Source organism: Aethalodelphis obliquidens, unplaced genomic scaffold (genome assembly GCF_003676395.1).
Source record: "Aethalodelphis obliquidens isolate GAN/ISIS:26980383/991018 unplaced genomic scaffold, ASM367639v1 scaffold10, whole genome shotgun sequence".
Taxonomy (NCBI): Eukaryota; Metazoa; Chordata; class Mammalia; order Artiodactyla; family Delphinidae; genus Aethalodelphis; species Aethalodelphis obliquidens.
The window spans coordinates 27,473,029-27,617,207 of NW_020837954.1; the positions used below are offsets into that span (position 1 = coordinate 27,473,029).

At 38.3% G+C, this 144,179-nt stretch overlaps 1 protein-coding gene and 2 pseudogenes across 9 annotated transcripts; all 3 read right to left on the reverse strand.

Annotated features, from left to right (window-relative positions):
* Window positions 1-719: 719 nt before the first annotated feature.
* DDHD1 (DDHD domain containing 1) lies at window positions 720-91,814 on the reverse strand. Of its 9 annotated transcripts, XM_027111261.1 has the most exons (15): window positions 90,781-91,809; window positions 52,649-52,822; window positions 51,990-52,010; window positions 44,995-45,096; window positions 43,000-43,128; window positions 41,799-41,946; window positions 33,291-33,397; window positions 27,451-27,557; window positions 20,258-20,520; window positions 18,351-18,426; window positions 14,998-15,147; window positions 12,364-12,616; window positions 11,158-11,349; window positions 8,463-8,546; window positions 720-3,561 (listed from the first exon to the last, which is right to left on the reverse strand). In XM_027111261.1, exons 1-15 carry the CDS (start codon window positions 91,631-91,633, stop codon window positions 3,380-3,382), a joined length of 2,841 nt encoding a protein of 946 aa, XP_026967062.1. In that variant the 5' UTR covers window positions 91,634-91,809; the 3' UTR covers window positions 720-3,379. The 9 variants fall into 9 exon arrangements, with proteins under 9 accessions (XP_026967062.1, XP_026967065.1, XP_026967063.1 ...); XM_027111264.1 differs by lacking the exon at window positions 8,463-8,546 and having other exon boundaries at window positions 90,781-91,810; XM_027111262.1 differs by lacking the exon at window positions 51,990-52,010 and having other exon boundaries at window positions 90,781-91,808.
* A 37,185-nt stretch (window positions 91,815-128,999) lies between these two features.
* LOC113622984 (nuclear cap-binding protein subunit 2 pseudogene) lies at window positions 129,000-130,683 on the reverse strand (annotated as a pseudogene).
* Window positions 130,684-131,542: 859 nt separating this feature from the next.
* LOC113623029 (60S ribosomal protein L15 pseudogene) lies at window positions 131,543-132,153 on the reverse strand (annotated as a pseudogene).
* Between the last annotated feature and the right edge of the window lie 12,026 nt (window positions 132,154-144,179).

A 144,179-nucleotide genomic window follows, 5' to 3' on the forward strand; every position in this document is an offset into this window, starting at 1 on the left:
TAGCTCTGCCTTGACTCTTTAATATCGCGTATCTTTTTTAGCCCCATTTCCATGCTAACAAAAGATTATTCAAACAACTGTTAAGACATAACACTCAAATTAGTTTTCTCAATTGTCCAAATGCCTTACTCACTACAGCTGAGAAGACAGAAATATTAACTAACCTAACCAGAAAGCAATTCAGTTTTTTTCCCTCTACTGTAGGCCTTACAGTGAACTTTCTAGGTTTGGTCCGATTCCACCTTAAAGGGCTCAAGTGTCATCACTGGAAGGAGTTGTGTAGTTGGCCATGACACTCCACTGATGGTTTCCTTTCCTCTGTTTACTCTTTGGGGGAAGGATATGACCCGAATGCTTCAGCCCCCAACGAGGATACAACAGAGAGAAAATGAGAATGAGATGAATGTTTACATGTCACTGTCTGAGGGCTTCTACAGAACGTTCAATGTGAGAATTTCCAAAGGCTGACAGATGCTATTTAATAGCAGTCAAACATAAGATTCCTGAGGCTTGCTATGAGAAACTGAGTACATTTTATAATATGTTCTAATATACTGTAACACTGGATTATAACACAAGCATAATTACTGTTGAAAATAAAGTTATGAACTAACAAAACATTCTCCTTATTCTAAGTTTAAATAATTCTTGGGGACCTAACTGGACTAAAATTGTTTGAACAATCTGACCAGTACTCAGAAGAATCATCATAGCAGGTACACAAAATAGAGAATAAAATTTTAATGGTATCAAAAATTTAGTACTTGTTGGAATGAAGTTGCAAAATATTACTCAGTTTCTAAGTCAAGCTAGAATTACACATACTCTGTATATTACTTGAGTACATACAAGTACATTCCATGATAACATGCAGAGACATGGAAACAAGAGTACTGTGAAATCAAAATCACCATCTCTATTGATGAAATAATGAATTGAAAACAAAACCCTATCCAATAATCCAGAATATCTCATTTTGAAAAGGGGGTTTTGAATGTTGTTTTCAAGAACTCAAGTAACTTCCATGTGGTTAAATTGGATTTTTTTCCTCAATATGAAAAAAGGAAAGCAGATATATTCCTATAGCTATGGGAATATACTTTTCTTTTTACTCTATATCAAATGAAAAGGTTTGCTAGGTTTTCACTCCTCAGGTAAAAGGGGCTCTTCACATTCTAATGGTTAAGAATGAATCCCTTGGGACTTCCCTAGTGGTCCAGTGGTTGAGACTCCACGCTTCCAATGCAGGGTGTCCAGGTCCAATCCATGGTTGGGGAACTAAAATCCCACATACCGCAACTAAGCCTGCAACTAGAGAAGCTGCAAGCCGCACGAAGACCCAGAGCAGCCAAAAAAAAAAAAAAAGAGAATGAATCCCTTAAAGCTCTTAGGCATTTGAGTGTCATACCACCCAAATGCTCACATACCTTTAATGATAAAGTCATATGGGATATGAGTTTAATTCTCCTGAGAACTAAATAGACCTACGAAATAAACAGGGTATGAGAATGACCTGAGTTCACAGGAATCTCTCAATTCGAAAGACATTGCTTCAGCTTTGCTAAGATTGCATCAAAAGCCTTTTATAGCAAGAGTTTCTTAGTGAGTCACGTATCTGGGCATGGAGCCTTGGGATCTTTTTAAGCACTAAAAAGAAGTGCTTTATGTTGTGCAAATTCAATGAAAGGCCAAAACAGATAGAGGACTGACAGTGCTGAGTAAAACCTACAAGTAATCCAAAGATTCTATCATCTTAAAAAGAAAGGAGAAGGTGAGATGTACGACCGACCAACTTTGCTCCCAGTTTGACGATTCCTGGGGAGCTTAAGATAAGCAAAGACAGCACCTTAAGTGGAACCCAGTGGAAGCCTCTCACAAGTATGGGTTGGTTGTGGCAGAGATGGCTACTGATCCCCTCTAAGTAACTCCTCCTTTGAGTGTGAGAACCCAAGAATGTATATGACGAGTAGGGTAAAGTACTGGCTTCACAGTCATTTCTCCAAATTATGAATTGCAACTTCTGTTATTATTACTGTTTGCAAAACAAGAGGTCACATGTGAATTATCAATGAACAGCACATAAAAGAATATGGTCTGTCTTCAGTCTGAGCTCTGACTTGCTCTGTAATCAAGGCACTTTAAATGTTTTGGTGCCTTAGTGTACTAACATGTAACATGAGAATAACGCTCATTTACTTACCTCAAGAAGCTACTACATAGGTTATTAAATCGCAAAGCACTTTGAGCTCCTCAGATGAAAAGCACTGTGGAAAAAATTACAGCTGAGGAAACTCTTTCAATGCCTCAGAATCCTGAACTATTGTGTCTATGTCTCAATTACGATTCCTTAAACACTTTAAAAATAAAATTTGTTAGTGGCACTCCATCCCCTTTTTATATGTTAATTGTTTGGCACACAGACGTTTATATACTTAAAATTTAGTTGTCATACTCCCTACTCCAAAGAAGTTTACTAATTTTCCAGTAAAGTTTATTAAATGTACCCATTATGGAGTATTCCATGTCAAGTTTAGAAAACTTTAGCTTCCTCTGAGGTACACGGGACATAATAAAAAGTTCATTTTTTTTTCAAAATAATTGAACTAGTGTTATTTGTGTAAAACTACAACTTTTTAATGAAAAAAATGCTGAAAGTATGCCACAGTGTCTATATATTCATCTGAAGAGTAAAAAGATGGAGTTCGGAGAAAAAAGGGTCTTAACACTATAGAAAATAATTGTGGTTCTTAAATTGTTCAAAGGAAACATTTAAAAAAATGTAATGTTTCATACATTGACATAAAACAATTAGTCAGAGGTAATACACTATAAATAGTTAAAATGTTGTTTCTATTTTAGCATTAGTTTTTCTAAACAAGTTAAATTCAAAACATTTAAAATCTGTTACACTCATGTTTCAAAGAAATTGTGGAAATGGAAGCTTTCATGGAAATCGAAAACAATGATACCACCTTGTGATCTTTACGTAGAATACCCTGGACCTTGATCATTTTAGATTTATAACATATTTTGGTTAATACATTAGATTCAACCCATTAATATGCCTTTATATTTGGGAGAAATTAGATTGTGATCTATAACCTTGCAGTCCACCCAAGTCCTCCTTACTTCCAGGTCTTGCTTGATTCTCTGCAGGGGGTTCTGTCAGACTCATACTTAAAATGATGAAAACTATAAATCACTTCTTTCAGACGGAACATTTGCTTTGTTTTTTAAAGTAAAATAAAGTGCTTCTAAATTCAAATATTTCTTACCCTAAACAAAAGTGAAACATACTTAAACCTGAAACTTCCGTATGTTGACACATATATTTTAACAGAAAAAAATCAGTTTGGGGCCATTAATGTCCTTCAACAGTTCAGACTGGATCAAAGTTGGGTTTTGCACTATTATCGTGCTCATGTTTGTACATGAAGGTTAAAAGAAAGAGGGCAACATCCAAGGACGACCAATAGGCAGTGTGCGATGTGACAGCTGACCAATAGCGGCTCTCCACAAGGCCTTCTCTGAGTTCAAAATCAATTCTGTGATCCAATTCCACTAAAAAGAAAAGAAGTCAAACAAATGAATAAGTATTACAAGATTGGTTCTATACAGACTTACCAGAGTTGAGAATAAAAATTTACCAAATAGAAGTGACTCTCCTAATTATTATTACTATTTTTTAAAAAGTGACTTTCCACTCTAATCTTACAGGAAAAAATACTCAAGAGCCTCAGCAGCTCAGGATTCTATTTGGTGAACCCTTTCCTTTGTGTGCTCAGGTCAATATGGAATAATAAAGCAAGAAAACAAAAATCTCGCTTGGTATCACATAGTATATTTGGAATAAAGAAACTGGGCTCAAATGCTGGCTTTCCCATTTAATCTTTGTGCCTCATCTGTAAAATAAGGCAAACAGCCTTCTTGCAGAATGATGGGCCAGGCTTACACATAACAATGCCTACAGGAGTGCAACAGGGCACTCAAAGGGTCCTTCATTGGGGAGGCCCTCTACATCAACTGGCTCAGGGAGACGTGTTGGAAGATAACATCTATTACAGTCCTACCACGTTTTCCTCTCCACTTGGCTGAATTCCCCAAAGGCAGCCACGACACACCCTAGTCTCTATCCTGTCAGCAGGGCCTAACATGCACCTGGGACATACACGCTCATTAAATGTTTGTTCAATAAAAGAATCCACTAGGTGGCCAGGAAAGTTAAACTGGAAGGAACAATGGTAATTCTTGAGAGGCAGGATTTCATTTTATAACAGTGCTGTCTTCAAACAATTCAGTGAATTCACTCAAGTCTTTTCTAAACACACAGAAAGTCCCTGCAATACGTGTTAGAGAAAAACCACCTTACCAAATCAAGGTGCTAAGATTGTGATCGGTTCATCTAACAAATCCTTAGAGATAAAACACTTAGAAAACGATAATTTGATCTTCAGGAACTCCTTTAAAACTGTCAATGAGACATACAATATTTTGAAGGGTCTGTCTTAAAAATAAAAAGCACCGAAATCACTACTATTCAGACACTCAAAGTATGCTCTTTGTTCAGAGTACCAGCAGATGTGAAAAGTAAAAACTGGCAAAAACTAAGGGGGTGGGAGAAAAAGTTGGGTTTTGCTTTACCCTGGAAATTTGGTAATTGCATATAGGAAATCACATCATTTTAGAGAATGATTTCACATAAATGTTTAGATAATGCTTATTTTAAACAGGTATTTTGTGACAATACCATTTGGTGATTTAAAAATGCATTTACAGTTGTTATTTTCTATTCAATTGTGCTTTTCTGACAAAGAATGTCAGAAAATATCTACCCAGTTAGGTTATAAAACCCCATGAAATATATCAACATAGGCTTTTTACAAAGTTTTTTTAAAAACAAAATACAAAGTATTTTTTTCATTTAAATTATGATAAGCTAATCCATAATAAGAAATAGTTGAAATCCACATGTGGAACCGTGGGATAGTAATGTCTTAATTTTTTACCTTTTGTATTCCACGGGACATTTGTGTTAAATTGGTAGGTACATTCTGGCACAACAGACAGGAAGATGAAAAGAGGAAATGAATTCTCGAGCACCATGAAGAGGAGTCAAGGTGAAGGAAAAAAAGGAGAAATAAGAGGAAAAACAGAAGAGATGGGAAACATACACAGTAAAATTGGTGAAGCCCACACCAAGTTATTTCTAAGAATTCACTTTTAAATGCCACTGTAGAATGTCTTCCTAGTCCAAGTCTTAGGTTGAACTGTTGTTTTAAAGTCAAAGAAAGGGAGATTTTCAACTAGTGTTATTTGGCTCCACTTTGATTTTATGTCCCTGAAATTTATTCTTAATATGCTATTACTGTGCAACACTGCCTTTCATATACTATAAACTCAAATGATAAATTTATTGTTCCATTATATTATATGCCCTTGTACTTCTCATCACCCAGAGGATCTTCAATAAGTGTCACTAACTAGATTGCCCCTCCCTATCCCTTTCTATTTATCTGTAGGTTGTCCCCATCAAAATGGGAATTAGGTAGCCAGCTTGTACCTGATGAACCTATTTTAGTCTCTCATCTTCCTTAAAAGGTTTACCCCAGGCAGTCTGGCTGCCATTGCAGCTGACCTCACGTTTGTGTTGGTTTTACAGGTGGATGTATGTATGTAAGAGGGCCTATGTCTCATCTTCCCCCTTTCTGTAGATCACAGAATTCCCAAGGGAGTGGGGTTACTACATGGCAGCACTATTCCATCAATATATGTACTATGAGATGTGCTCTTGGCCAAAGTTGGCCCAAATCTACATGGAGTTGCCTTGGACCCACTTTCTCATTGTTACCGTATCAAGAAGGGGTGGCAGCATACAGGTTAGTAGTTTTTTCCGAGTTTCTCTCACTGAGTTAGGTCAAAAAGAAAGGAGAACATAAAATCATCACTTTGTCCTTCTTTCTCTCTCTTGAGTGCCTAAGTGCTAAAATTCCTCTATCTGAAAAAAAAAAAAAAAAAAAAAAGAAAAAAGAAAAAGATAAAAGAATGAGATTCCTGAACAATTGAAGAGAGGTAAAAATGAAAAAAAGGTTGTTGGCTTTTAACAATCATCAACAATTAGCACTGTGCTTTCAGCAGAGAATTCTTTTGTGCACAAGGCCTGTCAACATGGATATGGTGTTGAAAAGTAAAATATATGAATAGAAAGTCACCGTCTTAGTATTATAATGTGTACTAACTAGACAGCCTTCTTCTATTTAATGGGAGTGTCTTAACTTCCCTGGAGAGAAATTTTCAAAAACGTAATGAATCTTAAAAGTTATCTTATTTGTAAATAACAATTATGGTCATAATTGCATGATTTTTTGCTTTAGGTAGATACCAAGAAAACCACTTAAAGTACTAGGTAAAGGAAACTGGGTTTCCAAATGACTGGTGAAAGATTCATTTGCAATAAGAAAGATTGTGCTCAGAGTTCTTGATAAATGATGTCTGCTTATTTTTGTGCTGCCTCAGAGCGACTATATATTTCATGTGGTTAGGTGTTTGACATCCAAGGAATATTTAAATTTTGTGACTTATCATAGCTTCAAATATATTTAAGAATATTCTCTAACCATCCTTTATTTGAAAAAAATAACAAAAACTCCATAATGAGTTTTATAATCAGTTGTCATTTCTAACCCCCAAATTTCCCGACACTAATATACCCTGAAAGACATTCATATACCTAACATTTGACAACAGATGGGCTATTTGGGTAAATACAGGCTCATGGGTTGAATATAAAGAAACTCCTGGAGATGCCCAGATTTATTGGATCCTCTACCATCTGGTTGGAGAAATGTTCCTGATCATATTCAGAACTACTCCCTTCCACTCATCCTTAGTTCTCCTCAAAACTAACTTCTGGTTCTCTACATACTCTGTGCTTCCCACTTCTGTGTTTCTGCTTATGCTGTTTATTCTCTCTGCACTGTCTCTTCATCTCTGCTTGTCCAAATCCTACTTCCACGAAGCTTTTTTTGATTTCTCCAGGTTAAATCATTTTCTCTTTCCTTAGAACTGTCAGAGGCCTTTACCTGTTTCTCTGTTATGTGGCTCATCACGTTCTATCATATATTATAATTATTCCTGTAGTTATCTACCTTCCCTACTAGAATATATGCCCTCTAAAAAATACTTAACTTCCCCACCAGCATTTAAAATCTTTATGGGCAGCACTGAAATCTGTTTCATCTTGGTATCTTTTCTAGTGACTACCTACTTGGCTCATGGTAAAATTGTTGAATGAATAAAAACAGGAAAAGAGAAAACAGAAGCCATATACATAATACCATCTGAATCAGATCAGGGTGGTGCAATTATGATTAGTGGTCTAATTGCTTGGGTAGCTGGGATGGTTTTAAGGTAGTGAATAAAAAGGACTACTTGAATGTAGGACAAATGTGTAAGTGGATTAATTTTCCTTTCTCCAACTAAATATGCAAAAAGCACACATCAATTATTTCTCTATGGAAGTGACCATTACATGAACAGGGACCAGAGGGAGCACTTATATAAGATCATTTCTTGAGGGGATTTCACTGAGTTAGATCAACACAAACTGCTATTATAGAGCCCAAAACCCAAATCAGCTTGTTATGCTGAAACACTGTTTTGGAATCTATATCAAGTAAGATTTTTTTTTTTTAAATAGAAAAAATGCATGAAAATTAGCAATTATAAATACAGAAATTATAAAATTAGATATGGTTAAAAAATCCAAGGAAACACCTGTAACTTATTTTTTTGTTAAAGGTAAAATTCGATATTTAAAAAAAAGGAAAGAGAAAGAAGCTATAAAAAAAGGAATGAGAAGTTAATGATGAAAATAATTTTAAACTGCTAAGATTAATCTTTACTGATACATTTTGAATCTGCTGAAAATTAAGAGACTAAAAATATCTCTTACATCCAATAATTTTTTCAAAGCAAACCTACACCTCTAAAGAACATTAAATATTTGTGTTGAAATCAGTATCAGTTATGGCATACCAACAGCCCTAGGGGAAGTGTTATTAATATCTGAAATAATTAGAAATGATAAAATCCTTTATACTATGAAATCCTTTTAAGTATATTATATGAAAAGAATACTGAATCTCTTTGAAGGCTGTAGGGCAATAGAGGAGAAAGAGAATGGCCTCATGCTTTTCTCCCCTCTCTAAAAGGTTCCTTCTTTGTAGAAGCATATAGGAGTATCATATATTTTAGCACATTAAGGGTCTAATCTATACTCGGGGGTTTCTGGACCACTATATTTAAGATTAGAAAATACAGGAAGAGAATACATATAAAATAGTCTATTAATGGTAACATTCAAGCTGATCTCATAGAACTGATCCAATTTTTCAGTGAGCAGGAGAAATCTAAGTAGATCATTTTCATAGTGCTCTGAATGCTATTCCTGACATATACCATACCGAGGGTATTATCTTTATTCTGCATTACATTTTCCGGAAAAAGAAGTTGTGGGAGATTAAAGAACGATTCTTGAAGTCTGAAATCTGTGAAAAAAAAACACAAGATGCTGTAAAGTGTTGGTTGATGGTTACAAATGGCCTTCACTGATGCAGTGGCCAAAAGTTAGAACAATACTCCCAAATAAGCTGATTAAACCTAGCATACATAAAGAAGTACACACGTTGGTTTTTGTGAAGAGCTCTTTCATGGAAAATGTAAGCATAATTAACTCTGAAATATAATGTCATAATCTGTTAACACCCAAATATCTCCCAAATGTATAGTTCATTTAAGTTCTAACCTAGAGGCAAAACAATGCTAAAAGAAACAGATTCTTTTCATAATATGTTACAAACACAGGGGAGTACAAGAAATGAAACAGTAAAACCACTGGAAATAAGCCTATACTTTTCAAAAGAAATGAAGAGTAGCTATATAAGATGCTTCAAATTGATGTCAATAAGATGGTTTCAACTGACAACACTAAATCTTCAAAGAGAGAAACCTGATTGATCATGAATTCACAGTCTGTGTCCATCTTACCCTCAAAAAGCAAGAGAATCAAAGCCGGTAGCTTCAGAATGAAGGTTATCGAGAAGAACTGAGTCAATCAAATGTGAGCAGAAAGGAAGGAAGGAAGGAAGAAAGGAAGCCAGAATCACCTAATCACAGTGACCAAATTCCAGAAAGAAGATTTAAGGAAGAAAGGTTTTATGATTTGCAACATATAGCCAAAAGAGCAATTATGACTTAAGAAATTTGTCTAAATCAGGATTACATAGAAGAGTGTATTACTGAAGCAAGTCCAAGAATTAGTAAGGTGAATCTTGGGGATTTGATTTAAAAGGCATAAATTCTCCTGTAGTAGTGGTCCAATTTTAAAAGTTGGGCTTTTTAAATCTGTATCTAAAGATGAATACATGAAACTAAGAAATCATGATTAGCTCACAGTTAGTTGAGTCTATAGTTGGCAAGTAATTTACCGTTAGGACCAACAAAGAATTTATATGCTATAATGACAGAAAACATATTCTGTTAAGATATTAATATATAATAATGCAATACATCTAAGCATCTCTACTCACTTGTACTGGAAGAAAAAATAGGTTTCTTCTTTATTATCACTTTGAAATTTCTACATTAAATAGTAGAAAAACTAAAAGATAGGTTTCTTCTCTCAGACCCTATAGACTTCTCTCTGTATGTCTTCATTACCCCGTCTCTTGGGCTCAAAATACCCTGCTCTTCTTGTTCCCTCCTCGTTCACCCTAATGGTTACTAGCATCATTGCTGTGCATTAACTTTACAAGGAATTGTGACTTTTTACCTGCCATTTTACAAAATTCTTTGAAGTTATGTTTCCTCAGAAGTTTAGTTTGCTTTTGACATCTGCATGTTATAACAGAATTTTGTATTTTCACAATCTCATTTCTGATAGTAAGCAGAAGTGAGAGTTTAAGTCAGCAATAGTACAGGAACTCTTATAAGAAAACTATGAATTTTGTACAAATATCAAAATCTGAAATGAATTTTCTAGGCAGTGTTCAAAAGGCTTGCAACTATAAAATTTTTAGTACTCAGAGTCTGACATAGATAGGATTAAGTTAAAAAAATGGAATTGGCCCAAATAGGAATGTCCAACTCAGAAATGGCTAGGATAATTCACCATGGAGTGGAGGTGGCTCTGGAGAAAGATCCAGTCCCTAGGACTGTCGCACGGCAATGAATGCTGGTTGTTTTAAAATTCAGAGTAGCAGACACAGTAAGAAAACAAGGCTCTAAGTATCTGAAATGAAATGTTTAAAGATTTTTAGAGGAAGAAAATAAAATTTTCTTGCTATAGTTACAGAAAGGAAGTAGCTAGTTTCAGAGTCAACATTTCCTTATGTAAGTCAATGGAAAACTAGGACTTGACTTATTAGTCTTATTTTACTGGACATTTAAAAATAAGGTTCAAGTTTACATCCTTGGAAGTAAATATATACTAAGTGTATTAGTGTTTCACAACTATTCAAGAGTTTAGACCTTATAAATCCACTGGAAAAAATTAAATAAAGCTCCATTCTAATATAAGTCCAGTATAATTATCCTTTCATTCACTCATTTCTTGAGTATCTATTTTACACAAGGTAGCTGGGATAGGATTGGAAGCGATACAGTGGTTCCAATACAATTAAAGCTCTGAAGGTTTTATAATTCGGTTGGATGAAGGGAACTGAGGGATTAGCACCAGGACAGCTTTGGCATAGCAGTTTTAAAAAGTATCAAGAGAAAATACAGCATAGGTTTGAAGCAATTACATGAATTTTTAAGGCTGAGAAGACCATATTAAAAACAAAAAACCACTTTAGAAAAATCAGGGAGTGCTTACCACAAAGAGATTTGTTTTATGCTTGATGTGTAACACCTCTGTGCCACAAGGCCCTGATTATTAATGCTCTTTACTTAATTCTCCAACGCAGAGAGTAAAAATGCATTTACCTAGGGATTATTCCTAAAAATGTAAGTAGAAGAAAAAGCATTGCTTCTTTAAAAGCTAAGGCAGGCGTTAGATTAGATTAAGAGTTGACTGCTAGTGTTAATATCTTAACCCTCTGTGCTCCGCACGTTTTAAAAAGGAACGGTGTAAACCTGTAAAGAACAGTATGAACTAACATGCAGAGTCAAGAAAGCCAGAACTGCTATGTGCAAGGGTCTGCGTTGCCACAGTGGACGTGGGAGGTGAGGCAACCGGCTTCTTCTCGTCTTCCACAGAGTCCCTTGATGCCTCAGATGGCTGTGATGCAGATGAACGTCCGAACCTTGAGAACAACATTCCTCCAAGTCCCTTTCCAATGCTCGCAGCCCCTACATTTCACAAAACAGGGCAGTCATTCTGCTGAATTACACCACACACCAGGCTAAAGAGCACCACCCATATTTACAGCCAGTTGGCAGAGGGACTAAGCCCTAGTCACGTTTTTCCAGGGTGGGTACATAAGAAAATTACAATTTATATTGTAGGTTTCTAAATAAAAATGGTGTTGAATAGAATAAGAGTTGTACAAACTCCAGGAATATAGCTTACAAAGGAGTAAAGATTCTATTTTATTCGTGATCGTTGTTTTTTAAAGTATTTCGTAAGATTACAAATGTTAATAAAAAGAACCATGCCATTCACATGGGCATATATTCACTATTGATATGCTTACTCCTGAGGTTAAGTGGATATGTTATAAAAAGCTATGAATAAACAATCTTTATGACGAAGTCAAATATCAATGAGTCCAGCAGATAAAGCCTTTTTATAGTGCCATCTTGTGGCATTTTATACTAAGGCAACTTGTAACCAAAAGCAATGGACAAACTAAAGTGGCACAGAATTGAACTCTGGCGCTACACCATTGTGGCTGGTACTGGAGATCATTCAAAGAGAAATTAAATACCCTTGTTGCCCTCAGGAAGGACACATATTTCGAGAGACTTTTAGGACAGGGATCAGAGAACTGGTCGGCAGGGGCACCCTTAGTACTCAAGCACTCCCTCATTTCATGGATGAGGAAGCAGAGCATTAAAAACTACGTGACTTCCCAAGATCTCACAGTAAGTGATGGGGCCAAGATTAAAATGAGGGACTTGATTCCCCGATCTTCTTTTGTGCATCCAGCTATCTCATATTCTTTAACTACAGGATCTGATCTAATTAAGAGAACTCTAGGGCTTTTGCCCTCAAATATGAACAGTGAGAAGGTGGTTAACACTAACCATAAGGATTAACTGTTGGATGTTTTGTAATACATAGGGTATTTCCAAGTACTTAAAATTTAATGTCTATATAAAAGTGCTTAAATTCATTGATAAGGAATACTGAAAAGAAATTACCTAATATGCTTGCTTTGCCTATATTTGTTATAGATTCCCCATAGTGTCGGCGCGACAAGACTGGTGAAGTCACAGGGCTTGGTATTGTTGAAATGCCTTCACTGTCTGAAATTGAGGTAGGTTCTTTTGCTGGGTGAAGAAAGCTTGGCTTCATATACTCATAAGGTAGAGGATTGGAAGTATTATACCAGTGGATCTGGACTGGTGAAATGTTGCTGTAGTGTTTCAGTATTAACGGTTCTAATCTATAAGCCTTGATTTAAAAAAAAAATTCAAAGAAACAAAACATTAAGGTACAATGCTTGGATTTTAGTAAACTGTTCATTCTCATTTTATTGCATGCTCAGTAGACCTTAGCAAATGTTTAAAAATCTGATATTCTTAACATGTGTTCTTATTTCTTCACTGTTAATAATATGTAGTTTGTCTAATTATAGATCCTTGATGAGATTATAAAAAAACAATTAGTCTAGGCTAATAGTGCCCACTCATTTGTTTTTCAGAGAAATATTCATTTTTATTGTGTTCTGATATCATCTAGCAATTAAGGTTTATATTAGTCTCACAAACAAAACTGAAGCAGTAAGCAGTAACCTGGAACACAGCAAATAAGGTCAATGTTTAATATCTAAGCTCCCAGTAAGCCCTACTTTCAAGTAGATTCATATAGTAACAAACACGAGATGATGGTATAAGACCATTTGTCTAATGTGAAGTAGGAATGATACAGCAGAAACGCCAATGGACTTGGCATCAGAACTCCCTGAGTTCATATTCTGGCCTCTGTCACTAATTAACTATATGACACTCACCAAGTCACAAGGTCTCAGAGCCTCAGTTTCCTGAGCTATAGAAAGGAGATAACACTTCCTACTACCTCACAAGGATGTTGGGAAGAATAGATAACTTTGGAAAAACTGCCTAGCACAATTCTGACATAAGCTATTTAAAATAAATTTTCACAGAAGAACTATAAAATGAATAATAAAAATAATTTGTAATAATAAGTTTGGAACCCTCCTTTATAATACAGCTGACCCTTGAACAACACAGGTTTGAACTGCGTGGGCCCACTTATTCGTGGACTTTTTTCCCCCATAATTACATGTTACAGCACTACATGATCTGCAGTTGGTTGAATCTGTGGATGCGGAACCGTGGATACAGAGGGCTTCCTGTAAAATTACACCCCAATTCTTGACTGAGCACAGGGTGTACCCCAACCCCTGAGTTGTTCAAGGGCCAACTGAATAACAAAGTTTAAGACTGTACAAAGTATAGGGTATATACTGAAAGTTTAGAGTTCACCTATGATCTCAAGTTCACCTTCAAGTGATAGAAGAGTGAGTTAAATGAATGCATATTAACAAAATACTCAAGGTCTAACTGGGTGTTTTGCACACATTTTACTTAATCCTAATAACCCTATGAGGTAAAATATTATCATCTGCATCATATAGATAAGAAATAGTCTCAGAAGTGAGTTGGCCAAGATCGTGCAGTCAGTATTTGAATCTAATACTAGATTCCATTTCCGTGAAATTTCTTAGATATAACCGTTTGATTCTTTAACATATGAGAAATTTTCTAAAATTCTGGTGTTTAGTCAATGTTATATTTATTTGGTACTAGCTAAAGATCTTTTAAAAGACTTTATAGAATTATATAAAGCTATTTTTCAGAGAATAAATGCTATTTAAAATAGTTTGTCTTAAATCTAGTTATATCTAGCCTTGTCCCCAAGAGGATTTAAGGAAGAATTTTTCTCATCCAAAAATCATACTTGGTGTTAAACTGGTTACCTGGATGCAGACAGATCCTAGGAGTATTTACATTAAAAAATTTATTTACAGTACAAACATACAGAGAATGTAAAAATCCAAAATGTCATAATTCCACCAAGCTAAAATAAATTCTTCCACTTTTCTATGTTTAATACATAATATTTAAATATTTTCATTTCTAAGAGGATCTACCAATCACATTTCAATGTTGCAGCATACTTTAGAGAAAAAAGTATTTAAAGTGAGATTTTTAAAATTTATGGTTGCTACATTATTGGTATTACAACTGGTTAAGGTTTGAAAGTCCAGATGACTCCTGTCTTTTGGATTGTCTAAAGATAATATTTTTACATTATGCTTTCATCCTATATATACAACATAAACAGAACATCTTTAAGGTATTTTATTTCCTGATCCCTAAACTAATCAAAGAACAAATATTTTAAAAATATGAACTCATGCAAATGTAATAGATAAAGGCATATCTTGGAGATACCGCAGGTTTGGTTCCAGATCACTGCAATAAAGTAAATCACACAAAGTTTTTAGTTTCCCAGTACATATGAAAGTTAAGTTTACACTATATCTGTTAAATGTGCCACAGCATTACGTCTAAAATAACAACATACATACCTTAATTAAAAACTAATGCTGTTGGAAAAATGGCACCAATAGACTTACTCAACGCAGGGTAGCCACAAACCTTGTTTGTAAAAAAACGCAGTATCTACAGGAGATGTCTGTAAATGAACGCTTTCTCATAAATTCAGCAGTACCTTGAAAGATTTCTTACAGAGTCTCTTAGGAAAAATTTAATACTGAGAGATAAATGTCCATATTTGCAACTCACCACTGGATCTGTTGGATGAAAAATGTTTAGTAATCGGTTACAAATCTCTCTGGGCAAAATATGGTCTTGACATCCAGTGTTTCCTGGGCGGATGCCACGCAATGCCAAAAAAACTGCCAGCGGGGATCCCATACAGAAGAAATTTTCAACCTACAATGATAAAGTCATCCTAAATTTTAAAAGTAGTGAAGTGTTTTTCAAAGAATTTGGGTACAACATAATATATGGTAAAACACAGATAATAAATTTATCTCCAAATATATATCTTTTTAAATGAGTTTTGTCTAGATGGTATCTGCATTACTTATTAACTATATAACAACCATTAATTATTCTAAACAGTCTATCCAGGAGCAACTTCCTTATCTTTAAATCTAATAGAAAATGAAGAATGAGAATAAGGAGAAGGAAGATTTATTAAGCTACTATTTTGTGTAAAGTAATAGTATATTAGGTATTCTAAAACATATAAAGACCAATAAGGCAGAGCTTCTGCACTCAGAGTTTACAATCCTGCGGGAGAGGCGGAATAAAATAGTGCATAATAGAGGGAAAGCGTGCTACAGGAGAGTAGACAAAGGAATAATTAATCCCAACTTTGAGGGCTTTACAAAGGAGGAAGCATTTGCACTGGCCATAAAAGATGAAAAGGATTTCCAAAGGTCCAAAGTTGGGGTTGGGATATACTGGGGCTGGAAGGATATTCCATACTGATAGAACCACATGAACTAAAGCAGAGGGAGGAAAGAAACTGGCTTAATTTAGAGCATAAAAGTAACCTGATATGGTTGAAAATTGAGTGTGGGGAAAACGTAGCTTGGAATGAGAATGTACAGAACATTGACTGTTTGACTAAAAGAGTTGGGCTTAATTTATTTTACAGGCAGTGAAAGACAATAGGATTTGACCCATGTTTTAGTAGGTTAGTAAATCTGGTAGCAGCTTGTGAATGAACTGGAAAATTAAGAGGCTAGTGACTTGGAGACAAGTTAGAAAACTATTGAAAGAGTTTAGGCAAAATAATCTGCACCCAAGAGGACAAGCTGTTCCATTCAGAAATGGAAATTTGAGAGATTAGGATGGAATGGAATCAACATGAATGAATGGAGATGGGGATAAGGAAGGTGCCAGAGGCAATTCACAAGATTTGGGTCTGGCTGACTGGGAAGATATTAATTAATCCATTAATTGTAACAGATACTCTAAGTAAATCATGTTTTTGTTCATAATTAGTTTAAGGTATCTGTAACACACCTAACAGGTAATTGAGAATTTAAGACAAGAAATAAAGAATTGGATACGCCAACTTTTCTTTCTTTGTTTATGATTGGTTTGCAGTTTGGTAGACAAACACACAAAGGAATTATTCTCTCTCAGATAAGAGTAACGATTGATTTAGTGTTATCTATATCCATCAAATAATTTTAAAGGTGAAGAAGAGCTTTAGACATTTAGTCTAACCGCCTCATCTAGAGATGAATAAACAGATGAATTCAGAGACGTTAACTGATTTTGATTTGGCTAATGTTACACAACTAGTTAGTGGCAAAGCCTCATGATCACAACCAAAGCTTCCCACTCTCTAGACCAATGTTTGTTGACATTTTTTTCCTCTTTTGAAAGTTCAATGGTAATGTGTGACAAATCTAACACTTTTATTTATGAAAGTAAATCCCTCTGCCAGTTAACAGGCATAGAAAGACCTCTGTTTCTTTTAGAACTCAGGAGTACTAAATATTAATTTGCTAATTCATCATATATTCCTTTTTAAATTTCAGATTTCTATATTTTTTTCTCTGTAAGTAATTAAATTAAAAATTCATATTATTAGACTACATGACTATGTGTTAGAAGGATACACAATTATAGGGCATCAATTCTCGTAATGTGATAACTGAATTTTGAGATAATAATATACTTAGTGGATTGTACTCAACTCTCTAGTACAAAACCCAGGACATGAAATAGAAGAGTTTACTTTTACTATCAGATCAATGCTACATATTTAACATTGATTATACATAATAATGGTGGTAGAGATGGAACTCAAATTCCAGGTGGGGGGTGACTCCAAAGACCATGCTCTTATGGCTTTTATTTTATTTTTATTATTATATTTTAACATCTTTATTGGAGTATAATTGCTTTACAATGGTGTGTTAGTTTCTGCTTTATAACAAAGTGAATCAGCTATACATATACATATATACGCATATCTCCTCCCTCTTGCGTCTCCCTCCCACCTTATGGCTTTTAAATGTATCTTATAACTTTACCATATGGCTTTTAAATGTATAAGTTAAAAAAAAAAAAAACCTTTATAAGTCATAGAGATAGATTCAATAAGAATTTTTGCATCATTCCATCACTTAACCTGTATGTTAAGTTCCCATGATAAAAGATATCAAGAAGAAACAATATAGTACACTAGACGTGGGCATATATTCAACTGGAAATGAGTATTAGGAAACTTATGTCATGTTGCATTTAACACTGCAAACAAATTGTTATTCAGGTATAGGCTGTGTCTTCTCCAATGGTCAGGTCAATGTCAATGTCTCTCTGCAACTTTTTATTTTTCTAAACCATTGCTTTCGACAGCTCTATTCCAATGCTCACATAAGGTCTCTTTTTCTAGCTCTTCCTGCTTTCCTACAGCCTCCATGCCCTTTATCCTGTATAGTCTAGCCAAACTGGTTTGCTCACTTTGCTCCAAACTAACTGTGTGTACCTCATCTTGTGCTTTTATCATACAGTTCTTATTGATTAAAATGTCAGCTTTCCATCCCTGGAATCATCACTGATATAATTCCAGTTATTTTTCTTACCATATACCACTAGTTGGTCACAGAGATTTGTTAAATTCTAAATATTAGATATTTACCAGATCTGTTTTTCTTTTCTCACTATTTAAGATTATTTGGTGTTTCTTGGACGTACTATGAAGGTATATCCCTCCACGCCTTTGTTTATGCTGTTTCTTTCAAGAACAGAGCAGCATTTCTCCTTTCCTCTACTTGGCAATATCCAATTTACTGAGATTAAGTAAAAATGTCATTCATTTGTAAACATTTACAGGCAAAATTAAACCTCCTTCTTATGCATACATCATTCTTTATACTGCCAATAGACCCGGTAACACTGTGTTACATATTTTGAGGGCTAGGAAACCATCTTGTCCATTCTTAGTGAAACCCAGAAACCAGCAGTGTCCAACACACTGTAACTGTTAAATAAAAAAAATCATTTGAAAGAATAATTAGGATTTCATTTGAACCCTAACATCATGCTTCAAATGATGTTTGAAAAAAACCCTGAGATCAACAATGAAAATATCACCTGTCTTTCCTTACCTTAAATTTTAAGGCAGGTGTTTGTGTCATAGATGATGCCTTCAATCCGTGTAGCCGTTCTTCTATGTCTCTCATCCTAGAAAGGAGTATGAGATTATGTACACATTCATATTTATAATTTCATAAGTATTAGATGTTTACCAGTTCACTAAGCATAAAGAATAAAATAATGACCCATCATCCAATCCCTCAAATTAATCCTTATTGACAGAATTTAATAAATGTACCTGCTGTAGTACAGAAAGTCTAAAAGTTTATGAAGGGACTTCCCTGGGAGTCCAGTGGTTAAGACTCCGCACTTCCAAAGCAGGGGGTGCGGGTTTGATCTCTGGTTGGGAAATTAAGATCCCATAAGCCGTGTGGAGCGGCCAGAAAAAAAAAAAAAAAAAAAAAAAAAAGGGCTAAAACAAAAAGTTTATGAAATAATTAGTAAAAGTACCCCTATTCGTCCAATACATGCTGTTAATAGCTTTTTTGGGGAAACCTTTAGTAAAATGTGAGGTACATACAAGCATATATACATCTTTAAAAAAAAACACAGCAAGTGTTCATACCACATACACTATTCTATATCTTTCCTTCTTCTACAGTTAATAATGAATCTTAGCAATCTTTTCACTTGTCTCCTGACCTACTTCAGTCTTTACAACAACTGTAATTGTCCATCATACAGATAAACCACAGTTTAACCTTCCTCTGCTGATGAACATTTGGGTTATATCAACTTTTTCCTATTACAATGTTCTGTAGCTAAGTCTGTTAAATTTGTTTTACTGGATTTTATGTCTAAAATATGGCTCTGAGGCTTGCCAACATGACATTTTCTTTCAAAACTATCAATTATTTCTGACACTAAAAAATTTATATATTTTTCCTATGGTACTTAACAAAATTCTAAATGAAATCCTTAACTTCTATAAGACAAAAATAAATTCAATGCTTCCTGAGTGAAAATTTAAGTCAGCTAAATTGTTGTTTTTATATAATTCTAACTATCAAAATGAGTGACTTTTCACTGTTCTATTAGAATCAATCAGATGATCATTAAGAGAACAAAAGAGCATGTAACTAGAGATGAAGATAGGAATGTAGCAAAGAATTAAAAGATAGTATCAGGGGCTTCCCTGGTGGCGCAGTGGTTGAGAATCCGCCTGCCAGTGCTGGGGACATGGGTTCGAGCCCTGGTCCGGGAGGATCCCACATGCTGCGGAGCAACTGGGCCCATGAGCCACAGCTACTGAGCCTGCGCGTCTGGAGCCTGTGCTCCGCAACAAGAGAGGCCGCGATAGTGAGAGGCCCGCGCACCGCGATGAAGAGTGGCCCCCCCTTGCTGCAACTAGAGAAAGCCCTCGCACAGAAACGAAGACCCAACACAGCAAAAAATAAATTGATTAATTAATAAACTCCTACCCCCAACATCTTCTTTAAAAAAAAAAAAAAAGATAGTATCAGGAAGGCTGCAAATGATAATTATAAAATCTGTCAAAAATATGTATGTCAACAAAAAAAGGGCTTTAAAATTATTTTCAGAATAATAAGAAAGGTGAAGGCCCATCTCTAAGATTAGTAAAACTATGAAGGATTACAAGCTAGTAAACATTTTCAGTAAGGATTCTACAAAGTGACTCAGCTTGGAATAAGTGTTAGATTTCACTCCTAATAAACTGTGAAGAAAAGACAGAAGGAAAAAGAGCAAGATGGAAGAATAATTCATTCCATACTATAGGAAAACACCTAATTAGTAAGAAAATTAAGTCTCTAGCTTGATTAGGCATGTTATTCAATAATCTTTGTACCCGAAACAATGTATTTTTTTCTTTACTATGAAAATCTTAAGTTTTCACCTAAGAAGTCCAGTGATTCCATGAAGACATTTTAAATTCTTTTAAGAGATTAGGGTATTTTACCGTTGTTTAGTTATATAGAGCTCATCAAGAAGATGACGTTCTTCATAGCTCATCCATTGTTCATCAGGCAACTCTTCTTCCTTCTGCAACAACTGTTCATAGAGTCGAACTGGATTCCAGCCAGTCATTATATCATAAGTGATTACACATCCCAAGGAATGTGACACTATTGAGACTTTACCCCCTTTTTCTTCAAAGTCTGGATTCCGAGAACAGAAAAGGGAATATAATCGATTCAGCTCTTGCTGAAGGCCTTTAACTAGCTGTTTGAAATAAGAAAACATCAAATTAATCACTGACTACTATAAACTTTATTTCTAAACTCAAATACACTAAGGAAGAAAAACACATATTACTGGCCAAATGTATCTAGGTTATTAAAATTAACTCAGAACCCTACAGGAAATGAAGTAAAGATATATGTAATATTTTAATCCATATCAGCACTAAAGAATAAAGGCAGATGTTACCCACACAGATCCTTTCATAGTCCTTAAACCAATTACTAAAGCCAGCAGTTCCAGAGATTTAAAAAAAAGTTCCATGCAGATTCTAGTAGATTTCCAAAGAGTCCTGGATATTTCTTCTTCATTGCAATGGACTCATATGCAATTCTAAAGTCTTGTACCTTGTAGTTTTTAAGCCACAGTAAGTTTTAGGAAAAGAATATCTGAGTTTATGGTAACAGGGTTACTAACATATTGTATATGCAACATATATATACTATTACTTTATGCATTCTTTTAAAGATTTTTTTTTGATGTAGACCATTTTTAAAGTCTTTACTGAATTTGTTACAATATTGCTTTTTTTTTTTTTTTTTTTTAATGTTTTGGTGTTTTGGCTGTGAGGCATGTGGGATCTTAGCTCCCCGACCAGGGATGGAACCCGCACCCCACGCATTGGAAGGTGAAGTCTTAACCACTGCACTGCCAGGAAGTCCCACTTTATGCATTTAGATAAGAGTAATGTAACGAAAGCCCATTGTGTGACAAAAGAAAAAGCTTATGTTGGTCTACTTGATATTCCAAAATTCCCACTAAGTTGGTAATATAGATAACAGAAAAAGTTGTTTTTAAAAAGCAGGACTTTTTTAAGGTTTAGAGGTTAATAATGTGGAGAGTATCATAGCCATTTTTCTTTGTAAAACTGCTTTCTTGAAATTTAGCTTTAACAAATATTACTGAAATATTCTATGAAGTGAGAAGAACAAGGTTCTTTTGTTACTCAAATTCATTCATACGGGGCCCTGACCTGACTTTTAAGGCAGTCCTCTCCTCTTCCTATCATTGCTTACTACTATTTAGTTATAAAATTCCTGCCTGATATTCAATTTCTCACTTCAGTCCTTCTTAATATGTCAGCTGTTATTCAGACAAACAAACATTATATACTGCTTCCATTTTCAATCTTTAGCCTCCACTAGGTTTCACTGAACATTCTTTAGCAGATACAAACTGGAAATTATTTGAGCATTCATGCTTGGTTGGGTTAGCAGTGACATGAATGAAGGTGCAATGTTCTTTCTGATTGCTGACATCACAGAGCTCTATACTGCAATACTGAGGTCTGGTTAAAGCTATTGAAACCATGTATTGGGTCTGGAGGGCTTGTTAAATACAGATTGCTGGGCTCCATCCCAGAGTTTCAGACTCAGCAGTTCTGGGGACCACACTAGTGGCAAATGCATATAAAAATCTCCCAAGACATGGGTTGTAGGTAATTCTAGTCAACAGAATTTAAGAAATAGGCAGTGTGATATCAAGTTACATGCTCTTTTCAAAGGGAGCTATAATGTAATGCTTTGGACTTGGCTTTGATAAGAATATGAACCAAACCTTAAAATTTTGTTATTTTCCTAATTTATAATCTACATGAAGGGAGGTGTAGAAAAACCTAATGTTCCAATAAAATAAATTCCTTTAAAAGCAACATTTGTTAGTAGTTTTTACTTTTGAAGGCCTTGATTTTAAGACTCCTACCATGTAAGAATAGAAACACTAGATCCCTTTGTGACCAACTATATTCATTTGGGATATCTGAACCAAGATTAATGATATACCTTGTGATCTTGATTTTATTAATTCTACAATATTATCTAATCAGTTCAGCTAACCTCTTACATATGCAGGCATTGGATGGCTCTTCAAAAGTTTAAAAGTTTCTAATTCTCATAACCACTGCCCCCAAATTAAAATTTATGAAGAAAGTCAACCGAAGAGGAAAAAACCCCAGCAGCTTCAAGAGAGAATCCAAACACCCAAAATAGGGCTGAAGAATATAATTAGTCATTTGTCCTTCTCCCTGTTACAGGAAATTTTAATGAGAAAAAGTAATTTAGAGAGTTTTAGTCATATACATCAATTAAACAATTTTCAAATAACAATGGCAAGATAGGGCCATGACAATTCTCTTTATAGTTCTTCATTTTTAAAAGCCATTGAAAAGAGAGTTCAGATGTACAAAAGATATACAGTTCTCTCTAGATTTTTCATGTTACTTTATTTAGGGTTGAAGAAAGAGCCAAAGGCTCTCTGATGATGTCTTGATAGAATGGAGTTAGTTTCTTTTTTAAAAACTGGTCCTCAGAAAGTATGGCCTGAGGAGTACTGATCGATACACAAAACTTTTTCCCTAAGCACACCTTTTTAGTGCACAATCACTAATTAGGGTCCTCCCATGTGCATCTCAGAAACTTGAGTGAAAAGGGGCCTTAGAGATGATCTAACTTAAACTGCTGTGAAGATAAAAGTCCCTTCAGTAACACCCCTTTTAAGGGATAAGGAGCTCAGCATCTACCCCAGTGAGTGTCTTCATCAAGAAGTGGTCACTCCTATTAAAAAAAAAATTTCCCCCCAGTTTTACTGAGATATAATTGAGATAGACTGTTTAATTTTAAGGTGTACAATGTAATGATGTGATATAGGTATATATTGTGAAATGATTATCACAGTAAGTTTAGTTAAAACCCATCACCTTACATTATTTACAAATTTTTTCATTGTAACACTTCTGTATTTTTAAGGCAGTTTTGCTTATAATACAGTTCTTCATTAGTAACCAAACATGTTCCTTTCTGTATTTTCAATTCACGGATCCTTATTTTACTTTCTAGAATTAACAGAGTAAGTCTATCCCTTTTTTTTCCTTAAATTGTAGCCCTTGAAATATATAAAGACAGATATATACTTAATTACAACTTGAAAATCTAAGCACAAGGAATTTATATATCATAATATCTTTGATCCTCATGACAATCTTTATCAACTAGGTATTTTATATCCATTATATAAGTGAGGAAGCTGAGAAAGTGAGAAATTTGATCTAAGCTAGTTAAGTGGCAGGTTTTGAATCTGCATCTATTTGACTCCAAAGGTTGAGAGGAAGAGAAAAAAGACTCTTATTTATGCCTATCAAATAAACCTAGCAAGGTTAATTCACCAGGCATGACAATCCTACAGAAGCCCTGCTGGCTGTTACTTATCACTACTTCCCTTTGGAAACATATATTGTTGAAAAATAATTTAGTCTAAATATTGCCTAACACCAACCTTGTGTTAAATGGACTTTGATTTGCAAAATCAGCTTTCCTTTTTAAAGAATAAGAACAATTTTTGCCCACTTCTCGCTAAGTTTTTCTTTTATTTTCTTTTGTTCTTCACAATGCCTTAAGCAATGTTCCCAAACTTCTCTGATGTTATCACCTGGGGAACTGTTAAAAACACAAATTCACAGGTTCTATCTCAGACCCACTGAATCAGGATCTCCAGAGGAGGGACCTGGGAAAGTATTTTTTAGTTTCTTTTTCTTAACTTTTTATTTGGGAGTAATTTCAAATTTATAAAATGTTGCAAAATAAAAATAGTACAAAGATCCTCACATAGGCTTTATCCAAAATTCACCTAATGTTAGCATTTCCTCCTATTTGCCTTATCATTTGTTCTGTTTCTGTAACACACACACAACTTTTTTGTGAACCATTTAAGGATATATTACATGTCATGGTCCTTTACCCCCAAATACTCCAGTGTATATTTCCTAAGACTAGGAATATTCTCTTCCACAATCATAGTGCTGTCATCAACTTCATAATTCACTTTGATGTATTTCATCTAATCTAGTCTACCATTCACATTTTAATTTTGCCAGTTGATCTAATTTTATCCTTTGTAGCATTTCCCCCGACCCAGTACAGGATACAGTCTAGGATGAGATATTACAATTAGCTATCACATCTCTTTAATCTTCTCTATCTGGAACATTTTCCACAGCCATTCTTTCTCTTTTATTTATTATACCAACATTTTAAAAGAATACAGTCTCATTCCTACTTTTTAATTACAACTTCCTCATTTTATGTTTGTCTGATGCTTCCTCATAATTGGAATACTACATAAATAATGCTGTGTCCTTCTCTGGGTGTCCCGCAGGAACACCCCATAAAGTTGTTGCTTGATTTCTCCACTGTATACCTTTATTTTCTAAACTAAAAGCAGTCTGAGAGGATACACTTTAAGACCATGCAAATATTCTGTTCCTCATCAAAAAATCTGCCCTCATTTTAGCATCCACTGATGATTCTTGCCCAGTCCTCTCCCCTACCTGATCCTACCATGACGGCTGCAAAATGAGACTTTCCAACTCCAGCATTCCTTCCACATTTATTAGTAGGCCCTTGGCATCCTACTGAAGCAAAGGACCTCCCTTCTTCCCAATTTGTTTATTTATTTATCATTGATAAGGACTTACACATTTTTCAATGATTTAGAATTCCTTAGTACATTAACCTTATTATAATTCTACAAAAGTACTATTAGTAATTCCTTACAATAGGTAATAATTACTTAATTATTTTGGTGCTCAAATTGTTCCAGGTTTGGTCAGTGGGATATGCTTCTTTAATTTGACTATTATGTCCTTGTGTCTTGCTTCATCATTCTTTGGAGCATTTTTCTACCTTGTGTCAAAACAAATTCTTCCAGCTTTGACTTGGACCTATCCTGTCCCAGCCCTGGAATCAGCCATTTTTCCAAGGAACTCTACTTTTTCTTAGTGGAGAATAACAATGCTAGAGGCAAAGATCTGGGTGCTAGGTATGCTCATTGGACTGGGGTGTCTGCTTCTTGGCCCTTTCAGTGGACAGAGGTAGGAAATATATGCATATATATATATACTTCTGTGCTTAAGCTTAAATATATAGATGTTATCTACATACACTGGCTTATTTTCAAAATCATAAATTCACATTAATACCCTCAATTCCAATGCCCCTCATGGGGTTCTTTTTTTGCCCACATTTTTAATGAGCACCACAAGTGACTGTTCTAATTAGGGATGTTTGGGATACATTGCTGAAGATTGCTGGTGAATCTCAGACACAATTCTCAGTGCTTTTCCATGAAATTCAACTGGATCAAAAAACCAACTAATTTAAAACACTGGGTGTTCTTCCATTTCATTTATCTTAATGATCAGTTCCCTTTTCCTACTGAATATCTGGTTTATTCAATTCCATTCTGAGGAAAATTATCTTTGACTATAAGAGCAAACTAAAAAGTGATCACTTTCTCAGTCATCATTCACCAATGGCCAGAGGTCTGAGTCTGGCGCTTTTCTCTTTTTAGTTTTTCTGGATATTAACGCCAACTTAAAGTTTTTAAAAAGCACTTATTACTTTTAGGGGACATGACTCAGCACATTTTAGCCTTGAAGATTCAGGATACCGTTTTAGGAGTACTACCAACCACATGTGCGTGTGCATGTGCGCGCGCGCGCATGTGTGTGTGTGTGTGTGTGTGTGTGTATGTGTGTATAGTAATATGCTCTCAGCCCTTCTCTTTCCTTTTCCCCCCGCCTCACTGGTTTACTTGCAATACTATAGTTCAGTGTTCTAACCTTTAGAGCATACCTAATGATGCCCATTGTTCACTATAAAGGAGTATGAACGTGGAAATTATTAAGTGTTCTACTTCACCGACTAGGCCTTCCTTTTTGGTTAGAATTAAGCCCAGAATAGCAATTCTCCTTGTAGCTTCTTTTACTGTTTGTTCTCAATCAGATCAAGGCAGATCTTGCCCAATACTGGTATATGGCAATGAGGGGATATAGAAAGAGGAATGAAGAAAAATCCTAAGGGGATGGTAGTTGGAAGAGAAGGAATTTTCTGTGGCAACTAACCAAACATATTTCTGTTGATATGTACAAGATATCCTGGATTAAGTTAGGGAATGACTCTGAATGAACAAAATCAGCAACGGATTGGCTTGGAGTAGCACAGAGCAGCAGAGCCGCTCTATTGGTAATTACTCCTTGTACTAGTTTCTTTACCTTCAAATGAAGATACTAATCATATCTACTTCATAGGGTAAGGATTAAACAAGTTAATACATGTTAGGTAATTAATGTGGTTATTCCCATGAAACAAAATTCTTTTTCTGTTACCAATAAAGTGACAAATTGCATTGGTAGAGATTCCCTCATCCCTCTGAATAAACTATCTCCCTTCACCTACCCTCCCCATCTGCCCCCCTTTAGGGTTATCTTTGTGATGCATGAGCAAAATTACCATTTGAAAACTACAAAACTCCACTATAGAAATGACACAATAAAAGCAAGTCTTTTATATACAAAAACACTTGAAGGACATTTCTAAATGTTTAAAACTCTTTTGTGGGACTTCCCTGGTGGTCCAGTGGTCAAGAATCTGCCTTCCAATGCAGGGGACATGGGTTCGACCCCTGGTCTGGGCAACTAAGCCTGCATGCTCTAGAGCCTGCGTGCCACAACTAGAGAGCCCACACGCCACAACGAAGAGCCCATGTGACACAATGAAAGATCCTGCATGCCGCAACTAAGACCTGACACAGCCAAACGAATAAATAAATATTTTTTAAAAAGCTCTTTTGTGAGGATAATACTCATAGATATTACTAATCAGACTTATGAAAACTGTTATTTTTCAAAGAGCTATTTTCTAACCAACCTCTCACTTCCAAGGTTACCCATTTTATTAAGTGTCCCAATGTGTAGTTTAAGACTTCAAATGCACTATGAAATACAGGCTATTTATAGATTAATGGATTCCTATAATTTCTTACTTGCTTGTAAAAAAAGAACATAAAATGTTAAAATTCAGGACACATGTTATCACTCAAAAAAATACCCAATAGCAATAAGATAATCATGATACTTACTTCATCTCTATAAAGTGGGCTAGTATAATACATTATGTCCATTGCACTGCTATTTAACATATCCCTTAAACCTCGCACTTTGTCTGGAGTAATGGAATCAACAGTGTCTACAAGTTAAAAAAAAAATTAAACTTAGAGAGGATACATTTTAGGGAAAGAATAAACTGTGAAAAAAGTTACATTCCTTGAAATAACTGCTTTAAATTAACATTTATATATTCAAGACTAGCTTTGAATCTAATGAACCTTACCTTCTTGAAATTTTACTATATGTAAATTTAAAAATAATGATGAAGGGTATTTACCTACTGCAAACATCACTGCACTCATTAGTGCTGAAAGGTTAAAAAACATTTCCTCTAAATCAGGAACAAGCTAAGGATATCTACTTTTTTTTTATAATTAAAAAATTTTTTATTGAGGTTCAGTTGATATACAATATTATATAAGTTCCAGGTGTACAAACAGTAATTCACAATTTTTAAAGGTTATATTCCATTTTCAGTTATAAAATATTGGCTATAGTCCTAGTGTTGAACAATATATCCTTGTAGCTTATTTATTTTATATGCAGTAGTTTGTACTTCTCAATCCCCCCCTTCCCCTATCTTCTCCCTCCCCCCGGTAACCACTAGTTTGTTCTCTGTGAGTCTATTTCTTTTCTGTTATATTCGCTAGTTTGCTTTGTTTTTTAGATTCCACATATAAGTGATAACATACAGTGTTTGTCTTTGTATGACTTATTTCACTTAGCATAATACCCTCCAAGTCCATCCATGTCATTGCAAATGGCAAAATTTCATTATTCTTTTATGGCTGAGTAGTATTCCATTGTGTATGTATATATATGACATCTTCTTTATCCATTCATCTGTTGATGGACACTTAGGTTACTTCCACATCTTCACTATTATAAATACGTAATGCTGCTATCAACATTGGGGTGTGTGTAACTTTTCAAATTACTGTTTTCGTTTTTTTCGGATATATACTCAGGAGTGGAATTGCTGGGTCATATGGTAGCTCTATTTTTAGTTTTTTGAGGAACCTCTGTACTGTTTTCTAGGGCTGCACCAATTTACATTCCCACCATCAGCGTGTGAAGGTTCCCTTTTCTCCACATCCTCTCCAACATTTGTTATTTGTGTCCTTTTTGATGATAACCATTCTGACAGGTGTGAGGTAATAGCTCACTGTAGTTTTAATCTGCATTTCTTTAGTGATTAATAATGTTGAGCATCTTATTTGCCTGTTGGCCATTTGTGCATCTTCTTTGGAAAAACGTCTATTCAGGTCTTCTGCCCATTTTAATTGGGTTGTTTATTTTTCTTGATGTCGAGCTATATGAGGTATTGGATATTAACCCCTTATTGGTCATATCATTTGCAAATATTTTCTCCCATTCCAGAGTGTTCCACCTATGTTTTCTTCTAGTTTTGTGGGTTTACACTTAGGTCTTTAATCCATTTTGAGTTTATTTTTGTATCTTGTGTTAGAGAAAATTCTAATTTCACTCTTTTACATGTAACTCTCCGGTTTTCCTGGCACCACTCATTGAAGAAACTGTCTTTTCCCCATTGTATATTCTTGTCTCCTTTGTTGTAGATTAATTGACGATAGTGCATGGGTTTATTTGTTCCATTGATCTGTGTGTTGGTTTTTGTGCCAGTACCCTACTGTTTTGATGACTGTAGCTTCATAGTATAGTCTGAAGTCAGGGAGTGTGATTCCTCTAGCTCTGTTCTTCTTTCTCAAGATTGTTTTGGCTATGCAGGGTCTTCTGTGTTTCCATACACATTTTAAAATTATTTGTTCTATGAAAAAATTTCATAGAACAAAGTGAGAAATTATAGAAATCTATTTGTTCTGTGAAAAATGCCCTTGGTATTTTGATAGGGATTGCACCGAATCTGTAGATTGCCTTGGGTAGTATGGTCATTTTAACAATATTAATTCTTCCAATCCATGAACATAGTATATCTTTCCATCTGTTGGTGTTGCCTTCAATTTCTTTCATTGGTGTCTTATAGTTTTCTGAGAACAGGTCTTTTACCTCCTTAGGTAGGTTTATTCCTAGGTATTTTACTCTTTTTGATGTAATGGTAAATGGGATTGTTTCCTTAATTTATCTTTTTTGACAGTTTGTTGTTAGTGTATAGAAGTGCAACAGTTTTCTGAAGATTATTTTGTACCTTGCAACTTCACTGAATTCATTGATGAGCTCTAGCAGTTTTATGGTGGTGTCCTTAGGATTGTCTAGGTATAGTATCACAACATCTGCAAACAGTGACAGTTTTACTTCTTCCTTTCCAATGTGGATTCCTTTTATTTCTCTTTCTTATCTGATTGCTGTGGCGAGGACTTCTAATACTCTGCTGAATAAAAGTGGTGAAAGTGAGCATTCTTGTCTTGTTCCTGATCTTAGAGGAAATGCTTTAAGTTTTTCACCACTGAGCATGATGTTAGCTGTGGGCTTGTCATATATGGCCATATATGTTGAAGTATGTTCCTTCTATGCCTATTTCCTGGTGAGTTTTTATCATAGGATATTTACTATTTGAACAAATGTTCTATCTGAAGTCTTAGCCAGTGCAATAGAATAAGAAAAAGAAATAATAGTTTTAAGAAATGGAAAAGATCTGTTTTCATTTGCAGGTCATGTGATTGTCTACACAGAATATACAAAAGAATCTACAGAAAAAATACTAGAACTCTCAGTTTTTTTTTTTTTTTTTTGGTACACGGGCCTTTCACTGTTGTGGCCTCTCCCGTTGCAGAGCACAGGCTCTGGATGCGCAGGCTCAGCGGCCATGGCTCACGGGCGCAGCCGCTTCGTGGCATGTGGGATCTTCCCGGACCGGGGCACAAACCCATGTCCCCTGCCTCGGCAGGTGGACTCTCAACCACTGCGCCACCAGGGAAGCCCTAGAACTCTCAGTTTTAATGCATGTATAGTTTTGCATAACTACCACCATGATCAGGACACAAAACTGTTCCATCACCCTAAAAAAACTCCCACATGCTGCCCTTTAGAACTCAACTCCCCACCTCCAAACCCTGGCAGCCACTGATCTGTTCTCTATCCCTATAGTTTTGTCTTTTGCAGTACGTCATATAAATGGAAGCATAAATTATATAACCTTTGGGTTTCACTTCTGTGACGTTGTGATATAAGAAATACATATTTCGTCCTTGTCCCTGGTTCTGACACAGGGTTCCAAAAACCCTTTTAAGTTCCTGAGTGATAGGGTGAAAGGAATGTCTTTTATAATTCATAATGAGCCTCTGCCAATCCTAACTAAGTATATGCTAATGAGCTGACTCTTAGAGAATGGGGGCTGGTTGCCAGAGGAACCAATTTTGAACTTTCTGTCCCATTCACCAACCTCTGGGAAGGGGAGAGGGGCTGGAGGTTAAGTTCAATTGCCAATAGCCAATGATTTAATCAATTATGCCTACATGATGGACCCTCCATAAAAACCCGAAACAACAGGGGCTGAAGGGCTTCTAGGTTGTTGAACAAATGGAAGTACTAGAAGCATTGTGCACTTGAAGACGACATGAAATCTCTGCACCCCATACATTGCCCTATGTAGCTCTTCATCTGGTTGTTCATCTGTATCCTCTGTAATAGTCTTTAAACGAATAAATGTAATTTAAACCAGTAAATGTAAGTACAGTTGATCCTTGAACAACATGGGTTTGAATTCTGTGGATCCTCTTATATGCAGATTTTTTTCAATAAATACATACTACAGTACTAGACCATCTGTGGTTGTCTGCATCTGCAGATGGGGAACTGTGAATACAGGGTTGGAATATAAGTTTATACTTGGATTTTTGACTGGGGCTGAGGGGGATGTCGGTGCCCTTAATGTCTGTTCAAAGGTCAACTGTAAATGTTTCCCTGAATTTTGTGAGTTGTTCTAGTAAATTACTGAAGCTCAGGAGGGGGTCGTGGGACCCCCCCCCCCCCCCCAATTTATAGTCAGTCACAACTACAGGGGACAATCTGGAACTTGTGATTGGCATCTGAAGCGGGCAAAAGCCTCGTGAGACTGAGACCTTAATCTGTCTATACTATCTCTGAGCAGTTAGTGTCAGAAATGAATTAAATTGTAGGACACCACACTGATGTCCACCAAGAACGAAAGAATTGGCTGGTGTGGGAAAATCCCCAACATATTTGGTGTCAGAAGTGTTGAGAAGAGAGAGAAACAGTGGTGTTCTTCCTTTAGCTTCTTTCACTCAGCATAATGCCTTCAAGATTCCATTGCAGTAGTTTAAACCTAACAGAAAATTACAGACGTAGGGGTTTTATTAAATGTTAATTCATCCAAGTTATCTATTGATACATTCCTGAGCAGCCTAAAATATTTATCTGGGTGAATGGAAAAAGCTCAAAAGATAATGTTACTACACCAGAACTTTACATATGAGCTGTTGCTGCTGAGAAGTCTTCTTTGGTCACAATCTTTTTTTGCTGTTGTTGTTAAACGCATTACAACTTTGATGTCACTTTGGTTTATAAGCTATAACTGACATTCCTAACTGACTATGAGGCAGAATCACAGACTAGGAAGAAACTTTGGAAATCATCCAGGGAGGCAGTTCAGATGAACAAGGGCTCTGGTATCGTGCAGACCTAGATTTTTGCCTGCCATTCTTCATTAAATTCACATTTTACTGAGTTTCAGTCTCCCTATTTCTTGTGTGTGTGTGTGGTACGCGGGCCTCTCACTGTTGTGGCCTCTCCCATTGCGGAGCACAGGCTCCGGACACGCAGGCTCAGAAGCCATGGCTCACGGGCCCAGCCGCTCCGCGGCATGTGGGATCTTCCCAGACCAGGGCACGAACCCATGTCCCCTGCATCGGCAGGCGGACTCTCAACCACTGAGCCACCAGGGAAGCCCTCCCTATTTTTAAAAGAGAAAATAAAAGTAGGTATTTCATAGATTTGTGAGAAAATTAAATGAGATACTCCACGTAAAATGAACCACAGAGTGCCAGGCACATAGTAAAAGCTCAAAAAACAGCAGCTACAATGTTCAGTACAACTCTCTCATCTTTCAGATTATGTAAATAATCAACCTAAACATTCTATTTTAATGGTCTTAATATTCAAAGGACAAAACTTTGTGTAAAGAAAGATGCATATATTATATAATTTCTCTATGTTAGATTATAATTCACCAGCCCAAGGAATACAGGAACAACAATAAAACAAAAGGCCTGAAGGCTTCCCTGGTGGCGCAGTGGTTGAGAGTCCGCCTGCCAATGCAGGGGACACGGGTTCGTGCCCCGGTCCCGGAGGATCCCACATGCCATGGAGCGGCTGGGCCTGTGAGCCATGGCCGCTGAGCCTGCACGTCTGGAGCCTGTGCTCCGCAACGGGAGAGGCCACAGCAGTGAGAGGCCCGCATACTGCAAAAAAAAAAAGCCCTGAGATTTTTATTTTCCAAATATAAGGGAAGAAAATTGTTAGGAAGAAAATGTAAGCTTATATAAAACTGTGGACAACATATGTTTTAAAAGCATTGACGGGTCACTTCTCTGTCAAAAACTTTAGAAAACATTTTGTTCCCTTCACTTGTCTCTCTCCTTCCCACCATCCACAGAGGGCATGCATAAAAACTGTGTTATCTGTGAAATCTATACAGTGGTCCAAAACGACATAAGTTGATGTAATTATTTTTTTTTAATCAATGGATTTTATTTTCTTAAATAATCTAGAACAAAGAGTGAGTATAACTCAAGACAAATGAATTAAAGACACTTCATTCCCAATGAGCAACACTTTGTTGCCTGACTAAATCATTTAATTTTTAAACAAAATGTACCTCCATCCAGAGTAAGTTTTGACCGCCACTCAACAGGCAGAAATTCAACATGTGTTGCATGGTTGGAAAAATGCCTTTCTTCTATTTTTCTTGCAGCCTCTCTCATCCTAAAAAAAACCAAACCAAAACAAAACTTTATCAGAGTAACTTCCCATATGTATTTACATGGTATAAAATGTCTTTAATCATAACACTTCCACTTGCTTATAACTTTGTCCAATTATGTTTCAATTACTGCTACACTGTGCAACAGTTTGTAATACTAGGATACCTTCATTTCAAAACTATTTTCCTAAATTTGCCATCTATGATTTCAAATATTACAAGCTTCAATATTATATTCTAAATAATTATATGTATAAATCTTTAGAAGAGAGAATAGTATAATAAAATACCCCAGCTCCAAATATTAGCACATCGTGACCTGTTATTTCATCTATTCCTCCACTTGCTCTCCCCACAACATAGATTTTTAAATTTTATTTTGAAAGTTAAGGTACAGCAAAATTGACTTTTTTCCTTTTGGTGTCAACTTTATAGATTCGTGATTAGCACCACTACAGTCAAGATACAGAATAGTTCTATTATCAAAAAAAACTCCCTCAGGCTATCCCTTTATGTTAGCACCCTTCCCCCATAATATTTTAAAGGAAATCCCAGATATCACAGCAGTGCATCTATAAATAGTTCAGTATATATTTCTAAAATGTAAGGAAAACATAACTTATTCAGAACTATTATCATACCAATCCTTCATTTCAACAATTATGTTTAGCGGTCCCATTTTCCCAGTTAGACTATAGATGTTATTTTATAATAACATAAAAAATATTTTTTTACACTTTTGAATTGAGCTCCGAATACAGCCTATGCATTGCAATTGGAAGATATGTCTCTCAAGTATCTTTTAATCTATAGATTGCTCTCTCTCTTCTTTGGCTTTGTAATTCTGTTTATGTTCTGTAGAGTTTCTGAGAGTCTGATTTTTTAATGACTGCATCCCCAAGTGTTATTTAACATGTTCATTGTTCCCTATTTGGTAGTGAGATATAGCGGCCTGATAAGATTCAAGTTCTATTGTTTTGGCAAGACTACTACTCCATAGGTATATATACCTGGTTTTCTCTCTTTTTGGTGACACTAGCAGTTGTTACGATCACTGCTTATATCCGTTAATTTACTATGATTGCAAAAAAGTGTTTTTTAAATCCCATCACTCCTTATACTTCTGGAAAGAGAAATTTCCTCACATCAAGTATTGGCTGCCTTGTGATACAATCAAATAGTTTCTGTGTGAACTGAGAAAAGGCAGGATAAATGGTTAATTCTTCTCTTTTATTAACAATTAAATACTGAGTTGCTATAGGTTTTATATTTTTTGACATCATTCATTACTAACTCATAGATTTAAACATATTTGAAGTATTCCAACCCACTGTAGTTATTATCCTTACGGATGCTCAAATTGTTTCTGTTTTTGGTCAGTGAGTCTCTTCAAGTTGACATGTGTCTCTTTGACACGACCTCAATAGTTTGTTTTTTTTTTTCAACAATTCAGTGGCTTTTAGTATATCACTGAATTGTACAACCATCACCATTATCTAAGTTCAGAACACTTTCATCACTCCCAGAAGAAACACCATACCCAGAGTACTCACTTCTGATAATTCCTACCTCCAGGCCCTGGCACCATAAATCTACTGTGTGTCTCTCTGAATTTGACTATACTGGATTTTTTCAGATAAATGGAACTATAATACATGGCCTTTTGTGTCTGGCTTCTTTCACTTAGCACAATGTTTCAAAGTTTGTCCATGTTGTATCATGAGTCACTACTTCTTTGCTTTTTATGGTTGAATAATATTCTACTGTATGAATACACCGTTTCTGCTTATCCATTCACCAGCTGATGGACATTTGAACTGTTTCCTTTTTTTTTTTTTTTGGCTATTATAAATAATGCTGCTATGAATATTAACAAGTTTTTGCATAGATGTATGTTTTCAATTCTCTTGGGTATATACCTGGAAGTGGAATTGTTGGCTCTTATGCTAACTTCACATTTAATTTTTCTGAGGAAGTGCCAAACTGTTTTCTAAAGCAGTTGTGCTATTTTACAATCCCATCAGCAACATATGAGGGTCCTAATTTTTCCACATCCTTGCTAATACTTGCTATTTCCCATCTTTTTGATGAGTCATCCTAGTCGTCAGCATGAAGTGGTATGTCTCTGGTTTTGAATTGCATTTCCTTAATGACGAATAATACTGAGCATCTTTTTATGTGCTTATGGGCCATCTGTATATTTTATTTGGATAACTGTTTATTCAAATCCTTCACTCATTAAAAAAATTGGGTTATTTATTTTATTATTGAATTTGTAGGTGTTCTTTATATATGTTAGATGCTAGACATATATCAGACTTATGATTTGCAAATATTTTCTACCATTTTGTGGGTTGTCTTTACTTACTTGATAGTGTTCTTTGAAGAACTAAAGTTTTAAATTTTGACAAAGCCCAATTTATCTTTTTTTTTCCTTAGTGGCTTTTACTTTTAGTGTTATATATCAGAAACCATTGCCTAACCCAAGGCAATGGTTGTAAATCACAAAGATTTACTCCTATATTTTCTAAGAGTTTTATAGTTTTAGCTTTTATATTTAGGTCTTTGATCCACTCTGAATTAATTTTTGTATGTGGTGTAAGGTAGGGGTTTCACTTCATTCTTTTGCATGGGGATATCCCGGTGTCCTAGCACCATTTGTTAAAAGGCTATTCTTTCCTGATTGCATTATTTTGGTATTCGTGTTGAAAATCAACTGAACTCTCAATTCTATTCCATTGATCTAGGTCTATCTACTCACCAGCCAGTACCACAATGTCTTGATTACTATAGCTTTGTAGCAAATTATGAAATTGGGAAGGGTAAGTCATCCATCTTTATTCTTTTTCAAGATTGTTTTGGCTATTCTGGGTCCCCTGCATTTACATGTGAATTTTAGGATCAGCCTGTCAATTTCTGAAAAAATGATAGGTGAAATTTTAATAGGGATTGTGGTGAAATTTGTAGATCCATTTAGGAAGTACTGGCATCTTAACAACATTAAATCTTCTAATCCTCAAATGTGGGTTGCCTTTTCCATTTATTTAAGTCTTCTTTAATTTCTTTCAATGGTGTATTATAGTTTTCAGTGTAGAAATCTTACACTTCTTTTGTTAAACTTATTCCTAGGTATTTTATCCTTTTTGATGCTATAGGAAGTGGAAATGCTTTAATTTTCATTGCTAGTGTAGAAATACAATTGATTTTTTTGGCCACACTGCACGGCTTGTGGGATCTTTTTTTTTTAAATTTTATTTATTTTTGGCTGCATTGGGTCTTTGTTGCTGCACACAGGCTTTCCCTAGTTGCAGCAAGCGGGGGCTACTCTTCGTTGTGGTGCATGGGCTTCTCATTGCAGTGGCTTCTCTTGTTGTGGAGCACAGGCTCTAGGTGCACAGGCTTCAGTAGTTGTGGCTCATGGGTTCTAGAGCACAGGCTCAGTAGTCGTGGCACATGGGCTTAGTTCCTCTGTGGCATGTGGGATCTTCCCAGACCAGGGCTCGAACCTGTGTACCCTGCATTGGCAGGCGGATTCTTAACCACTGTGCCAGCAGGGAAGCCCTCCTCTATTTTTAGAAGTTCTTTATATTTAGAGATATTAACTGTTCATCTGTGATACAAGATGCAAATGGATTTTCTCAGTTTGTTTTATTTCTTTTTTTTTGCCATATGGTTTTTTTGGGATTATATATTTATCAATATTTTCCCTTAAGGTCTCTGGATCAAGTTATAGTTAGGACAGTTTTCTCTATTACTAAGGTACATAAGAATTCAAACTCCCCTCAATCCTACCTTTTAAATCCATAGTATTTGTATGGTTTCATTTCTTAGGTTCAAATGTGATCCCACTGAAATTTATCTTAGTGTGAAAAATGGGCCCAATTTAACTTTTTTCCATATGGCTGCCTAGCTATCCCAACACACTATTTGTTAAAAGTCTATCTTTCTCCATTTCTAGTATATTTTTATTTTTAAAATTATTTATTTGTTTATTTATTTATTTATTTATGGCTGTGTTGGGTCTTCATTGCTACACAGGCTTTCTCTAGTTGCAGCGAGCGGGGGTTACTCTTCGTTGTGGTGTGTGGAGCGCACAGGCTTAGTTGCTCTGCGGCATGTGGGATCCTCCCGGACCAGGGATTGAACCCGTGTCCCCTGCATTGGCAGGTGGATTCCTAACCACTGCGCCTCCGGGGAAGTCCTTCTCGTATGTTTTTAAAGCATTTTTTACAATATGATTATATTTTATTGATTATCGACCACCAAAGTTGCCATTTAAAAAGTCTATATAGATTCTAGGTTGTGAAAAAGAAAATCTGCTTCCATTAACATCACTGAAAATAAAGATGATAGCCAAAACTTCAGACTCTTTTATTACCACATTCTAAAAAGGTTTTTTTTTGCCATCTTTCAAGTATTCAGCTTTAACAAATTTGAACATATACAAGAAGGAATATATTTTAAGATTTCTAATATTATTCTATGCACTTATTCATTTTTGATGGCTATATAGTTCATATATATTTCATTATGATATAATAATCAGGAAGTGGTATGTATGTTGCTGTCTGAATGTACAAAATAATAAAGAAGTTCATTTAGGCTAGTGGTTCTCAAACATGCATATACTTATTTTTTCCCCCCTCCAGGGGACAATGACAATGTCTGGAGACTTTTTTTTTTTTTTTTTGGAGACATTTTTGGTTGTCACAACTAGGGGTTCTATTTGCATCTAGTGGGTAGAGGTCAGGGATGCTGCTAAATATCTTACAATGTATAGGTTAGCCACCCGTAGCAAAGAATTACCTGGTCGAAAATGTTAATAGTGATGAGGCTGAAGAACCCTGATTTTGACTTATAAACTCAAACACTACATTTGTTTAAAATACTGTCCTCTTCTACAGTAAACTGAGACAATCCTCTACTCCACAGGATCACTATCATAGTTCTCAAATGGCCAAAGTATGTAGATACTTTAGGCAAGCAGGTATGTCTACTAAATCACTTGGTTGTAATTAACTGGAGTGAGACACACACACACACACACACACACACACACAAAAGAGGGGCAAGGGGAAGGAAAGGAAAGAAAGAAGATAATCAGGGATGGAGGAAAAAAGGGAGGGACAGAGATAGAGATAGACAAATAGATAGGTAGCGAGAGAGACAGAGAGAGCGGGAGAGAGAGAACGCACACGCTATGTCCCTACTATTGCTTTACTAAAAATAATAAAATCTGTTTCCTAAATATATAGGTCTTGACTACATGAGAAACACTGAGACCAAGGAGGGATGGAGGAAACAAGAAAAAGGAATGATTTAAAAATATTATCCTACAGCTCAGACTTAACTCATTACTGTGCAGCTGTAATGCCATGCACAAAACTCATGATTTCAGTTCTAAGCTTATTAAACTTCCATGTTCTCCCACTAGGCAGTGAATGTTTAGTTCATATTTTGAAAAAGGAAGGAAGAGATTAATAGCACCTGAGAATTACCGTTTAATTAAGGATCATTAAATAGCTCTGAAAAAAAAGTCTTTATAATTCTTCTCAATTAGGAAAACAATCAATTGATAAACTAACTGGTTTTAAGAATATATATAATATATATATTATATATAATATATATATTATATATATATATGAAAGGAGGGCAATAGAAAATCATGCAAATAATATCCAAGATACATTTTTTTACACAAGAAAGCAATGTCTAGAGTGTATATAGTATGCTGCCTTATGAGTGAAAATAATCTGTATTTTGTCTAAAGAAACTCCAGAAGAATATAAGATAAATAATATTGCTTTGAGACACAAGGATGAGTGACACTGGGGGAAGATGGAGACAGGAAAGGAGTCAGACGTTTTTCACTCTATACATTTTCCTATTTTGATTTGTGAACCATGTGAATGTATTTCCTATTCAAAAAATAAATCTTGTTGACATTCTGGTTTGCTGTGTCCTCCCAGTTTTTTCTGTACCTATGGGTCTACACCAATTTATTAAAAAATTATTTTGCTATCATTTTCAGTGAGGTTTTGGGAGGTAATAAGATAAGCTATGTGTTAAATCTGCCAGGCTTAACTAGAAGTCTCTTTTTACTCTTCTAAAATTGTAGCTTTAAAATTACTAATTTGTAAAGCAATTATAATCCAATAAAGATATTAAAAAATAAAATTACTAATTTATTATTAGATATATAAGTTCAGTAAAGATTTCCCTTGTAATAAAATGCCACAAAAAGTAAATCCAATTGTATTTAAAATACATTCATCTCTTTTAGTAAACCAATTCTGATATTCCTAAAAGTTGTCTATAAACTTCCTTCTCAACTCATTTAAACAATAAACATGTTTTGCTGGAACAAAATTGATTAAATCCAGTTTGAATTCATTTGCACATTCACTAAAATAAGGTAAGAGGCAAAAATCTCTATTTCCAGGCCTCTGGGACATGATTTCAAGAGATCCTCAGAGAACAGCAGGTTGCCAAAGAAGTGGAGTGTGGTAACCCCTTATTCTATGTTGCTCATTTCAACAGTAGTCTCACAAATCAAATCATAAGTACAAGCAAGCTTCAGAGCAGCAATGACAAGGATGAAGTTAATTTTACTTTCTTTAAAGTCCTGAACAACTAACTTAGGAATGGTAGAAAGCCGGGGAAGGGTAAGAAATCCTTTGAACTTTCCCATCTATTATTGAGCAGAATTCCTTTCTGTTTGAATATTTTCCATCAATTACTAATTTATGTGAGGAGTTTCCCATCAAATTAACCTGTCTCTGCAGAAATGACGGCCATCTTCTCTGTAGTGAACACTTTTTTTTGAGTCACCTTATATTTACTCATCCTGCTTCCAATGGTAGCTCTTGATTTTTATCTGTGGCTCTACCTCTCCCTATGGTTATGATGGAGCCAACTTCCATCTGATTCTAGGGTGATGACAAGTTTTGCAGATCAGATCATGACCATGCATAGACTCAGGCAGTTGGAGGTGATACCATCAGTCACTGAAATGCATAGACTAGCAGGGACTTCTGGAAAAAAAGACTTTTCTTCTTGAACTCGAACACAAGATGATATAAACCACATCTGGAACCACAGGAGATGTCTGAAAATAGCTCAAAAATGAAGGCAAGTAGAACAGATAGCAACTGGATTCTGATGACTTGTTTGGCAAATCTTAGACTTGTCAGTTTTATGGGCTACTGAATCCTCCTTTTGAGTTAAGTTTTCCTTCACTTGCACCCAAAGAAATTTAGCTGGTACCTTTCCAATTATCAATAGCTCCAGAGAGAACACGTTATTAAAACTACTTCTCAGGTTCCTTAGATAACCAAGCAAAAAATTAGCACAGAACATAATATAAATGTTGTGGGAAGTAATGTGCAAATCATCAGAAAATAAAATCAGAATCAGAGGGAAGAGATCTCTGTAATACAAGCTATGGAGATTGACAAGGATCAGGATGGCCTAGAAGTATCTGACAAAGATTTTTTTTTCCAAATTGAACTATATTTTTATTTTAATCCATGAGCTGGCATTAAGAGGTATTACAATAAAAAGTGAAACAGAACACTGTATTATTATAGAGATACTGCTGAGGACACAGTTCCTGGTATCACACAGTATTTGCTTTATAAGGACTCAAGAAATACACTTACTTGAAGCTTCAGAACCTGATAAACTGTGTTCTCAACAACTGATTTGTTCTCATCATATTATAAATCTGATAAGATTTTTCTTTATACTGGCTGCTAGCTCAGAGCCAAGTTTGTGGTGGTACCCTTAACTCTAAAATTTCCTTTTTACACAGTCCTCAACATTTTTGAAGCACAAATACAAACATCCCTCCCCCCAACAACATCTTAAAAATTTTTTAGAATAAAGCTGAATATAAATAAACGCGGTAAATAACCGGCCTGGTGTGTTGGCAAAGCACCCACTGTTTCTTCTCCATGTAAAATTTAGAGTTCAATTTCCTCTGGTTGTAATTACTTGGACAAGTTAAGCTGCTGACTGGCAACTTAAACAATTCTTAGCTTTTTCATAATTATACAGTATTCTCAGTTTCTGCAATTCAGAGAGTAACATACAAACTTCAAACCAGACTTTTTTCTTGCTTTCAACCTCAGTTTAATGTAAACTAACAATATATTAAGTTAAAAAGACTTTCTTAAACCTCTTCTCCATGTTATGGAGGAAGAAGAATCAAATAAATGTCATCATCATCATCTAGATATAATCACTCTCAAAATCTGGTCCAGAAACTTACTCTACAACTTAAACAGATAGAATAGTTGGTACTGAAGAAGCATGTGGCATAACGATTAAACTCTATTATAGCCTGGACAAAAGTTTGGACTCTGACTAGATGGAGAATGTATTCATCAAAGAACTCACATGGCTGTATTTTTGATAATTCTTCCTTGGTCCATTTTCTGCCCAATGCCATGCACAACAAATACAATATGGGCAGTCTGTGATGGCTTGTCTTCTAATGTGGCTTCTTCTACATAACCTCTATGAAGTCTGGTCCCACTACTTGATGCTGTAGGAAAATTATGATTCTAAGTTTATTGTTTATTACAGAAATAGCATTTTCACAACATATTGAAAAAATAAAAGGAATACTATGAAAAAATTTCACTGGGTTGGGGGGTATAATATTTGTAAGATAAGTATTGATCAGTTCTAATATAAACTGCTGAACTGGACATGACAGCGAAGCCAGAAACCATAAGGCAAAAGGAAAGAAAAAAGGATGAACTGAACACATAAAAATTAAAAACGTCTCTATAATGAATGTATCATGAAGCAAAGATAAAAGACGAATGACAAACTGCGAAAGTTTTTGCAAAATATGACACACAGTAATAAGTTAATTACGTAAGCATACAAAAAGAACTTATTCATCAAAAAGTGAAATGAATCAACCAAATAGCAAAATGGGCTAAAGATGTTGATAAAGTAACTCACAAAACAAATACAACTGACTAATGAACATGTAAATATTCAAGCACATCTATTATCAAAGAATTAAAAATGAGACAGTAAAAAAATTTTTGAAAGATTTTTTGATAATGCATTCACCTCTTCCCCAAGTACCAGTCCCTCTTCTCTTTCTTTTAGTTGAACTTGTTTAAAGAGCTATCTATTCTCACTGCCTCCATTTCTTCAACTTCTACTTAAACTTCAACCCATGCCAATCTGGTTCTGTCCCAGCAATCCATCTAAGTCACCGATGACCTACATCTCACTAGATCCACTGAAAAATTTCCAGTCTTCATCTTTACTGACACTATATTTCAACTGCCATGTTTTATTTCACAGCACTGCCTCAGGTTTGACTGCTTTTGTGCTTTTAGAAGTAAAGAGTGTATTTATTAATCTTGCCAGACCATTCTAAATATATAATTATTCACTAATGAACACATGTTAACTCAGTCACCTTAAAAAGAGTTTAACAGGGTAGTAACTGGCACTAAATTTAATACATACTTAAAAAATACTAAAAATAAAACCTGGATCATCTATTTTGAACATAAGAGAAAAAGTTAGATTCCCAACATTTTGACAAACTCTAGTAATATTTAACAAATACCTTTAGAAAATCCCAGTTTTTGAGTAACTGTTCTTGCAATTTTAGATGTTGTTGCATCACTATAAAGATACACTTCATCCACACTGTGCCAGTCCACGTGGTTTCGACTCAACTTGAAACTATGAATAGCTGTTGCAAAAGGAAAAACTAATTTGAAGGTCTCCAAGACAAACTTCATTTGTGTGAAAATTATAATACAGAGATTTTTTGCATCAATATTTTAACTCAGTTCAATAAAAAACTATTTCATTGAAACATATTGATGTGAAACAAGTAATGGATAGGGACTTTATAAGTTATTAAGCATGCTACAGGAAAAGGCAACTTGTTGGAACAACATGGAATAAACTGGCTTAACTACCATAATTTTAACCTCTATAGGAAATATCCTCTGATTATTAAAGAACTGCTTTCCCAGGTGATGTGGCCATTCCTTAGGACTAAGGGATATACACCTTCATGAAAGTTCTCAGTACAGTTGACATAGAAACTTAAGTTTCATTTCTTCTGTTGATTTTATTTTTTGATCTGTGAAAATTTCACTCAGCACAAGATAAAACAAGACTCAGATGAAAAAAAAATTATCTTTAAACTGGGAAGAGAATCATCTAATTTATTAGAATATAAGGTATTTTTGGAACGGATACTAAAGCCAGTTATCACTGGATATTGCCCACCATAACAGAGCTCCAAGGTTGAAAGATCTTTTAACAAGAAATAAATTTTTTCCTACTATGATGTTCAAATTAGTATGGTTATTTCATTTCTGTAACCGAGGTATGCTTGGTGAAAATGAGCTCTTTAAAAAAAAAAAAATGCAAACCTATATCCTTCAGGAATACGCAAACTCTGTGAGGCAGGGACATACCTTGGTCATTTTGTATCACTAGCACCAAACACAGTCATAGCACAGTACTTGCCACATGTCACAAAGTTAGTAACGTTTGTGGAAGCAACAGTTAAGAAAATTGTCAAAACTTGTCCACCAATTCACAGTTTGATGTCTTATTGTCTGAAGGACTTTAACTTTTCCTCTTTATCTCTTGTATAGAGGTAAGAAAAATTCACATACCTTCAGAAAACGAGCCACCTTCAAATCACTATGCCTAATTTATTTTCTTAAAATCCTCTTTAGGCAAAAATATTATCTCCCATTATATATAAAGACATACAGGTACAAAGGGATTAAGTGACTTGCCACAAAGCTAGTTAGTGACAGAGTCCAACTCTCCTGATTTGAAGATGCTAACTATGAAAGGATGGAGTCCTGGTCAAGGTCTAAGATCATAAGACGTTTTTGTGAAAAGCTATTCCTTACTCGAATACATAGAAAAGCAAATCATTGCCAGGAAAATGTACTTCTGAGTCATGGTACAAATGCCACTTCAAAAATTTACGAAAAATCTATTTATATCTTACTTACCTGCCAGGACACATTACTAATATTGAACACAAGACCAAGATGCAATTAACATAACAAACATGAATAACATCTTCAGTTGCAAATAAAACACAAAACCAGTGTACAAACTCAGGTTTTAAATAAAAGAACTTTTCATAAATTAAAAAAAATCTTTTGCAAGAGTTTAATAATTATTTCTTTTTCTACTTCTATGTCTGATCCAAGTCAGTACTTTAAGCCTTTTAATCCAATGTTTCAAAACTGCATTTTGTTAAAATAGTTTTGAGCAACATATGCTTAAAACATTAAAACTATAAGACCAAGTTAAGCCAACAAAATTTTGTTTCTCTCTAAACCTTTGTGTTGTCTTAAAGCATCTTAATATTGGCGAATATCCCATTATTGAACTATACACATTGTTTGCAAATGTTTACACCACTTATAATTAACACTAAGCAAAATAATACAATGGATACATTTCTAAAATACTAGTAATTTCTATGCTCTAAATACAACCGAATGCTATAAACACAACTGAAAGCTACAAGCCAGGAATATAACTACATGGAGAAGTAAAACTACAATTACTGTACCTTGGGAACGCTTTCGTTTAAGACCTGCCGCATCTGTACTCTCCTTATATCCTCTCCATTTGAACAGAGAAGGGAGGGAGAAGGGAGGGAGGTGGTAGACAACTAAGAAAGCAAAAACACTGAGCTTCAAAGTAAATTTTAAATGAGGTTTGCCTTTTTGTTGTATTAACTTTAAAAAGTGAGTTGTATTTGACAAACATTATTCTAAATGCTTTACTTATATAATTCCTAATTAAAAATCAGTGCAGCAAAATGTTAGTTTAATAATGTTTATCAAATATATGCTCTACTTTTACTGAAAGTAAAAAAGGCAAATGATATCTAAATTTATCAATTAAAGACAACTATGTGATCACCATTTTTAATGTCTTTGTATAGATGGAATAAAAAAATAGAACATGGCATTTTTGTACGCATAAGAGACTTATAAACCACATCTTTACAATACTAAGGTTATTTACTCTCACCAAATTTGTGACTATGACACAGCCAATATCTGATGTGCAAACTGACAATGCAATAAATAACCATCTAATGAAGCTTTCCTAAGAAGATACCACAGTATACGTTCCACTAGATGCTTTCCCTTACTGAAGTGTAAATAGAGCCTTCCCACAGAACAAAATATTCTTTTCACAACTCTGTTCAAGTTGTTAAAATACTTTTAAAAATGAAACTTTTCCCCCAAAAAATTAAGTTGAAAGCTCTACTTTGAACTGACTTATTAGTGACAAAATAATGAAAGATTTGTTAGCAATAGAATGACAAAAGTCATTAGTAAAATTGTATGCTGTGACATCTTGTAAGTGTAAAACAGACAACAGAGTAAAGCAGACAACAGAGTAAAGCCAGACATAGACTTGGTATTTGGTAAATCAGTAGATAACCTTAAAGTCAACTCTTTCCCTGTCAAATATTGCTAGTTATATATCAATAAATTTCTTTACATTTTAAATAAGCATTTATTTTAAAATCCACTTAGAATTGAATCTTAAAATCATTTTCTTTACCGTTCAGTTAATCACAGAATCTTTATGATTTAGCTTAAATTTATGTTCTAATACATTTGATTTTCATCCTCACTCCCTTCTACATTAATGTGACATTCAAAGGTTAAACACTGCTCAAATACAAAAATACTTAATTCCCGTTGTATAGTACTAGAAGTTAAAAAAGAAACCTGCTGTTATATACAGATAAGGTATATTTAAAGATATATGTGATAAAGGTAATTGAGAAATGCTTATGAGGCACTTAATAACTTTAACTGTATGTAATTAGATGACTATAAAAAAGTATAGACAAGAATTAAAAACTGGGTTGTAAAATCAGGATTATGAAAACATCTCATTGTCATAGAGGGGTGGAAAATGACAACCAAAGTAATTTTCTTCACTGAACATGTTTCTTCTTTCATGTGCCTTCTGGTCAGTTACTGAGGAGTAGATGTATCACTTGCAAGAAACATTTTCACACAAAAAAAATCCTTAGGAAAAAGCTAACATAACAAAGTAGATCAAATTTGGCATAAACTTGAGACTGTACTGCTCAAACAAAACCTAGATTTTATAGTTCTACTAGTAAAACTAACATGAAACAATTCCACATTTACTAAAAAAGAACTAGTGGGAAACACATGGACCACCTGATCACACTTAAAATTACATAAACACTTTCTAAAAGTTAGTCAAGATACAAAAATGAAAGGCTTTTTTTCCCCTAAAGGAATACTAACTTAAGGATTAACATAAAGCCAAACATCCCAATATACTAAAATCACAGAAACATATTTTAAAAATTTTCACAAAATTGGATAGACATGCTTCTTTACCTTCTTCTCATATTTAATTCTTATTTTCACTTGAAAATCATTTGCTTTGTTACAACATCCTCTAGCACAGACAGCTTAACTTTTTTTCAACCCAAAGCAAAGGATAAGTACCACCATAAGTACACTAGAGACAAAAAGGTTTACTATCATTCCAACAAGGATCACTAAAATAAAGTTTTAGTTAAGAATTCTTATATAGTGCTAGCAAAAGTATGCATAAACACAAAATGCAACTAAAATGCTAATTAAATGCTAACATTTAATAAAACTTTTCATTTATGTATTAAAGTCTTACAAAGCAATGAAAAAGATTTTAAGTACTAAAATAGTGTTTTCAATAAATTTCTGTACTATAATTCATCTCTTAAAGAAATGTTCTTCATTATATAATTCTGAAAGCAGAGTATCAAAAAAGGGGGTTGCTGGGCTTCCCTGGTGGCGCAGTGGTTGAAAGCCCGCCTGCCGATGCAGGGGACACGGGTTCGTGCCCTGGGCCGGGAGGATCCCACATGCCTCGGAGCGGCTGGGCCCGTGAGCCATGGCCGCTGAGCCTGCGTGTCCGGAGCCTGTGCTCCGCAACGGGAGAGGCCACAACAGTGAGAGGCCCGCGTACCGCAAAAAAAAGAAAAAAAAAAAGGGGGGGGGGTTGCTGATGATATACTACTTCCTAGAATAGAATAACTCTATAACTTTTCCCTCTATAAAAGCTGGCAACCTAGATAATCTCAACCACAAGGGAAGTAGGTTTGCACATCTCAAACCTACCAACTATAATGAGAAAACTTCTGTCAATCTTCTTGGATCTCAGAGAAATTAAATTAAATACATTTATAAAAATTAATAACTAAAAGCTAGAAGGTGGGAGTCCTCTTAGTCACCAAAGAGAAAGGAAAAGAAAAGCCGATTAGAAAGGGTTAATACTCCTTCCCTCTCCCCACCCCGGCCCTCCCCCTTTTAGACTTTTGAAATGATATATTCACAGTTTGGGATATCCTTATCCAGCAATAGGATAGGCATATACACTACATGCCAAATTGTTAAATGCTGTAAATCCTTAGAGATCCACCAACACTTGTGCTGTCATAGCACCCCAAATTAGCCTGAACAGTAAAAAGTCCATTTTTTTTTCTTTTACTTTCAGCCTACCTGTGATTTTATATTGAATGTGACTCTACTATACAGCATACAGTTGGATCTTGCATTCCTAGCAAATCTGTCAATCTCTGTTTTTTAATTTAAGTGTTAGTTCACTTATATTTACTATAGTTTTGATATGGGTGAATTTAGGTCTACCATTTCCCATATATTTTCTTTGTTCTGTCTGTGTTTCTTGTTTCTCCTTTTGTTGTTTCTTTTGGATTAATTAAATATTTTTTACTATTTCAATTTCTCTACTGGCCTTAAGAAATAACAAAACACCTTTTTATTGTGGAATAATTTTCAACCTACAGAAAAGTTGCAAAAATAGTACAGAGTTACCATAATATCTTTCACCCAGCTTCTCCTAATGTTAGCATAACTATAGTACAATTATCAAAACTAAGAAATTAACATTGGTATAATACTATCAACTAAAATGTTGACTTTATTCCGATTTCTCCAGTTTTTCTATTAATGTCCCTTTCTGTCCTAGGATACAATCCAGGGTACCATGTTGTATTTTGTTGTTATGTTTCCTTAGTTTCCCCTAAACTACGACAAATTCCTCAGTCTTTCCTTGTCTTTCATGATCTTGACACTTAAAAAATTTTTTTCAGCTTTACTGAGGTACAATTGACAATATTATAAGACATTGAAAGTGTATACTGTGTTGATTTGACATACATTGTGAAAGGATTCCCCCTATCTAGTTAAATATGACCTTGACACTTCTGAAGAATACTGGTAAGTTACTTTGTAGAATGTCCCTCAATTTGAGTTTGTCTGATGTTTTCTCATAACTGGATTGAGGTTATGCATTTTTTGACCAGAGCAGGTGCAGAACTACCCATTTGGTTCAACCATTTTTTTTTTTTTTACTGATTACTGCTTGCATAGATAAATTATAAAATGAGGGAAATACTACTCTAGTACTTTTAAGTATTTACAAATTTACTTATTTGAAGGCCTGGTTTTATTTGTATGATTCATCCCCAGTGAACTTCTAGCTTTCATTTGTTAGGCTGCTAGATAAACATTTCCTAGCCTAGGAGGTGGGGTGGGAAGAGAATCATTTTTAATTTTAACTCTCAGAGAAAATGAAATCTAAGTCACAAAATATAATTATACTTTGGGGGTTTATCTTTCTTTGAATGATAAAAAAGTTATGCTAAACTTCAATCGATCATTCATTCCTTCGTTCATTTATGGCTATGTTGGGTCTTCATTGCTGCGCGCGGCTTTCTCTAGTCCCGGTGAGCGGGGGCTACTCTTCATTGCAGCATGCGGGCTTCTCATTGCGGTGGCTTTTCTTGCTGTGGAGCACGGGCTCTAGGTGTGCAGGCTTCAGTAGTTGTGGCACATGGGCTTAGTTGTTCCGCGGCATGTGAGATCATCCCAGACCAGGGCTCGAACCCGTGTCCCCTGCATTGGCAGGCGGATTCCCAACCACTGTGTCACCAAGGAAGCCCCAATAGATCTTTTTAATTCAATGCTTACTTTGAGATTAGTACAATAATTAATAAGGAGAGAATAATAAATATATTCAGTGTATTTGTGGCAATAACTACCCTAACCAAGACATAGATAAGGGCAGAAGAAAAAGGAATTAGTATTTTATTTCATTAGTATTTTATTTTATTTCATTAGTATTTTATGTCCTTCAAGGCAAGAACTCCGTTAAGTTTCTTAGGAATTCCCCAGAGCACTTAAAAAGAGTTCTTGAATATAGTACTTTAAAATTATTTTAAATTATTAAATACGGGATTGTACTCTATTGTATACTCTACAATACAATAATTGTACTGTACAATTTGTACAATTTTGTACAACTGTATTGTACAATTTTGTACAATTGTACAAAAATATTGTACAATTTATTGTACAATAAATACTCTATTGTACATCCTTTTTCAGAATGTTTAACATGCACTGTCTACTTTGTTACCTTGTACTTACTCTTTGTAACTTCTCATCTGCAGGCTTTGTCATCCCCAAAGGTTTAAAACTCCCTGAGAGCCAAAACCCTGTCTGTTTCTTTCACAAAAGTAACTGGCACAGTACTATCTGCACAAGGAATATTCAAAATCTTCTAACAATATGAAGAGTCAAGGCTTTATCCTATGTACATGAGAAGATTTAGGTGGAAAAGTTATTTTCCCCCCTCAGATTGATAAAATATGACATTTCAGAAGCTTGGAGGTAAGAAGCGAAATAATCAAAAAATTATAATACTTTTTATCTTTGTATTATAAATTTGAGTTATTTTTCCAACAACAGTAGCTTTTTGGGCAGCAGATGTTCTTTCACTAAGACCAGTGATAATTTTCAAATGTACTACAGAATTTCCCATAATCTTCAAAGTCAAAAGTCACATTTTAACACATGAATGTATGCTTTACATAATACTAAATAATAAATAAAATGGCTGGAAATTCATGACAACAGTATATATACTGAATTGAATTTATAACCTTTGTTGACAACAAAACATGCTGATGTTTTATGTCACAGTATATTTAAAAAATCAAATTTTCTTCCAATGAACCTCAAAAGATCATCATTTTGGAAGATTACAATACAAAAGTGTTCTAACAGTTTAACAATTTTCTGTTATTACTAATTAGAATTTTACCACTCTTTAAACCTAGCAAAAAATACTACTATATATAATATCCTAGACTGATACTCAAGAATTGACACAGACTCAAAGATATACTGAAAAATATACTCATACCAACTATGTTCTTTTATCAGACTTATTTAAGTGACTGGATCATAAAATTAGGGCACTTTGAAGAAATCTGAAGTATGCTGCTCCATTTAACATTTCAGATTCCAAGTAGATGGGATCTAGAGATGAAACAGAGCTGATGACTAACCTCCACAGGGAGAATTAGCAAGTGGAAAAGAAATGCTTTGAACACAGTATGAGAAAGGGGACAATATACTTATATTTTCATTTTTCATACTCATCCTTTTCCTCCTCCAAGCTCCTGGGTTTTTTCCATGCATTAATAGTAAAGAATTTGGGTGGATAAACTGGGTTTGTCAAGGTGAACTGCCATTTTTGAGGCAAGACTTAAGGAGAATTAATAGAAAGGAAAAAATCCAGAACTCAGCCTTTCCCAATAGGAATGAAATTTTGAAAAGAGTTCAGTCTTTCAAATACTATGAAGTAGGCCTTTGTGGTTATTTTGATAGTGGTGATGAGAGGTTCCAAAATATTTCAGTCACTAATAAAAGATCAGAGATATACAAAATTTGCTATCTGTGCTTTAACCAGAGTATTGTCTTTATGGCAATCTGCAGGAATATAGATACAGCTCTGCTTTATAGATACTGAACTGTTCTTTATATATTGATTTGTAAGAACCTTGAGCTTGAATTTCACAGTGAAATAAGAACATAGTTGACTCCAGGGATTAGCAAAATGAAATATTTAAAATTCCTAGAATATGGTATCTGGCACATAATAGACATTTCTTAGATCTAATTACCAATTTATTTAGAAGCCACCATTTTCCTCAATTATGCAGACTTTTAAAGGTACAAAGATATTTTTACTTGGTATAAGCTAAAGTATACAGTTTCCCTGCATGTGTGTGGTGTGTGTGTGTGTGTGTGTGTGTGTGTGTGTTTTCAGAGAGAGATAAAAGAGTAAGGAATAGGAGAGAGAAAAGACTTGGAATGTTATTAACAATAAGGGGGAAAAAAGCCAATTTAAAGCTTATTGTTTTGTAATTAATTATGTTATGTAATCAATTGCTCCCAACTACATAATTCATTTTTTCCAAGCTGCATTCTGTGAATTACTTGATCAATATTGAGTTTTTCTGCTTTATAGATGTTTTACAAGGAGAAGGAAAAAAATCACTTAATTCATAGTTTAATTCACTAGATTAAGTAGGGCTTGCCAAGAAACTTCCCAAATAAAGGCAAGCATGGATGAAGAAACACTTTTAAGAAAAAAAAAAAAAATTAGAGAAATCCACAAATTCTAATCTACCTGTACTGTTATACTCACCGGAATAGCTGATCCCACTGCCTGCAGTAAATGGAACAACAGAAGTATTTTTAACTTTACCACACATTTTGAATTTTACTCAAGATCAGACACATAATGAAACATGGCAATCTTGGCTAGTATATAAGTATTTTAAACTATTGAAAGAAAAACTATCCAAATGCCAAATAAGGAAATATAAGGAGTAGACTGTTTCAAACTAAAAGTTGATACAGTTATCAATATGGAGACACCTAAAAGGGACTTATACAAAAGAAATTAAAGTTTTTTAAACTTCAGGAAAAGAACCAACATTAAAATATTAGCAAAACTGCTCTTTTGATATAATGACAAGGGATTTTTTATAAGTTCAATTTTCTTTGATGACTAAAAAGCTACTCAAAAGAACTAATTCAGAGAGCACATTATAACAATTTGTACATTTATAGTAAATCATGTGTGATGTCCGTGAAAACACATATTAAGTAAAATAAAAATGGAAATAGTTCAGAAATTTATAGCAGTTTTAAATTCTAAAATAATAATCAAATGTTTGAAATAATCAAATTGTATAAATTCTAACACTTCTGAATTACTATTTTAAACTTAGGAACCACTCTAAACTTTATCAACAACTTACTTGGTTTACAAAACATATTAAATATATTAACTGGTCTTACCATCTTTTCCATCTATGGGTTTTGACACTTCAATATCAAAACTTTCCTGCATCTGCTGACCTCTAAAACAGCTAAGATGTTCTTGCTCAATTAAATTACTTTCTTCTTCTTCTAGCGGCTGCCAAGTACCATCAATAAACCACTGTCCACGCATTACTGGTATTTTATCGGACTCTGAAAAGGGAAATCACAGAATTATACGTTTTAGGATCCAACCTCTCAGGAAGTGAAATAGTAACTACAATTTTATATCTTACTACTGCTGTGGCAAAAACAGACTTTCGTGATCCAATAGAATCATTTAAAGTTTTAAATTTCAGACATCAAGCCACAGTATATAATTTTGCTTACAACATATAATTTTACTTGTATTAAATAGTACCCGTAAAAGGTACTTTGGCATTAGAAAGGGAGAGGAGCGTTACCTATGTAACTGAGGCCCCAAGTAACCAAAATTAGTAGGCTAAGGGGTTGACAAACTTCATGCAAGACTCCAGTGATAGTTCCAATGTCTTAGAAAATACTGAGATAAATTTCCACAAGTAGTTTAGAAATAATGTGTATTGTCATAGTGTGGTACATTTTTTAGGGCTGCCTTGGAGGTCAAGGGCTCCCAGCGAGTATACGGGAATAAGTGAAACTTTTAATTACAGTAAATTCCTCATCCATTTCAGAAAAAAACTGAGAAAAAATTTCTTTGAAAAACTGAACATTTCTTTGATTCAACAGTGTCCCATAAACCTAAGACTTTTAGTTGCTATTTATAAACCACAACTGTTAGCTAAGTTATCTTGAATCCTTTAAAATAACTTTTTAAAAAACCCATAAAGCAAAAATAAAATTGAAACAACAAAACCCTAAAACTAAAAAGCAAAATTAAAAAAAAAATGAACCTTACTATACAGAGTTGGTGGTTTAACCACATATAGAGAAGTTATTTCAAGAGGATTCAAAACACAGTAATTTGTATATACATATTAGGATATACCCCATGTACAAAAAGAACTGCAAACATATCTTAAACCTTTTGCAGTAGCTATGCTGTTATAATTGTAATAATATTGGTATTGTTAATTTGAAACTGTAGATTAAGATGAATATATTAATTTTATTCATCATTAGAATAAATCAATATCATAAGAAACCAAGATTTTTAGCACAGGTAAAAAGAGATACAAATATAAAAATCAAAGAAATAAATCTGTATTTTAAATTTCAATTAGAAATGTCAGCATGAAATAAAGATGTATATTTTCTATTAAAAAAAAATTATCCTAAGCTCTGTGTGCCAAAAAGGCCTAGAAATAAAGACCAACCCCATATAAGTGAGCACTCCTGATATAAAGATCGTGATCTCTAAATATCATTTCCTTAAAGAAACGGCCAATTCCTGGTTTGAAACAAAATTTACTAGATGATCCTGAAACATCTTGTACCAGACTTATACTGTGATGTATTCAAAATCTCCTATTATGTGTTTCTAATTCTTCTTGCGTTATCCTTTATTCTGCTATAGCAATTCTGCTATAGTCAGATGTTTGCTGTGTTATTTGGTGGACAGATACTCAAAAATATAAACTCGTTGAGAATTTTGGGTTTTAACATTATAAAGTACACTCTGTTGTGTTTGATGATTTTTTGCGTGTGTGCTAGATTCTACTTTGTCTATCAAGATTACAAACCCCCTGAGCTTCCCTGGTGGCGCACTGGTTGAGAGTCCACCTGCCAATGCAGGGGACGTGGGTTCGTGCCCCGGTCCGGGAAGATCCCACATGCCGCGGAGCCTGCGCATCGGAGCCTGTGCTCCGCAACGGGAGAGGCAACAACAGTGAGAGGCCCACATACCACAAAAAAAAAAAAAAAAAAAAAAAAGATTACAACCCCTGCTTTCTTATCGCTTCCATTTGCCTGTGATGTTTTTGTACATCCCTTTATTTTTAACCCTTTTCTCTGTTTTAGATGTGTCTCTTGTATACAGCACAGAATTGGGTTTTGCTTTATGAAGCCATTTAAAATCTTTTAATAGGTGAGTTAAGCTCATTTATGCTTACTGATATAACTGATATGTTTGAACTCTCTTTTTCTATAATTACTGTTTTTTTATTATTCTTACTCTCTCTAGTTGATGATTTTACTTACTCTCTCTAGTTGATGATTTTGCTTTTCAAAAAAATTCTTTTGGTATTTAGGAATATTTGCATTTTTGGTTCTAGGGGTTACCTTCACACATGCATGTGTGAGTATGAATGTATTTTACAGTGTCCTAAGTCTCTTTTTTGTTTATTTCTTTTATTACCTGGTCTGTCCATTTTAAGTGGTATCCAAAATTCCCACTTATTACTTATATAATAGAGAATGATCTTATTCTATTTTTCCCTTTCTCTCTCTACCCACTTACATATAACAATTACACCCATGTCCCCACCACTGTTTTAGTCTTGGATCTACAATATATTAAATTCTCACTAAAGATTTCCTAAATTCTTGCATGTTCAAAGCTGCTTATCTATAGCCTGGATACTTGAAGGACAGGCTGGCTACCTTGAACTTTGTTTCCTTGAGTTTTAAAAAATGCTCTACTGTAGCCTTCCTTTGTATATCATTCTAGAGAAGTCTGATGTAAGCCTAATTTTTTTTATTAGTAATGTGATTTTTTCCCCCCACCAGGAGGCCCAGAAAAAAATTTGCCTTTAAAATTACTAACAGTTTTACTAGTCTTTAAATTCTAACAGTTTATGACTCAGAGTCATTGCTCTGAATCAATTTGCCAAGGTGGGTCCTTTTAATTTGTAGATTTCAGTTTTCCTCTTATTTCTGAAAAGTTTCCTTGGATTAGTTCTGTTCCACTGATTTCGTCTTCAGAGACTCCAATTATAAGTATGTTGGGTCTTCCTTTGCCTGTATTGCATTTCAACCACTTCCTCTCTGAAGCTTTTTACTTCTTTCTGCATCTCATTTTCATTCTTTTGGTTGTTTTCCTTCCTTTCATCAGTGCCCCTTACATCAACATTCCTTTCATCAGTGCCCCTATTAGTATGTCCCTAAGTTTGTTTGAGAATATTTGGTTGGAGTGTTACAATACAGTTTCTCTCTGTTTTGTGTTTGCTTTTGGGGGAAGAACTATAATCAGTGGAAATGTACTGATCTCACATTTTCTGTATTCCTCTTAGAGTAGCTTTGTATGGCATTTGATTTATTTCTGTTCATGAGCATTTTATGGATGGACTTCTTAGTTCCAGAGTGTCTGCTGCTGCAGATTATTAAGAGCAGCTCCTTTAATGGATGGATGTTATGGTGGTGGCAGTGGTGGTAGTGGTGAGTGAAGACTGGATTGGTGTGCCTTGTTCTTCTTTCATTTCTCCAGGACCCTTCACTTACTCCTTACTTCTTCTTTCCTCTTATTGCCATGGCTCCAAGGGGCAGTATCTTTTCTCTTTCTCCTCTCCCACCAGCAATGTTTCTCTGATGTTACTACTTCTGGTCCCTCTCACTTTCACACACCCTCCCTACAGTTAGTGCTATGAATTACCAAGTCCCAAGCCTGTGTTCGTATTTTGCCAGTTGTGTGGAGGACATTTTCTTTCTGAGGGTGCCTTTGTGCTTCATTTTAACCTCTAATCTCCTCTCTATTTTCACTGTCTCTTAAGCCTCTCCCTGCCCCAGTCTCCAGATTCAGAGGTTTATAGCAGTAACAAGAACTACTGTAATTTGCTGTTTCTTTACTTACAAGTAATTTAAAATTTGTGGTATTGTCTCTCTCATAGTAATGCTAAAGGTGTCAGCTATGTATGGTTTATGTGTATGTGGCTTTTGGGGAGAATGTGTGGAGAGATTTAGATTTGGACAGCTGCCATTATCCTCCACATCCAAAAGCTCATCTCATTTAATCTTAACAGTAACCTTAAAGATAGCTATGACTTCCCCAGTTTTACAAATGAGTAAAATGACTCTTAGTGAACCTAAATAATTTGCCTAGAGGCAAAGAAGTATTATGAGAACCAAGATTCTAACCAATGTTGACTCCAAAGTTCACTCAAACTCTTTCTACCACACAATGCAACCTACATTCTCAAACAGGAAAAGGTCCCTTTTTATCTCTCTCCCCAAGAAATACAGGCTAGTTACTTGTATTCGTAATTTTTAAATAAATAATTTGGGAAATTTTACATTGCCAGGCTATTATGAGACTTACAAACCAGAGGCAAGCATGCCTCCCCATAAAAACCATGGAAGTAAAAAGTAGAGTTAAAAAGAGTAAAACAAGTTTTAGCACACATCTACACTCTCAAATCCTTTCCTCTCTTGAGCCTAATATTGGGTTGGCCAAAAAGTTCATTCGGTTTTTTTCATAAGATGGCTCTAGTAGCACTTAGTCTTTCACTTCATTCAAAACAATTTTGTTAGATTGTATGTGACAGCTGTCATATCAGCGTGCATTTAAAAAAACTTATCAAAACTGGTGAATTTTTGTGTAGCTATTTTAATATTGAAGACCGAAGCAACATTTTCAGCATATTATGCTTTATTATTTCAAGAAAGGTAAAAATGCAACTGAAATGCAAAAAAAGATTTGTGCAACCTATGGAGAAGGTGCTGTGACTGATCGAATGTGTCAAAAGTGGTTTGAGAAGTTTTGTGCTGGAGATTTCTCTAAGGACGATGCTTCATGGTCAGGTAGCTCAGTTTAAGTTCATAGTGATCAAATCGAGACGTTAATTGAGAACAATCAACGTTGTACCACGCGGGAGATAGCCGACATACTCAAAATATCCAAATCAAGCGCTGAAAATCATTTGCACCAGCTTGGTTATGTTCATCACTTTGATGTTTGGGCTCCACGTAAGTTAAGCAAAAAAAAAAAAAAAAAACCTTCTTGACTATATTTCTGCATGCAATTCTCTATGTAAACATAATGAAAACGTTCCATTTTATAAACAAATTGTGACAGGCGATGAAAAGTGGATACTATACAATAATGTGGCATGGAAGAGACCATGGGGCAAGCGAAATGAACCACCACCCACCACACCAAAGGCCAGTCTGCATCCAAAGAAGGTGATGTTGTGTATATGGTGGGATTGCAAGGGAGTCCTCTATTATGAGCTCCTTCTGGAAAACCAAACGATTAATTCCAACAAGTACTGTCCCAATTAGACCAACTGAAAGCAGCACTTGACGAAAAGCATCCAGAATTAGTCAACAGAAAATGCATAATCTTCCATCAAGATAATGCAAGACCGCATGTTTCTTTGATGACCAGGCAAAAACTGTTACAGCTTGGTTGGGAAGTTCCGATTCATCTGCTGTATTCACCAGATATTGCACCTCCGGATTTCCATTTATTTAGGTCTTTACAAAATTCTCTTGGGCCTCCTTAGTGGTGCAGTAGTTAGGAATCCGCCTGCCAATGCGGGAGAAACGGGTTCGAGACCTGGTCTGGGAGGATCCCACATGCTGTGGAGCGGCTCAGCCCGTGCGCCACAACTGCTGAAGCCTGTGCGCCTGGAGCCCGTGTTCCGCAACGGGAGAGGCCACCGCAGTGAGAGCCCCGTGCACCGCAACAAAGAGTGGCCCCCTGCTTGCCGCAACTAGAGGGAGCCCGGGCACAGCAAGAAAGACCCAATGCAACCAAAAATAAATAAATTAAAAAGAAAAAATTCTCGGGCTTCCCTGGTGGCGCAGTGGTTGAGAGTCCGCCTGCTGATGCAGGGGACACGGGTTCGTGCCCCGGTCCGGGAAGATCCCACGTGCCGCAGAGTGGCTGGGCCCGTGAGCCATGGCTGCTGAGCCTGCGCGTCCAGAGCCTGTGCTCCGCAACGGGAGAGGTCACAACAGTGAGAGGCCCGCGTACTGCAAAAAACAAACAAACAAAAAAACAAAAAGAAAAAATTCTCTTAATGGAAAAAAATTCAATTCCCTGGAAGACTATAAAAGGCACCCTGGAATCGTTTTTTTCTCAAAAAGATAAAAATTTTGGGAAGATGGATTTATGTAGTTGCCTGAAAAATGGCAGAAGGCAGTGGAAGAAAAGGGTGAGTATGTTCTTCAATAAATTTCTTGGTGAAAATTAAAAATGTGTCTTTTATTTTAACTTAAAAACCGAAGGCACTTTTTGGCCAACCAAATAAATCTAAGCATGTATCCTCTGGATAGATGTCTTGGGAGCTTTACACCTAAGCTTTGAATTCCAGCAGTATGCGGTCAAGTACTACATCATTTTGGTTCAGGCCTCTGTCTTGAATTCTACATCCAAACATTCAACTGCCAACTGAACATCTCCTAGTAGAAAGATCAATAGTTACCAGAATCACAAATAGCCATGGAACACATTAGTTTCCTGGAAGAAACAAAACAGAACACAAACCTGTTACTCCACCTGTATTCCCTATCATGGCAAGTGGTGTGCTGACAGTATTTAGCTGGTCACCCAAGACAGAAATCTGGAAGTCATCCAAGATGTCTCCTCCTTACATGTGTCTTACAACTACAGCTGGACACACACTGAGGACTATACATTTTATCGCCTAAGTCACCCTCAGATTCATCCCTCACTCATCAAGGTTTGGGGTGGTGGTGGTGCTGGCATCTAGGCCAGGGATGTTGCTAAACATCCTACAGTGCATAAGACAGGTCCCCGCACCCCACATCACCCCTCCCAGCAACAATGAATTGTCTGGCCCCAAATGTCAACTGTGCGGAGGCTGAGAAACTCTGGCCTAGCAGTACCTTTTAAAACCTAAAAACACTTCTATCTTTTACAGATCAATTCTAGAAATACACTTTATAAGAACTCTTGCAAAAATGCCTAAAGATACAGTACAAAGATGTTTATCTCATTTTACAATAGAAAACAAATAAAAACAAACAAACGAAATGACCTATATTTCTACCAATAGATGATTGACTATGTAAATGATGCTTGGCACACAGCAGGTGTTAAAAATATTCATTAAATAAATCAAAATATGAATGAACGGATAATAACCCATAGTGAGATAATGCTCAGAAGACATGGAATAATGTCTAAAATAGAAATGAAAAAATTAAATCATACTACATGTATATATATTTGTGCATGTGCATATATATGTATAAATAGTATAATCCTGTTTTATAAAAGTATACATATGTACTGAAAATAAGTGGAGAAAAATACACTAAACTATTATTAACAGATATCTTGGGGACGTGGGACTATAAGGATCTTTCTGTTTCCATATTATAAATATCTATAATGTTTGGCATGTCGGTAATATACACGTTTTAGTTTTATATGCAGAGTGGTTACTCTTATGTATCAACTTGACTGAGCCACAGGGTACCAAGATATTTGGTCAAACATTCTGGGTGTTTCTGTGAGGGTGTTTTTGTTTTTCTGTTTTTATTTATTTGTCTATTTTTATTTTAGATTGGAGTACATTTGATTAGCAGTGTTGTGTTAGTTTCAGGTGTAGAGCAAAGTGATTCAGTTATACATATACATGTATCTATTCTTTCAAATTCTTTTCCCATTTAGGTTATTACAGAATATTCAGCACAGTTCCCTGTGCTATACAGTAGGTCCTTGTTATTTATTTTAAATATAGCAGTGTGTACATGTCAATGTGTAGGTGTTTTTGGATGAGATTAACATTTAAATCCATAGACTGAGGAAAGGAGACTGCCCTCCATAATGTAGGTGGGCCTCATCCAATCAGTTGAAGGCCTGAATAGAAGAAAAGGCTAACCCTCCCTCAAATAAGAAGGAATTCTGTCAACAGCCTTCAAACTGGAATATTAAGCTCTTCTTGCTTGGTGATTTGAACAGGAACACTGGTGCTTCCTGGCTCTAACAGTAGCCAGCTGGCCTCTGGATTTGAACTGGGACATCTCTGTAAATTTCAGACTCGCCAACCTCCAAACCTGCACGAGCCAATTCCTTATCATCTCTGTTATTCTCAGGAGAATCCTAATACATTCAGCAAAAATAAAGATCACATATTTTGGAAGAAACTGCTAGATGCCCGTCCTGTATCTATCCTCCTCCTATTCCTTATAGAAGAATACCAATTTATTCAGGGCAGTAATATGTTCAGTAAAAAGACTATTTCTGGTCTCCTTGGGCAGCTAGGTTTGGTCATGTGATTGAATCTGGGTAATAGGATACAGCAGAAATTACTGGTGGTACAGCTCTTTGACCTTCTCCTCTTTCTTTTCTGCTACCTATGTCTTGAGCTCCTGAAACTCTCTTAGATCAAGTCACTTACAACGAATGGAAAGCTGAATAACAGAAGGAGCCTCTGTCCCTGATTACAGTGGAGCTGTCACATAGCCCTGAACTCTAGACATCCATATTTCCTCTAAGTACAGAGAAATAGACCCTTTTGTGTTTAAAGCCACTGTTATTCTGGCTTTTAAAAATCATATGCAACAGAATCTCATGCTGATAGGGGCTTGCACAGATATATATTTAAAATGTCACCTCACTTTGTAGTTATGGAATGGAAAGATCTGGATACATCTGTTATACAACAGAGTATGTAGACAGGGACCAGAGACAAATTTTTCAAAGGGCTAATGGATTAAATTAATATGCTGGAACTAGATTAACAAAGAATTACGTTTCATTTATAAAACACTCATTGAAAGTCAATTTAAACTTAATAAAGACTAGTACTTATCATTACCACCTGCCTGGAAGAAAATAACCAAGTTATTATCCTAATTATAACTCTTAGGCAAATCATAATAAAAGATGGGCCTTTACTGGAATCAAAAGAAAAATGTGGGTTCTCCTTGACTAGAAAACAATTACAAGGTCCATTTTCCACTATGAACACTTCCTTCATTTAAGCAAAAGCCTGAGTGGATCTCTTATGTGTGGGTAGGGGAATTCTGGGAAAAAGGATTTTATGTATTGGGACTTTCCTGGTGGTCCAGTGGCTAAGACTCCACGCTCCCAATGCTGGGGGCCCAGGTTCGATCCCTGGTTGGGGAACCAGATCCCACATGCTGCAACTAAGAGTTCGCATGCCACACTAAAGATCTCGCATGCCACAACTAAAACAGATCCTGCATGCCGCAACAAAGATCCCGCATGCTGCAACTAAGACTTGGCACAGCCAAAAATAAATAAATACATACATACATTGTAAAAAAAAAAAAAAAAGAATTTTAGGTATTAAAAAGCTAGACTTATACCAGAAGGCAGAGGGAACAATTATAAGATTTCTAAAGGACTGTTTTCAAGAACTATTTCAACCCATATTGTACTTTGCAATGTATGATATGTATAGAGAGAAAGTCTTGACACTTTCCCTCCAGCTTCACTATGCCCTTACAGCTTTACACACCTGGGTACAAAGCATGCCTATAATTCGCTGCTCTAGAAACTTACAGAGCACATCTGACCACAGAGGACTTAAAGATGAAGGAAGTCACAGAGTAACGGAAAATAGGAATGGTGGAGTATTGCTATTCAGAGGAAGAAGAAATAAGAAAGGATGAGATATAAGAAAATTAGAAGACATAAGGGGAAGGAGATATGAGAGACAAGGAGGATAGAAAACAGGTGGAAGATTAAGAAAAATACTTAATACCTAGTATTTACTGTCTAGTACTCTGAATATACTTCTCATAGGATTAACGCTATAAATGGTGGCTAGGGTTCTAGAGCAGCCCCACAGAGGCCCACTTAAACCATTATGTGGCTAACATTTTGCTGAATCACTTCTACCAAATTGTCCTTTATAATGGATGAGGAAGGGGTTTCTCTCTCTGGTTCCAGTGTGCTCACCTTATTGAATTCTTGCAGGGAGTGAATTTTATTTTTTAGTGCCCAGGTGCTAACAGCAGTGGCACCCTCCCATGGGCAGCTTTGCCCAGGACCACAGCCCTGCAGGCAGTTTCACTGTGGAATGTCACCTGCTAGGCACCTCCCCTTGAAATACTTTTTCCACACCCGCTCAGGCAGCCTGTGGTGAGTTCCTGTGGAAGTATTCCCCTCAGCACTCCAGAGGGCAGATTTCCAGCAGTCCCAGAGGGATAGCACCTCAGTGACTACTGTCACACTCTCTGGGTCAGAATCTCAACACTGAGAGGAAATAGCCTCTTCCTTGAGTGCTCTTTCTCAGTCCTAGGGATGGTGGCTGCTACCTGCATCTGCTATTTCTGTATGTTTCATAGAGTTCTCCTTGTCCTGTGACTTCATTCCTCTGTTAATAATTCTTCATGTTACACTTTCTCTGTTGAAATTACTGTGTGGTTTCTGTCTCCCGACTGGACTCTGATATAACAAGATTTTCACAGAACAGGAAATCCAAACAGTCAATAAAACTATAATATGAAATATGCTCAGATTCACTGGTAATCAGAGAAACAGTTCCATTCCTAGGTATATACTCTACAGAAATTCTGGCACATTTGTACAAGGAGATGTATAGAAAATTTTTTATTACAGCACTGTTTATAATAGCAAAAAACTGCAAACATCCTAAGTGTCCAAAGAGGAAAACAAACTGTGGTAAATTCATGCAGTGGAATATTATTATATACAGAGAAAACAAGTAGCTGGAGTTATATGTGTCAGCATGGATAAATCTCAAAATCCTAAGCTGAACCAGAAAGCAAACTGCAGAGGCACAGAATGGCAACAGAATGGCACTATAAAGTTACTAAAACAGACCAAAAACTGTCGATGTGAATACTAATCTAATAATCTAAAAAACATATGGGAATAAACAGCAAATCTAAGAGAGTGATTACTTTTGGACTGAAGAAAAGGGAACGGGAGAAGTTGCAGAGGAGATTTTGATTATATCTGTAATGCTTAAAAAGCTAAACAAGGGGGAGTACTGACTGGTGGTTATATAATCTAGACTTTTGTATATACTTGAGATAATTCATAATAAAAATCAAGATTAAAAGTAACAAACTGACTTTCTCAAAATGTGGGTGATAAGAAAAACATTATGCATGAAAATAATAATGTTTAATTGGTAAATGGAATGAAAGGTAGTAAATTAGGAACTAGATAACAAAATGCTACCTTCCATTCTAATACCTGACGACTTGCTCATTCACTAGACAGGAACTATAATCTGGAGGAATACTGTAGGACAAAGGTAACTAAACAGTCATTATCCTAATCATCATTTAGCTTAGCTACAAATGTTATAATTGCAAAATTTCATTAGTTCCTAGCAATCATAAAAAATTCTATCTTATGAAAGAAATACCTATACCTCAAAACATACCAGGGATCCCATCTGAAAGTAACAATTACACTAAAAATACTAAATTATATTTAGGCAAAAGCTACTGTTAATATTTATGACTCACCAATTTAAATCAATTTCATAGGGGTAAGAAACTCTGGGTAATATAATTATACCTTAAATAATTTTTGTTTCTTTTGACTCAAGAAACAAGACCATAAGAGTTTTAAAACCTGCATATATTTATTTCTTCACTAGTGTAACTGTAAAGCTGAATAAGTGGTTTACTGTCCTTCTATTAGTCTGCTAGAGCTACCATAACAAAATACCACATTATTATTATTATTTTTTAAAGATAGTACTTATTACTGCCTTTGGGAAATACACTGGCTTTTTTTAAATGTTATTTTATTTATTTGTTTGTTTATTTATTTATTTTTGGCCACACTGGGTCTTTATTGCTGCACGTGGGCTTTCTCTAGTTGCACTGAGTGGGAGCTACTCTTCGTTGTGGTGCACGGGCTTCTCGTTGTGGTGGCTTCTCTTGCTGCAGAGCAGGGCTCTAGGCATGCAGGCTTCAGTAGTTGTGGCATGTGGGCTCAGCATCTGTGGCTCACGGGCCCTAGAGCGCAGGCTCAGTAGTTGTGGCGCATGGGCTTAGTTGCTCCACAGCATGTGGGATCTTCCCGGACCAGTGATAGAACCTGTGCCCCCTGCATTGGCAGGCGGATTCTTAACCACTGCGCCACCAGGGAAGTCCCACAAAATGCCACATTCTTGGTAGTTAAAATAAAAGAAACTTATTTTCTTGCAGTTCTGGAGGGTAGAAGTCCAAGATCAAAATGTCAGCAGGTTTTGTTTCTTCTGAGGCCTCTCTCCTTGGCTTGCAGATGGCCACCTTCTTACTATGGCCTCACATGGTCTTTACTCTGTGCATGTGTATCCCTGTTGTCTTTTTGTGTGTCCAAATTTCCTCCTCTTATGTGGACAGCAGTCAGATTAGATTGGGGCCAACCCTAATGGCATTTAACTTAATCATCTCTTTAAAGGTCCTACCTAGAAATACGATAACATTCTGCGGTGACGGCAGTGAGGACTTTAACATATAAGTTTGTGGGGGGACACAATTCAGCCCATAACAGTCCTCAAAAGTTTTTACTACATGATCCTTCCAGGAATTCACATTACATTTTCATCCTTTTCTCATACTTTCATTCACAGAAGGCAGTTTTTAGATGTTGTTAGCAATCTTTCCATTTCAAAATGGAGAATAGGCTTTAACTCATATACCTTTTTGCCCTTAGCCTTCCAAGGTTAATATTCTGAAGGATCAAAGATCTAAGTAATGCAGAATTTTACATGCTTAAGGTACATATTCTCTCTAGGTACTTGAATGTTTGATATAATTTGCATAGATATGGGAGAGAAACCTGTGCCAAAAATGGAATATATAACATTAAAACAGACTTTTGAATTTTTAATGTTAATTTTAGCTTATTGGAGATAATCAATTCAATAATGACTATGGCCATTCTATCAGATTATTAAAATCAAAAGAATAAGAATTAACATAGTTGGAGCTTTTAGAATCAGCAAAGTGTCATTTAAACCTATCTTTTCCTTATCTTCTCTTTCTATACTCTACATATTTTCCAGTTTTAATATGTGATTCTCAAACTTGGCCAATTATCAGAATTACCTGTGGAATTAAATTAAAAGATGAAGTTTTCATATTTCCTGCTACACACTTAATAAATCAGTCTCTGGAGATAAGGTCTAGAAATATGTATTTTTTAAAAAGTCCTCGAGGTTATTATTGTAAAGCAAAATGTTCAGACTGATCACTAGTTGCAACCAGTTTAGATTAGTATCTCCAAAAATATTTTAAGCATATTCTCATACATATGTACTTGTTTATAAATCATGCATATGCATTACTGTTCTAAAATGTTTTATACATTACAAAACATACAAAAAGAGAAAACTTAAAAGATGAAACAGAAAGTAAGTATGTATTCAAACATTTTTGTTCTAACACACAATATAGAGTTTGCATACCCCATTTTAGAAACCATCAGTTTAAATTATGAGGATTTTTGCATTTTTAATTGCAGCACTGTTTTCTTCTGAGCTCCAGGCCTATTTATCCAAATGCCTAGTGAATGTTTCTACCTGGGTGTACAATAGGCACCTTAAATGCAATGTCAAAATAAACTGTTATTTAACTTCCCTCTGGCACCCCAAGATGGACCTGGGTGGGAAACCTGTTCTTCCACAACCCACCCAAGTTAAAAACATTAGCGATAACCTGGACCACCCTTCCTTTTACTCATATTGCACTGATAGCGTACATTCTACTTTCTTAATATTTTCCTCTACCCCTTCAATAACCATTCAAAGAGTGATGCCCTAAGACCAGGGGTCCCCAACCCCTGGGCCGAGCACCAGTCTGTTAGGAACCGGGCCGCACAGCAGGAGGTGAGTGGCAGGCAAGTGAGCGCAGCTTCATCTGCCGCTCCCCATCACTCACCTCACTGCCTGAACCATCCCCCCTGCATCGCTCACATTACCATCTGAACCACTGATCTCATTACCGCCTGAACCATTCCCTCCCCACCCTTCCACGAAATCGGTCCCTGGTGCCAAAAAGGTTGGGGATGGTTGCCCTAGACCCTCATGGTTTCTCACTTGCAGTACTGCAGTAACTCCTTAACTAGTCTCCCTGATTATGATATATCACTTTTCTGGCTCTCCACTTATTTTTTTTTTTACATTTTTAAATTAATTACCTTTTATTGAAGTATAGTTGACTTAAAATGTGTTAGTTTCAGGTGTACAGCAAAGTGATTTACACATACATATATTCATTTTCAGATTCTTTTACCATATAGGTTATTACATAATATTGAGTATAGTTCCCTGTGCTATACACAGTAGGTCCTTGTTTATCTCTTTTATATGTAGTAATGTGTCTATGTTACTCCCAAATTCCTAATTTATCCCTTCCCCCCACCTGGCTCTCCACTTATCTTCCACATGGCTGTCAGAATGATAATTTTAAAATGCAAAACTGGTCAAGTAATTACTCCATTTTATACCTTCCAATGTTTCATTTTCATAGGATAAAAGTTTCAGTATGAAATGGCCTGTCCTGATCTAGTCTCTATCTATCTACCCAGTTTCCCTCTTCTACTCTTTTCTACCTTATTTCCAATGCTCCTCCCAAAGAGAGCCTGTGTCCTCTGCATGCATTATCTTCCTTCATAACTCCAGGCCTTTAAACATGCTATTTCCTCTGCCAATAACACCCTTCTTTAAGATCCAAATCAAGCATACATTTCTCTGGAAAGCTTTTTATAAACTTGAGGTAGAGGTGATCACTCCCTTCTTTTATCTAGTAGACATTAGATGAGTATTGTGGAATGAAATAAAATGTGACCTGCTGATTTAAAAAAAAAAAAGTACTGAAAGAAAACAATTCATATTATAAAAGAGTAGCACAAAATTTAGGAAGCTGGCAAACAAATGTCAGACTGTCAAAACAGTTTCTCTTCAGGCAGGTTAACTAGCCATAAGTGAAATGTGATCATCAGAATTTAAGCTCTATGTTGGGTCAAAATCAAAAGAAAAACTAAAGCTGAGGAAAACATTTGAGAAGTTCCTAAGACTAAAGTCACAAGGAACTTATATGAGGAACATATTCAGAAAATCATCAAATAGAAGGAATAAGTAGCAGTAAAAACGGGCAAGTTACTCTTACATAGGTTACAAAATACTCCAGGATATTAGGTATTGTTGGCATATAATCTTCACATCTGACTTCACATGGCATAAGCTGTGACATCATGGATGCTGTGATACAGCAGAAAGGAACTGGTTAAGGACTCAGAAGGCCTGGGCTCTAATTCCAGTTCCATCCTTAACTTCTCTGAGCCTCAGTTTATTATCTGTAACATAAGGATATTCTATCTCACTGCAGAGTTATAATAGTGATTAATAAACTAACTTATATGAAAGCATTCTGTAAACCATAAAATCCCATTCCAAATTATGGCATTATTGTATACACACTATATCTAAAACCACATGCAGCAGTTAAATCTGACTATATCAAGACTAGCTTTCTAGAATCCTCAGCCATTTGATTTACCTAGCCTCCTTTTCCCCCATCATCTCTTCCAAAATGAAAACCTCACACCATGACAACCAGAAAAGCAGGCTCAGAAAACCAAAAACTAGGGACTTCCCTGGTGGCACAGTGGTTAAGAATCCGCCTGCCAATGCAGGAGACACGGGTTCGAGCCCTGGTCTGGGAAGATCTCACATGCCGCAGAGCAACTAAGCCCGTGGGCCACAACTACTGAGCCCACGTGCCACAACTACTGAAGCCCGTGCACCTAGAGCCATGCTCCACAACAAGAGAAGCCACCGCAGTGAGAAGCCCGCATACTGCAACGAAGAGTAGCCCCTGCTCGCCACAACTAGAGAAAGCCCGCAGCAATGAAGACCCAACACAGGCAAAAAATAAATAAATTTATATATATATACATATATATATATATATATATATATATATATATATATATACACACATAAAAAAGAAAACCAAAAACTAAGTATAAGCTAAGACTTGCAGATGGGATCACAGACACACGTGACTGGCAGCTTAATCCAGTGCTCCAATTTACTTCCTGGTGATATCAATAAAAGGTGCGTCCTTTGAATGTGAAAACAGATCCTCAAGAGTCTGTTTTTACATTGAGTTAGAAGAAATAAGATGGTAAAAGAAAGGTGGAGACTAGGAAGCATGAGAAATTAAATGCAGCAACTGGTCTGTTAGGCTACAGGTGGTATGCCAGCAAAAAGAGGCAACAGCAAAGAGTTCTGATGTACAAATCACTTCTATTCTACAGCCCTATATAAAAACAGCTGCAGAAGACGTCTCAATTCTAGTCTGTGTGGCAAACAGCCACTTGATCCATATTAGCTTACTAAAGGTATTATCTTTGTCTATTCCAACATTCCTGGGAAGGAAGGCATGCAGGATATGAGAGTAGTAGGGAGAAATAAAGAAATAAAGAAAGATCAAGAAGTGAGAGACTAAATCAGTTTGCTAAACTGGAAGGACAGACTTCTAGCCAAAAGTAGACTACTACTTCCAGCAACACATACTGGATTTACTATCCTACCTTAACTGGAAAATCAGACAGAACACATGGAACAGTGAGCTTTCAGATATTGCACAATAGGCAGGGGAGGACAGTGATCATGAGAGAACTCCTACAACTGCCCAAGCTTTGTGCCTGGAGTTTCCAGCCTATAGCACAGGAAGAGGTAACCCACACAGAGTCCAGTGGTCTTGCTCAGTAGTGAAATGGCTCACAGTTCAGGGAGGTCAAGATAGCTAGAATGTGTGAGGCAAAATATTGGAAAGTGGAGGGCTTTCCAGAAAGAAAGTGCTGGAATTCTCTAGAGGAGTTCCCTTGAGTCTTTGGTCAAATACTCCCCTATGCACGCATGGGAGGAAACTACCTGAGGTCAGGGAAAAGGACCACTGGAAAGGGTAGGTGGAACAATCTCCAGAGCTCAGATAGAGCTAGGAACAGTTCAAGTTCTAATCAATCAGAGCAAAAAAGACCTATTCCATAGGGAAATGAGTAACGTTCTCAGAAAGGTACTGCTTCAGTAGCAGGAATAAACTATCCCCAAACTAAAGGCTGCTCTCACCACCCTAATAAAGCTCAAAAGAAAGCCTCGATAAGATCAAACTAATCTGAAGTGACAAATGTGTACTAAAACAAAGTCCAACAATGTTAAAGGAATCCTACAAAATCCAGCACACAATATAAAATTTATAACATCTGGCATGAAAGAAAGAAAGAGAGAGAGAGAAAGAAAGAAAGGAAGGAAGAAAGAAAAGAGAAGGGAAGGGAAGAGGTGGGAAGAGAAGAGAAGGGGAGGGAAGGGGAGAGGAGGGGAGGAGAGGAGGGGGGAGGGGAGGGGAGGGGAGGAGAAGGAAAGAAAGAACAGGTATTCAAAGCAGCAGGAAAATTCAACCCTTAGGCAGGGAGAAAAGTCAATCAACAGCAACAGATTCAGAAACAGCACAGATGGTAAAGTTATCAGACAAAGATGTTAAAACAGTCACACACTCCCTAGATTCCAGGAGGCAGAGGAAAACAAACCTAATGAGGAATAAAGTGGAAGACAAAAAAATACCTAAAACTGAACTTCTAGACATGGAAAATACATCAGAAATGAAAAATATACCAGACTTCCCATGCAGTGGTTAAGAATCCACCTGCCAATGCAGGGGACACAGGTTTGAGCCGTGATCCAGGAAGATCCCACATGCCGCAGAGCAACTAAGCCTGTGCACCACAACAACTGAGCCTGCGCTCTAGAGCCTGCAAGCCACAACTACTGAGGCTGCGTGCCACAACTACTGAAGCCCATGCGCCTAGAGCCCATGCTCCACAAGAGAAGCCACCACAATGAGAAGCCCATGCACCACAATGAAGAGTAGCCCCTGCTCGCCGCACCTAGAGAAAGCCTATGCACAGCAACAAAGACCCAATGCAGGGAAAAAAAAAAAAAAAACCACACCAAGACACATCATAATCAAACTGCAGAAAATCGTCAATAAAGTGGGAAAAGGTGGAGTGGGGGAAGCTGCCAGAAAAAGAAAATGACATCTAGAAGAAAGATAAAAGTAGCAGCATACTTCTCAAATACCACACAAGTGAAAGGTAGTGGAGTGACATGTTTAAAGTTCTGAAGGAAAAATGTCAACCTAGGATTCTATATCCAGCAAAATTATCTTTCAAAAATGAGGGAGAAATAAAGACTTTTTAGATAAAAGCTAAAAGAATTTATCACCAGCAGATTCACAGCATGAGAAACCCAAAAAAAAGTTCTTTAAGCAGAAGAACTAGATGAAAATTTGAAGCTACATAAAGGAATGAAAAATAATAGAAATGATAATTTTGGTAAATATAAGACTTTTCCTTTCGTTTAAAGAAATCTCTTTTAAAAATTGCTTAAAGCAAAAATATTTTATAACATATGTAATAGTAAAATGTATAAAACAATAGCAAAAAGGCTATGAGGGAATAAATGGAAGAACAATAATATGGTTTTTCTTGTACTCTACATGAAATGAAATATAACTTTTGAAGTTAGACTGTGACAAATTAAAGATGTTCAGTGTAAATCCTAGAGCAACCACATATACAAAGAAGTACAACTGAATTTCAGCCTTTGTTTGGGATGTAGAAAGCTGAAAGACTGTTGCTCCTACCCTGAAAACAAAAAAAAACCACATTTAATTTGTAAAATTATGTCTTCTTACACCCTTCAGAGACCTAAGGACACAGGGCAACTAACTAATACAATATGCAAGGGAAAATAGGGAGAAACAAAATGTGAGCACTTACTTACTTACACCAGATGCCATACAAGCCAGTAAAAAAATTTCAGCTAAAATTTTTAACAAATTGCAAAAGTTCAAGTGTGGGTTACATCAGGAAAACAGAACCCCTGGAAGACACAAAAGGAAACTGTATCTGAAGGGACACAAAGGGAAACTGCACCCTTTGCACCCACCCCCTTCTCCAAAAATTTCATGAGGAGCTCATTAAGAAAGACTGGGGGAGGGGTGAGAAACCTGAAAAAGTATCCTTTCATGGTGCAAGCCTAGGGGAGAGGGATACCAGTAGCTGTGGGAAAGATATGAAGCCTTGCCTGGAGCCTTCCTCTCTCACCTACAGAGCAAAAATGTTAAGCTGCTGCTAGAAGGGCAGCAAATTCTGTTGTGTTTAGGGTACAGATGAAGACTCATATCAGTTGGGAAAAGGCAACAGAAACGAACAAACAAAACAAAAACAAAACAAAAAACAAACTACCCCTGGTGTAGGGGCAGGATGCTGTCCTGGGTCTAGATCCTACAGCTGGGGCAGGGGTAAAACCACTGAGAAGACCTCACTCTTAAGACTCAAACATATTGCCCCTAAGAATGAAAATGCATCAGAACGACAGAGAATGGCCCTTTCTCCACTCCCACCATTATCACCAATACAGCAAACATTCAATCTACTCCTGGGGAAGGGTAAGCGCATGGAAAAAAACCCTTTGGTAAACCAGCCACCAATCTAAAACACAAGGTAAAGAAGGCAATTTTATGCCTGTAGTGCATTGATTTTAACTATTGTAGTAATAAGATCCAAACCCAGTTCAATCCCCAATTAGATTGATCAACCTCCCCAGCTAAAGGCCTAACAAAAGACCAGGTGTGCCTAATTCTAGGCATAAATACTCTACTGTCCAACATGAAATGTCCAGCTTTCAGCAAATAATTGAGACATACAGAGAAGAGGAAGAAAAAAGAAAAAAAGCAGACCATCAACAGACAAAACAATCAACAGAACTAGACCAGAGATGTCCCAGATGTTGGAAATATTAGAGAATTTAAAATAACTATGATTAATATGCTAAAGGCTCTAGTGGAAAAGGTGGGCAACATGCATGATCAAATGGATAATTTCAGCAGAGATGGAAACTACAAAAATAAAAAATGTTAGAAATTAAAAAACACAGTGAGAGATAAAGAATACTTTTGATGGGTTCATCAGTAGACTCAACACAGCACAGGAAAAGAATCAGTTAACTTAAAGTAAATCAAAAGAAGTTACCCAAACTGAAACACACACACACACACACACACACACACACACACACAGAGTGGTGGAAAAATTAAAAAACAGGATAGAGCATCCAGGAGCTGGGGAGCAGTATCATAAGATCTAATATATGTGAAATTAGGACACAAATAGCTCAGAAAACACAAACCAGGATAACTATGAAAAAGGTATCCCCAGAAGTTAATAATGAAGATAAAAAAGAATCATAACTCAATCCAAAAGAAGGCAGCAAAAGAGGAGAAAAAGGAACAAAGATAAATGGGACAAACAGAAAACTAGGAAGATGGTAAATTTACACTCAAATGTGGCATTAATCACATTCAATACAAAAGGCCTAAAACACCAAATAAAAGGCAGGGATTGTCAGAATGGATTTTAAAAAGCAACATCCAATAGGTATATTAAGACACTTGCAAATTTAAAAGTAAAAGAACAGGAATAGATATAACATGCAAATACTAATCAAAAGAAAGTCAGGAGAGACAAAGTAAGTATCAAAGTAGACTACACTACAAAAAGTAAACCAGAGATAAAAGGACATGCTTCAAAATGATAAAGGCATTATTCCATCAAAAAGATGTAACAATCCTAAATGTGTATGCACCTAATAACAGAGTTTCAAAATACATGAAACAAAGTAGTTCCCAAAACTGGGATGTATGTAATGGGATTGTATGTAACTGGGATGTATGTAATGATTGTAAAAATGATCAAAGAACTCAGAAGAAGAATGGATGAACAGAGGAAGAAGTTAAAATTTTTTAACAAAGATTTAAAAAATACAAAGAAGAGCCAAACAGAGATGAAAAATACAACAACTGAAAAGAAAAATACACCAGACGGAATCAGCAGTAGATTAAATGATACAGGGGAAAGGATTAGCGAGCTGGAAGACAGAGTAGTGGAAATCACTGATGCTAAACAGAAAAAATAAGAAGAAATAAACACAGTTTAAGAGACATGTGGGACAACATCAAGTGTACTGACATTTGCATTATAGAAGTCCCAGAAGGAGAAGAGACAGAGAAAGGGGCAGAGAACATATTTGAAGACATAATAGTTGAAAACCTTCCTAACCTGGAAAGCAAACAGATCCAAGACTAGGAGACACAGAAAGTCCCAAACAGGATCAAACCAAAGATGACCACACCAAAATACGTTGTAATTAAAATGCCAAAAATTAAAGATAAAGAGAGAATATTAAAAGCAGCAAGAGAAAAGCAGTAAGTTATGTACAAGGGAACTCTCATAAGGCCATCAACTGATTTCCCAGAAGAAATTCTGCAGGCCATAAGGGAGTACATAGAGTTATGAAAAGCAAAAGCCTACAACAAAGAATACTCTACCCAGGAAGACTTTCATTCAAATTTGGAGATATCAAAAATATAATAGACAAGCAAAAGCTAAAAGAGTTCAACACGACCAAACCAGCTTTGCAAAAAATGTTAAAGGGACTTCTCTAGCTGAAAAAGAAGGCCACAAATAGAAACATGAAAATTATGAATGGAAAAAGCTCATCTATAAAGGCAAATATAAAGTTAGTAAACCAATCAAATTCAAAGTTAGCAGGAAGATTACAAGACAAAGGTAGTAAAACACCTATACTCACAATTAGCAGTTAAGGGGCACACAAAACAAATAGATGAAAATATGTCAAAAACAGTAACTGTGAGGGGAGGGGAGTAAAAATGGAGGGTTGTTAAAATGCATTTGAAATCGAGAGATCAGCAACTTAAAATAATCACACACACACACACACACACACACACTCTCTCTCTCTCTCTCTCTCTCTCTCTCTCTATAGCTATATATAAACCTCATGGTAATCACAAACCAAAAATCTATAATACATACACATACAAAAAAGGGAAAGAAATACAAACATAACGATAAAGATAGTCATTGAATCACAAGAGAACAAAAGAAGGAACAACAAAAAAAAAAGAACTACAAAAACAGCCCCAAAACAATTAACAAAACAGCAGTAAGTACACACCTTTAATAATTATTTTAAATCTAAATGAACTAAATGTTCCAAACAAAAGACATAAAGTGGCTGAATGGATTCCATATATATGTTACCTATAAGTGACTTGCTTCAGATCTAAAGACACACACAGACTGAAAGTGAGGGGATGAAAAAAGGTATTCTATGCAAATAGAAATCAAAAGAAAGCTGGGATAGCAATACTTACACCAGAAAAAACAGACTTTAAAACAAAGACTTTTACAAGAGACAAAGGACATTACATAATGGTCAAAGGATCAAGCCAACAAGAAGATTTAGCAATTGTAAATATATATGCATCCAATCAAAACAGTATGGTACTGGCACAAAAACAGAAATACAGATCAACGGAACAGGATAGAAAGCCCAGAGATAAACCCATGCACCCATGGTCTCCCAATCTATGACAAAGGTGGCAAGAATATACAATGTAGAAAAGATAGTCTCTTCAATAAGTGGTGCTGGGAAAACTGGACAGCTACATGTAAAAGATTAAATTAGAACATTCTCTAACACCATACACAAAAATAAACTCAAAATGGATTAAAGACCTAAATGTAAGACTGGATTCCTCTAAAGCTCTTAGAGGAAAACATAGGCAGAACACTCTCTGACATAAATGGCAGCAATATCTTCTTTGATCCACCTGCTAGAGTAATGAAAATAAAAACAAAAATAAACAAATGGAACCTAATTAAAGTTTCTGCACAGCAAAGGAAACAATAAACAAAAAGACAACACACAGAATGGGAGAAAATGTTTGCAAATGAAGCGACTGACAATCTCCAAAATATACAAACAGCTCATGCAGCTCTGTATCAAAAAAACAAAAAACCCAATCCAAAAATGGGCAGAAGATCCAAATAGACATTTTTCAAAAGAAGACATACAGATGACCAAGAGGCACATGAACAGATGCTCAACATCACTAATGATTAGAGAAATGCAAACAAAACTACAATGAGGTATCACCTCACACTGGTCAGAATGGCCATCATCAAAACAATCTTCAAACAATAAATGCTGGAGACGGTGTGGATTAGAGGGAACCCTCCTACACTGTTGGTGAGAATATAAATTGGTACAGCCACTATGGAGAACATTATGGAGATTACCTAAAAAAAAAAAAAGAGCTACCATATGATCCAGCAATCCCACTCCTGGGCATATATCTGGAGAGAACCATAATATTTTTTTAACATCTTTATTACAGTATAATTGCTTTACAATGTGTTAGTTTCTGATGTATAACAAAGTGAATCAGCTATATGGATACATATATCCCCATATCCCCTCCCTCTTGCGTCTCCCTATCCCACCCCTCTAGGTGGTCACAAAGCACCCAGCTGATCTCCCTGTGCTATGCAGCTGTTTCCCACTAGCTATCTATTTTACATTTGGCAGTGTATATATGTCAGTGCTACTCTCTCACTTCGTCCCAGCTTACCCTTCCCCCTCCCCGTGTCCTCAAGTCCATTCTCTACACCTGTGTCTTTATTTCTGTCCTGCCCCTAGGTTCGCCAGAACCATTTTTCTTTCTTTTCTTTTTAGATTCCATATATATGTGTTCACATACGGTATTTGTTTTTCTCTTTCTGACTTACTTCACTCAGTGTGACAGACTCTAGGTCTATCCACCTCACTACAAAAAACTCAATTTCGTTTCTTTTTATGGCTGAATAATATTCCATTGTATATATGTGCCACATCTTCTTTATCCATTCATCTGTCGATGGACACTTAGGTTGCTTCCATGTCCTGGCTATTGTAAGTGGTGCTGTAATGAACATTGTGATACATGACTCTTTTTGAATTATGGTTTTCTTAGCGTATATGCCTAGTAGTGGGATTGCTGGGTCATTTGTTAGTTCTATTTTTAGTTTTTTAAGGAACCTCCATACTGTTCTCCATAGTGGTTGTATCAATTTACATTCCTACCAACAGTGCAAGAGGGTTCCCTTTTCTCCACACCCTCTTCAGCATTTATTGTTTGTAGATTTTTTGATGATGGCCATTCTGACCAGTGTAAGGTGATACCTCATTGTAGTTTTGATTTGCATTTCTTGAATGATTAGTGATGTTGAACATCTTTTCACATGTTTGTTGGCAATCTGTATATCTTCTTTGGAGAAATGTCTGTTTAGGTCTTCTGCCCATTTTTGGATTGGGTTGTTTGTTTTTTTGATATTGAGCTGCATGAGCTGCTTGTATAGTTTGGAGATTAATCCTTTGTCCGATGCTTTGTTTGCAAATATTTTCTCCCATTCTGAGGGCTGTCTTTTCATCTTGTTTTTGGTTTCCTTTGCTGTGCAAAAACTTTTAAATTTCATTAGGTCCCATTTGTTTATTTTTGTTTTTATTTCCATTACTCTAGGAGGTGGGTCAAAAAGGATCTTGCTGTGATTTATGTCATAGAGTGTTCTGCCTATGGAAAACCATAATTTGAAAGGATACACGCACCCCAATGTTTACTGCAGCACTATTTACAATAGCCAGGACATGGAAGTAACCTAAATGTCCATCAATGGAAGAATGGATAAAGAAGATGTGGTACATATATACAACAGAATATTACTCAGCCATAAAAAAGAACAAAATAATGCCATTTGCATTGAAATGCATGGACCTAGAGAGTGTCATACTGAGTGAAGTCACGGAGAAAGACAAATATCATATGGTATCACTTTATATGTGGAATCTAAAAGAATGGTACAAATGAACATATTTACAAAACAGAAACAGACTTAGAAAACAAACTTATGGTTACCAGTGGGGAAAGGTTGAGGGGGAGGGATAAATTAGGAAGTTGGAATTAACATATACACACTACTATACATAAAACAGATAATTAGCAAGGACCTGCTGTATAGCATAGGCAACTCTACTCAATGCTCTGTAATAACCTATATGGGAAAAGAATCTGAAAAATAGATATATGTATAACTAAATCACTTTGCTGTACACCTGAAACTAACACAACATTGTAAATCACCTATACTCCAATACAGGGACTGCCCTGGTGGTCCGTGGTTAAGACTCCACACTTTCACTGCAGAGGGAACGGGTTCAACCCCTGGTCGGGGAACTAAGATCCCACATGCCACACAGTGCAGCCAAACAAATAGACAAAAAAAAAAAAAAAAAAAGAAAGAAAACCAAGAAACTATACTCTAATATAAAATAAAAATTTAAAAAATAATCACCAAAAAAAAGCCTTGAAAATTAGATCAGGTGAATTGAGACTTATAAAGGTCTCCATAAAACAGAAACAAACAAAAAATTGCAGAGCAATGGACACTTCCAAACGCCTTCCATTAGGTCACCATCACTCTGATACCAAAACCAGACAACAATATCACACAAAAAAAGAAAATAACAGGCCAGCATCACTGATGAACATAGAAAAATTCTTAACAAAATATTAACAAACTGAATTGAACAATACATGACTAAGTGGAATTTCCCCAGGAATGCAAGGATGGTTCAACACTGGCAAATCAATCAATATGATACACCACATTAACAAACTGAAGAATAAAAACCATATGATCATCTCAATAGATGCAGAAAACGTTTCTGACAAAATTCAACACTTATTTACGATAAAAATGCTCCAGAAAGTGGGTACAGAGGTAACATACCTAAACATAGTAAAGGCCATATATGACAAGTCCCTAGCTAATGTCATACTCAATGGTGAAAAACTGAAAGCATTTCCTCTAAGATCAGGAAGAAGACAAGATGTCCACTCTCATCACTTTTATTCAACATAGTATTGGAAATCCTAGCCACAGCAATTAGACAAGAAAAAGAAATAAAAGGAATCCACATTGGAAAGGAAGAAGTAAAACTGTCACTGTTTGCATATGACATACTACACACAGAAAATCCTAGAGATGCCATCAGAAAACTACTAGAGCTCATCAATGAATTTGGTAAAGTTGCAAGATGCAAAATTAATACACAGAAATCTGCTGCATTTCTATATACTAACAATGAAAGATCAGAAGAGAAGTTAAAGAGACAATTCCATTTACCATTGTATCAACAAGAAAAAAATACCTAGGAATAAACCTATCTAAGGAGGTAAAAGACCTGTACTCCAAAAACCATAAGACGGTGATGAAAGAAAAAGATGATGACACAAACAGATGGAAAGATATACCATGTTCTTAGATTGGAAGAGTCAATATTGTCAAAATGACTATACTATCCAAGGCAATCTACAGATTCAATGCAATCACCTATCCAAATACCAAAGGCATTTTTCACAGAACTAGAACAAATAATTTAAAAATGTGTATGCGGGCTTCCCTGGTGGCGCAGTGGTTGAGAGTCCACCTGCTGATGCAGGGGACACAGGTTCGTGCCCTGGTCCGGGAAGATCCCACATGCCGTGGAGTGGCTGGGCCCGTGAGCCATGGCCATTGAGCCTGCACATCTGGAGCCTATGCTCCACAACGGGAGAGGCCACAACAGTGAGAGGCCTGCGTACTGCAAAAAAAAAAAAAAAAATTTGTATGGAAACACAACAGACCCCAAATAGCTGAAAGAAGAACAGAGCTGGAGGAATCATGCTTGCTCCCTGACTTCAGGCTATAGTACAAAGCTATGGTCATCAAAACAGTATGTTACTGGCACAAAAACCAACACATATATCAATGGAACAGAAAAGAATGCCCAGATGTAAGCCCATGCACACATGGTCAATTAATCTACAACAAAGGAGGCAAGACTATCCAATGGGGAAAAGAGAGTCTCTCCAATAAGTGGTGCTGGGAAAAATGGAAAGCTACGTGTAAAAGAATGAAATCAGGATGTTTTCTCACATCATGTACAAATAAACTCAAAATGGATTAAAGACCTAAGTGTAAGACCTGAAACCATAAAACTCCTAGAAGAGAACATAGGGAAAACACTCTGACATAAACTGTAGCAATATTTTTTTAGATCTGTCTCCTAAGACAAAAATAAACAAATGAGAGCTAATCAAATTTAAACGCTTTTGCACAGGAAAGAAAGCCATCAACAAATGAAAAATGGCCTACTGAACAGGAGAAAATATTTGTAAACGATATGCTCAATAAAGGGTTAATATCCAAAATATATAAACAGCTCATACAACTCAATGTCAAAAAAAAAAAAAGACCCAATTAAAAAAATGGGCATAAGACCTCAACAGGCATTTTTCTGCACAAGACACAGAGATGGCCAACAGGCACATGAAAAGATGCTCAACACTGCTAATCAACAGGGAAATGCAAATCAAAACCAATGAGATAGCACCTCATGCCTGTCAGAGTGGCAATCATCAAAAAGATCATAAATAGGGGCTTCCCTGGTGGCGCAGTGGTTGAGAGTCCGCCTGCCGATGCAGGGGACACGGGTTCATGCCCCGGTCCGGGAAGATCCCACATGCCGTGGAGCAGCTGGGGCCATGAGCCATGGCCGCTGAGCCTGCGCGTCTGGAGCCTGTGCTCCGCAACGGGAGAGGCCACAACAGTGAGAGGCCCGCGTACCGCAAAAAACAAAACAAAACAAAAAGATCATAAATAACAAACTTTACTGCAAATGTGAGAAAAGGAAGCCATTTTGTGGGAATGTAAATTGTTGCAGCCATTGTGGAAAACAGTATGGAGGTTCCTAAAAAACTAAAAATAGAACTACCATATGATCCAGCAACTCCCCTCCTGGGTATATAGCCAAAGGAAATAAAAACACTAATTTGAAAAGTACATGCACCCCAATGTTCACAGCAGCATTATTTACAGTAGTCAAGACATACACAGAAGCAACCTAAATGTCCATCAACAGATGAATGGATAAAGAAGATGTAGTAATAACATGCACACACATATACATGATGGAATACTACTCAGCCATAAAAAACAATGAAGTGTTGCCATTTGCAACAACATCGATGGACCTTGAGAGTGTTATGTTTATTGAAGTAAGTCAGACAGAGAAAGGTAAATACTGTTATCACTTACATGTGGAATCTAAAAATCAAACATATATAACGAAACAGAAACAGATTCCCAGATATAGAGAGCAAACTAGTGGTTACCAGTGGGGAGAGGGCAGTGGGAAGGGGCAAGATAGGGGTAGGGGATTAAGATGTACAAACTACTACTTATAAAATAAATAAGGTACAGGGATATATTGTACAGTGCAAGGAATATAGCCATTATTTTATAGTACCTTTAAATGGAGTATAATCTAGAGAAATGTTGAATCACTATGTTATACACCTGAAACTAACATAATATTGTAAATCAACTACACCTCAATAAAAATAAATTTTTTTAAACCCACAGAAGACATGAAACAAAAACCAATATAACTAAAATGAATAAATAAATCGACAATTACAGGTGGGGACTTCATCCTCTGTCTCAATAATTTATAGAATGAGTAGATAGAAAAATCAGTGAGGACACAGAAGTTTTAAATTGGAAGGACAGCAAAAATAAGTAGGTAGAAGAAAAACAGATGAAATAAAAATAAAATGTGGGTTGAAGGCTACTTCCTCTAGAACCCTTTCAAATGCAACTTTGGACTGGCTGAACTGGTAATTTTCTGAGTGTATGTGAAGACAACTCTAATTTCCAAGGATGAGATCTGAGAATCTACATTTTTAACAATTCTCCCAGTGACTGTTAGGCTCAATGAAATCTACTACTAGTCTAAGACAGGATGCCATTCCACCGGCAAGGGAATCCAGCAGAGGTGATTCAGAGGCTGAAGAGTATTCCTGTCCTTCGATCACCTGGAAAGGTATTCATATTGTTCAACCTCAGAGTCTACAGAAGGAATTAAGGTTTCTGCAGTGTGATACTTCATTGTGATTCCCTGAACTCTCAGGGGTGATAAAGCTGGTTTAAGATGAGCACATAGATGTATACATAGAGGGGGGTGGGGGGCTGGGGGGAGTGGGAGGGGGAGGAATATGTGTGTATGTACGTGTCATGTGCGTATATGGCCATCGAATTTAGGCTAAAGTAATTTTGGTAGAACCATAGCCTCCTACTCTTGTTTTTCAAAAATACAACAGGTCAATCACACACTTTTTAATTTCCAGAAGCTAGGCTTGGCTTCTAGTTCAAGAGCCAGTATACCAGCCTGACTTAAATACAACAGTTAACACCTAATTAGAACCAGGTTCTGTGCTAGGCGCTCCACATGTGTATTTCAACAGAATCTTCAAATATCCCTGTGAAGCAGGAATTATTATCCCCATTTACAAAGAAGCTGGGCCACACAGCAATTATAACTTGCCCAAAGTCATACAGTTATGGTAAATCAAAGATTCATACTAAGGGAATTTGACAACCAAGATCTTTTCTCTGAGCCCACTTGGCTTTTACTGTTAATGCTGGATAAGGAATGGCCACTTCAGACCCCTGGAGTAAGGGTAGATTCATATTTGAAGCTAGACCTTGTACTAGGTGCCAGAATCTAGCTGCCATCCCTACCACTGCTGGTTCAACTGCAGGTCAATTAAGAGAAATTCCTCAAAGTTTTCAAGCTGAGGTCTGCACTGTAAGGAATTATGGGCCACTTCTTTTATGTCAATGTGGCAGAAAATCCAGAACACTACTAGCTCTGCCTTGACTGAAAACTGAGCCGTCTTTAAGAAAGCTGTAAAGTTCTCTAGTGTATCAAAAATCCTGATAGCTGGTAGATGCTTTAAATGAGCTTTTGGGGTGGACTCAGCACTCCCTACATCTGGTGATAAGATCTGCATACTAAAAAATAGTAGATGCTTAAGAATTTAGAATGCTTTTATGGGAAAGAATTCTTCCTTTTCCACAGTCAGTAGCTTTCTAAGAGAATGACTGGTGCACTTCTCTGGGGTCCAAGCCAGGAAGTACAGCTCTTTCAGGGGTCTGAAAGACTAGGCAAAAATCAGTCACAGTTTCTCACAAAAGAAGGCAACAGTTATAGAAGTTCTAGGGCTGTACCTCAGAGTTGATTATCAAGATAGGAGGCCAAGAAATTGCTACGTCAGGAAAGAGACTACAAACTGGAACAGGAGAGTTGAAGGCCAAGAATGTCAAGTGAGTTGTAAATTTGAAAGGATAGAAGAGGCAGGAAAATGAAATAAAAACAGCTGTTATATATGACTTACTATTTGTCACGGATGTTTCAAGATCTTCAAATATTTTAACTTATTACAACAATTCTGAAAGGTAGGTACTCTTTTTTTTTTTTTTTGCAGTACGCGGGCCTCTCACTGTTGTGGCCTCTCCCGTTGCGGAGCACAGGCTCCGGATGCGCAGGCTCAGTGGCCATGGCTCACGGGCCCAGCCGCTCCGCGGCATGTGGGATCTTCCCGGACCGGGGCACAAACCCATGTCCCCTGCATCGGCAGGCGGACTCTCAACCACTGCGCCACCACGGAAGCCCAAAAAAGGTAGGTACTCTTATCTACATTTTACAGAAGAAGAAACATGGAGCATTTAAGTTGCCCAAAGTGACACAGACAGTACATAGAAAAGCTGCGATTTGGACCTAGTTTGCCTCCGTGGTTATTTACATTCATAATCACTATACAACACTGCCTCTCTAGAAAAACTGGTATGAACTGAAACAGAGGTGGCAGAGATGAAACTGATGAGCTGAGGTAGGATAAGAGTTGATCTGAAAACAAATGCTGTGAATCAGGTCCACCCTTTATGTTGTGATCTACCATACACTTTGATGGGTTCTAGGTCTGTCCATAAAAGACAGAATCCTGGCAGGCTAGCATAATTCTAAAAAATTCAATACAGTATTCTAGGATTAGGGACATTGACTATGTATGAGAAACAGTTACACCCTTCTCCCCCACCAAAAATGTGTAACAGATAATGTAGTTTACACAAAATAATATGAGGCTAAATAGTAAGCAGGTTAAAGAATAAACTGCAACTATATTCAAAGATATTCTAAAATATAAAGGTCCCAATTTTTTTCTAGTGAAAGGCAAAGAGCAGAACCATGGGTAGGGTGCTAGTCTTAAACAAGAAGAGCAAGCACAGTGGCTACACGATGAAAATGTCGAGCAAAGGCAAGAATCTATTCACAAACATTACAGACACGTACACCTGTCTCATTTAGTGCCAGACATATATACGGGTTCATTTCAGTAGTGGAGAGCCAGCATGGAAGAGGGAATGCCATTGAAAGTGCTTGAGCAGTGTACTGTGCTTTCCTCAGGCTGAGTGGTCCTCGACAGTCTCTTTGAAGTAGACTCTCCTTGCAATATCTTTGGATTCACAGCAAAGATTTCATTTTCCAAACCATAAACAAACGTGGGGGGTACTTAACATTAACATTTATATCAGCTGTTAAAATACAAGTTTTCCTGAAGATCTACGTGGGTGAATCAGGCAGAAACGGGATACCCTGGGCCTACTTATAAGCGATTCTATAGAATGAGAAGCAAATAATGTATTCAGTCGATAAAATATTAACTGAAAGTTGATTATCTGTAGTAAGTAGTAAAATACAAGGTGGGATTGCATTTAACTACGTATATCAAGGCTCAGAAGTAATTCCAACTCTGCTCCTTGTGCTTCACCTACAGTTATTTTTGCAGCTCCTTCCACAGCATGTGATTTAGAGTCTTATGTTTTAGCATAGTTCATCCAGTTCTTTGTCCTATATCATGTGTCCCAAGAACTACCTGCATCGATGTTCAGAATGATGGTTCACTGAGAAGTAGCCAAAGGGAGAATAGTAATATTAGAGAGTTTTCCATTCATATGGTTAAAATTCTACAATAGCAAATAAAAGCTTAACTCTCAACTATTTGGAAAAGCCATCCATTCAGATGGAATTTATATTTCTCAAAGATTCCAGATATCTGAGGTCCTTGGGTACAGAAATATTAATAACATTGTAATTTCCAAAGACTGGCCTTGCCCCCAACAGTCAGTGAAGAGAGTTTATTTGAACACACAAGTGTAATGATTATAAAGATTATGTAGATATAGTTAAATGTAACAAGATATTAGAACAAATATTAATGATTGTATAGTTTATTCTTATTGTATGGTAATCTGGCAAAATTGGAATAACATAGAATTACTTTTATATGATCATATCAATATTTCTACCATTTTCCCTTAGTTCTCTAGCACAGGCGATTTCTATTTTTCACCACTTTGAATTCCACGTGTCCCCTAATCCAGGGATATCAAAAAAGTATCTGTATTACGCTTTTCATCCCATTAATCCACTCTTGTGTCAGTGGTTCAACATCTCTCTCTTTTTTTTTTTTTTTTTTTGGCGGTACGCGAGTCTCTCACTATTGTGGCCTCTCCCGTTGCGAAGCACTTCGGACGCGCAGGCTCAGCAGCCATGGCTCACGGGCCCAGCCACTCTGCGGCATGTGGGATCTTCCCGGACCGGGGCACGAACCCGTGTCCCCTGCATTGGCAGGCGGGCTCTCAACCACTGCACCACCAGGGAAGCCCTCAACATCTTTTATTGGCACAATTTCCCTTCACCAAGGCAAGCTCAAAACAGTAGAATTGTAGGTTAAATATAGTGGCTATAAAAATGTTTTTCCTTGTTTTACTTTTTAACTGAGCTTCTAGGAATGTACTGTGGCAAAAAAAAGGAAGAGACTATATCTATAACCTTCATCAGTGTTGAAGTTCTTCTTGATAAAGTGCACAGTTTAAATTTCATCAGACTCATGAAAAGATAAAGGTCTTGAATCAGACTGCCCAACAATCAGGGATTCTAGGACTGCCTACCTCCCCATCTCTTCTGCCAGGAATCTTCATCTTAGGCTTCCTGTGAACACATGCCATACTTCCCTCTCTCCTTTTTACCCCCCTACTCTCCTCACCCAGTGAGGATAATTCTCAGAGGATTCCATGACCAGCACAGCATAGCCAGCTTTTCCTTGCTCTCTACAGAAAAGAATCAGCCGTAGGGTTTCAGACAGCAAAGATCTTAGCAAAGCAGAAATTACAGGGTGTAATGTGAAGATAAAAGACCCAGGAAATAAAATTTGGAAGAGGGAAGAGTAGAAAAAGTCTTTTTTTACGGCAAAATAGTAAAGGAGGAAACAAGAGCGTGATGACAGATGGAGGAAAGAAAAGCATACTAATTAGTCTGAACATTTATATAAAGTAACTTGCACAACATGCATTATCACATTTGAGCCATACACAAACAAGGTGGATCAATAACTGATATTAAATCAGTTTTTAAACTAATGGTACAATGCAAAGGGAAAGAAAAGTCCTGAATGCTTTGGTCAGGTAGTGCCAAGTCCTACCCTCCATACAAGTCACCCATTAGTCATTCATATCTTTGTGCTATTTCAGTAGGTCTCTGAAACAAAGTCTAAAGCAGGCTTGATCTGGAACGGAGCTCTCAGAAGATTTCCGCCAGGGTTCTAAAACCTGAACAGTCAGAATTCCAGTGCAGCCCAAGGCTGCTTTCCAGGCTGAGCTAGTGGGAGATAATGCAGTTAAAAAGAGTAAAAGATAAAAGTCTCCCAAATTTTTTAGAGTCAGGCATCTCTAGTCCCTATAGCTCTGCTTTACTGAAGGCAGAAACTGATCAAGAAAGAGTACCTTCTACCAGCTTGGACTCTATTACTTTCCCCTGATGCCTTGTGCTTCATAAAGGATTATTACTTATTAAGGTTATTAACCCTTGAATGAAAAAGACCTAAGAGATGGTTACAGCTACGCCAAGTTAATAAAAATCATATAATTTGGGTACTTGCAGAAAAAGCCCTAATTTTTCTGCCTTTTTATTGGGATAATACTTTCCAATATTTTATTGGGATAATAATATTTTCTCTTCAACATATCATGAAGACTGATTAATTTCTGAAGTGTTTGAAACTGCAAATGGCTTAGAATTATAATAATGTACATAGGCCTGATAGTACACAAAATGGGGGAAGGGCAGGGGTGAGGGAAGCTGTGGCTTATAGTTAATGACTGCTTCTGGAAACTACACATTCATATAACTATTTGGTCAATTAAATAACTAATTTAGGACTTCTCTGGTGGCGCAGTGGTTAAGAATCTGCCTGCCAATGCAGGGGACACGGCTTCGATCCCTGGTCTGGGAAGATCCCACATGCCGCAAAGCAACTAAGCCCGTGTGCCACAACTACTGATGCCACGTGCCATGGCTACTGAAGCCCGTGTGACTACAGCCCGTGCTCTGCAACAAGAGAAGCCACTGCAATGAGAAGCCTGCGCACCGCAACGAAGGGCAGTCCCCACTCACCGCAACTAGGGAAAGCTTGCATGCAGCAATGAAGACCCATCACAGCCAAAATAAAAATAAAATAAAGTTAAAAAAATAACTAATTTAGTCAATGAATGGATATTACATATTGCCTAGTGCACACTGCACACATCACTGCTATCAGAATTGCTTTAAAACTATTCTTTTTTTGTTTTGTTTGTTTTTGTTTTTTTTTTTTTAATTTTTGGCTTCATTGGGTCTTTGTGCTCCATGGCATGTGGGATCTTCCCGGACCAGGGTTTGAACCCGTGTCCCCTGCATTGGCAGGCGGATTCTTAACCACTGCGCCACCAGGGAAGTCCTAAAACTATTCTTAACTCATCAAATATCTCTATAATGTTCCAAATGCCTTCCCATAGCCTACTACTAAATGCTTCAGCCATTTCTTGTTATTATTCTTGACAAACATTTCACCTGTGATGAGGTAAAGGCCAGTGACACCAAACCCTGGGTACTCAACAGTTTGAATACCCAGTCTTATTAACCTTCATGTGAGTTTCTACAAGTACGGTATAAAGTTTTCTGAGATCCACACAGATATAGTTAACACCTAGTACTTTGTGTCTACGATTGTTCTAAGCATGTTATAATTCTCAAAACAAGCCTATAAGGTGGCTACAAGCAGCTTCGTTAAAACACAGGGAGCAGGGAGTTCACTTAGCCATTATCAGCAATGATCAGTTTTTATCTAAAATGTCCACATGCATTGAGAAAAATATCTGAACAGTCAATAAACAAAAATAAGTTTCCTATAATTAAAGTTTTCACATGTAATAATATTGGCTTCCTAGCTATGGTAGACAAAACTTTTGTTCCCCTTCCAATTCATGTACCCCAGATTGGTTCAAATTTTATCTGTCAGTAAGAATTCAAAAGGAAAAGTAAATATAAATTAAATTAACACCTTTCTTTTAGACTAGGCATAGATAGCTAACGTATTGGCTTCAATACCCAGATAAAGTGTACTTAGGTCACAAAAGTCACTAGAATCCTACCACCATTATATGTAGGAACATATTGGACTCTTTTTTAACCTTTCATTACCACTATTTGGAAATTTTCCAGAAAGGTTTAAAAAGAAAAGTAAAAAGGAGGAAGGTGAAAAGCTGCAAAGTTCATAAGAGTCCTTCCATTTGAAGAAAGGCTGAAGAGTCCATACTGGGACTGAACCCTCCTGAGACGGCGTGAAAACTTACATAATACACAAAGACCTGAAGAGCCAACTAGAACAAAGTTACATGGGATTTTTTGAGAAGTAGTAAATTATGGACAAAAAGCACTATTTTCCTTTCAACTCATATGGAGGCCTGGGATACCCACAGGATTGTATCTTGCAGAAAACTATCTAGAAAATGCTAAAATGGAGTCAAAAATAGGTGTTGCTGTTATGCCAGTAAACAAAAATTAATTTATAAGCTATAGTTGGTCTATTGGTGATCTGATTTAGGAAAGAAGATTTGAGAAGACTAAGCTTTTCCTTTCCGGTTAATTTTTGTAGGTCCTAACTGTTCCTCGATTTATGACACTAGCATTCTAATGATATTCTCCAACTGTCCAATTCAACCTTTGTGTTGTCACTAATCATCTAAGTAATAGACAACCTTCAAGTGTTTGGTTCCCTGATACAGGGTAAAGTCCAAACTCCTTAGCACTGTATGCTACCCTCTTCCTTTTCTAGCTACTCTCCCAAATGCACCATTCACAGGCAGATGCTTCCTTCACAATCACCTCATGTCCCTAATCAAACATGTCTGTCTCTGTGGTGGTCAAATCTCAAACCTAAGCTGTGTGGTTTGACCCCTGCAGGTATAGCCCTAATTTCCTCAAAGTGCTATGAGGTTTAATGCTTCTGTATCCTTGCATATGTTACTCCACCTGGCTGGTATGCCTTTCTCTCCATCTCCCTGGTTCTTCTGTCTGATTAAATTCATCCCTGAAGACTCAGTCTCACATAATCTGAGAAGTTTTTCTGACATCCTCATCCCTAGGTGGGTCAGATGCTCTTTGGACACTGGGCTGTATTCCCCCACTAGACTATGAACTGTTTTACCACTTTCTAGGTGAGTGACCTTGGACAAGTTCATTAATTTCACTGAGTCCGCTTCTTCATATAAAGAACATTAGCATTCATTTGCTGCTATCACTATGAAATAATGAATGTGAAAAAATCACTTTGTAGACAGTCAAGCACGGTGTAAGCATTAACAATCTTATCATAAACCAAAAGAACACACAGTATTCTAGGTGAATATACTTCAGTTGATCTAAAGGTAAGATTCATCTCTTGGTTTCCAGGCCTCTCCAAGGATGCCCTGCATTTTATCCAACTTTATGACTCCAATTAAGTCCTTGTGCTTCTATCTTCAAAGGAAAAAAAAAATCTATCATGATGTCTAGGTCATCTGAAGAAAAGACTTAGTGGGAAGCTCCTCAAGGGTAAGGATTGTCCTTTTTTTTTTCACCTTTCCTATTGCCTTCACAAGAGTACTGTGTGATGTACAAATACTGGTAAAAAGGAAAAAGATGAATGAGTGAGTGAATACAAGCATATCCTGTCCTTAGTGAGCTTATAATCAAAAGGAGTGAATGATGTGACAAGTCCCATATGAATCTGGCCTTGTGAAAGTGGTAACAAATGCCTTCAATGTCATCTTAAAGTGTAGTAAGAAACTGAATTTCCTGCTATGCTTATTTTGTTTGGTGATTTGATACATCTTGTAATTGCTATCTTAGTGACTCATGCTTAACGTGAATGTTTTAACATTATAGAATCGCTTATGCAATTCAATACCTATTTTAAAAAATATTTTCTGCACTAGGCCCTATGAGAATATGAAGACAAAGGTGATGGACTTTGCCCAGAAGATGCTAAACATACAGAAAGGAAGCTAAGTCATCAATACATATAATTAATACAAGGCAGAATGTTGTAAGATGTACGGAAGACATCTGAGCTAGGCCACTGGGACCATAAAAATTATAGCTATATATCACAAATTACTGGGGGCCAATAGCTTCTGCTATTATAGAATATTATATACATGTATATATATAAAGCATTTGCTACATGCAATGGTGGATATTTCTGACGGCCTTCCTCCTTAACCTAATTACAAACCTAACTGTGTTGTTGTGTAATGAATAAGGACTTACTGTTAACACCTACATCACACGTGCGTACCAAGCACAGTTCCAAGGCTCTTAGGTATATTGCCTCATTTAATCTCCACAACAACCCTACGAAGTAGATACAGTAATCCCTATTTTACAGAGGAGAAAACCAAGGCATAAACCTTGTACCTTTTCAAGGTTAAGAGGCAAAAATGAAAAGATGTAAACAAGGACCTGAAAGAGAAAAACGAGTATTCCACATAGAGAGAGTGAGCGGACTCCACCTGCCACAAATGCTTCGACCAGTGCTTTCCACCTCTCCCAAACGCACCACTGGGAACAACCTATCTCCCTTCCCTTCCCGCCAGGGATTAATTTTCTTTTCCCAAGTCCATAACTGATTCAGATTCTTTTCCCAAGTCCATAACTGATTCAGATTCTCTCAAACGTTCCCAACCCAGAGGGCAGACTGGTATTTAAATCATAGGCAGTTCAGGGTAAATGAGACCGAATCAGATCCCGGGGTGGACGAAGCTCAGGTAGGATCACGAAATTAAAGCTTTGGCGCTGGCCATCCGTTCCTGGATCACCTCCAGGGGATGGCAGCAGCACCCGGCTGACCCAGGGGGCGCTACCCCGGCAGTATCCCCCAGGCGGCTGGGGTTTTGCCATCTGCTCGCTTTACCCTTCACCTGCCGGTGCTGCCTGCACGGTCTCCACCCTACTCGAACCAAACGCCAGGCCTCACGCGCCTCGCTCTCCCCGCGGTCAAGTTCCAAAGCCACCCGGGTGCGTGTCGGCCCCCGTAGAGGCAGCCCGTCCCGCTCCCTCCCCCGGCCGGCTACTCACGGTTCCAATACACCGGGTAGCATTCTCCTTGGGTCACATCCACCTCGTAGAGGCCGCCCCGCACACACACCCGCTCGATGTTCACCAGCTCCTCCATCTCGCGCCCGTGCCCGGCAATGCGCGGACAGAAGCCGCAGACGCGGTCCTCGGCGTCGTCCTCCGCGGAGCTGGACGCCGGCCCCGCGGGGGAGGCCGGGCCGCCCACATGGTCGCCGTCCGGGTCCTGCGCCCGGGCCCGGGCCCCGGTGGCCTGCGGCAGGGTTCGGAAGGCGAGCTCGATGCGGAACGAGTCGTAGCCGATGAAGGGCTTCCAGGTCTTCTTGTCCTCCTTGTAGAACCAGCGCACCTCCTCCGGGCCCAGCTCCGTCACGACCTCGTAGCGGTGCCGGGCGGCCGCGCCGCCAAGCCGGGTACGCTTCCTCTCCCCGGGCCCCCCTCCGGCCGTCCCGCCGCCCCCCGAGTTCGTCGGGACCAGCGGCGACTGCTGCGGCGGGTGCAACGACGAGGAGCTGCCGCCGCCACCACTCTCGCCCTCGCTGTAGTAGCGCAGCGAGGAGCCCGACTCGGCCGAGCTGAAGTCATAGTTCTCGTCACTGAGGCAGGGGTCCAGCGTCAGGTGGTGGTTGTGGTCCTCCGCTCCCGACGCCAAATGCAGTCCGGGCTCCCCGCGCAGCAGGGCCAGGGGCACCTCGTCGTCGCCCGGATCCCCGGCGGGCAGGTGGTCGAAGCAGCAGACGCTGCCGCCGAACGCCGGCTGCGCATCCGCGCCCAGCTCCCAAGCAGTGGCACCGCCGCCGCCGCCCCGGCCGTTATGCTCGGGGTTTCGGGGAGGCCCGTGGCCCGGGTAATTCATGCTGTGGAGATGCAGCCGGCTGCCCGGCCCGGCGCCGAGCCGTGGCCCACAGCGCTTCCGCCACACATTCAACGCCGCCGCCCTCTCCACCAGGAGTTTTTAATCTTTCAAATCCTGACCGGGGCTGCGGCGGCAGCGGCGGCGGCTCCGCCCCCACCGAGGCCCCCGGCCGCCGCAGTCGTGTTCCGCCGCCCGCCCCATTGTCACGCAGCTCGACGTAGGTGGCGCTTGGCCCGGAGCCCCGCCCCGCCGGCAGCGTGTGCAGTCCCGGAAGTCCCTACTCAGCCCAAGCAGTGCGGGATCCGCGCCTCTTGCCCTTCCCGCCGCGGGAGAGGGGTCAACTCATGATTCCTTAATTCCCTTCACCTCCTCTCCCTTCTCCCTGCCGTGCTGCTGCTTCGGACCCCGCCCTTCTGAGGGTCAGAGTCCAGGTGTGGAGAAGCTTTAGCCGACTCATCCTTGCAATGCGGGTCTTGAGCCCAAAGGCTTAAGCTACCCGTCGAGAGGGCCCTGGGAAATTGGATTCTCCTGACACTGGATTTGTGACCTTAGGCCTGCCTGCAGCCCCAGCTGGACCTTATCAATCACCTGGTTCTGGTCCCTCCAGAATTGTCGGCCTACGCGAGGGCACTCCACCACTTGCCAACTGATTGCTTACGTTGTGCCACCACTCCCACTCAAACCCAAGTCTAAATCTCCCTTCATATGCCATCTCATATTACTGCTAGTCTTGCAATACTTATTTCCTGTTTTCTCAACCTCATTGTAATGCCCCTGTTGGAGACCAAGTCTATATGTCTCAATCTCTCCCACACAGTGGATGCACCGTCAATGTTGATTATAATGGTGTCAAGCACAGCCAGTTGTGATAGATTACTGGATTGAAAACCAGAAAACCAGGTTCTAGACTTAGTTTTGATAACTAACCACAGGCTGGTCACTTAATCTCCATCTGTTTGGTTTCCTCATCTGTACAATTAAATGATTATTGGACTAGATGCTCTCTTAAAGTCTCATAGCAATGAAATTCTGTAACCTTTTTGTAAAAAATTAATATTTATTTGGCTGCGCCAGGACTTAGTTGCAGCACATGGGACCTTTTTAGTTGCGGCATGCGGGATCTAGTTCCCCAACCAAGGATAGAACCCTGGCCCCCTGCAGAACTGGAACCTGTTCTCCATGCATCTCTGATTCTGTAGCTTATTTCCTGGGATCAGGTTGAATGCTGAGGCTCCCCTATGCGGTTCTTTTATATTACAAAAAAAGTTTTATAAGCCAATCACCCTATGTTAAAAATCCAGAGAAAAACAATCTCCAATGTCAGTATTCTCAATTCAAGATCAGACAATATTCAGTTTCTTTTTCCTCCATTTGTGATGGAATCAGATTGATAGAGCATTTTTTTCTTGCTGCTGGGATCTAACCTGTCAGAGATTGCCATTATTTAAAACAGGACAGTCTGGGACTTCCCTGGTGGTGCAGTGGTTAAGAATCTGCCTGTCAATGCAGGGGACACGGGTTTGATCCCTGGTCTGGGAAGATCCCACATGCCGCAGAGTAACTAAGCCCACGTGCCACAACTACTGAAGCCCTCGCACTCTAGGACCCCCAAGCCACAACTACTGAGCCTGTGTGCTGCAACTACTGAAGTCCATGTGCCTAGAGCCGGTGCTCCGCAACAAAGAGAAGCCACAGCAGTGAGAAGCCTGCGCACAGCAACGAAGAGTTGTCCCCATTTGGCGCAACTAGAGTAAACCCACGTGCAGCAACGAAGACCCAATGCAGGCAAAAATAAAAAACAAAACAACAAAAAAAGGACAATCTCTAGCTTGTATGTGTTTGAAAAAAGGCGTTGCTTCCCATGGGCAGATACAAAACACTGTTGGCAGTCATGGCTTGGTAAGTAGAGCGTAGGCTGGATTTCTGCTCCAATTTGTGCCCTTGGCTGGATAATCTTACACAGTGAACAACCCGCCCAACTGGACACTGCAGCCCTGACTCAAAGCACATAAGATCAGAGCCCTTGTTTCTGTTTATATTGCTTTCTGAGTACCTGCATGTCAATTTCTTCTCCAGTCTTTCTGTGGACAACTTTCAGAATCTGAAATTAGCTCTGAGCTTTGATCTATTTGCTACCCATAACAGCATTCATTCTACAGTGTTTTGATGGTCACCTATGTGCCAGGTATCTCTGTGCTAGGTTCCAATACAAAAGAGAATGGGAGAGACTCAGTTGCTTCTTCAAGGACATTATTGCCTAGTGGGGGATACATACAAGTAAACAGATACATTATAGTACAGTGTGCAAAGTATAATAAAGGTTATTTAATATACGGGATATCACAACTTTTAAAATATCTCTATCCCTTTAGGTTTCTTGATGGACTACCTGTACAGCTACCTGGTCAGAGTATTTTCCTCTGTAAAAAAAAAAAAAAAGAAAAAAATTATTCCCTTCCCTGTACTGAATGAATGTTCCTGTTGTTTAAATGTTGTGCTTATTAGGTTATGCTGAGAAGATTATCCTCTTGGGGACCATTGCCTAAGGCCACAATTTTTTAGGTAGCATGATCTTTCTTGAAGAAAATGTTGATCCTCAGAGATGATGAACAAAATCACTATCCATTTGGCAGGAGCAGGGAACCTCAGGTTCTCTCCTGACCTCACTATCTTGATTTAGACCTCGGTGAGGGCAGATATCAATCAGTATTTGTGGGAGTTAGTTGAGATTGCCTCTGTCTCTTGGAAATGAGCTGGGACCAGAAGGACAGAGCCATGTAGCCAACCTCAGGCTGACAGTGAATAAAAGATATTTGAAAGTATAATACCTAATTTCACATAACTGTATGTGTTTATTTCATTGTTATTCCTTAGCCATATCAAGGCAAAAGCCACAAAGCTGCTCTATTCAACGTCTTCTGCTTTAAGAAGTCATCTTTTATCTGATTCTTCCTGCTACCACTATCCTACCTTTGCTTTCTAGAGCATCTTTTCAGATCACATGATCCTGACAAGAGGGGGAAGGGTTCCTCTATTCCAGTCCCAACCTGTTGGAACAGGTGTCAGGTGGGTCCTCACCACTCTACATTATTAGTGTATGCGATTCACACAGCAGTATCTGAACTTCCATGGTTGGATGCAAAGCATTCTATTTTTTTTTAAATAATTACCCAAGACCAAGCCTTCTTCACATAAGCCAAATAAGTATGATCGATTCAGACTTTTGGCATTTGTGGACCCATGCTGCTGCAATAACCAGGTGGATGTGGAGCCAAGCCTGGAAAGTTCTCATTGGTTGGGAGAGAAAAAGAGGCAAAGCCAGCTGGTTTGTAGTATAAGAGACTGAAGCATCTCATCGGCACATCTTGCCGTGCTCCATTTACTATTGGGCACATGGCAGGGGCTATCTAGCAATAGCAGCCATCTTCCCCTTGCCGCCTCTCAAAAGTTACATGGCGCAATCTTGTGCTACCCTTCCCTTTTCTTCTCTCTCTCTTTTTTTTTTTTTTTTTGCGGTACGTGGGCCTCTCACTGTTGTGGCCTCTTCCGTTGCGGAGCACAGGCTCCGGACGCGCAGTCTCAGCGGCCATGGCTCCCGGGCCCAGCCACTCCGCGGCATGTGGGATCCTCCCGGACCCGGCACAAACCCGTGTCCCCTGCATCGGCAGGCGGACTCTCAACCACTGCGCCACCAGGGAAGACCCCTTTTCTTCTCTCTTAAGGGTTGTCCCTGTTGTCCATTTTAATCCATTTTCACCTGTGTAAAAATATTAGGGTTAGCCTTATGCCATGTAATTTATTATGAGCCAATAACCCACACCTGCACCTGAAATGGCTTTGTCCAAAGTATATGGCAGAATATTTAGAGTGAAGAAAGTCATATAACAATACCCTCCGTCTGCTGTATATCTTATTTGATAAGCCATCTGCTACATTTAAATTTTTTATTTTAGGATTACTATTTATTTAGTTTCTTAAAATGTGAGTGTCTTAGTCTCAGGCTGCTATAACAAAATATAACAAACTGGGTGGCTTATAAACGACATTTATTTCTTATAGTTCAGGAGGCTAGTAAATTCAAGGTCATGGTGCTGGCAGATACCGTGTCTGGTGAGAGCTTCCTGGTTCATAGATGTTGTCTTTTCATTGGGTCTTCACTTATTGGAAGGGGCTGAGGAGCTCTGTGAGGCTTCTTTATAAGGGCCTTCATGACATAATCACCCTCCAAAGATCTTCACAGATGAAGATCTACCCACCTAATGCCATCACCTTGGGGATTAGGATTTCAACATATGAATTTTGGAGAGACACAAACATTCAGACCATAGCAGAGAGTGTCTTTGGTCACAGACTAAATGGAATGATAACCTAGCCTGAAGCAGGAAACATTCATTGAACCTGTATAAGATGTCTACAGAGTTTCAGGCATTATCCTAGGTCCTGCAGTGAAGCATTCAACTATCTAGAGGTATCTTTAAATAAACCCAGAATGCCAACTTTTTAGTTCCTGTGAGGAAAATATTGATAACTGTAACGCCAGAATGACCACAGGAGTCATTCTTTCCCTAAAGGCAAATCAAAAGAGGAAGCCAAGTTACAATCAAAAGGTAGCTAGGCAAGCAGAAATAACGTAGGAATACATAATGAATAAAGTCGTTCATCCTTTTGTTTATTCTTTCAACAAATATTTATTGTCTAGTGCTATTTTGCTGATGGTTTGTTGTTTTTATGTTTAACTGAAGTCACACTTAAGAGGTAGAATTATTAAGTGCATTTACTTAAAGATTTGCAAGAAGTCTGCCCACAAAACTGTACTTATCAAAACATCATAAAATTTTTTTTTATATTCCTTCTGGAAATAAAGGTCAATGGTATTGAAGGTTTATATTCAAATGAAAGAAAATGTAAATCAATACAATATTGATGCTCAATGGAGGCAGCCGCAAAATCCTCAGCTTGTTTGTATCAGAAAGAGCAGAGTTAGCTATTTCCCTGAACTTTCATTATAGAAAAGTGAATTGGACCATAACCATAGGCTGCTGTGAGGTCTGCATTATGCATGCATTATAGATGCATTTGATGACGTTTGTGCTTCAGGGTTCTTTCCTATCTCACCCTGGGGCTAAACTGAAAATTTAGTATATAAACTGGAAATACAGCAGTTATATAGTATATAACTCATATGGGCCTTCAACACAAAGTAATTGATAAGCATAATATTAGGCTGAGAAAGACTTAAAAGCAGCATCATGTATGTGTATAGTTTATTCTGGTTTTCATATAACAAGAGAAAAAGGAGAGAAGAAAGAAGTCATGTTTCAGTAGGGATTTCCATTAGAGCAACTCTGGGTAATTTGCAGAGTGTTTCAAGGACTGAGTGGCAGAATCGATTCACTGTTTTTGCAACTGCTGCTTAAGAGTGTTTATCCTTACACCATAAAATCAGCATTTCAAATATAAGGTTTCGGTTTGAATAATATATAATTCTAGACTCACAAGCCCACAGATAAAACCTCTTTCACAACTTTCCCACCGGCTTTTTGACCCACACTAAACAGCTGTTAGGGTAAGGTCATTGATGAATTAAAATGGGATGGTAGGAAAGCAAAGTTCTTCAGGAATACAATCTTCTTCAAGATTTAACAACTTGCATTTTGAATACAAGAAATGAGTAACAGCGGCCTTGCCTTTACACTCATTATTTCTTCACTCCTTATGTTTGATTAGTTTGATTCAAACTAATACTTAATCATCAATGAGAGCATACAAATAGTCCCTCATCTAAGTATTCATATTACCATGCTTCTCAAGTTAGAAATGATAAACCTTGATCACTCATATAACTGTACTTCCAGGTTAGAAACTATAATCCACAGGTGCTCTTGAGATAATTTTAATAAAGGCATAGAGGGACAGTGTATCAGTTCCCTAGGGCTGCCATAACAAGTTTCCACAAACCGAGTGGCTTAACACAATAAAAACTTATTCTCTCATAGTTTTGAATGCTAGAAGTCCAAAGTCAGGGTAGGTTCCTTCTGGAGGCTCTGAGGGAGAAACTGTTCATGCCTCCCTCCTAGCTTCTGATGGTTGCTGGCAATACTTGTTTTATAGCTGCATCACTCCAATCTCTCCCTCTGTCATCACAAAGACACTCTTCTTCCTTGTGTGTTTGTGTCGCTGTGTGTCCTCTCCTTATAAGGACACTAGCCTTTGGAGTTAGGTCCCACTCTAATCCAGTATGACCTCATCTTAAGTAATTACATCTGCAATGACTCTATCTCCAAAAAGGGTCACATTTTAATGTTCCAGGTGGACAAGAATTTTAGAATATGCAAACACAAGTGTTTAAACAACTTTGTTGAACATATATATAAACAATGATTAGATTAATTTTTACTTGGAGAACTCTTGTATATGTAAATTAAAATGGTAGGTGTAGGGCTTCCCTGGTGGTGCAGTGGTTGAGAGTCGGCCTGTCGATGCAGGGGACACGGGTTCGTGCCCCGGTCCGGGAAGATCCCACATGCCGCGGAGCAGCTGGGCCCGTGAGCTATGGCCGCTGACACTGCGCATCCGGAGCCTGTGCTCCGGAACGGGAAAGGCCACAACGGTGAGAGGCCCACGTACCGCAAAAAAAAAAAAGTAAGTGTAAAATCATAAATACAGACGCAGGAGTTTCAACATTCCAAATACTGAAAAGCATAGGGTGCAAAGAAGATTTTGCAAAATGTTTACTACAGTAAGGGCAGTTATTCATTACAAAACAAAAATGATATTTGCAGAGGTTGCTCCAGAAAAAGTGGCTTTTGACTCATTTGGCCATTTCCATTCTCCGCCCATCCAATTATCTGTTCATCTTCTCACCTACTCAAAAAGAATTTAAGGTGATTTCTAGAAGTGCATTCAAAGCAATGACTATAAGTGAAAAAATTGGATAAAGGGGAAAAGTGAGTTTAGAAAAATAAGAAGTCAGCAAATAAAACATACAGGATAAATTCTCATGTATTTGTGAAGTAGAGATGGACTACAGTTTGGCTCTGAGCTTTCCAGTGTATTAGTTATATGATCCATGGTCTTGATAAAATGAAACAGTTATTGATATCTTTCTTTACATACAAACAAGGAAATAAACATTATTTAGCAAAGGGAATTACTTATTTTCATCTTTAGAATTTTAGATGATAAATATATTATTGTAGTACTTTACTATGGATATTCTTTTCCAAAATTTCTCAGAGAAGTCATGGGTTTTCTACAGAACGTTTTGCGGGTTGGGCAATGGGAGAGAGTATCTTTCCTAAACACTTACAGAGACATAGTACTAGAAAATACAATTCAAACTGTATTATCTCTGTTTTGAAAACAACACAATAAGAACAAACAAAACAAAAAAGTAACCCAGAGTAGGAAGTATCTTGGCACTGGAATAAAAATAGCAGAATGGTTAAATAATCTATTGTACATCTGTGAAGCTATGGAACATTAGGCAAAGAGCAATTAAAAAGAATGTATTGGCACAGAAAGGTCTCCAAGTTGTATTACTAAGTGAAAACAACAAGTTACAGAAGAATTATCTGTGGTTTGATTGCATTTTTACATTAAAAACACAAACCCACACTCTATATGTGTATATAGACACATGTTTGTATATATTCACCTACATCTGTGTAAATAATTGGTAAAAGTTTGAAAGGATAAGCTGCAAATTACCCACATAGTTACTTCCAGAAAGAAAATGAAGTTGACCTTAAGTTCTATATTCATTGAACTTTATATAAGCATACAATTGTATGTTACTTGTATAATTAAAAAAGTACTGTACTGATATTATCATCTTTCTCATATGGTCCCACCAGGGGCTTATCCTGTGTAAGTCTTTGCTCAGTTTTGATGGGAAGGACATTGCAAAGCTCAACCTGCTTCAAAATATTGATATTTCTTCAACAGCCTGCCATGGTGAGTCCTTCCTTCCTACCTGGTCTGATATACACCCATAATTTGAGGCACTTTCTTGAGTTATATAATAAAGGTAGGTGTATTGTTCTTGTATATGTACGCTTAAAGTGTGTATAACTGGTATGGCCAGGCTTTTCACTAAGTATAAATGAGGTCGTATTAAGTTTTTAATGCACAAATTATTACTTAAACTCCTACTGACTGGATTGCTAGTCAAACATTTCCCAAATATTTTCTGTTGTCCCCAAAAGGATGGCTTACATCTTCTCACAATCTGTTCTGTCCACTACAATAATCATCCTTGCCCACCACATTCCATTTCTACTGCTCTGGTAGCACTGTGTCTACCCACGTGTTCTTACTGGCCTCCAAGTATCTTGAAGGAACCTCACTGTCACCTTACTAATGGCGCCATCCTCTCCTGATATTGGCAGTAGCTTTGCCAAGTTGCTGTCTTCAGACTCTCCCCGAGCCTCTACCATCCAGGTGCCAGAGTAGTGCCAGGCTGAGCTGGGAGGAGAAGAGATCAGCCCTCTTCTGGGCTCTGAGAAACACCTTTCACCTGAAACTTAGAGACTCTGCCTAGAGTCACAAAGCTTCCCCTTCAACCTCTCCCTTCAATTTCCAGTCCCTAGGGCCAACTCTCAGTTCCCTTCTTCTTCCTGTCTTTCCCCTTCCCAACATAAAAGATGAAGATAAAGCCTGGGGTCAACTAGCACAGAACAGTATGTGCTCAGATTGGAACATGTAGCATCTGTGGTCAAGTTAATACACGAAAAAGGTCAAGCACCTTAATAGCTTCTCCCAAGAACAAAGGAATAGTCTCCGCCAAAGGCAAAGAAAGAAGTCTCTGCTTCTGGGTACAAAAGAAACTACAACTCTTATATGACAACGTTCTCACTTATACTCACTGTATAGGAAAACCCTCAACTTTCCCCCTTCCTCCTGTTAGGGGAAAACCCAGTTCTTCCTTACTGCCTTTTTCTCCTGTGTGTCTCCTTTACCTTCAAACAGAATGCTTCACTTCTGACACTTCTGGTCACCAAATACGTGGAGGTTTTTCCCACACCAAGAAATTCTCCATGACACCAGCTGGGTGTCCTACAATTTAACTCAATTCTGACACTATCTACCTGGAGATAGTGTCAGATCCTGCAGGTTAGGGGCTCAGTCCCACAAGCTGCCCCTCCCACCACACTTCAGATGCCAACTGAAAGTAGTAGGTTCCCAGGTTACCCACCACTTCTGTCTAACTTGGCTGCAAATGCAGATTTCCACAATCTCTCCTAGTTTTAATTTGCTAGAGTGGCTCACAGAACTCAGGGAAACACTTACTTACTTTTACCAGTTTATTAAAGGATATGATAAAGGCTACAGATGAACAGCCAGATGAAGAGATACATAGGGCAAGGGATGAGGGAAAGGGTCTAGAGCTTCCATGCCCTCTCTGAGCCCACACTCTCCCGGCACCTTCATGTGTTCACCAACTGGGAAGCTCTCCGAACCGCATACTTTTGAGATTTTATGGAGACGTCATCATGCAGACGTGGTCAATCACTAATTCCATTTTCATTCCTTCTCCCTTCTCAAGAGAATGGGGGGGGGAGGGGGCAGGGCTGAAAATTCTAAGCTTCCAATCAAGGCTTGGTCTTTAGGGTAACCAGCCCAGCCCTCATCCAGAAGCCATCCAGGAGCTGAATCAGAGTCACTTCATTAGAACAAAAGACACTCCTATCACCTAGGAAATTACAAGGGTTACAGGAGCTCTGTGCCAGGAGCTGGCAGCAGGGACCAATATGTATTTTCTATTGTCTCCCACTCACCCAGGTTTGAAAAATCTTAAGACCCAGGCCCAGCTAGGGCATCCTGGGTACAATGGAAGTTCTGCCATCCGGAAGGAAAAAGATAGCTTTTTTCCATTAACCCAATAAAGTCACAATAGTTTATCAGATTGGTAAAGGCACAAAGGGTTAAAACTCTTAAGACCAATCAATGTCAGTGTATGAAAGAGTTGGAGCCAGAAAACACTGGATAGTTCCATATGAATCTGGTAGAAAACAGGAAAGACAGAGGGTAAGAGGAAAAACTTCCAGAAAGAGATTCTAGACATGAGTTGTGTGGAAGAAAAACTCTGGCCCTATCAATTAAGTGATAAATGTTTTGACTTTCTAAATTCACCCATAAGTTAGTATCATCAACAAACTGAAAAAGTTGTCATAAAGATGACTGACATAAGATTATAAATCTTAATAGATAAAGAGTTCCTATTCATAGATTGGAAAAACTAATAAACCCCTGTCAAAAAACTGGGCAGAAGTTATGAAAAGAAAATTAGCTGAAGAGGGAAAGAAAACTTAAAAATGGTTAAAAGAATTGGATAAAAGGTTTATTTGGCACATTAACAAAACCAAATATAAAGTGAAACAATACTTGCATTCTATTTTGTGCCAAGCAAAGTTTGTTTTTGCTAGATCACAGAGGCCCCTGAGCCAGTACCATGCTCGTGAGGCTAGAATTTATTCTGTAATACTAGGAACACACAGACTGTTTTTTTAGTAGAAGAGTAACATCATCTCAGCCCCTTCCCTCTTTTTGAAAGGAAGATTAATTAGTCAATGGGGTATAAGATGGATTAAAGAAAATGAGATTGCCTATCATAATTGTAAAGATGAGGGAACAGTTCTAGAAATGATCTGCACAGGCATGTTGTTGGAAATCTAGCTTTGGCAAAACCCATGAGAAAGGACTGAATTATGCACTGACTTCTTCCATCCATTATACTGTCTCTCAGTAGAACTTGCTGCTTGATAAGTGATGCTAATGTATCATGAGGCTCTGTATAAGTGGATATCACACAAGAACAGCCCAGAACTCATTTTTTTCAAATTGAACAGAGGTGTCCTTTTAAAGAAATTTTGTCCTTCCACAAAAATTAGGAGGCATCAGCATCAAGAATTAGGGGATTTCCATTTTCAGAAAGTCCTTTTCTTTTTTTTCCTTCTCAGTGTCCATGACCCACAAGGAACAGTTTTCTAGGCCTCCTTTTTTTTTTTTTTTTTTTTGCGGTATGTGGGCCTCTTACCGTTGTGGCCTCTCCCGTTGCGGAGCACAGGCTCCGGATGCGCAGTGTCAGCGGCCATAGCTCACGGGCCCAGCTGCTCCGCGGCATGTGGGATCTTCCCGGACCGGGGCACGAACCCGTGTCCCCTGCATCGGCAGGCAGACCCCCAAACACTGCGCCACCAGGGAAGCCCTCTAGGCCTCCTTAAAATGGCTATGCCATCCATTTTTAATCGTCCTACTTCATTGCAAAGATAGCCTACCTTAATTAGGCTTCCTTAAGTTTGGCTTCACTTCAAGAACAAAGAGTTTTCAGATACATATTTTAACAAATACTGCAACCTTCTTAGAAGATGCCCTTCCCCAAATGAACATAAATATTGCTTCCGTGTTTCAAAGAAATAACAGAACAGCAATTCTGTTTGATTGGCAATAACATTAAGCAAAGCCCCATTTTCTTGTCTAGATTTCTTCTGTTTACTTCCTATGTTTTAACTATGTTCCCCACAGCTCACCAAGGACACAATGATGCAATGATGGCTTACCCTTTGCCCAATGGAGCCTTGCTGTCATCTGGTCCATCAACTGTACTCAAGTGACTAGAGAACCAGTTAACTGTTTTTTTTTTTTTTTTTTTAATATTTATTTATTTAATTTATTTATGGCTGCATTGGGTCTTCGTTGCTGCGCGCGGGCTTTCTCTAGTTGCGGCGAGCGGGGGCTACTCTTGGTTGCGGTGTGTGGTCTTCTCACTGCGGTGGCTTCTCTTGTTGCGGAGCATGGGTTCTAGGTGCGCGGGCTTCAGTAGTTGTGGCACGCGGGCTTAGTTGTTCCGCGGCATGTGGGATCTTCCTGGACCAGGGCTTGAACCCGTGTCCCCTGCGTTGGCAGGCGGATTCTTAACCACTGCGCCACCAGGGAAGCCCCAGTTAACTGTTTTTGTTTTGTTTTGTTTTGTTTTAATAACTGTTGCATGGAAGTATTTTTCAGAACTTTTCCAGGAAGAGCTCTGGGTTTGGAAAAATAATATTTGGGCTCTAGTAACTTTCTCTTTCTTTCTGTAGGTGGGTGCAGTTGGCCTTGTGGATCCTGGAAATCCTTAGCAGGGTCCTTCATAGAAATGGAAAGAAAAAATTTGGTACTATTAACAGAGATCAGGGAAAGATCTGTGTTTCAAGATATAGAGTGAATAGCAGCATATGGGAATGAAGGAGTGGAACAAGCATGGGACAGGAAATTAGGAAACCAGGATTCTAGACTTAGGTCTGCCACCAGCTAGACATGTGACCTCTGGCAACCCTTTTAGTCTCACAGGGTCTGACTTTTCTCATATGCAATAGGAGGAAATAGAGCTAAGGTTGTTTCTAGCTATGATCCTCTATGATTATTTTTCTTACCCCCAAATTTGGTGTCTATGACTACATAAGATTTTTGGCTCTTTTGCCAAATGGGGGCATCAGGCATGCCATTATTAGCACCTACCAAGATGTAAGCAATTACACTGATATGTTATGTTCACCCAGAGGGAACTAAAGCTATTGAAATAGTGGGAATGTCCCACGGGTTGGGAGGACATTGGATGTGGCTTAGTAACTGCTTACATGATCTTATGTATTCTCTCTCTTCTCTATGCTTCTCTCATTTTTTCATTCTTTTCTTACCTTATTCTTGTGTTTTACAGTGTTTTATATTCCTCTCCCAACTCTGACCCTTTTCTTTCCTTTACAATATTCAGGTTTCAGTGCTCTTGCAAAGGAATTTTCAGAATTCAGGGTCTGAAAAAAATGTCATATTGTAACTCTTGCTAAACGAAATATAATCCTGGCCAACTTCATGCATCAGTTCACACTGGGCAAAGCCTCTGGAGTGTGCATGTGGGTGGCGCTGCCCCTACACTGGGGTCCTGGGAGAGGATCCTTATACTTGTCATCCAAGTACAAGGGCCATGTGACTCCCACGGCATGAGGTAGAGGCTCTCGATTTGCTTCTGTCCATGTTAACCTTGTGCCCTATCTCCTTGTTTTTTTGTTTGTTTGTTTGTTTGCGGTACGCGGGCCTCTCACTCTTGTGGCCTCTCCCGTCGCGGAGCACAGGCTCCGCGACGCGCAGGCTCAGCGGCCATGGCTCACGGGCCTAGCCGCTCCGCGGCACGTGGGATCTTCCCGGACCGGGGCACGAACCCGTGTCCCCTGCAACGGCAGGAGGACTCTCAACCACTGCGCCACCAGGGAAGCCCCTCCTTGTTTTTTAAAAACACTTTTCTCTCTGTTTAAATTGCAACTTCTATTAACCAACGTAGAGTGTACCCATTTCGGGCTACATATGCAGTTATGCAAGGGACGTTCCCTCTTTTTTCTCTATTCTGCCAGGTGGTCAAAATTCATCTCAGGGTCTGAGTTCTGGGGTGCTCACCTCTGCCAGGCGCCAGACTGGAGGTGGGGAGCCGGGACATGTGTTTTATGTTGTCATCATTTAGCCATCCTGGCATCTGCCAAGATCGTCAGCTTTCCTCTCTGATCTTTGATGGTTGGCCAGTGGGTCACTCTTGTGTCTCCCTTGTCCCGATCTCAAGGCATCTTCAGGCCTGCTGGTCCTCTCTCAGTTGTATGTTGGGCATTGTTCAACTTGAAGGCCACAGTGGTACATGGAAAACTCTGCGAAGCTGTCTCAGGCACTCTGGGCAAGGGGAGACCTTGTGCAGCCATTTCTACTCTCCCACGCTAGGCCAAGTGGGCAAAGGTGAAGGACCTAGCAGGCTTCCTAGGTCCCTCTGGAGACAGCGAATGTAGAAGGACCTACTGCGGGGCCCAGGGAAGGGCCTAGGAATGCCAGGCACTACTGAGTGGAGGGGTGGGGGAGGGGTAGAGGGGTGAGAGTAAGGGGGAGAACTCTAGGTTAATATCGCAAAATATTATCTCACTACATCAATATTAATGAGTCTATATTTAATCCTTGATTTGGGGCACAACAATAGTAAACCTATAAACTATTTTGACTTTTTCATTCTAAAGATGTAGCTAAGGTAGGATATTGTATTCAAAAGTCCAATGCTGTCCATAGTAACAGTGATTTAACAAAGGGTTGATGCTGCCTGGTGCTTCTGTTCTCCTTTTCTTCTCTCTTTTTCTGTCTTTCAGTGCTTCCTCTTCTGAGTTGCTTCTGCTATCTGATTTCTTCTGTTCCAGGGGAAAAATGAGATATTTCATTCATGCTGAAAGTCTCTGTCCATAGGAGTATTTAAAATTTTTAAAAGGGTAGTAGAGATAGGTCAATGTTTAACACAAAGGAATGTATCACCATAAGTGGAATTTAAGATAATCATAGGGGAGAGATTTTTACCTCTTTTTCACTACAGGAGTGACCATTCTATGGTTCAGGGGAAAGGAATGGGTACTCTCTCCTCCCTCTCTGAAAGGCGGGGCAAATCAGGTAAGGAAGGAAAACTCAGATAAAAGAGCAGCCCCAGAGGCAGAATGAGCTGATGTGAGGGAGTATCTGCAAGGCTGTAAGGGGCAGAATTGCAAGGCTGCTGTCAGAAGGAGCCAATCAGAGACAGGCAGGCATGGAACCTGGCTGGTACACTGGAACATCAGGATGGGTTGAGAAGTACTGGTGGGGGCTGAGGGCTTCCCAGGCGAGGTCTAAAACTCAGAATGAGAAAAGACGTTTGCTTTATGTGGTGCTTGGCGTTTGCTGTGGGCTTAAAGATACAGAGCCAGACTGGTTAGTGATCATGACGAAAAGATGAGGGAAGTAGACTCTCTTTAGTGTTCTTGGAAAGTCCCTACCATGCAAATGTTCTGTTTCCTGTGTTTTGTAATACAGTCAGAACTTATTTTCAAGAGCTGGTATTTGGCATATTCCATAAGTACCAAGCAAAGTTCTTAATATAATGGCTTTCAGATGTATCTTATTACCTATATTCTCTGCAAAAGTTGTAAAAAAATGTCTGTCATAGTCTTTGGGGCTGCCATTACAAAATAACCATAGACTGGGTAGCTTTTAAATGATGAAAATTTATTTCCAACAGTTCTGGAGTCCAAGAAGTCCAAGATCAAGGCCCTGGAAGATTCAGTGTCTGGTGAGGGTCTGCTTCCAGGTTCGTAAACATCCGTCTTCTTGCTGTGTCCTCACATGGTAGAAGGGGTGAGAGAGCTCTCTTGGGCCTCTTTTATAAAGGCACTCATCCCATTCATGAGGACTCCACCTTCATGGTCTAATCAGCTACAAAAGGCCTCATCTCCTAATATGTCACATTGTGGGTTGGGATCTCAACATATGAATTTTAGGGGGACACAAACAATCAGTCCATAACACAGTCTTCTAAGATCTTCCAGTGTAGCTGGATCCTTTCATTTCAACTTTGGCCCAGCAAAGTGGGCCAGGGTCAGTACACAAGGAATCACCTAGAATATTGTCAGGCTCCCACAGTCTGGCCTGACCTGCCCACACCTGGTTCAGTGTCTCCTTACAAAACTTAGTTTGTCCCAATGCATCTGTATCTGTTTAGTCAACCCTCAGCCGATTGGCTGCTTATGATTCTGGACTCTGGCACCAATCTCCTGCTTTCCTGACTGCAGCTCTTCACTCTTGGCCAGATCTGGATGCATGTGCCAAGGTCTAGGGCCACCCTTTGGTATATTGTTGTCCAGACATGAGGACCTTGATTAAATTTATTAGTATGACGGAGGGCGGGATTGGGAGTAGAACCCAAATAAATACATTTAAGCTATAATTGAATTTCCCCTACTTGTCTTCAGTTATTGAAAAAGATACTATACTTGGGATGCTAATTGTAATCCTACAAAACTTCTTTTCAATAATTTATTTGTAGTCCTATCATCACTGATAGTTAGTTAACTAAAATAAAACAAATAATAATTTTTTTTGCTTCCATTTTTCTGGTGACAAGCCAGCAGAATACACCTTTAGAATCAGTTCTTCTTTTTTTAAAAGAAAATTTTATTTATTTATTTTTAGCTGCATGGGGTCTTTGTTGCTGTGCACAGGCTTTCTCTAGTCGCGGCGAGCGGGGGCTACTCTTTGATGCAGTGCGAGCACTTTTCATTGCGGTGGCTTCTTTTTGTTGTGGAGCACGGGCTCTAGGCACACGGGCTTCAGTAGTTGTGACATGTGGGCTCAGTAGTTGTGGCCCATGGGCTTAGCTGCTCCGCGGCATGTGGGATCTTCCCCGACCAGGGCTCAAAACCATGTCCCCTGCGTTGGCAGGCAGATTCTTAACAACTGCGCCACTAGGGAAGTCCCTAGAGTCAAGTGCTTCTTAAGAATTATTAGCAAAAGGGATTATTGACTGAAGGCTGACGAACCTTGCTTGGGAGACTCTGCTGAGGTGAGGTGAGAATTAAGATGAATCAACTTCAGACCAAGGAGGAAATGGATACACTGAGTTAAATACACACACTATTCCTAGCTGTAGATTTTGCAAAATGACAGGAGCTAACAAGCAAGCCAAATACTTAAGAAACTCTAATGGGGCTTCCCTGGTGCCACAGTGGTTAAGAATCCCCCTGCCAATGCAAGGGACACAGGTTCGAACCCTGGTCCGGGAAGATCCCACATGCCGCAGAGCAACTAAGCCCGTGCACCACAACTACTGAGCTTGTGCTCTAGAGCCCGCAAGCCACAACTACTGAGCCCACGTGCCACAACTACTGAAGCCTGTGTGCCTAGAGGCCATGCTCCACAGCAAGAGAAGCCACCACAATGAGAAGTCCACGCACCACAACGAAGAGTAGTCCCCCGCTCGCCCAATTAGAGAAAGCCCACGTGCAGCCACAAAGACCCAACATAGCCCAAAATAAATAAATTAAATTTAAAAAAATAAAAAAAGAAGAATCCCTGATGGCAGGACTTCCCTGGCGGTCCAGTGGTTAGGACTCCATGCTTCCATTTCAGGGGACGTGGGTTCGATCCCTGGTCAGGGAACTAAGATCCCACATGCCATGCGACACGGCCAAAAAAACAAAACAGACAAACAAACAAGAGTCTCTGATGGTGTGGTCCTTTCTGAGAAACATTTCAGGACAGAGGTTAATTAGAAAGTTTCACAAACACAGTCAATTCTTGCCGAGAGCAGTCTTACATTACCCAGAGGCTTACTCAGACAGCAAGAGGTCCATGAGCACAGCGGACAGAGTCTGAGCTTGGGAGCCAGACAGGCTTGAGTTGAAGTTTTGAGCCCTCCAGTTTACCAGCTGTGTGCTCTTGTGTGAGATGAGCAAATCTTCTTCAGCTTTGGTTTTCTTCAGCCAGAAAACAGGGATAGTAATACTCATCTGAGTGATTAATGATAATGCATATAAATCTGTTGGTCGATAAAAGACAGCTTTTATCTCAGTGAAGGAAGGTCAAATTGCAGTAGCCCATAAAGCTTGTTATCTGGTTATGACAGATGAAATGCATACATTCCTGGATTCGAAGGCACAGCTCAGAGTGGTTTGTGATTGCCAGCATATTCCACAGAAGCCTGTTTTTAGACTTCCCTTATTTTTGCCAAGTAGCGATAAATGCTGATAGAAACTGTCACTTGTCACATTCCCAGAAGCCACGCATCTCCCTTATCTCTCTGTTCCTCTCCAAGGAGGCTGTCAGGGAAGGCAGATCAAGAGTTCAAACAAGGGAGACACTGAACGAACGTGCCTGCTGCTTTGGCATCACTCCTTTGCTTACTTGTGGAGACGGGCCAGGCGTTCAGAGCTAGCTGGAGGAGCCCAGATAGTTTCACAGTAGTGGATACTTCCACACATTAGTTTTAAGGAAAGGCTGATATGTCTGTATGATAAATATTACCCCTTAAATGTGGTTATGGCCAGAGTTAATCACAGTTTTGTTTTGTTTTTAAAATTTACTTATTTATTTATTTCTGTCTGTGTTGGGTCTTCGTTGCTGTGCATGGGCTTTCTCTAGTTGCGGTGAGCGAGGTCTACTCTTCGTTGTGGTGTACAGGCTTCGCATTGCGGTGGCTTCTCTTGTTGCAAAGCACAGGCTCTAGGCATGCGTGCTTCAGTAGTTGTGGCACGCAGGCTCAGTAGTTGTGGCTCACGTGCTGTAGAGTGCAGGCTCAGTAGCTGCGGCACAGGGGCCTAGTTGCTCTGCGGCATGTGGGATCTTCCCGAACTAGGGTTGGAACCAGGGTTCCCTGCATTGACAGGCGGATTCTTAACTACTGCACCACCAGGGAAGTCCATTAATAACAATTCTAACCTGCAGTGCTGCAGTGTAAGCAAATAGGGGGTCCTGGGAAAGTGTCCTGGACTTTTCAAATTTATCTTAAGAGAACGTGTAGAACTTCTGGGTGTTATTGCTGACACGAATTCTCACTTCCGTACTACATGGGTTCTCATCTCCTTATTTAATTACCAACTTATTTCAATATAAGAGTTTACCTCCTACTAGTGACCATCAAGGTGACAGCGATTTCATAAAGTCAGGCCTGGAGACAGAAATGAGGTTTGTGTTCACTCGATGTTGTCCACTGTCTTTCAGTCAGTCATGTATGAATAGTTTGTTCATTCAGTGCCTCCACTGCTTCAAGTCGAGTGGCAGAAAATATCAGAATCACTGTCACCACAGATATCATCACCACTGAGTAGTATTTATCATAAATTCACCACTGCACGATACCCAGGCAAGACAGATAGGCAAAATAATTGCCCATGAGTCAAGCCTGCTTAACAGACAGATAATTTCACAAATTATCTCCAGACCCTAGTGTAAATACCCAAATGGATCTTTGTTAATTTGCAACAAAGATAAATTATGTAGATAAAGGGGCAGGAGAGTTGGTAATATTCTAAGTTATTTAATTAAAAAATATAGTTCTCTATCCTTTTACCTTAAAGGTCTTCAAAAATGGAAAGTGGGAGATAGGGTACTATAGTTTAGTGATTTCTAGATTTTCTTTTTCATGAATCAGTTAAATTTAAAAACAAGAATTGGAGGGACTAATATAAGGATATGAACTCTTTTGCAGATTTGTCAAGTGAGGAAATTAAAAATGAGATTGACTATAAACTATTATCATTTCATGAAGAAAGACATCTGAATACCAAAATAAAAGGGTGGATATCATTTCAGAATAAGGAATGGTCTTTCAAAGTGAATAACAGTGAACAACAATTATTAAACACTTATTACGTGCAAGGTACTGTTCTAAGCCATTGAATGTACTATTTTATTCATACAACCTTGGGAAATGGATACTATTATTATTCCTATTTTACAGATGAGGACATTGAGGTACAAAGAGGTAATGTGTCTAAAGTAACATAGTGAGGGGAGACTTTGGATTCATTTCTGCAGAGTCCATGGTTTTAAAAACTACATGATAAGTCTTGGTAAGCCCTCACAAAGATTTAATTTTACTAAAAAAAAAAAAGGTTACATAACTTATTTTTCTAATTTTGATATTAACAGATGAAAACCTGGTCACAGATCTGCTCTCACCTGAAAATCAGGTTATCTCTCAAGGAAGGGGCAAGAGGTGGGTGGTGAGAGTAGGGGGCCAGTGTAGGCTTTGGCCTGAGCTCCATGAGGGGCCTCAACTCTAGACTTTTGATGCTATCTTCAAATATTGCTCTACCTGTAGACACAAAGAGACACCAACTTGTTTAAAAGACAAAAGCAGTCATTCACCAAACTTCTTTTTTTTTTTTTTTTTTTTTTTGCGGTACGCGGGCCTCTCACTGTTGTGGCCTCTCCCGTTGCGGAGCACAGGCTCCGGACGCGCAGGCTCAGCGGCCATGGCTCACGGGCCCAGCCGCTCCGCGGCATGTGGGATCTTCCCGGACCGGGGCACGAACCTGTGTCCCCTGCATTGGCAGGCGGACTCCCAACCGCTGCGCCACCAGGGAAGCCCACCAAACTTCTTTTTACATACCACCTGTAGTGCACTTGGAGTTGACTTTTTTCCAAGTCAAGTGTGCAAATTATTTTGTGAAAAACACCATTCTGACATTGAAACTCTATTGTGAGGGAGACAGTACTTATTTCCCACTCCTCATATTTCCACACAGGGATGGATGATCCGTTGCCTTGCCAGGAGGAATAGTCATGTCAGGACTCCTTCTATCTTTTGCTCCCCACTACCAACTCCTCCCCCAGCGAGATGGGATAACTTGCCCCACTGGGGGCTTAGCTTGGCTCTGTGCGTTTTGGGTTTATCTTTCAGAGCCATTCTGTCTCTGGGATGCCCACCTCTTCTGCTCTTCTCTGTGGTTCACTCACTGAGGCATCTCTGTGCCTGAGGTCTGCTGTTTCAGAGTTGGGGTAAATTCACTTTGGGGAGGGTCTTATAAACCCCTTTGGCTTCATATCTAAACTCACTTTATCCAGTCAGCTTTATCTGTTATAAAGTTAACAGATATTTATGTTTCTGTCTTGGGTTTTATTTCTTATTTGGTTGCAGATTTTGGAAAGGAAGAAAGGAGCTCTTATTTATTTAGTCCCTAAACTCCAACACTGCGTGATATCATACAATTGTAAGAGGGAACTTAGAAGGAACCTTAAGAGGTCATCTGGAACCACATCTAAGCTAAAGACGTCTACAAAATAATCATCCTTAGCATTTTTCTTAGCACTTACTATGTGACTGGCACCAGATCACAAGCCTCTGCACTAATGACCTCATTTAATTCCTATGCAATTGTATGCGATGGGTACTATTGACACTGTCACTTTACTAATTAGAAACTTGAAGCTTGGAGAGGTTAAATAATATGACAAAAATTACAGAATGATTTGGTCACAGAGCCCTATTGAAGGGTGAGCCACATAGATTCCTTCCCAGCTCTGCAGAGAGAAGACAGATATGGAACAATTAACCAAATAAATAATTGATAACAGCTGTGAGGAGTGTCATGCCCAGTGCTGAGAACACATAACCTCTAGTCTGAGGGTCAAGGAAAACATTCTTGCCTGATGAAGTGAGTTCAATTGTGAGCCTTGACGCTGCATAGGAGTTAGTGAGGCAAAGGGGTGAGTGGTTGGGTGGGCTGGGAGTCAGGATGAGGGGAGGGCACTATTCCAGGAAGAGGGTACAAGAGCTGGGAGGGTCTGAAGTGAGAAGAGGTGTGGTAGTCAAGAGCTGAAAGGCTGCTACAGGGAAGGTGAGGGAGGAGGGAACACCAGATGAGGTGGGAAAGCCAGGTTGGGGTCCTGGTAGGAGATCTGCAAGCCACACTAAGGATTTGGGATCTTGGGATCAACATGATGCCCTTGAGAGGTGTACTTAAAGGGTGTGACAATGGTGACCATTTCTCTCTGTACCAACCCCTATTTCTAAGCTTTGAATTCTGACTCCATCAAAGAGAAAATTCCTATTAGGTGCTAATCTCTCTTCAACACCTTTTTTTTTTTTTTTTTTTTTTTGCCACGCCACGCAGCATGCAGGACCTTAGTTCCCTACCAGAGATTGAACCCGTGTCCCCTGCAGTGGAAGCTCGGGGTCTTAACCACTGGACCACCAGGGAAGTCCCCCCCCTGTGGCTTTTGATGAACAGCTCATCTCCCTCTTAATAAGGGGCAGCATGTGAGAAGTCTGTTCAATAGTTCTTAGCCTTGGTCTTCTGATCACCTGAAAACCTTTTAAACATTCTGATGCAAGGCGGCACTCAAGCCCAATTAAACCAGAACCTGATTTAATTGGGAACCAAGCATCTGTATTTTTCAGACACAGCAGCCTCTGCAACTGAATTTAGCAAACATCTATTAAACCCTACTGATCCTAAATACAGGTGCTCTGTGAGATGCCAGGTGTACAAAGCTGAGTAAGCATGAACAACAGTTAGCAGCTGTGAACTATTGCAAAGCTGTCACTGCTGCAGTTGCTACAAAAGCAAGCAAGGTTGAGCAGCCCCAGAGATCAGACAGCAATGAAAAGAATCCTTGAAGTCAATGAAAATAATCAATCATGTGGTTGCCTATCCATAGTATCTCACCTGTTTTTTTCAAAGCATCACCACTTGGAAGGAAACCCCAGAAATTAGGAACTCAGGCTGATCACTCTCCCGGTGCCCTGTGTGAAGATTCAGAGCAGTCAAGGCAACCTGTTGCTTCAATTGCTTCCCCTACTTTTGCCTTGGAGAATTGGCCGGAGGAAGGAGGCAACACATCATGTATTCAAACATTTATCGAGCACCTACTTTGTGCCTGGCAGTGCGCTAGGCATTGAGGCTACAATGATCCTCCACATTTCTTGAACTCAAGTTGCTCACAGAAGACAAGGGATCCAGGGACTTCCCTGGTGGCACAGTGGATAAGACTCTGTGCTCCCAATGCAGGGGCCGGCGTTCAATCCCTGTCAGGGAACTAGATGCCACATGCGTGCTGCAACTAAGAGTTCACATACCACAACTGAAGAGCCTGCAAGACAAAACTAGGACCTCTTTTTTAGTTTATTTATCAAATAAACTAATAAATTTTAGCTTATTTATTGATCTGTGTGGAAAAAAAGATTATAAACATTCAAGTGTTTTGGAAAATAAGGAATCCATGATGGGTCAAGACAAAATTCTATACCTGAATCATGAAATCATAAACCTTCAAGGTTTGCTATTTATGCTACAGATTTTGGAATGTGTTTTCAGAGAACAGCAATGATTTCTTTTTCACTTGCTTTATGTATCCTCTAGCATTGTATCAGACACAAAAGGGTATTTAACAAATGTTGTTTTGATTACAGTTAAATCCAAGCTAGAAAGGATACTCTTTCTTTTTCTTAACAAAGTTAAGAAAAAAAAGAGAGGACATTCCAGTATGAAAATAAGCCAAGTGTTGAGGCCAATAAAGTTTGGACAGTTTTAAAACAATATAGAATTATGTCTCATTTCTAAAGCTCTGGGGGTAGCCTACATTTATAATGGCCTCTGGGAGCTTGAAATTCTAAGGTTTCAATCCAAATAAGACAGGAAGGCATCTTTTAAAAATAAATATCCAAGTTTTTATTGAAGTGCTTTAAGTGTTTCTCTTACTTGGCTCCACTTTGAGATAAAATTAGAAAAAATAAAGATATATTTCATAGCCTTGGAGAATCTTAGAAAAGGGAGGAGGGAGGATCCAGGAGACCATGCAGAATGACCTTGAGAGCTTTTTCAGAACATACCTCCTGGTCTTGGATGGGGTGATCTGGAGTACAGGAGCTAGGCATGGGAGACTGGGCATGGATACTTTTAAGAAACTCTCCAGATGATTCTAGTTCAGAACACATATGAAGTCCAGTCACTCTATTTTATAGATGAAGAGACTAAGACCCAGAGATTTGAAGGGAGCCGCTCAAAGTCTCATAGCTCGTTAGTGACAGAACTTAGTATTGTGCCTTCTATTATATCACATAGATTTCCATATTTCAGCTAAGGTTACCATAGCCTCAATTCCATTGACACAGCTCTATAAATAATTTTAAAGTATTTTTTCTTGGATGTTGTATAAGAGGGAAGCTTAGCTCTGAGTGGACCAGTATGCCTAATCAGAAGCAGCAGTTAGGAGGTAAGATCATAAATGCCTCAAAAAATCACTTAAAGACGGGGGTACACTGGTACAGTCTCTCAGGATGTGGAATTAAAAGGAAACTGAAAGATCATTCACTTGGTTTAAAAAACAGAACTATTTATCACAGTACAGTCTCTTTTGCTGTACTCTGACTTTTGAAATGAAATATACATAGAGTAGTTAAATAAAATTTAAAAAAACATAGCATTGTGTATTAAGAGCACACTTAAAATTTTCCTTATCATATAATAATTTGGTATAAGTACCTTTTCCCCCCCACCTGCTGCTAATAAAATCTAAGATACTTTTAGTGGAATAAGTCAGAAAAAGAAAGACAAATTCCATATGATCTTACTTATACGTAGAATCTGAAAAAACAACAACAAACAAACTCATAGGTACAGAGGACAGACTGACGGTTTCTGGAGGGGCAAAATGGGTAAAGGGGTCCAAGGTACAAACTTCCAGTTATAAAATCAATAAGTCCTGAGGATGCAATGTACAGCACAGTGACTACAGTTAATAATCCTGTGTTGTATATTTGAAAGTTGCTAAGACAGTGAGTTCTAACCGTTCTCAACACAAAAAAAGGTTATAACTCTGTGTGGTAATGTGTATTAGCTAGACTTACAGCGGTGATCATTTTGCAATATATACCTATTTTGAATCATTATGTTGAACACCTGAAACTAATACAATTTTAATTATCTTAAATATATAATTATATCTTAATTAAAGATATTTAATCTTTAAATATATCAATTATATCTTAATTAAAAAGTTTAAGATACTTTTCCCTCCTTCTCAGATTTAAGTATGATCAGAAACTTGTATCTAACTGAACTAAATACATATTAAGTGGAAAGTTTTTCCACAGTTTGGATTTCACACACATTCTTACTTATATCTGTCTTGAAATACTCGAGACTGGTATGCACAATGCTATTTATTCTAAGACTAAAGATAAATGCAGGTCACAGTGGAATTGCAAGTATGTTTGTTCCAACAGCTCCAAATTATAAGGTGAGCAACCTGTTTTTATGCTCTTTTTCTCTGGCCTTTCTAAAATTGCACACTGCCCAGCTAGCTTAGCCCATGGGTAAGTTGATAACTGGCAATGTGGGTGGAGGTGTGTGTGAGAGAGATGGAAGAGGAATAGACAAAGTTAGAAAAGAGAGTTCCACTGAACTACTAAGGGTAACAAGTTACCTTACTATCACGTCCCAGTTCTTATTCGGTAAGTAGCCCTTTGCCTTCTTTGGTCCTATGCAGCTATCTCTCTTTTTATTTCTTAGAGAGACAATGTTATACTACTAATGTTAGATTAATCATTCATAGTATCGTAAAAAGCACTAAACACCAGGCGACAGAGGGCCAAATTTCCAGAAGCTCAAAACCTTAAGAAAAAAAAAGCCATGCAATGAAGTTATCCACAATTCCCTCCTCAAAATGTGACCACTTCCAGACACTGATAGAATTTTGCCCATGCCCTCCTAACGCCACAGGCCATCTTCTACTTTGTGCCCTTAATTCCACTGTGCAATATAAATGCATTGTGGCCAGTACATTTAGGCATCTGCAGCTCCCATAGCCCTTAATCTGGTACCTTGTGCATAGTAGGCACTCATAAAGGAGTATCAGAACATTCCATCTCTAAGATCAACCTAAGGGGAGGGGAGTCACTACCTGATAAAGGATGTGGCATAAAATATTCATGTGAGGCTTGAACGTACCAGTTTCATTAAGGAACTATTCTCACATTACATAGCAATCAGGCAGATGCTTCAGGAGGGAACAGGTTTCTTTCAATTGTATGTCATGTCATGGGACTTTGAAAGGAGATATACCTAGTGCTTTAGAAAGCTCTTAAGAGAAGCTCCCTAACTCTCTCTAGGAAAGCTAAAAATAGGAAGGATGAAGACCACAGTGAAAACCATTATGGAGGCTCTGCAATGTCTCTTACAACAATGCCCCAACTTGACAACCTCTCAGGGGCAATATTACCTGACTCCAAGAGTCAACTCCTTGAGAATTTTTTCTTCCGTGGTTTTCAAAGTTTGTTTCCGAACCAACATGTTGCTCGGACACCAGCTAGAAATGTAAAATTTTTGACCATCCTGGGACCTACTGAATCAGAGACTCTGGGATGGAGCCCAGCAATCTGTTTTTTAACAAGCTCTCCAGGGGATCCTGCTATAGGTTAAACTTTGAGAACCACTGCTCCACCCAGCACCTCCCAGACTGCTGTGTACCAGTGGCTCAGATCACCTGGGAAATCTCATTTGGAGTCTTGGACAGTGGAGATACTGAATGTTTGTGGGGGGAGTGGGGAGGGAGAATGAGACTTATAATCCCTTTTTTGTCCTATCAAGATAAAAATACCCCAAAGGTCTCTCCACAAAAATAACACTTAAATTATCAATTCTAGTCTTAATAGGGATTTGCTAACTCAGCTGAGAGCTGGAATAGAGTTTGTTTGGACACTGTAAGTCGATTTGGACGGACTGGGCTGAGTTAGCCTGCGTTGACATTTATCTTCTGTGATGGCCATGAAGGAGGGTTTAGTAAGATGATCTACAGTATATGAACTATTTTAAGAGTATGTTTAATTTACATAACAAAAAATATCAGAGCTACAAGAGGCCTTAGGAACTGATTGTTTTTCTGATCTCCTCATTTTACAGAGGTCTCACAGAGGTGATAGAGGCAGGACCAGAAAGTGAGTTGTCACCATTCCTAAAGAGAGCTTGTTCTAGGGATTCTAATACACTATATGCAGTGCCAGGAATACCTGATAGCTCTCAACATTTCCCTTACAGGGAATGGATGGTAGGTCTAACTGGGTAGACCAAAGACCAAGATGATATCCTGTTCTCAAGGAATTCACTCTGATGGTTAACAGCCATCTCAATATCTCTTCAAGTTCTAGTTGACCCAGTTATACTTGTTCATCATTTCATCAAAAGATCCCAGAAATTTCTCTAAGAGAAGCTATTATATTAATTAGAATTGTTTTGGTTGCAAAAAATAGAATCTACCTGAGCCAGCTTAAGCAAGAAGGGAGCATTGATTACAGTGCAATCAAAGAAAGAATTGGACAAGCAGGCCTCTAGAGGGTAGCAACCAGGGTCTGGAGCACTGTAAGGAGCCCAGAAAGTTCTTTCATGGAACAGAATGGTATTTTTCTGTTTCACAGGATACATAGAAGAAAAGGTACAGATAGTCATGAGTTCTATATGTTACATGTAGAATTGCCTACTGAAATACTTGATATTTTTCTTTTTTTAAGTTAAAAAAACCCCAGCTTTAATGAGATATACTTTTAAAATTCACATACTATTGAAACTGAGCAGGACCCTGTGGGACCCTACCGGGTACAAATATTTTTCCATGTTCCCTGTTTTTTGTTTGTAGGAAAAAGGCTTTATAACCTTCCCTGAAGGTTGTGGCAAAGGGCATATTCAAGCAGCTACTAATTAGGGGAGTGAGGGATTGCAGAAATAAAGGAAAGGCAGTCAAGAAAAAATAATGCAGTGATGGGGCAGGGTCCTGATTCCTCCTCAAGGGATATACATAACGATCTGATACGTATCTCTGAACTCTTCTGTAGGAACTAAGGCCCCACCCTGGTGGAGGATGGTAACCTCAGGCAGAGCACAAGCACTGGACCCCAGACTGGTTGGAACCAGAAGGTTGATGATTGAGATTCCTGGAACACCACCCTGTTACCTCCCCACTAACCAACCAATTAGAGGAAGATAACACATCCTGCAGACCTCCCCCCAAATTTTGCCTATAAAAACTCTCCTCTGAAAACCATCAGGGAGTTCAGGCTTTTTGAGCCTGAGCTACCACTCTCCTTGCTTGGCCCTGCAATAACCCCTTCTCTGCTCCAAACTCTGATGTTTTGGTTTGTTTGGTCTCACTGTGCTTCGGGCATATGAACTTGGGTTCAACAGCACTATCAAGTTCACTCTTAAGTGTACAACTCAGTCTTTTTTCGTATAGTCTCTCATTCATGGACCTGTGCAGAATGGTGAAAAATTTGAATTGCTGGACACACACTCTCATACTAAAGACAAGTACCCTTTTTGTAGTCTATTGAGGGCTCATGTTTAGCATTTTTGTGTTTTTGTTAGTGATGTTGCTGGTTTGAATGGCCCCCAAGTGTAGGGCTGAAGTGCAGTCTAGCGTTCCTAAACACAGGAAGGCTGGGAGGGGTCTGACAGAGAAAACGTATGTTAGATAATTGTTTTTCAGGCATAAGTTATAGTGCTGTTAGCTATGAGTTCAATGTTAATGAATCAACAATGCTGTACATCCAGAAAAAGGAATAGGCAATTTGCCAAGTATTGATGTAACACCTATACAGTGTGATGAGGCTATGGAGAAGATGGAGAAGTGGCTAAATTTGTGGATTCATGAGATGATACCCAACTTTAAAAAAGCATAAGTATAGTAGATAGCATAGTTGTGATGCTGAAAGCCAAAGAAATTTACTGTCACATTACCCGGGTGAGGAAAATGTTAAACTCTTCTTGGCTGGTGTTTTAGTATAAAGAAATACTAAATATAATTACTTAAAAGAAATCTATATTAAGTAAGGTGTCTTTAAACAGAAACACACACAAAACAAGGTAATGTATGATTGACTGATGAAAATGTTATGACCAGAAGCTTTGGAAACCTAATCCTATATTTGCCTTAGGAGCAATGCCTCCATAGTCACTAATTCAGTGTCTGTGGCAATTTTACACAACATAACTACCATGAAAAATGAGAATTTACTGTATATTCACAAAATTATGTCTCAGTCACCATTAACCAATTCCAAATAAGAATCATCCCAAGACTTCCCTGGTGGCACAGTGGTTAAGAATCTGCCTGCCAATGCAGGGGACACGGGTTCGAGCCCTGGTCTGGGAAGATCCCACATGCCGCAGAGCAACTAAGCCTGTGAGCCACAGCTACTGAGCCTGCGCTCTAGAGCCCGTGAGCCACAACTACTGAGCCCATGTGCCACAGCTACTGAAGCCTACATGCCTAGAGCCCATGCTCCACAGCAAGAGAAGCCACCGCAATGAGAAGCCCGTGCACCGCAACGAAGAGTAGCCCGCTTGCCACAACTAGAGAAAGCCCTCACGCACCAACGAAGACCCAATGCAGCCAAAAATTAATTAATTAATTAATTGATTAAAAAAAAGAATCATTCCCAAAAGAAGCACTATACCCATTAGCAGTCATTTCCCGTTTCCCCTCTACCCCCAGCTCCTTGCAACCACTAATCTATTTTCTGTTTCTATGTATTTGCCTATTCTGGACATTTCATATAAATAGAATCATACAATATGTGGCCTTTTGTGTCTTGGTGCTTTCACTTAGTACAATGTTTTCAAGGTTTATCCATGTTTTCCTAGGTGGCTGCCCCATTTTTCAATCTCACCAGCAGCGTTTGAGGGTCCCAATTTCTCCACATTCTTTTTTTTTAAATTAATTAATTAATTTTATTTTTGGCTGCATTGGGTTTTTGCTGCTGCACGCAGGCTTTCTCTAGTTGTGGCGAGCAGGGGCTACTTTTCGTTGCGGTGCACAGGTTTCTTATTGTGGTGGCTCCTCTTGTTGCGGAGCATGGGCTCCAGGCACGCGGGCTTTAGTAGGTGTGGCACACAGGCTCAGTAGTTGTGGCTCGCAGGCTCTAGAGTACAGGCTCAGTAGTTGTGGCGCCCGGGCTCAGTTGCTCCGCGGCATGTGGGATCTTCCCGGACCAGGGCTTGAACCCGTGTACCCTGCATTGGCAGGCAGTTTCTTAACCACTGCACCACCAGGGAAGCCCTCTCCACATTCTTGCCAACACTTGTTACTGTTGTAATATATATATATAATCTTTTTGATTATAGCCATCCTGGTGGGTGTGAAATGGTATTTTTTTGTGGTTTTTGACTTCCATTTTCCTGATGACTGATGATGTTTGATATCTTTTCATGTGCTTATTAGCCATTTGTATATCTTCTTTGGAGAAATATCTATAGAAATCTGTTTCCCATGGGATAGTTGTTGAGTGAAAGAACTCTTTATTTTGGATACAAGCCCCTTAACAGATATATGATTTGCAAATATTTTCTCCCATTCTGGGGGTTGTCTTTTTATTTCTTGACACCTGAATAGACTTTTTTTTTTTTTTTTTTTTTTGGCTGCGTTGGGTCTTCATTGCTGCGTGCAACATTTTCTCTAGGTGTTTCTCTAGGTGCAACGTTTTCTCTAGGGTTTTCTCTAAATGTGGCAAGCGGGGGCTACTCTTCGTTGTGGTTCACGGGCTTCTCATTGTGGTGGCTTCTCTTGTCGTGGAGCATGGGCTCTAGGCGTGCAGGCTTCAGTAGTTGTGGCTCACGGGTTTAGTTGCTCCGCAGCATGTGGGATCTTCCTCGACCAGGGCTCGAACCTGTGTCCCCTGCATTGGCAGGCAGATTCTTAACCACGGTGCCACGAGGGAAGTCCCCTGAATAGACTTTTGCTCCAGATGCCAGATCACTGGTTCAGTTTGCACAGGTGCCTACTTCTCAGATGATAAAGCAACATTGGCAATTGCTCCCTGTGTAACCATGTGAAGTGGGGAAAAGGACAATTCCAAGAAAGAGGACTGGACAGGGCAGACGATCAAATAGGGATTCACTACAATTATACAGTTATTATATCATTTCCTTTCATTATAGGGAAGTATATATAATAACTCTAGAGATTACAGATCACTAATGGTTAAAGGGCTAAAGATATGTTACTCACTAACAATGACTTTAAAAAAGACAACCACACTTCTTGAATCAAAAGATAATTTTAAAATGCCTGCCTGATTTCTTATGAAAGTGTGTAAACTCAGGAAACAGTGATATTTCAAAATCATCCATTTTCTTTATTTTTTAATAGAGAAAAAACTGTATGGCATTTACAAAAAGCATTCTCTTCCTCAAATAACAGTCCCTTCTTCAAAATTTCAGAAGCTGCTCAAATAATGCTCCTAAAAAGTAGCATTGTCTAGGTACAATGTACAGTAAAAGGCAAAAAATATGGAAGCAATTTTATATTTGTTCCAAATATGTACTTCGAAGTTGACTACTTTGAACAGATATCAAAAGAGCCCTGTGTTGTACCTAATATTCTTTGTCCTATTAGGCTTAGCTAAGCATAGATCTTGCTTAATTTTATCCCTTGTCAATACAAATATCTTTCTTTTTAAATTTTACTAGTGTTATGAGCTATGTTCCCCCCAAATTTATATGTTGAATCCCTAACCCTCAGTACCTCAGAATATGACTGTACTTGGAGATAGTCGTTAAGGAGGTAATTAAGTTAAAATTAGGGCAGGCTCTAATCCAATATGACTGGTATCCTTTTAAGAAGAGGAAATTTGAACCCAGACACATATGAAGGAAGATCATGTGAAGACACAGGGAGAAGACAGACATCTACAAGCTAAGAAGAAAGGTTTCAAAAGAAACTAACCTTGATAACACCTTAATCTCAAACTTTTGGCTTCCAGAATTGTGAGAAACTAAATTTCTGTTGTTTAAGCCTCCCAATCTGTGGTGCTTTGTTATGTCAGCCCTAGCAAACTAACACAGTTAGTTAGCTATAGAGATGATGTTTCTTTTTTTTTTTTTTGCAGTACGCGGGCCTCTCACTGTTGTGGCCTTTCCCGTTGCGGAGCACAGGCTCCGGACGCACAGGCTCAGCAGCCATGGCTCACGGGCCCAGCCGCTCCGCGGCATGTGGGATCTTCCCGGACCGGGGCACGAACCCGTGTGCCCTGCATCGGCAGGCAGACTCTCAACCACTGCGCCACCAAGGGAAGCCCTAGAGATGATGTTTTTAAGATATCAACTTTTCCTCTGTATCTGAAAAGGAATGTTGTGAAGGGCTTTGTTCCTGTTTATATGCCAATATCTGCTAATTAAAATATGTCATTAAGGCAGATCCAGAGGAACTGCTGCCTGGACATTCTGTTAAAAGAATTGTTATTTATGGTTGTAAGAAACAAAACTCTTTTAAATTACATGCAAATGTAACTTTACCAACTGGCTTCTCCTAAATTAAAGTGAATTAAAGAAGGGTTGGGTTTGCTAATTTAACAACTGAGAATTTTATTTTTATGTTCAAAAATTCTTTCTTCTTCTTTATTTTCCTCTAGATATTCCTCCTTGAGAACTAACACTTATATAGCACTGACTATGGGCCATGCTATAGTCTGAATGTTTGTGTCCCCCTGTCCCTTTGTCCACGTAAGGTCACAATGAGAAGTCTGCCACCAGAAAAGTCCCTCAGCCAAACATGCTGGCACTGTGATCTCGGACTTCCAGCCTCCAGAACTGTGAGGAATGAATTTCTGTTGTTTATAACCTACTCAGTCTGTGGTATTTTGTTACAGCAGCCTGGATGGACTTGGACAAGCCAGGTTCTTTTTAAAGTTCTTTACTTGTTCATTAGATATTTTTAAAGCACCTGTGATGTGCCAGGTCCTCTTCTAGGTGTTTTCGATATACCAGTGAAAATAAAACAGAGAAGTTTCCTGCTCTTGGGGAGTGAGCAGATTGACAATTAACCACAGTCACCATAAAGAAGTAGATGACATAGTTTGTTAGAAGGTTAAAATGGTAGGTGTAGGGCTTCCCTGGTGGCGCAGTGGTTGAGAGTCCGCCTGCCGATGCAGGGGACATGGGTTTGTGCCCCGGTCCGGGAAGATCCCACATGCCGCGGAGTGGCTGGGCTTGTGTTCCAAAGATGAGGTGTGCTCTAAGACTAATCCTGCTATCGATTTACTGTTTTAGCTTGGAAAGATGTAAGATTTCTCCCCCCCACCAAAGTTACAATTTTGTTATTAGCTAAAACATGACTTATCCAGCAGTACATCCCTTACATTTGACAGACTACAACCTGTTAAAAAATTTCCTGGACTAGTACAAAGAGACATTTAAAAAGATTCCTGGATCTCACTGGCTACTGAAATTGCCTTGCCATCATATGATTTTACTAAATAATAGGTAACCAAACCACTTCTCTGTAAACCCTTGAACAAGACCTTGGAGTTCTCTTTCACCTTCTTGGCATTCATCAAACACCAATAGCTACCACAGTCTCTTGACTCAGTGGCAAAACCTGCTGGCTTTGCCTGAGGGCAACAGCTGCGGCAGCTAAACTAGTGGAGGTTTCGGTTGACTTGGTTCTAGGGTGTCCTTTAACCTAATGGTCCCTCATGCTGTATAATCTTCATTGCACACTGATACCAGGCAACACTCTCAGCAAGTAGGGTTACTTCTTATGAAGTCCTACTATGTTCTTCCATCATCGTTGTGGTCTTTAAAATTCTGTTATTCTTCCATAATCTGAAGAAGGAGAAACTCATAAATGTTCAACCTCTGCCTGTGAACTGTGCCCCAAACTGATTTACTAAAATCACTTCAGGAAATGCAGACTGAATCTTGTTTGTTGACAAGTCATACCTTAAAACTGAAACAGGTGGGATGCACTGTAACAGGTGTGACTTCACACTTCAAAATATGACCTCTTGCCAGAGGCAAAATTTGTGCAGGTGGCAGGACTCATTGTCCCCATCAGAGCTTGTCAATTAGCTAGGGCTAGGAGATTTAATGCGTACAATGAGAGTAGATATGATTTTGGATAAGTTCATGGTTTTGAAATGCTTTGGATACCACAAAAGTTTTTAACTTTGGTAGGAACCCTTTAAAAATGGTCAGCAGCTTAAAGAACTTTCGAGTGATCTAATGCTCTCTAAGGAGATGGCTACTGTAAAGCTAGAAGCTCATGCAAAGGAGGATAACATGGAAGCTAAAAGAAATGCTCAGGCTGATCATTATGCCCCATAGGCAGCCCTTGCTAATATCCCAGCCCCTATGGAACCCTGAGACCAAGTTTTTGCAGAGGTTCAAAAAATCTATTCTAGAATGGCACTGGTTAGCTTCAGAGTCAGAAGAAGATACTAGGAGGAATCTGGATGTAAATCACACGAGAATAGTCCCTGGCACTCTGGCTTCTTGTTAGCAACAGAGGTGCTCAAATGGGACCTTGCAAAAAATTTTCATGAAATTATCCACCAGAGTAAGGATAAATTGGGTACTATACTTAATCTATATCGGTGTCAAACTACTGAGGGTGTTTCTGGTTCATGTCTCATTTGTCACCAGCATAATCTTGGTAAAATTGTGAAGGTAGTATATAGACACCTCCAAACAGATTTCTCATAACTACTGGCAAAGGTATTTTTAAAAGTCAAATTAATTGAGCTATAATTTGCATTCAGAAAAAGTTTCTCTTTCAGCGTACAATTCTATGAGATTTGACAAACACATACAGTCATGTAATCACTACCAGAATCAAGATATGGAACATTTCTATCACCTGAAATGATTCCCTCATTACCCTTTGTCAGCAACTCTCCTTCTAGCCTCTGCCCCTAGAAACCACTGATCTCTTTTCTATTCTTATAATTTTGCATTTTCCAGAATGTCTTATGAACAGAAGCTAAAGTATGTAGCCTTTCAAGCCTGGCTTCTTTCACTCAGCATTATTCTGAGGTTCATTCGTGTCATTGTATATATCTATAGTTTCTTTTTATTGAATGCTTGTACCATAATTTGCTTATCTATTCATGAGTTGAAGAAGAGTTATTTACAGTTTTTGGTGGTTATAAATAATGCTGCTACAAACATTTACATACATGCTTTTATGTGAACATAGGGTTTTACTTCTCTTGAGTAAATACCTAGGAGTTGTATTGCTGGGCTGTAATGGTAAGTGCATGTTTAACTTTGTAAGAAACTTTCAAACTTCTTTGTAAAGTGACTTTACCTTCTCATACAGCAAGGTATGAGAGTTCCAGTTGCTCCACATCCTGGTCAACACTTGGTATTGTCAGTTAAAAAATTTTTTTCTAGTTATTCTAATAGGTTATGTAGTGGTATCTCTTTGTATTTTAATTTGCATTTTTCTCAAGACAAATAATATTGAGCATTTTTTCATGGGCTTACTTGACAGTTAAAAGTTTTGTCCAGTGAAGTGTCTACACAAATCTTTTACTCATTCAAAACTTGTCTTTGTCTTTGTATTATTGAACATTGAGAATTGTTAATATTATATTCTAGATATAAGTCCTTTATCAGATATGAGTTTTACAAATACTTTCCCCTAGGCAGTGGCTTGTGTCATATTTAAGAATCCAAGATAATAAGTTTTATGTTTTCCATTAGACACTTTATTGTTTCAGGTTTTGCATTTAGTTTTCTGATCCATTCTCCAATGGATTTATTTCTGTAAATGGTGTGAAGTATGGGTAAATTCTCTTTTTTCGTATGGATGTCCACTTGTTCCAGAATCATTTGTTGAAAAGAACATTTTTTTGCCTTTCCTCCAATGAATAGTCTTTCTTTCTCAGAGTCAGGACTTTCTTAGTGATCCTGTCTTTCTTTCCTGTGACAGTCAAACTTTGACTTATATCCTTGGCAGGTTTTATGCAGGAGAGAGTTTTCTTCTCCTATCTTTGGTGGTAATGCCATACTTTTTACTTGTGCTGTAACCCACATTACATTTCTATATTCTTTCTTTAGACAGTTAATTATCCTTAGATGATTAAAAATAACACAAAAACTTACATTTACCTTTATTTTAACTATTGCTGGCACTTTTCATTTTGTTATGTAGATCTAAATCTCTGATATTATGTTCCTTCTACCTGAAGAATTTCCTTTAGCATATCTTGTAGCACAGATGTGCTGGTAATGAATTTGGCCTGCTTTTGCTTAACTAAAAAGTATTTCACCTTCATTTTTGAAAAAAATACTTTTTGTATAGAATTCTGGCCAACTGTTTCTTTCAGTAAAGAAGTGCTTCCCTTGTTTTCTGGCTTGCACAGTTTCTGACTAAAAGCCTGCTAATGTTAGTCTTTGTCTCTTTATCTCTAATAGATCTTTCTATTCTGGTTGCCTTTAAGATTTTCTATCTTTGGTTTTAGAAGTTTTTTGGTTTTGTTTTTTTTTCCTACTTGTTGTTTGTCCTACTTGGGATTCTCTGATCATCTTGATCTGTAGTTTGATGTCTTTTTTTATTTTTAGAAATTTCTCATCCATGAACTCTTCCAGTATTTCTTCTGTCCTGTTCTCTCCCTCTTCACTTTCTAGGCTTCCAGTATTTGTAGATTAAACATTCATTATTGTCTCACAGATCTTGAATTCTCTGTTTTTTTAAAATTCTTTTTTTATCGTCATGTTCCATTTAGCTAATTTCTTTCTTTTTTTTTTAAGTTGGTCCAATTTTATTGAAATCTTTTACAGAAGACAATTCAAATAGGAACCACTGCTGTGGTTTTAAGGCCTATAGAAATCTGAGTTATGTTTTACTGCAAAATATAGAATATATTAACTCAAACTACAGTGTAAAAAGATTTTAATAATGAATTATATGTCTTCATTAAATTAGATATTTACAAATATTTTCCTAAATACTTACAACTAATTTAGATATCTTTTAAAGTTCAAATAGCCAGTTTAAATTTGAGAAAACATACACTTACTGTAACTTGAAAGATGTTCATATTGAGATACTTCAGCCCCAACTTCACAGGCTACTGGAAATTAAGAGATACTTTGTTGCTAGATGAAAAAATTTCACTTACGTCAGGGAAAATTATACTAGACTACCAGTTTAAAATGAGCAATAGTTCATATAATATTAGAGAAATTCTCTCTTGCCTTACAAATGCAAAATAAATTCTCTAGACTCCCTTTTCTGTAGAGACCACCAGCTCACTATCCAGGCTCTGAAACTTAGCACAATTAGGGAAAAAACAAGACAGACTTCAGTATGACAATTAGCCAAAACATTTCCCCAGGGAAACATTTCTGATTTTGTTTTTGTTAAGCACTGTCTTGATCTTTAAGTCATTTTTTAAAAACAAAAAAAAAACCCCACTCAATTCCCAAGGACAGTTTGAAAATGAAAAAAATAGATCTGATGGCTCTCACAGCAGCCTTCATCATGTCAAGGCAATGTTTTAACTCACATCTCCTGATATTTCCTGCCCATTTCCTACTGACAGCGTCCGCCTTGCCCTTAGAGTAGTTGAGGTTCCCTGTAATAGAGACCCTTGGTTTTCTTAGTGTTAGCTAAAACACATATTTTGAAAAATGTGTTCAGTAAATACCCTTCAAGTCCTGACCTAATTTCCTGATATATAAAGCATATAAGAGGTGGTGTCCCCTGCGACTGCCTAAGGCTTACTTTTGCACCAACTATTTAGGAAGTTCCCTTGACTCTTAAGTTTTCCTTTCGAGATTAAAATTCAACATAGAAAAAAATTCAGTTATCAAACATCTATTCCTAATTTAGAGCAAAGCCACATTACATAGCAAAACTCCCCTTATTAAACTTTATCTCATGCAAACTTAAAATTTTTAAAATAGTAATTCCAGGCCCCAAGGTAGAACTACTTAGAAGTAAACATGGTAAACACTTAAAATTTTTTTTCCAATCTTCCTAAAAGAAGTGTGTTTTGGGCTGATAGACAATATTATATGTTAAGTCTGCTGCTAAGGAACACAATTTTTGACCTGGTAAATTATTCTGGTAATCTGACACACGACCAAGATGCGAAGACTATAGAATTAAAGGCATTCTTTTGGATTCTGTCCTTTAATAATTTTTAAGAGGAAAACCATGAAGAGGCTTCCAGCTCAGTAGAGACATTGATTAAAGCTTGGTAAAAATGGGAAGGTTCGCAGACCTTGGGTAAAGCACATCAAATTCAACAGGCCAAAGGAGTGAGCTTTTCATGATGGGGCTCTCACCACTCACAGGTTTGGGCCAGCTTTCCATAGCCTCCTCTCCCAGATCGTAGTCCTGACGATACTCATCTCGCATCTGGCCCCCAGAACGGCCACGGCCATACTGCCTGCCCTCCTTTAAGCCTGCGTCCCAGTCTGTGCAAATGATCCGGTCATCCAGACACATTCCATTTATGTACTGCATGGCATTTTCTGCATCTGCTCTTGAATAGTATTCCACAAAGCAGAACCCATATGCTGTTTTCTTCATTTTATCCAGGCCCATGATGATTTTCTCTCTGTCACCACTTTTGCTGAGGAGTTCATAGATTTGTTCTTCAGTTGTATAGAAGGAAAGATTTCCAACATACAATGTACAGCTTTTCTTCAATAATTTTTCCTGTTCTTCACTGTCACGCCAGAAGGGCTGGTCCCAGTGCTGGCTCAGCTTGACGTAGGAGTTGCTGCGCAGTGCCTTCAGGAGGCCACCCAAATAGTGCAGAGAAGTGGCTGAGGGCGCCGCCACTCCAAGTATAATGAAACCATTTAGCTAATTTCTATTGGTCTATTTTCAAGTTTATTGATTCTTTCCTCAACTGTGTCTAGTCTATTTATGAGCCCATCCTTCGTCTGTGTTTCTGTTACCTATATTCTAAATAGACCTTAAAATTTATTTCTAATAGTTTTTATTTCTTATAGTTTCTATCACTTTCCTGAAACCTCACAAATGTTCCACTAGAACCTTTAAGATATGAATCATAGTTATTTTAAATGCCCCCTGTGGTAATTCTAACATCTGTGTCATCTCTGTATCTGTTCTGTTGATTGCTTTGTCTCTAGATGATGGGTTCCTTTCATTTGAGTCTTTCTGTTTCATATTTTTTTGTTGTTGAAAGAGGTACTTCTTGTGTAATATAGTAGAGATTAAGGTAAATAGTATTTAGGCCAGGAAATAGGCACACTTCTTGTTCTAGGCTGTTTGCACAGGAGACTGAGTCAATATAGTCAGGATTTGAGTTGAGTTTGGGTTTTGTTATTGCTTTGTGGTTACCTTCAGTGCACACTACAAACTTCAACTTCCTTTAGCATTACCTTGTGCTTAGAGGAAGGGCTTGGTATTAATGGATTTCTCTTAATGTTTCAATTCTACCCTCAGCTTTTCTACCTCAGTTTTCTCTGTGTGCCACTGCCACAGAGGTGATCTCTCTCCACGCTCTTACCTCTCCCCAAGGGCTAGGCTGCTGTAGTTTATTACCTGGTGCGTAATATCCTGGTGGTAGAGGACAGAGGAGATTCTCTATTTTCTTGTCCAGTCTCAATCTTAGGCAGTGTACCTAGGTCTTTGGGGTAGAGCTTTCTCAATGATCCTGCTCAATCTCCTTTGGCAGTCAAACTCTGCCTTGTATTTGGTGGATTTTTTTTTTTGAAACCATTTGAACTTGTATTGACACCAGCTACATGACTTTTCTCAGTAGCCTTATGAGAATGGATAAAGTGGCTTGACCCAAGATAACACTGATTAGACTTAGCAATGTTACTTTTAAATAAAACCAACCCCATTTCCCCCCCTAAGATAGCTTAGAGAGTTCATAATGGTCACAAACTAATACTACAGATAAAACATGTAAAATTTTGATCCAAGCTTTTTCTATCCTCCCACACTTGAAAGGTACCTGATGAACACCAATTTCCCAATCCTAGCATCACTAGCTTACAAACCTTAGGGCTAATAACTGCCTTCTCATTTATCTACTGTTCAATTTCCATTAGTTTCAAGATACACCAGTGTAAATACCATGACTATTTTGCATGAAGTTAAGTATTCTACAGATCCCAGAGTCATGGGATTGAACCAGGAGCTCCCACCTTTTATGTGAACTTCAGAGGTACCATTGAGGCTAAGGCAATTTAATTTAGGTTAACTAGGATCTGTTTCATATTTAAGAGAACCCTCTTGCAACAGGTTTATTCAATTCTCTTAAAAATGGTGGCATTACTTTTCACCTTTCAGAAGCAACAGTTACACAAATGGAATATTAGATTAAGTCTAAAAATGTGGGCTCTAGTCAACTCTCATTATTTTTCTGCATATGATCATGGTAAAGGATCAAGACGTCCTTCACAATTCCAAGGAAAGTCCAATTGAAAAAGTTTGTCCTTGCCAAACTCCATAAAACAGCCACTTCAGAGTAAAGCAGCAGAGCATTGCATCACCCAGTAAAGCTGTAGGTTTCATCACATGCACCAACAAATCTACGTGACTAGTTTCTGCACTCCTATTTTACAGAGTTTATTTTACACCTATTGTACCAAACAGCATTTTAAACACGGACATATCAACTCCCTAATAAAACAAAAACACAGGCATTTCCCTTATTAGAAACAAGATATACCATCACTTAAAGTCTTCAAACATGATTGCACTTAAACTTTCATAATTTGACAGTGCATTCAATGAGTCAATCTGCAGACAACTAGTTTTAACAGACAAGTTAAAAAAACACTTTAAAGTAGACATGAATGTCCTAAACTGTTTCTTAGGTAAGAATTTTACAAACATTACTTATATTAGAGGTAGCGGTGGAGCTGGAGCGTATTGCTTCTTCTCCAAGCTGTGCAGCGAGAACCACGGATAGTGTGGTGGAACCTGAGGCTCTTTCTGCTTGCGGATGTCAGTCCCTGCAAGTCCCTGTGCTTGTGGACTGGTTTGGTGATCCACTGGGTGTCAGGGTTTCTTCTGATAGCTTTATGGAATGGATCAATGAGGATATCCTCAAGGAATTTGTACGTAGAATCTTCACCAACCCGGTAAGGATTCAGGACACTCAGGGCCCTACAGTGGCGTCCAGCTCACTCCTCAGCGGCAGACTGAAGGCTTCGAGCAAACTTCAGCTGGTTGACACCATGGTGGACAGGTGTGCCATGGGTGGCACCCTTAGGAACCGGGCGTTTGCGGTCACTGCGACACACGCGAATCCAATATATGACATAACCCTGCTTGGCCTTGTACCCCAGCCTGTGTGACTCTTTGGGCCTGGTGGGCGGGGGGAGAAAGGGGACCTGGTGCACTGCAGAGAGCTGGCAGTACTGCCAGCAGCGCACCCTGAGCGGAAAGCACATCGTGTCTGACTCCTTCTTCCTCCGTAGCTCCTGGATGTACTTGTAAGCGCCCATCTCGGCTCCGCTGATGGCTGCCGCCAGACCTTGGTGGGTATTATATAGGAGAGAGTTTCTGCCCTTCTGTTAATCCTAGGAGATCTTTAGTGATCTGGGCACAGGACTGTTTCTTGCTCCACTCTCAGCAGTAGAGGGTTTTTTCCTTTACATTTTCCCCAGTTGCAATGGGTCATCACCAGTGCCCTGGATATTACAGGATTCTCTCTACTCTTCCAATATCTTAAGTCTCTTCATCCATAGGGGAATAGGGACTGGATAAGGTTGGTACTTTTTTTTTTTCTGGCCATGCCACATAACATGTGGCATCTTAGTTCCTCCAGCAGGGATCAAACCCTCTCTCCCTGCAGTAGAAGCTCAGAGTCTTAACCACTGGACCACCAGGGAAGTCCCAAGGGTTTGCATAGTGGTGGCCACTTCTCTTCATTCATGCCTCACTGAAGGAGAATTTGCCAGTTTCCTGCTCTGCTTCAGTCATTCTTGTCAGCAGCTGGTGGAGGTTCATGGAGAAGATCCTGTGAGTATGTGTGAACTCCATTTGTGTCTACTGCTCCTACGGCTCTATCCTCTCATGGTAGTCCACACTCCAACTTTAGTGTCCATTATAAATGTTAGCTGGGTTCTTCCTACAGGCATCTATGGCACCTAGTGTCTTTTTTTCCCCCAGTACTCTGCCATATGTGAGTCAGTGCTCATGTCCCATCTCTTCTTGGAAGGGTATGTCTTTTTTTGGGTTTCAGGCTTTTTGGTTGCATTATGACCTCAGGTCTTGAATGGGTTTAAGAAATATCATTATCTGGCATTTTCTTGTTGTTAGGATGGGAGTGAAACTCTTTCCAGCTTTCTACATTCTAGACAGAGGCAAACTCCTGTTTGCTTATTCTCAGGGTGGATTGAATCTTTTCCTTGTCAGAGAGCTATGGCTCCAACAATAGCAAACAAATTTATTTGATTTTGTTTCTGACCTGGGGAATTCCAACCTATGTCTCTAATCCCATTCCCCTTCCCGAGGCTATTATTTAAGAACTTTGCAAAGCCTGCGACTTAAACAGAAACTTCACTGTTCTATATTATGTACAATCTTCAGGAGTGGCAGAAAATACAAAGCGAATTCCAAAACTCTATTAGCAAAGGTCTTAGAGACTCCTGTATTTTTATGTCCTAAGACATTGCTATTGACTTTAATGACAATGAGATCAGTTTTTCTTCTGAATTTCACTGACTCTCTTCTCATGTATTACTAACAGGCCAGCCATGCATCTAGGAATATTTTCCCCAATTTTAGAGCCCATCTTATCATAAATAGACATGACCAAGTAGACATGCAGGGAATTCATATAGTACACACAGTCTTATCAGCAACCATGAGTAGCCTTTCCTAAACATCTAAATATTCCTTTTATGACCTAAAACTTGAAGATCTGGCTTTTGGAAGAAATATAAGAGAAAGACAGCTCTTGAACCCTGATGGAAAAGACCCTATTAGCTAACTAGAATGGTAGTGATATTCCAAAGCGTTGTTCCTTGGATTCATGCCCCTTAATTAAAGAGGCATAAACCATCCTTGAATCACTGCAATAAAGTCACTGCAGGAGAACTCAAACTGAAGATTCTTAAGAACCCTCCAAAGTAGAAAGTCTTTGGAAAGAGACACAATTCACCTAAGACTTCTAGGTAAAACAGAAGACTACATGAGACATAGACAGCTTCTACCCAAGATCCACTGAACAAGACCATATATTGTCATGTTTTAACCTGCATTCTTTCGATTTTTGTTTTTATAGCTATCTTATTGCCTCTTTTGCTGATATAAGGCTACCTTTATCTCTGTTCCCTATAAAGCCTCCATTCTTTTTTTTTTAATTAATTAATCAATTTATTTATTTTTGGCTGCATTGGGTCTTCGTTGCTGTGCGCGGGCTTTCTCTAGTTGTGGAGAGCAGTGGCTACTCTTTGTTGTGGTGCACGGGCTTCTCATTGCGGTGGCTTCTCTTGTTGCAGAGCACGGGCTCTAGGCATGCAGGCTTCAGTACTTGCAGCACGTGGGCTCAGTAGTTGTGGCACGTGGGCCCTAGAGCATGTGGGCTCAGTAGTTGTGGCACACAACTCTAGGCTCTAGGGTGTGTGGGCATCAGTAGTTGTGGTGTGCAGGCTCAGTAGTTGTGGTGCACGGGCTTAGTTGCTCTGCAGCATGTGGGATCTTCCTGGACCAGGGATCGAAACTTTGTCCTCTGCATTGGCAGGCAGACTCTTAACCACTGTGCCACCAGGGATGTCCCTTTGCTAATGCTCTTGCTACTTGCGAATTTCATTGCCTGGCCCTGGATCATTCGTGATTCATGGAGCCAAAATATTACAACACTATGTGACAATGCCTTAGGGGTATCTTGACTAAAAACAGGTCAAAGGGGACCCTTTAAGACTGGTATTGGATTAGTATAGAAAGGGCTACTAGATACTCCTTGCAAACTAAATGGGAACTTGTTATGTTGGTAAACTGATAGTTCCTGGCCTCACACAGAGCCCATTTGGGGCTATTCGTTTCCCTCTCAGAACAAGACGTTGTTAGGTAACGTAAATCAAGGAGAAAACTTGGGTTTTGATTGGAGAATTGAAACCCTAACTGCCCAAGGGGAATTCTGGACTGATTTCTTCTCTCTTTCAGCAACTTCCCTTCATATTTTTTTAAATTTTTATTTATTTTATTTTTTTTTTTTTGCGGTACGCGGGCCTCTCACTGCCGTGGCCTCTCCCGTTGCGGAGCACAGGCTCTGGACGCGCAGGCTCAGCAGCCATGGCTCACGGGCCCAGCCGCTCCGCGGCATGTGGGATCTTCTCGGACCGGGGCACAAACCCGTGTCCCCTGCATCGGTAGGCGGACTCTCAACCACTGCGCCACCAGGGAAGCCTTCCCTTCATATTTTATAAGTATAGAAAGTAGGGAAATCTTGTGGCCCAGAGATCTACCAAGGCTATAGATCTCATCCAAGAGGTTCTGAAATTGGACAGACACTGATTCAGAATAGAGCATTTTAGATACAATATTGACCTCTTGAAGGGTATCTTCTGCTGATTTTGGAAAATAATGTTGTGTTTATATTCCTGCAGACCTCTTTGTGATCTTTAATATTGTTAAAAAGCTCTAGGAAGCAAACAAAGACATTATGAAATTAAGCAATTTGGCTAATATTCCATACCTGGTTCTATGGACTCTTTATATTGGTGATGAGATCTTTTTTCTTAGTTTAATTTGGGTAATATTGGATTCTGGCTGAAAAGTGGACTACAAACTCTGATCAGAAATCCTTCTCTTAGTGTTTGTGCTGTGGTGTTCAAATGAGTGGTATTCTGAGTTTGTCCCATTGGGTAGTCACTGACCCATCAAATGATCCAACAAATGACCATCCAAAGAACAAACAGAAAAACTTTACACTTCAGGAGGTTGAAAAGACCACCTTAAGAAACATGATACTCAGTCATGACAACTCAGCGTAGTGAACATCTGGGTCTATCATACTCCCAGATGTTAAGGGCCTATCCTTCAGCTCAGGCTTATGAATGACCATAACAATGAGAAATGAAACTATCTGTGTATAAACAGTATGTCTTCCACATTAATGTAACTTAACTATTTAATTGTCTTCATCTATATTTATTATTTCAGGAAACTCTTAACCAAGAAGATAAAAGCTGCAAACACCTGTATTTCCCATTTTAAGAACGTCCCTAAAAACCCATTTAAATAAACATCTAAGTGTTTAATACATAACATCAAATGATGATTTATTCTCCAAGACTCTTTAAAACCCTTGCCTCAAAACCCTTACCTTGGGCTTCCCTGGTGGGCCAGTGGTTAAGAATCCACCTGCCAATGCAGGGGATATGGGTTCGAGTCCTGGTCCAGGAAGATCCCACATGCCATGGAGCAACTAAGCCCGTGTGCCACAACTACTGAACCTGCGCTCTAGAGCCCGCGAGCCACAACTACTGAAGCCCACGCGCCACAACTACTGAAGCCCACGTGCCTATAGCCTGTGCTCTGCAACAAGAGAAGCCACCGCAATGAGAAGCCCACGCACCGCAACAAAAAGTAGCGCCCGCTTGCTGCAACTAGAGAAAGTCCGCGCGCAGCAAAGAAGACCCAGCGCAGTCAAAAATAATAAACAAATAAAATAAATACATAAAAATAAAACTTAAAAAAAAACCTTACCTTGCTGTATACACCAATCCTAAACTATTATATCATGATCCTTCCCCAATATTAATTAAATCATCCCCTTATTTGAAGACTTGCCTTAAACCAAAACCCCAAACCTCATAAACATTCCAACTTTGCCTTTCCACTTCAGAATACAACTAAGACTCTGTCAGTGTAGCGCTTTCCTTTTACTACAGTAAGCAATAAACTCAGCTTTGCTTTATGAACAGACTATTTCGGCAGTGTTTTGAGGGAGTCAGCATTTGACAATATTTAGCAGCAGGCATAGCATACTTGCCAATCTGAAGACATACTGGCTGCGTCCCTAGAACAGGCTCCTGGAAGCTCTGGCTGTGCCTGGCAATAACCCTTTAGCTGTTGGATTGTGGAGGAGGTAAGGAAGGCTCCTCTGGTAGAGGAGGGGGAGGGTGGCCAGGTCTAGTGGGTGAAGGAGAGTGCTTAAAGCAGTGTCTGTTTATCAGTTAGAAGTTTTTCAATATTTTAAAAATTGGTTAAAACATTGTAGTGCCTTTACGGGTGGTTACCAGTTAAATATTAGTCCTTGGTGAACTGATCATGGTAGACCAGATGGAAAAAAGATGACTCATGGAAGCCAATGTGGATAGATGACCATTCAAGGGAACAGATGTCTTTGTCTGTTGAAGGTCTTGCCAAGCTGTAAACTCCCCCAGAACTTAAAAATAACCCTCTGCAGAGCTAAAAACAACAACAACAACCCTCAGGAAAGTGGGACATCAAATTTGTTATGATTAGGTTTTTGCCATTTGGTTGAATAGGAATTCAATATCGACATTACATACAGCTCAAAAGAAATAAAGTTACACTTTTTGGGTACTCTTCAATTTTTGAATTGAGATTCAAAAGTGCTATGTATATATCTTTATACAAATGGTATTACTACTTCTTTCCATAATAATATGTCTATGATATAACTATCTTCATTCTTTAATATGGTGGCACAGTATTTTATTGTATGAATGCACTATAATTGAAATAACCACTCCTGTGATGGGCATTTACACTGTTATGATTGTGTTGTCATGATAAACAATGTTGACTAAAACATCATTTTACATACATCTGAGGAAAAAGTCCCAAGGTAGAATTTGAGTCAGATATTACCTAAGTATCTATCAAAAAGTTTGCACCAATTTACACTACACATCAACATATATGAAAATGAGTGTTTCCTCTTATTATTATCATCACTTGGTATTGTAAATTTTGATGTATTTGCCAATCTGCTAGGTGGAGAACAATATCCTTTGCAAAATGTTTATTTATTTAAGTAGGAGCAAAGTTGAACATACTTTCATATTTTTAGTGACCATGTGTGTGTATTGCTGCTTGTTCATATCCTTTGCCTTCCTTTAAAATTTCTGTTGTTCATTTCGATGATATTTGAGTTGTCTATTGAGGAATTTATTCTCTAATCTGTTTTTTGTATTAAACGTTTTCTCACATTTTTTTTGGACTTGATTTATGGTAATTTTGCTTTGTGGAAGTTTAATATTTATATTCGGTCAGATTGTTAACTTTTTTCTTTTATTTTTCTAGATTCAATATCATACTTACAAAGTCTTTTCTACTCCCAAAATATTGTTTTTTGAAACCTCAATCATGTTCTATTATTTTTGTGGACCCTTTTTTCTGTTTGAATCTTTGATATATTTGAAAGTCATTTTAATGTAATACGTGAGGTAGTGATCCAGCTTTATTTTTTCGAAAGGCTCTCACTTTCTATTTGTTCTATATTGAGTTTACTGGGATTGATTGCTTACTTGTTTGGAATCTTTAATGACATTTGCCAAAGGCTTTGTTAATGAGAGTGCTTAAAATTCCACTTTACTGGTAGTCTTTAGCAATTCATTCTGCATACTGTTTTCCCACAATTGCTGGCTGACGGCAATGAGAAAAAAAAATTCTATTGAAACTAGAACAGACTGCAGCTGCCTTCACATAGTACAGGAGTGGCGTGATTCAAAACAGGAAAGATGGCTCTTTGTTTTAAAAAATATCTTGGCTGACTTTTTGGATGGGAAAGGTGAAGCCCCTCTCTCTCCATCCACCTCATCCCAGGGCATAGTCCAGAAGCTGTGGGTGAATTGCTTTGCATGAGAAAAGTGAAAGGAAATTGAGGGTCAGAGGCTGGCAGCAGGGCGAACCAGGGGCTGGGAAAAGGATCTTGGGAGAGAGGTGGGAGAAGACGGCAACAAGCCAGAGCCTGAGGGAGAATATGGCCAGCAAGAAACAGTCCACCAGGGAGAATGGGTAGTGGCTTTTTAGATCAGCAATATTTAATATTCCATTTTAAGTTGTTTCTTGCGTTTCACTAATGCAATCATCTTCTTTTACCCTTCACCCCCTACAAAAACCTATTATACACCAGCTTGTATTAGTGGTACTCTGTGGGGAGTGAAGAAAGTGGGGGTGGTATTGCCCACCACGGCAGAGAGAGATGGCAGCAGCTACCAGGATACAGGGGGCTACAGGCTTCAGAATGGACTCACCAGATCAGCCATCCCATCCCCAACTTCCCTATTCCCAGCACACATGAAGAATGTAAGCTCCATGAGGGCAGGACTCTTTTTTTAAATCTGTGTTTTTCTTGCTTTATCTCTAGTGCCTAAAATAGAGCTCGACACACAGTAGTCACTCAATAAAAAATTCTTGGAATGAATGAAAATCCCACCAGAGATTCTGTTACCGAGTCCAACCTCACTCTGCTCGTTGCACGACAGGCCAATAAATCGGGAGATGAGGTGTTGAGGCAAGGAATACGACTTTATTCGGAAAGCTGGCAGACTAAGATGGTGGACTAGGGTCCCCAAAAAACCAACTTATCGGGGTCTGGGTGCCAGTTTCTTTTATACCATCAAAGAAGGAGTAAAGTGAAAAGGCAGAATAGAGAGGGAGAGGTGGTGAGGAAGTAAGGTATAACGGGCCATCAGCCTTGCAAAACATCTCCTGGAATGTCCAGCATCGGGAGGGGACAGTGTTAATTTCTTCTTTTCTGCAGCCATTCACAGGTGGGCAGGGTCAGATTGTCTAACTGTGAGCTGAACAAAGGCACTTTAGTTTAACATTCAGGCAGAGGGACAGGGTTCCCTGAGGCAGGCCATTATGTATGATTATAATCACAAAAGCAATGAAAAGCAAAGGTTAAAGTCAAAGAAACAGATCCAACATGGAGTCGAAATTGGCTCTTCCCTGTTACAATTCTGGATTGTGTAGTATTTAGAATGAGGGTTTTAGCCAGTGCATTTAGATGTTAAAGAAAAGTGAACCCAGAATGCTGGACACTTGGGATTCTGAATTTATCAGCCTGGAATCCTGCCTGCTTTACCTCTGGTTTCTCTTGTGAGATGTCCCTGCGTCACAGACGTCCCCATGAGATGGATAAGCAACTTGTGACACTGCAGTGATGGAGAGGTCTTTAATCTCTTCTTTAATTACTTCCTAAATGGAATCGCCTACTGAAAATCTTCCATGACATATTATCGTAACAGGGAAGAACAAATCTGACTACATGTTGGATCTGTTTCTTTTACTTTAACCTTTGCTTCTCATGCTTTTGTTCACTAAAAGGATACTGTCTATACACAGTGGCCTGCCTTGGGGAACACTGCCCTCTGCCTGAATGTTAAACCAAAGTGCCTTTGTTCAGGGAAGCACCCTGACCTTGTCCACCCGTGGATGGCTGCAAGAAAGAAGAAATGAACACATCTCTTCCCTGAGGCTGGCCATTCCAGGGGACATTTGCAAAACTTATGGCCTTTTTACTTTACTTCCTCATCTCCTCCCCCTCTCTGTTCTATAAAAGAAACTGGCATCCAAACCCCGATAAGATGGTGTTTTGGAGACACTAGTCTGTCATCTTCTTGTTCCGCTGGCTTTCGGAAAAGTCATATTCCTTGCCTCAGCACCTCTGTCTCCTGACTTATTGGCCTGGCCTGTGGGAGCAGAGTGAGCTTGGACTCGGTAACATTACCATGACACTTACTATATAACTCAATTAAATCGACCCCTTAAGGGTGTTGTTCTTACAATGAGGTGGCTTGGGGGCTCAAGGCAGCTTTTATCCAGAAGTGTATTCTCCCTTATGGGGTCATTTAAGTTTTGGAAGAGAGAAGCTGCAGGAGGGGAGGGCCTTAGTTCTCAAGTCCTAGTGTGACCATGGGGAAGGGGGGTCACTCTCAATAAGGAATAGCCTCTGTGAGTCCAGAGAGATGAGAATTGGGACTTTAATGAAGAATTCTTTCAGAATCGTGGATGCCTTCCCACAGCTGTGATTGGCAGATCCTCAGTGACCAGGTGAAGCTATGACTGCTCTGCGCTGAGTGTGAAACGCACGTGTGCAAGTATTCTACGAAGGTTAGGAATGGCCCAGGGATTTGGTGGTTTGGGGCTTGGAGGGGGGGCTATGATTGCAGGCTGGCGAAAATATTTGAGGACAATTATCTGGCCTCAAGGAGGAGAGAGAAGGTGACTGAGGGACTTGACCACTGATTCTTTGAACACACACGTCTCTATGATCCTCTGAGTTGCAGTTTCCTTGTGCATAAAATTGAATAATACCTACCCCATTGGGTTTTGGTGAGGTTTAGAGATAATCTACCAATGGATACCTTGCTGAGTGATAGGTACACAGGAAACACTGAATAAACGGTAGCTCTTATGTTTATAAATGTTTCTCAGATTTGCTTAGGAAAAACTATATGGCAGGCAGTTCAGGAAAGTCCAAGTAAAGGGCTTGTGGGAGGCCAAATTATTAACATATTAATACAGATACAAAGTACATGATAGGCACCTCTCTTCTCCCCCAATACAGGAAGTGAGGCAAGAGGTCATCCATTCGTACATTCACCAGAGTGGAAACATGGCACAGAATGAAGGGTGAGACTCTGTTTTTCAATTGTCTGAAAGTTGTTTTAAAAGATAGATTTATTTTCTTGGCAGAACCTCATGAACTAAAGCAACTAATAATGAGTAATCAGGATGATAATAATAATTAGCATTTTGGGGGACTTAATTACGTGCCAGGCTCTGTGCTGAGCAACCTCCTGGAGTTTTCTCTCATCCATCGGCCCTGAGAAATACATGCTTTCCCGTTCTGGTCCTGGAGGTAGTAGATGAGCTGGATCAAGGAACTCTATGTTTACCCTGTTAAATTTAATTGAATTAGGTTTGGCCAGTTGGCGCAGGCAGTTGTAATCTTTTTGTGATCTATTCAGTCATTTACCATTATTGCTCTTTTCCATCTTCAAGTTGCCTGAAAATTTGATCACTGGGCCACAAATACCCTCATTCAAGTTGCCAATAAAAGCATGAACTAGTTTAGGAACAAGGATAAAGCTCTACTGAATGCTTTTGGAAACCTCTCTCTGGAGTGACTTTGATTCATAACTCAGCATTCTTTGGGTTTGGCTCTACTTATTCTTTAAAGTGGTTCACATTTATCCATCTTGTTTGAAAGGGTATCATGATTGCTGAAATGCAGATTTATAATATCTATAGCAGGTCTGTGATTCCTACCACACCACTAATCTTAGGAAAGAAAAAAATTGTCATGAGTGTTCTTGAATTCAAGGTAGTTCCTAGTGATCACAACTTCCTCTTTAAGTGTTTAATATTTTTTAAAGATTTTACTGAGGACTGCCCTGGTGGTACAGTGGTTAAGATTCTGCCCGCCAATGCAGGGGACATGGGTTCAAGCCCTGGTCTGGAAAGATCTCCCATGCCGCAGAGAAACTAAGCCTGTGCACCACAACTACTGAGCCTGCACTCTAGAGCCCATGCTCCGCAACAAGAGAAGCCACCGCAATGAGAAGTTCACGCACCACAACGAAGAGTAGCCTAGGCTCGCCACAAGTAGAGAAAACCCGTTTGCAGCAATGAAGACACAACGCAGCCAAAAAAAAAAAAAAATTATTGTAGTTCATTTACAATGTGTTAATTTCTGCTGTACAGCAGTTATTCAGTTATACATATATATACATTCTTTTTCATATTCTTTTGCATTATAATTTATCATAGCATATTGAATATAGCTCCCTGTGCTATCTTAATATCTTTAAAATAATTGCTTCTAGATTTTTTTTCTAGAATCAGTGGTGGGCTTACCTTACCTCTTTGGTTTTATAAAACTCATATTCTGCTCTTCGCTGAAAATCAGGAATAAAAAAACGGTATTCTTCAGATTTCTGGCACCTCTTCTCTTTTTTGTGAGATGCCATTGATGATCTTAGAAGAGTTTCAAAAAATAAATAAAACTGGAAATCAGATTTTAAGGCATTGAATTAATTAGAAGAAAATAAAAGTCAGATCTGAGATTTCATAATGCTTTTCCTTAATGTGTTCAAAGCACTTTTTGTTTTGAATTCAGCCACAAGAATAAGAATTTCAGTTCAGTAGGAAATTTATGTGTAGACAGCTTTTGGCTTATTTCTGGCATGTCTCCTTTCTGTCAGGTGGTTGTTTCATAACAGCACAATTTATTGAACTTGGCACCATGCTTACTCATACTTATATGCAAGTCATGCTGTTTCAAATATGTCTTTGATGATTACAATTGACTGGATATTTAAGATTACCAGAAAAGGAACATCATAAGAGTTGTACCTAATAAAGAGTTTCAACTCTAAGTGTTTCAAATCTTTTCATTCCAATCTTTTATTCTTAAAGTATAAGAGGCCTGGAAGAGGCCTAATTCCCTGAACTCAGCTTTGGTTTGCCCATATGCATAATTGAGCTTCTCTTTCTTATCCTGAGAATCAGGTACAGAGCACTAGAATCTGCAGCACTGCCAAGTATCTCTACCTAGTACTGTGTATGACAGTTTAACACACATCCTGGCCAGGAAAGACTCTGAACTTGTTGGTTGGAGCCTAGGTGGCAGGGACCTGGGATGGATTATGTAGCCCATTTCTAGAGGAATATCAAAACAGATCACCCCAACTCTGGAAAGTTCAGTAGTATCTGGGGCACTTTTTTAAACACCAAGATCAAAGTCAATCATAGAGGCATTCCTTACATTGCGGCACAGATGTGTTTATGAAAAGTTGGTAGAAGTTGACTTGCAGATTGGCTTCTATTTTAAAGGCACTCTGGTGGCTTAATAGTTGAAAGTATGTATTAAGATCTTTCTTCTGTAGTGTGAAAGAACACTCTCTTATATATCTTCTGTATACATATGGATTTTTATCTGATAATTTTTCTTAAAATGGATTAAAAAAAAAAAAGCCTGACTCTGCTGCTTCTTTTTTTTTTTTTTTAATATTTATTTATTTATTTGGTTGCACCGGACAGGCTCCTTAGTTGTGGCTCGCGGGTTCCTTAGTTGTGGCTTGCGGGCTCCTTAGAGACTCTGCTTCTTTAAGACAGACTGAAAACAATGGTCCTTTCTGGAAGCCAGTATTTCAGGGCCAGATGCCCTGAAATCTGACATTTGGCATGTATTAATGTTGAAGGCACTTTCTTTAGGGGTACATTATCCTGTTTCTAAGAAAAATATATATCATAATTATAATTGTCTAAAATAGTTACTGATCTTTTAAAATATGGTGGTTTGAGAAACATTAAGTAAACATTAAATAAAACTTTATTTTAAAAGCTGTCAGAAATTTCTTTTCTAGCTGGGTTTAGATAATATCTGCCAGATAACAATATGATTTTATGTTAAATGATTTAAAGAGAACAAAATTATATATTTGGTAATATCAATATAATCATAAATAATATAAAACTCTCATGATTTGGATCACATAAGTTTGAATTTTAAGGTAAGGTGACTATATCATATGTGATT

Coding starts and splice junctions, on each gene's coding strand:
- DDHD1 (XM_027111261.1), bottom strand. CDS start 91,633: ATGAATTACCCGGGCCACGGGCCTCCCCGAAACCCCGAGCATAACGGC. Junction 27,558..33,290: donor AAAACTTACTCTGGATGGAG/GTACATTTTGTT, acceptor TTTAACTTGTAG/ACACTGTTGATTCCATTACT. Junction 12,617..14,997: donor TTCATCCAACAGATCCAGTG/GTGAGTTGCAAA, acceptor TTTTAAATCAAG/GCTTATAGATTAGAACCGTT.